Genomic DNA, 105202 nt, shown 5'->3' on the forward strand with positions numbered 1-105202 from the left:
ATTGAGAAGAAAACCAGAAACAAGATTCTTTTTCATATCTGGTACATGCATAACATCCTTCAGGATCAGAGTCTTTCCGGAAGTAAATTTCAGCTCTATATCTCCAATTCCAGCAACTTCAGAAGTGTGAGCATTTCCCATCTGCACCTTCTTGTTCTCAGCAGTAGTGTATGTTTTGAACATAGCACGTTCATAACAGACATGGCGAGTTGCACCAGTGTCTATCCACCAACCATCAGTAACACCGATCATATTGATTTCGGTGATCATAGCAGCATATGCCTCTTCTACGGCATTCAGATTAGCAGGCCTTGATTTGTTTCTACACTTTTTTGCCATATGACCCGGTCTCCAGCAATTAAAGCACAGAAATTCACCAGCATCATTCTTTGGAGGAGGTGGTGGAGGAGGTTGCTGTCTAGCAATAGGGGCCTTAGAAGGATTCCCATTCTTAATCCGAACAGGTGCAGTACGGTTCTGATTCTTGAAATTTTTGCCCGTAGGCTTCAGAACCGCAGCAGCAGCAGTGGATTCTTTTTGTTGTTATTGGAGACAACCAGAATTTTCTCTTCTTCTTTCATATCTTGCCTGCGAGATTCTTCCTCAATACGGAGGCGAGTAATCAAGCTTTCAATTGAAAATTCTTTAGTTTTGTGACGAAGAATATTTTTAAAATCTTTCCAAGAAGGGGGCAGTTTGTCAATAATAACAGCAATTTGAAACTGTTCATCAAGAGGCATACCTTCAGTAATAATTTCATGTGCAATCTTCTGAATTTCATGAGACTGCGCTTCAACAGACCTTTCATCAACCATCTGATACTTTAAGTACCTGCTCACAGCATATTTCTTTGCACCAGCTTCTTCAGTGTCAGACTTTTTGGTCAGAGCCTCCCACACATCTTTAGCAGTATTGTATGATCGATAATAATCATACAAGTCATCAGCAAGTCCATTAATAATATAGTTCTTACATAAATAATCATGTTCTTTCCAGAGGTGTATCTCTTTTTGCAGCTGAAGCTTTTGAGCTTTAACCTGTGCTACAGCAGAATCAATTTGATCCTTATCTTTGTCATTCACAGGTTTCTCACCACCGTTGGTGACAGTCAATTCATTCGTTCCAGAAGCAGAAGCATCAGGAAGAACAGGTATGTCCTCATTGAGAACATTCACAACCTTTTTCAGAGTTAGGAAGAAATACATCTTCTGTTGCCAGCGTTTGAAGTGCAGGCCTTCAAACTTAAAAGGTTTCTCTGTAGCACCAATAGAACTGTTACCGATAATATCCTCAGTAGCCATGATAGTTTTGAAAACGTCTTAAAATTGTTGTTTTTGATTTAAAAATTTCGAAAAAAATGCTACTGCTGTAAAATATTATCGGCTGAGTCGCGGGTGAATACGCTCTCTTTAAGACGTTTCACGGTATTACTCAAATTGTGCAGAGTAAACTATCAACCGTGAAGTCTCCAGGATAAAACAGCCTTCACAATTTTAATACCGAATTGCTACTGCACTGTAGAATTCGGGCAGAGATACACCCTTCTATTGATTCGATGAATCAATTCAATAATTGATACAAGAGTATCAACTCAATGAAACAACAAGGAAAGGAAAATTTTTGCGTGAAAGAAAGCAAGGAGAAAGAAGGAAAGTAATTGTTCAGAGACTGTATGAACTGATAAAAAAGAATGAAAGCAAAGGCTGCTATTTATAATGCAGTTCTGAACGAATTTGAATAGTGGGGAACTGATTTTCTACATTTGAGGAATCAGTTGAATTTCAAAAAACAAATCACATGTGACCTATTTTGTAGGAACGAATTCTTCTTTTGACTGAGCAACGGATATGTGCTGACACAGCTTTGAAGACTTGGTTTCATGCACAATTAAAGAAAAAATTAAATTTTTCTTTTATTAAAAAATTAATATATCACCAAGACCCAAGCCCAAGCCCAGCCCGATCCGAGCCAAGCCGGCCGGCCGGACGGCGGCGGCGGCGGCGCGCGCGTGTGTGATATTCGACATTGTGTGCGGTCTCCCCCCAAGGGCACACCCTTGGTTGCCACTTAGTGGTATATAAACACTACCAAGTAGTGTGATCTTTCCAATGTGGGACTCAAAGAGTCTTTTTTCAATTCACACTATGCATGGTTCCAATACTTGTGTTTATTTCAATATCAAGTTCCTTCCAAATTCTCATCATGTTCCAACAAACTCAATTACTGTTTTTATGTAAATAGTATTCTTATTTGATAAAACAAATTAGACATTTAAAGAGCTTTGGAATAAATTTTTGTCAAATTTTATATTAGAACTAGACTTCAAAAGAAGAACACAAATTGTTCGTCGATCAATATAAAGTGCATATATAAACTTTACTCAATCAACTATGTTTAAACTATAGATGATAAATGTATGGAAATTAATCTATTTCGACAACCTCTTAGTCAAGTTACACCAATACTTTTCATGTATATTATATATTACAATTACAATTATAATTAACAATGACGTCACATGAGTAAAAGCATTCACAAAATTTATTTTTGTGGTACAAATTTTGGATTTTGGGTCTTTATCATTTTCTCTAAACAACTCTTCGGTGATGCATTTTCAATTATGTGTTGTAGTTTTTCCCTCTCTTTCATGTCTGTCTTATGTCTTGGCTCTTCATTGGTTATTATGGCATGATAGGAACTAATTAAAGTTACTCTATTATATAAAAATTGGGCAAATTATAAAATAAAATTTTAATTTTTAATGTAAATACAACTACATTTTTATATAATAGCTAACCTTTACGGACATGCAAATGCAATTTTAGAAAGAGAATTTTCATTTCGGTAAACGAAATCTATTATAATATAATGATAGGAAAAAATGAAGTAGAAATGAAAGAGACAATGTTTAAGAATAACAAATGATTGTTACCAATTAATTGAGGGAAAAGAAGAGTTAGTGGTGATTACTTATTAGTATAATTGAAATGATAACTCTGCCCTTACATATTCTTTATATTAAGTTGACATCATTAGCCATATTTATTCATTTTGTGTTTGTTGTGAATTCGGATCGAAAACCACACCAATAATACTTTTGATGTGTGGGACAAATGAATTGAAGCAACCAAATCAAAATGGATGAGCAATAATCAATAAATCAAACACTACATAAAAGCGATAAAGAACACGAAGCAATTGTTTACCCAGTTCAGTCAAAACCGACCTACTCTGGGGGAGAGAGAGACCCTCCAATCCACTATCAAACTTCCTTCTTGATTACAAAGATTCATTACAAAAGAGTTGCAAGAATTAGACTTCAACCCTAATTCTACCCTTTTCCCAAATCTCTTCCCGTGACCAAGAGATTTCAATGATAAGTGATTACAAGGTGTTAGAAACACTTCCCCAACCCTAGAATATACCCAAAAAGAACCCCTTTTGATCCTAGATTGATGTTGGATGAAGAAACCCTAATTTCTCCTCACATAATACCAGAAAAACGTGACATATATATAAGCCTGCGAAATTTTCGCCTGAGGCACGAGTTTTTTCGCCTGGGGCGAAAACAGAACAGAGGCCCCTTTTTCCTGCTTCAAATTTCGCCCGGGGCACGGGTTTTTTCGCCCGGGGCGAAAACACAGCAGATTAGTGTTTTTTTCCACGTTTTCAAGGCAATTCCCAACAATCTCCACCTTGCCTTTAAAACGATGGTGATGTCAACTTCCCATCAACCACCGTGCTGCTCCACCTTGAACTACCATCCAAGACACCAGATCAAATCCAAGTCCCACTCGAATCTTGATCTTGACACCAACCTTCACTTGCTTCCAACAACCATTGTTAGACTCACAAGCTTCCCGGTTTGAACCTCCTTCCTTCATCCCTCGGAACGCCTTCCGCCCTCATGAAGTTCTTGCTTCCCACTACCATAGGATTTTAGGTAGCTTCACAAGTTTACACCATCCCCTCTTCGAACCCCGGAATGTTCCTTTCCGTACTCCCGAAGAAACGCTTGCTTCCGACTATCCATGGAATTTTAGAATAATCCTACAAGCCTCACCACCCTCTTCGAACCCCGGAATGCCTTCCGTCCTCTCGAAGATTTGCTTGCCTCCAACCAACCTTGGAATTTTAGGTGGTTCCACAAGCCGCAACCTCAAACTCTCCTCGTATCCAACTACCTCCAATAGTCCTACAAGTTACCAAGTTTGATCACTATTGCTTCCAATTGCCTCCCCGAAGATATTTCAAGTTTTGCACTTCTTCGGCCACAATCAAAACATAACCCACAAGGTCACCATAGCCATACCACTTTGGTGTACCGCCACCTCAAACCGAGATTCCTCCACCAAATCCTTAAACCGGTATATCCACTATGTCTTCCACCTTGTACAAAAAATTCAACTACTCCGAAACACACTTCAAGTAATTGTTAGTCTCCAACACTTCCAATTTAGTTTCAACCACCTAGTAAACTTCATTTTACTAGAATTACTAAATCTATGTCACTGACAAATACCAACCCGAAGTTTCACAACTCAACCATATCATGAGAAACACAACTAGTAACAAATGCATATCCAATAGTAGAACCAACTATCTTTGCATCAAAAGTTCAAGAATATACCTCACATCATGTAATAAAGAAACAACCATACCTTGAACCTCACAAGCTTTCCCGTCTCCATGATGAACTACTCCACCTTCAACTAGCTCTAGGATTCAAAATACTCCTTCTTCAAACACATGTGATCAGAGCATCCAAAGTCCACGACTTAAGCTCCACCAATTCCCAACTTCACCACACTAGCATCTCCGCATTCTCACAATAGTAATGTTGTTGTTTCAAAACGTAGCCCCGAGTATTATTCCACCGCCTCTCCAGGCCGATGCCGAGTATTGTTCCACCGCCTCTCCAGGCCGGAGTCGAGTATTATTACCACCGCCTCTCCAGGCTGATACTGAGTATTGTTACCACCGCCTCTCCAGGCTGACCCTGTTCTTCACCATCGCGATCTCCATTAGCTTTTTACCTCCGAGGCACCGGATAACAACACACCATGTTTTATCCATCATCCCAGACATTGAAATTGCTCTTGCTCTTATCTTCACTTTCCACAATTCCCAATTGTTTCCGGAAAGTCCCTCGATAACCCATCTTGAATCCATGGTACTTAATCCGTTTAACCCTTTGCCCCACGGTGGGCGCCAATTGTTGTGAATTCGTCAATAAATCACACCAATAAAAGAACTTGATGTGTGGAGCAATAGAACGGCAACCAATAATTAAGCGGAATAAGCAATAATAATAACAACCGATAAACAAGATAAAGGAGAAGAAAGAACACGATAATTTGTTTACCCAGTTCGGTCCAATAATGACCTAGTCTGGGGGAGAGAGCAGTCCCTCCGTTCCACTATATCAAAGAGTAACGCTACAAAGAAATTCCCAATTGGGTTACAAGAATTAATCCTAATTCTACCCAAAACCCGAATCTCTTCCCGTGGCCAAGAGACTCAATTTGATAAGTGTTTCCCAAGGTGTAATCAATCCCCTTTGCCTAACCCTAGAGTTATACCAAGAGACAACCCCTCTTGTTTCTCTCTAAAACTCTAGCCTTGTGTCGGCGGCAAATCCTAATTGAAAACCCTACATTGTTGCTCCCTTTCTCTCTCTCAATTTTTCTATGAATAAAGCACTCCCTATTTATAGAAAAATAATATGCCAAAAAATTAGTAACAAATCTGTTTTAAAATAAAACAAATCCAAGTCAAAGTATTTTCCAAGAAAATATATTTTTTTCCCAAAAAATCTTCAAAACATCAAAGATGCAAAAAGATTCAACAAAGATTTTTCTGACTTCTTGTAACTGAGATTTCAAGGCATATCCAACAATTCTCCACCTTGCCTTCAAATCGATGGTGATCCCATCAACCACCGTGCTGCTCTCTCCATCTTGAACCTCTATTCAAGATCACCGGATCGTACCTCCCTCTTCATCCTCGGAATGCCTTCCGCTCTCATGAAGATCTTGCATCCCACTACCATAGGATTTTAGGTAGCCCCACAAGATTCACCGCACCCTCTTCAGACTCCGAAGTGGTCAACTCCGTACCTCCCTGAAGAAACGCTTGCTCCCAACTATCATCGGAATTTTAGATAGCTCAACAAGCTCCACCATCCCTCTTCAGCCCCCGGATTGTGCCTTTTCCGTCCTCCTGAAGAATCGCTTGCCTCCGACTATTCATGGGATTTTGCGATAGCCCTACAAGCCTTCACCACTCTTCGACCCCGGAATGCCTTCCGTACTCTCGAAGTTTTGCTTGGCTCCAAACCAACCTTGGAATTTTAGGCGGTTCCACAAGCTGCAACATCAAACTCTCCTTGTATCCAACTACCTCCAGCAGTCTCACAAGTTACCAAGTCTGATCACATGTTGCTTTCAATTGCCTCCCTGAAGATCCTCTCAAGGTCTTGCACTTCTTCAGCCACAATTGAAACATAATCCACAAGGTCTCCATGGTCATCCCCTTTGGTTCAACAATACCACTCTCATCCCTATCTCCGATTAGATAGTCAAGAGCTAATGTTGACTGTCTACCACTATTGGAAGACTCCACCTCAAACTGAGTTTCCACCAAAGTATACCCACCATGATCTCCACCTTGTAACATGCAAGACCTCTTCAACTCCTCTGAAACATGCTTCAAGCTATTGTTAGTCTCCAACAATTACAGTTCAGTTCAACACCTAGTAAACCTTGTTCACTAGTCCAACTAAACTCACGTCACTAACAGGTCCACCCGAAGTCCCACAACTCAACCACATTATGAGAGTCACCACTAGTTATAGATGCATGACCAACTATCTTTGCATCTAAGTTCAGAAACATACCTCACATCGTGTAAAGAAACTCACGATTGTCAAACTTCGTAAGACAAACTGAATCCATACCTTGAACCTTCAAGCTTTACGTTTTCAAGATGAACGACTCCACCTTCAACTAGCTCTAGAGTCTCAAAGTATTCATTCTTTGAACACATGTGATAGGAGCATCAAAAAGTCCATGACCCAAATACTCCACCGGTTCTCAACTTCCACTAGCACTTCTACATAATAATAAAGTTGTTGTTTCAGAAGTAACCCCTGAGTATTATTACCACCGCCTCTCCAGGCCGACCGTCTTCGCCATCTCCATTAACTCTTTATCTTCGAGGCACCGGATAACAACACTCCATGTTTTACCCATCATCCCGAACATTAAAATTGCTTTCATCTTCACTTTCCACAATTCCAAATTGCTTTTGGAAAGTCCCTCGATATCCGACTTAAAACCCATGGTGCTCACTTCAAATTGTTCCGATTGCCCCACGGTGGGCGCCAATTGTTGCGAATTCGGATCGAAAACCACACCAATAATACTTTTGATGTGTGGGACAAATGAATTGAAGCAACCAAATCAAAATGGATGAGCAATAATCAATAAATCAAACACTACATAAAAGCGATAAAGAACACGAAGCAATTGTTTACCCAGTTCAGTCAAAACCGACCTACTCTGGGGGAGAGAGAGACCCTCCAATCCACTATCAAACTTCCTTCTTGATTACAAAGATTCATTACAAAAGAGTTGCAAGAATTAGACTTCAACCCTAATTCTACCCTTTTCCCAAATCTCTTCCCGTGACCAAGAGATTTCAATGATAAGTGATTACAAGGTGTTAGAAACACTTCCCCAACCCTAGAATATACCCAAAAAGAACCCCTTTTGATCCTAGATTGATGTTGGATGAAGAAACCCTAATTTCTCCTCACATAATACCAGAAAAACGTGACATATATATAAGCCTGCGAAATTTTCGCCTGAGGCACGAGTTTTTTCGCCTGGGGCGAAAACAGAACAGAGGCCCCTTTTTCCTGCTTCAAATTTCGCCCGGGGCACGGGTTTTTTCGCCCGGGGCGAAAACACAGCAGATTAGTGTTTTTTTCCACGTTTTCAAGGCAATTCCCAACAGTGTTTTTTATTTTTATTTTAAAAAAGAAAAAGATATTATGAATTGAGGATTATAAATGCTAGAGGTTTAAGATAAAATCCCTTATTTATCTGAAGAATATTAGAACATATATGATTTATTTTCTCTTTTAAAAAATATATTCTTTTATTAAAAATGTTCTTTTGAAGTCTAGCTCAAATATAAAATTTGACAAAATTGATTTCAAAGCTCTTTCAATGTCTATTTTTTGTATTGTCAAATAAAAACACTATATATTTACCTAAAAATACTAATTGAGTTTATAAAGGTCAAAGACAAGTGTCTATATTTTTTATATAATAATAATATTATTATTATTATTATTATTATTATTATTATTAATAATAATAAAGAGATTGAAATATAATTAAGATAAAGTTATAGAGAATTGAAAGAGAAAATGCGAGAAACATAGAGAGGATAGTGGATATAAGTCAATGTCGATCCTTAAAAATATATTAGTAGACTATACTATAGTATGTCTTTATGACAAAGTTTTTTTCTTTATGATAAGTCGATGTGAATTCATGATGTGAACCGTAAACTGCCAAAATAATATCAAACCGATCAAAATTAAAATGAATAAGATATTCATTTTTAGTGCAGTATCTTTTCGCATGCTTAGCAAACTCATAATCTCATCGTTTTGTTTGATCAGCGATATGATAAATTTATTCAAGCAGAATGACAATGAAATGTTTTGGTAATATTGCGACTTTGATATGAAGATTACATCTTTCATTTTAATAGTGTTTTGACTTTAATTTGAAATATATTTAGAGGATTAAAAATATATTTAATAACCCTATAAAATACTATTTACACTACACATGCATGCAAAGTTGTTTCGAAAGTTCTTTGAATATTTAGTCTAATATAAAAAGTCTCTTTAAAGTATAAAAAAATTAATACTTCAAAATAATTTACGATTAATTAACATGTCATCTTATTCTTATAAATTAAAGGTCAAGACAAGTATCAACCATTTTTTCATATAAAATAATAATGAGATTGAAGTATAATTAAGATAAAGATAGAGAGATACAAAGAATGATAGATATAGAGAATGTATTAAAATGATCCACTATATTTTCATAAAAACAAAAAATACATTAAAATAAAAATTACACTAATTTGAAGATATATAAATCAAACCCAAAAAAAATAAGATTAATAAAACAAATTTTTAATATAATACACTAATCGAATGCACTTCTATTAATTTCTATATACACCTGAAAGACACATTGTCTGTGTTTAAAACAATTTTTATCTATCTATCTATCTATCTATCTATCTATCTATCTATCTATCTATCTATCTATCTATCTATCTATCTATCTATCTATCTATCTATCTATCTATCTATCTATCTATCTATCTATCTATCTATCTATCTATCTATCTATCTATCTATCTATCTATCTATCTATCTATCTATCTATCTATCTATCTATCTATCTATCTATCTATCTATCTATCTATCTATCTATCTATCTATCTATCTATCTATCTATCTATCTATCTATCTATCTATCTATCTATCTATCTATCTATCTATCTATCTATCTATCTATCTATCTATCTATCTATCTATCTATCTATCTATCTATCTATCTATCTATCTATCTATCTATCTATATTATATTATAGATTCACTTGAATGGAGAAAAAAAATTAAAAATATTTTAAAAGTCACTTTTATAATCGAAGAATAATTCAACACATCTAAAAAAATTATCATTTTCAATACAATTTATTATAAAACGCAACTTTTTTTTAAAACATTCTAATCAAACCCGTGCAACGCACGGGTTGAACACCTAGTTATAAATAACAACAACTTACTATCAACATAGTCCCTCCATTTAACCACTTACTATCAATTTAATTTATTTCATTGTTAGGGTTTGATAGTGCTTTATTGGGATTATTGCATATGATTTGAATTTTATATATTATGTATGTGTATCATTTGAACATAGTTTTAATTTGTTAAAAAAAAGGAATAAAATGGAAATCTTTTTCAAAAGAAAGACAAGTTCAGAGCACTCATCAATTTTTAATCCTTAAACATTTGATGCATATGAAAGTATAAAATTGGTGCCCACACTAAGAAAATTTCCTGGCTTCGTCACTGCATGAATTTGTTGCTTAACAGACACGAATTATCACGAGTTGTTATTTCGAGGGATTAAATATATCTATTTTTTGTAAAAGTTTTTTAAAATAAACATATTATTTCTACAAACTGCAATATTTAAGAACTAAAATTATCAATAAATTAAATAGAAACTAAAATAAAAAAATTTATTTTATAGAAATTAAAAACATATATAACTCTTTTAAATTTTGTAATTACATGTGGATAAAATAAACAGGTTAATTAGAGATAATGTAGGAATATCTTATTTCTTATATCTCCATGTTCATCTCCATATATCCGTGATTGCTACTTCTGTTCTGCACATGATCACTAAGCTGTAAGCTCTATGATCAACACCTACAATAATATTGGAATAGATTATACACACAATGTATACTATATATGATTAAAAAAATTGATCAATTACTTTTTCACAATTAACTACTGCATCTTGCTACTGCTGTAGGTATCAGCTTAATTTCATTAATAAGTGGTTTTTTAGTCAACATATAACAGTATATATTTATATATTGAAAATTGCAACAATAATTTTTTTATAATTTTTTTTTTCAAAATTATAAGCTTAATTTTATCAGGAGGGAAATGAATCTTGTTGTTCATACGTTGTGACTTGTGAAGATTTTATAATAGTTCTAAAGTCTTTGATATAAGTCCAACATAGTATACATTGTCCACATTATTAATTTTTTTTTACGAAACCCACACTATTTTTAATGTATGAAATTAAATAAATTTTTTGTAAAATTTTTAAAAAGGCGTTTTTATCTTGATTTATTTATAAATAATTTCGAACTATCCAGATTAAATGGATTCACTCCTTAAAATCATCATGACAGTAAGGCAATGATACAAAAGCGCACTTCCACAATAAAAATATAAAAGTCCAATTAAAGGTAGATTGACAATGAAACATGTTTTTAAGAGTTGAATTTATAAGATAGATAACCTAATAAATTTAATGTTTAATCTCCTAACCCTTTTAAAATGTTGGCATGTGAGGGGAAAGTCTTATCAGGTTGGACTATATATTAGCCTTGAATAATTACATAAGTGATTTTTGACACTACATTTTCACCTAAAATTTTAAGACATTAAGTTTATGGATTTTCTCACTTATAAAATATTCAACCTAGCTCAACGCTTTTAACTATTGTGAAATTTAACTTACACTTGATCGATCTCAACATCCACCCTCAAGTGCGAGTCTCTGATATTAATGTCGTGAGGGGGGAACTTCACCGGATTGGACCGACATATTGAGCTTTTTTTGTTAACTAAAATCGACATATTAAGTTTTGAACAACTATACAAGTAACTTTTAACATCACACTTTAACATTCCTATTTGTATGAATTTATGGTTGGTTGAAAATTTATATGATGAAGACAACTTCAATTCGAATCGGTTTTGAAAAAATGCATTCCATTGTCCAAAGAACTAGTTAACTATTTGCTAGGCTAACCCTTTTAAAATGTTGGCATGTGAGGGGAGAGTCTTATCGGGTTGGACCGATATATTAGCCTTAAACAATTACACAAGTGATTTTTGACACTACACTTTCACTTAAAACCTTAAGGCATTAAGTTTATGGATTCTTTTACTTATAAAATGTTCAACTATAATTCAACTCTTTTAACTATTGTGAGACTTAACTTACAGTTGATCGATCTCAACATCTACCCTCAAGTGCGAGTCTCTGATACTAATGTCGTGAAGGGGGAGCTTCACCGAATTGGACCGACATATTAAGCCTTTTAAAACCGACATATTGAGTTTTGTACAACCATAAAAGTAACTTTTAACATCACACTTTAACATTACTATTTGTATCAATTTATGGTTGGTCGAAAATGAAACATTATACATATAGATATATAGATAGATCACATAATTGTTTGTAGCTTTATACTAGGAGGGGCTGCTCCTACTATCCTTTATTATTTTTATTGTTTCATTATGAAAGGAGTCAAAGTTAAAAATCACCATTCATTTATTGAACCTTAGCTTATACTGCAACAAACCCATTAATATAAATATTAATATTAAGAATTGAAAACTAATTTGAGTCCTATTGTGGTATATGCTGCTCTGGACAATTTGTCATGTTCGGTTATAACAAGGAAAGGAAGAAAGAGTTGTTTACATTAGCCAGCCTTTGTCTTTTGGGTAGCTTTATGGAACATCACTTATCAACCACATACATTAGACACCATCAAATCAATGGTGGTCCTAATTCATTATTCATTTTCAATCTTTAAAACAATGTGCATATAGTTTGTTTTCTACATATAGCCACACTACCAAACATTGCTTTGATAAGGGATCATTAATGAGAGGGTATTTTATTTTTTTTAACAAAAAATATGATTCATTAAACAACCAAATTGTCTATTTTTGGTTAAGGGTCTATTTGGTAAAAATAAGCTATAAGCTAGCTGATAGCTGAAAAGTTAGCTTATAGCTGATAGCTGAAAAACTAGCTTATTGAAATTAAAGTGTTTGGTAAAATTAGCTTTTAAAGTGGTTATTAAATATAAAATTACATAATTAATAGTGGGTAGTTTATTTTTTAGAGTGGGTAGTTATTAAATTAAAGGGTAAAAATGGAATAAAGTGTAAAAAGCTATAAGCTATAAGCTCAAATGCTACTTGAAATAGCATCTGAAAAAAAGCTATAAGCTAGTACAAAAAGCTTGTTACCAAACACCTCTAATTTTTTGAAACAAGCTTATAAGCTCATATAATAAGCTATAAGCTAGCTTATTTGTGTTACCAAACAGAGCCTAAGCTGTCTGTATTTTTAAAATGCACATCTACTACCGTTGTTTATGAGACGCTACATTATCAAACTTTTATACTATCTTGAAATTTCGGCGCAATTTTGACAAATACGACGTAGTTCCAATTTAAGTTTGACTTGTCTTGTAATGGAATCTCAAAATACTTATCATGGATCATTGACTATCCGAAAATAGTCTGCACCTTCTTCAAGAATGAGAAGAAGGTTAAAACTTTGAGTTATCTTAATGTCTAAATTTATTCACAAATCAAATTTGGCGCGGCCATCACTTAAACTATATCCTTGAAGTTACAATGTTGAACTTTTACGACTAAACTGACACTTTATGAACTCTCACGCACCAAGTATCTTACATTCCCAATTAAATTAATAAAAATGAAAATATTATAATAACTTAGAAAATTATATTATTTTTGTAATTTAATTTTTATCTTTATATTATATAAAATGTTTATATATGGTTGGAGTACCCTTTGCAATATGGGTGTGGGTAAGGAAAAGGGATTGGACAAAGCAAGGAAGTTTGAGAATGTGGGAATAAGAACAAGCTTATATATACATATAGAGAGAGATTCTTGTCTTGTCTCATTGTCTGGTCTTTTAATGCAATGTTGTGAGAAGGACAATATCATGTGATGTGAAGAAGCATATTGTGCCTCTCTCGGTGGCATCTCGTGAATATATATATATATATATATATACTTCCACAGTCTTCTTAAATATACTTATTTCATGGTCTCAAAAAATACATAAACCTAATGATATGTGATAGTACAATATTATAAAAGAGTTTAATTGTTGTGCACCGTCAGTGTAATTTTTTTTTACACATACATCCAATGACGCGTTGCCACATCATTTAATGAATATGACACATCATGTGTTTTTAATTACCATACATGATGTGTCGGTATATTATTTGACGCATGTGCAAAATAACATTACACTGACGGTGCATATAAATTAAATTCATTATAAAATGAGTTTAAAGGACACATATTGCATGTGTAAATTAACTTTACACCGACAATCAATAAAAATGGTTCAACCTTCCATGTTATGTCAAAAAAGTAGAATGATGTGGCGAAAAATATGGTTTTGATTGATTGACGGTGTAAAATTAGATGTTATAAAACATGATGAGGGAGATATCTACCTATTTTAAAAATGTACTCGTTAATGATATGTGATACAATTTTATACCTTTTTTTTCCCTTCTTACATCTGCACAAAATCTTTACTAGTTGTTACTACTAACTACAATTGATTATTGAGATTAAGATTCAGAGTAACCAAATGCATCTTTTTGTATTTCTAAAGAGACTAATAATAGATAAACTCACATACGCGCGGTGCAAAGATGTGAGTTCGAACCTGTGTCCAAACATATCAAATGTCGATACAGTTTTTTATCATCTGGGTTGTACTTACGGAAAATCAAATGCATATTTTGAAAGACTGAAAGTATTCATATATCTATGACCAAAGTTTCATGTTAGTAAAGATTCAAAGACTGAGTGCCATACATAGCTTCGAAGCCACTGGCCACTGCAACTGCCACACAGTCAAACACATTTGTTGATTAATCGTAGAATTCTACCTTTGATTAATGGGAATTGGATGACAATCTCTCTATTGGATTTTGGAAATCCTAAGAGGACTTGAAATTCCTATGTACATCAGTAGATTCAAACAACTGCTAAATGGAATTACAAAGCTAAACAAATTGAGATTTTGCAGGATTGGTCTTGGTGTGTACAGCTGAAGAAAACTACAGTATATCATAAGTTTGTAAGAAAATGCTCACAACTACAAGAGTTGTATGAATATCTAAAGATTCAGTCACATACCAACATTGAGGCATAGTTTCTGTAGTAAAATCGAATCATTTCACACAACTAGGAAGAACCTCATAAATTATTGTATAATTATGCATCATGAGGAGAATGGATAAATATGAATTATCAAAGTGACTATTTGTCTGAACTCTGAAAAGTCCCACATCGGTTATAACATAGCATATGTAAGTGTTTATAAGCATTCTTCACACAAGTTAAATCGCCGAGTTGAGTAACTACAACTTGTAACCCAAGTGGGGGCAACAGATTGATGGAACATGGCTTTGGCTTGTCAGGTTGGGCTGGTTGGTGCACTATGCTGGCCTGCCCACTCCAAGTTGAGAGTTAGGCCATGGGATTTGGGCGAAGGCTTAGATCTCCTGGTCTCTAGAATGGAGGGAACCGCATTAGGCTGGCTTCACAGAGCAGTGAACACCTCCTGCTCTTGACAGTGGAGGGATAACAGGCTGCAGCATTTGCAGTTCATATAGCCTGGTGAGCCTAGCCCATTGAACCATCTCTTTTTTGCAATATTAAAAGTGCTTTGCAGCAACACTATATTAACCAACCAGACATAAAATTTCTAATGCAAAAATTATACAAATAATAATGACTGTTGAAGGATAGAATTCACGAAATTTAGTAAACTTGAAAATATGTTAGTTTCTTGTGCTTCCAATTGTTCAAAGAATATATGTTAGTTGATGTGATAATGTGATGCAATAATATATATAGAGTATGATAATGTGATTTTCTTTTATCTAAATTACCCCAAGCTCTTCTATAATGTCTTTGGCCTGGAAATTCTAGAGGAGATTATTCAGTTTCTAGTGCTTATTTTATGATGAGCATGGAAGATAATGCAGAGATAACACAACAACAAATTTGGTCGCATATTTGGAAGTTGGAGGTACATGAGAGAGTTCGATGCTTTGTCTGGCTCATGAGTTATGGAAGGCTTCTTGCCAATCATTATAAGCATAAAATGCACTGGGGTGATCCTTACTGTAGGAGATGTAACTTGCAGGTTCAAACTATAAGCCATGTGATGAGAGATTGTCCCATTGCAAGAGTGGTTTGGATGCATATAGTGCCTCACAAGCTTAGAAGGAATTGTTTTAATACTGGTATGGATGTTTGGATTGAACAGAATGTGCTATATAATTGGGAGAATAATGATGGCATCAAATGGAATGCTTTATGGGCCATAGCATGTCATTATTTATGGTTATGGAGAAATAAAGAAACACATGATAGCAATGTATCGAGACCTCCGGAAGCATGGGTGTGGATTCGGAAAATAGCGAAAGATTATAAAATAGCTACAACAATGACAGAGGAGTTGCAAAAGGGAGTAAGAACTCAAATTCAAGTGAAGTGGCAGCCACCAAGTATAGGGTGGGTTAAAGTGAATACCGATGGTGCGAGTAAGAGTGATGGAAGCGCAAGTTGTGGAGGGCTGATAAGAGATTCAAATTGTGAATGGTTAGGTGGATTGTCAAAGCATATTGGGCGAGAGATAGAGGATTTGGGGTGTATTAGAAGGATTAAAGCTTGCGAGAGATAGAGGATTTTAGCGTATTGAGTTGTGCGTGGATTCGGTTTCCGTTATTTCCATTATTCAAAATGGAGGTGGGGGGAATGTAATGGCTCACAGAATTGTTCAAAGCATTCAACAAATGCTGTCTTTGAATTGGGAAGTAAAGCTTAAGCATATCTACCGAGAAGAGAATCATTGCGCCGATGGACTAGCCAACTTGGCTTTTATTCTACCTAAAGGGATAGTTTTGTTTGATGTATGCCCTGATGGCATTAGGGAACACTTTGATGCGGATGTAATAGGAGTCTCCACTCCTCGCTTAGTTAGTATCTAGTTCTTTTGTCGGGCTTTGGCCCCCTTGTATTGCAAATTTTTTTTTTCCCCAAGCTTGATAGCATTACCCTAAAAAACCTGTGAAAATAATTGACGCCCATACTAAAAGTACAAGTTCACAACTCTTTGTTTAAGACAATAATTTTAATTGGTGTTAGTTTGACAAAAACAAAAGAAAACATATGTGTAATAAAAATCAACTAATTTTTTTTTCATTATTTATGTCAAACTAGCATTTAGATTACTAGATTGTAAAGACAAAGATGTTTGTGTTCTTATACTTCAAGAAAACGGCTTCAACTATCATTGGTGTTAGGACACTTTAAGTACATGCATACAATGCCAGAGAACTTGACACAACCGATGTGGTGAAAAAAAGGGCAACGGGACTTCTCTTGTAACGTTTTTTTTTATTTTTTTATTTTTTATAACATGATAAAAAGACAAAACAGACATTAATTTTCAAACCATTAATTAATCAGAAATGGTGCTGCTGATTATCAAATCTTATGCCACCTGGTAAGCACATTGAATTGAAAAAGTTTCATAAAAACCGCAATCACAGCTGTTTGGGTATTAAAAATGGGCATCACTTGGTCATATGATAATACTATTTCATTGCAGAAAACCAAAACAAAAAGGAACCTTTGCAAATATAAATATATAACAATGGGGCAAGCGAAGCTAAACAATCTCCCTTCATTGAGCTACGAAGGGACCCATGAAATTCAAAACTTTACCCTTACTTCTCTTAAACAAAAAGAGAAGGGAAGAACATTAATGACTATACCCAGATATAATAGTAACACTTTAAATAACTCAAAATCCCGATCATGTTCCGGTTCAATCCATTTTTTGGGGTGGTATGTAAGATAATACATAAAAGACATGATGCACAATATTTTTCCCTCAAACCTTGTAATAACTACAACCCAAAACACCAGAAATCTGCACACACGTTGACAGCCCAGCAATTGAAACAAACGGGAGTCTGCGCCACAATAGAAGCGACCTTTGCAAACTGGAGACGGTATAAAATCACACATAAATTCACTTTTCAACCCTTCACTAGAAGCAAGACGGTAGTGTAGGCCCATGGCAAACAAAAGCCAACACAACATATGCTATCACAAGTAGGATGACTATAAGAGCGACCCTGCAACATTGAAGCATTTTGTCAGCGGTTTAAGCAGCAATAAAAATCCTGAGGATCTCAATGAAAGTTAAAGATTGGTGAATTGTAATATAAGGTTTTATGAAGGCAAGACTTTGTTGTACTGCTCTAAATTAATCTAACACTAGCAAAAAGGATATTGTACTTTTATCAGACAAACACACTAAATTTACACTTATTATATTACAAATTTAGTCAAAAAAAATAAAAAGGATATTGTACTCTAATGATATAGAAGTCAGTCCAATATACAGTACAAGAATTCATTTATTTCATTTGAAACAAGAATTTAAAACATTGATTCTACTAATGTTTTTTTCCGCAAAACTTGCTTACAGTTTCCTCCGAATGCTCCTACAAAGGGCGACTGTCTTGCATATGCCAAATTGAAATTCTAAAGCTCATTCTAAGGTCAGAGTTTTTGTTTGGACAGCTTTACACAATAGGAATAAAGGATTCATACTAATACGAATTCCTCTGAGTGCTCCTAGAAAGAGAGATTGACTTGATGCAAGTTATATGCCTTCATGTTATGTGTGTCATGGGTAGATCTAAGTTTCAAACTTTGCCGCAGTTATTTCTTCATTGCTTAGCGGCGTGATAGATTTAGAATATATTTGTTTGTTGTTTTAGTAGCAGTGATGTGTACTAGTTCATCGGATCAATTTCTACTGGCTTTTGAGGTTTTAGCAAGAAGAAACATAACATCTTGTTACAGTGTGCGGTTTATGGGATAGTGTTTTTGTAAAGGAATACCCTCCTAAATCTACAAGGGTAATAACGCTTGACAAGTTGATTTGTTACGGGGTCATAGTCTTAAATTGCAGTCTACAACATCTAGGTTTTTGGGGTTTTCATGACCGCGTTGTAGCCACAATTGCAACTACATCATCCACATTTATCGGTAATTTTCTGCAATATCAAGAATCAAGATATAACTGCGATCATGACTGCAATTTGAAACTTTGTATGGAATTAATCATTCTATGGTTTCTCTTCTGGTCAGCACAAGGTTTATTAAAGTGTATCAGTATTCCGGATATGCATCGAGACAGAACAACTCTCCATTCTTTCCAACATAACTAGTTTGTCAGTACGTATATAAACAACTATTAACAGAAAAAGAGAAAGTTCTATTGGGAAATCTTTTCGGCACAATGAGAAGTTTTTACCGATACTTGAACCTAGAAGATAGAACCTCTACTCCAATCGCCACAAAACCATCACCTAAGCATAAGCTGGAGACAGTTCAATCAGAATCATCTGAAAGTCTATCAAATCATCGTATGATATCTCAGAATCTCTGAGAGTTCAGAGGAAACTAGCATCATTTCTATACATAAAAACTGAAAAATCCTATTGATTGTGCCAAGAATGATAATTAAAACAGACGAGGACAAGGTTTCACCAACAGGTTCACTCGATTCAAGAGACAAGTTCTTTCCTTATAAGCTCTACATAAAACCGGTGCTAAAAAAGAACAAACTACACTAACATATTACAAACATAAATGTTAACATAGAACTTACGTGAGTTTAACATTCCTCCACCACACAGCGCTTCTAAAACGACGAGTCTGTTTCCTGAAGCGAAATGTGTTTCCTTGCATATCAGTAGTTTTATCCACCAGCAATTCCAATCTATCACCTCTATCCAGAACCTTGTCAATATTTTCTATCATGACATTTCGTACCTATCAAGAAAAAAAGAGAAAATTGAGGAAAGACAACCACAAGCACATATCTTAGTTTGACAAACATGATTCTGAATGAATGTGGTGTGTTCGGTTCTACAGTGGCCAAAATTGATTTTAGTTAAAACCAAGTTTAAGGTAAAATTATTTATGTTTAGATACATTCATGTGTAAGTGAGCAAGTTGAAGGTAAATACTAAATAGTGAATTTGAGTGAAAAAATCAAGTTTAAAGGCAAAATCTACAAATAGCTTCAAGTTAATCAATTCTATAGGCGAAATCAATTTTAATTGAGAACCCCCAAACATAGCAAACTCAATTTTAAGTCTTCTGAATCATTTTTTAGTGTAAAAATAGCGTTTGAAGGCAAACACTACAAGTTCTAGCTCAAGTTAGAATCAATTCTGTAGGAAAAAACAATTCCAATCGAGAACTCCCAAGCATACAAAAATCAATTTTAAGTCCGCAGAATCAATTTTTAGTGTAAAAATCGCATTAGAAGGAAAAAGCACATATTCTAGCTTCAGGTTAGAATCAATTCAATAGGAAAAATCAATTCTAATCAAGAACCACAAACATACCAAAATCATTTTTAACTCTACATCATCACTTTTTTACCCTCCCAAAAGTGAGTACAAACATGCACATACATATTTTGGATTGACAGTAAATTTGGCAAAATCATAACATGTCACGGTAATTTTGGCAAAAGCTGCATATTAGTAGATTAGAGCTTCAACTAAATCAATTTCGCAACACTCAGCACTAATCCAAACATGAACTTAATTTTAGAAATTAAATCAAATTAAAATTAAGTTCCGAATCAAGCAACTTCTAATTGAACTATGCAAATTCAATTTTGACAAAAGCTGCTGATTAGATTAGAGCTTCAACAAAATTGATTTCACAAAACTCCGCCACTAATCCAAACATGAACTTAATTTTATAAACTAAATCAGATTAAAGTTAAGTTCCAAATCAAGCAACTTCTTCTAATTAAACTATGCAAATTCAAATCTAACAGATTTCAACATCAAATCACTTCTAATTCAATCTACCAGATGCAAAATCACTTCCAATTTCAACTTCTTCAATCAATCACTTCTAATTCAATCTACCAGATACAAAATAAATTTCAAGTTTGAACAACAAATCCAAATCAACAAAAAGAAAAGCATAACTACCTGAGACATTTCACCTTTGAGACGATTAATCCGATCAGCATTAGGATCAGTAGAGAAATACTCCATCTGCTGACTCAAAACCCTAGAAAACTCATCATTCATACCATAAGCTTGAGCATTAAGAACAGCACGTCCATAAGTCCTAACAAACTTCTGATGAATCTCTTCCAAAAACGCAAACGGAATTCTCCGTCCGGCGGTATCATCCGCCATACAAAGAACAGTGAGTCCATCGGTCCGTTTAACGTGAAAGATATACCGATCTTGTGAATAAGAAACGTGTGTATCGTTGTTTCCAGGAATCTTCTCGAGAATTTGTCGCGCGATTGCGGTGGCGTTTGTGGTTGTTCCGGTGAACTCGGCGAGAACCACCGTGCCACGTGCGACTAGTGCGAAGAGTATACCCATTTGGAAATGATTGTGTAATTTGAACCGTTGAAGAGAGTGGTGGAATTAACGGTGATGATTTTGTGTTTGTGAATTTGTGGATTCAATTCAATTCAATTCAAATTATTCAACACTTTTTCTTTTCTCTTCGTTCGTGATTCATAGCACGTCGCTTTCTATTTGCTTTTTTCTTTTTGTGATTTTTTGATTCATCATTGTGTCATCTCTATCTTGAGCTGTTTATTTATTTATTTTAATTAATCCAGCTGTTTATTTATTTGTTGATAGTTGCTTTCATACGATTATTTTATTTTTAAATTATTCTAAAAGTCAAATTTGTCCAATAACCTGGGATGTTAAAAATGAAATTACCTTTGTAAAAAAAAAATGCTTCGAGTAGTTGACTTTTTTCTTTGTTTGTACTATTAGATTTAAAATTTTTGTCGGTGGTCTTCCGACGCTCAAGTTAATGTGAAGCAAAGTTTCAAAAAGGAATCGAATGTACCTAACTCCTCTGTATGAGAGGAGTATATACAATTCATATTGCTGGGCCAAGACCGTTAATGAACATGTTTAATGTCATTAACAGTTGTCGAAAAACGGTTGGAGAGTCATGATGAACAGTAAATATTCATCATTCTGATGTCAGACGTTACAGTTGTGATAAGCAAGTCTTACTTTGACCAGAGTTGAGTCTTCATGGGTTGTTCTGCAATTGGGTCTTGCTCGACTGTTCAGAGGAGAATTTCCTCAGCGATTGGACCATAAGCCCAGTCCAGAACATTTACCAACACATTCACTCATAAAAAATGCAAACTATTTCAGTACACCTAAAAAATCTCGCATTAATTAAAAATTGAGGCTAAGAGTAGTTTATTTACAACACCTACGTACCATAACCCACCGAGAATACTTTTACAAGGAACCAAATCGTGAGGACTCACATGCAATAAAAAAACAAACAATACCTCGGAACATGATTAGCACACTTGTGCGTAGAATGGAACACAAACAATTGGGTACAATATCAATTTGTACAATATTCAAAAATAGTTGTATAACTTTTGTAATCTCCAATTATACAATATTCAAAAATTTGTTTTATTCAATATCAATTTTGTTTTATTTTTGAATTTTGTTCTATGATCAACATGTTCAAAAATAAAATAAAATTCATCTCTTGTCCGGTCCCAACTTGGGCCAATGTAAAAAATTGAAAAATTCGATAAAATAATAAGATAATAATTTTTTCGGGAGATCCCTTTATAATTTTCGGTCCCAAGAAAATCATAAATTAATAATTCATAGAAACTGAAAAAATATATTACACTCTATTGAAATATGATTCAATAGTTGTCTGATTTCCTTTAAAGTTCAAAAGCCCTTATTGATTTCCAAAGCATATGAACACAGTAGTTACTAATTTACATTGAGTCTCAAGGTTCACTGCAACGTAATTCTAAGAGGCATAGACTAATTTGCCTTTTTGTTTGGTATGTACAGTATAATTACTTAAAAACTCTTTAAATTAATAATTATTAATTTATCGATAAATTAATAACTCTCTAAATTAATAAATTTCTCCGGTCCTGACATTATTAATTTAAAGAATTTCTACTGTAAATTAGATACTCATCTAATCTAAGAAGTGTCACATCAAGTAGTTGTACTTGTACACAACATTTATCTCTTATTTATTATATTTATATTATTATATAAAAATATATGTATATAAATTTAAAAAATACCACACTATTACGCATTTTAATAAAAATGTTTATTTACAAATTAGGACAATTTTTTGTACCAAAATCATCACCAATTCTCTTAGTCTCCATCCATTAATATATATGTGAAGCCTTTTTATCATCTTGAATGCTGAACAACAAGTCTAGCATATGGACACTCGTGTGTTTTTGAGCTGTTTATTTTTATTTTTTTTAATCCAGCTGTTTATTTATTTGTTGATAGTTGCTTTCATACTATTATTTTATTTTTAAATTATTCTAAAAGTCAAATTTATCCAATAACTTAGGATGTTAAAAATGAAATTACTACTTCCTGTAATAAAAATGAAATTGCTTCAAATTTATATAATATTTTGAATTTTTTGTTTCACTGATACACTTTTAATAAATTAATTAAATTGATCGTTGTGTAATTAATTATAACACAACAATTTAAATCAACTAATTCTTCCTAATTATAAAATTAATTTCGTTGAAACCAACTTCTTAACGCGTCGAAGGCGCGTGCAACGCGCCGAAGACCACTTACGACCTAACGCCCCGATGCAATATAACGCGCCGAAGGCGCGTCCCGTGCGTACACACGGGTTTGTACCTAATTACATTTAAAATTTTAGAGTGAGAGAATGAACTATTTTATACATTTTGAATTCATTATTTAGATAACATTTTACTTGGATGAGATAAATTATTTTGGTTGAGTAGAAATTTGGTTAAGTTAGCTAATCGATTTTTCTCACCGAATATATCAACCGTATAAATGATCCAATGGCCAACACAAATGCAGTAGCAGAGACCGCAACAGTGAGTCTTGCAGCTGAAGATCCAAATTGAGTTCAAAACTCATACTCTGTGGAAATTAACATGGCTTATAATGTCACTAATTTACTAACATTCACTCATAAAAAAGTGCAAACCGTTTCGATACACCTAAAAAGTCGCACATTATTTGAGAATTGAAGATAAAAATAGTTTATATATAATATTCACACATCTTAACCCATCGAAACGTCTTTTACGAGGAATAAAACTGTGATGACTCACATGCTCCAAATCAGACAATACTTAGGAACATATGGTATAGTGCAAAGTAGGGGTGTTAACATTTTCCAAGATTTTAAGTAGCAAATATTTTTATAAAAAAATTCAAGGCATTAAATACAAGGAGACAATAATATGATCATATAGAACAAATTCTGTTCAAGTAAGGTCGTATAATATTACTACTTTATATGTAGGGCACATGTTAACATTTTTCAAGGTTTTAAGCAGAAAAGATTTTTTAAATTTTTTTTTCAAGATATTGAATACATAACTTTCGAGATTATATTACCATTTTTATTTCCTTAATCATTAAGCCCGAGACATTGGGTGCGTTTGATTCGCAAACAAGGACTGGACAGAACAAAATAATACAAGACAGGACAAAATTGTACCGAAGAGATGCGATAATGTTTTTATATTCGAAAATAAAATGAATATTTTCGTATTTTTTATAGTTGTATTGTGGAAAAAAGTTGTACTGTGGTTCAGTGAGGGGCAAAAATTCTTGTTTTTGTCGTATCCCTTGCTGCCTAATTTGTCCAGTCTCATAACCAGTTTCAAATCAAACAGGATACAACAAAAGTTGTCCAGTCCGGTCCCCTGTTTTTTAGCCGATCAAACACACCCATTGTTTAGCATTTCCATAAATAAATGTCGTATTTTTTTGGTACAAGGAGGAAAAGAAAAGGAAAAATAAACAACATAAAAAACTATTAGAAAATAAAGTCACACTAGCATAAATTAGCATGAGGAGAGTCACTCCATTAGGTAGAATAACTATAGGAGAATAAGCTTCAGGGTTTTGTGCTCCAAGTTTGGCTAAATATAGTCTACACAAGTGTTGCCCTCTCGAATGCTATGAACAACTTTAACCCTTTGATCCTTAGCAAAAGGAGATCCTTGATATTATAAATAATTAGCTGCTTAGTGGTGCCAATCATTAACAGGATCACCTAACAACTTGATAATGGTCTTAGAATCAGAATTGCACCAAAGATCTTGATGTCCAGCTCCCAAGACAAAGCTAAATCGCGATAAATTGCCAATAATTTCGCATGAAGGATGTTTGAGAATCCTTTATTACCAATAAATAAATGCCGTATAATATTATTATTCCAAAAATATATTCTTATTAATTCTTTAATATCCAAAAAATGTTTATATTATAAATTATAATAATGAGGGGCAAGTTTGTGTCAAAAAAAATAAAATAATGAGGGGCAAGTTAGTGAAATTATTTCCTCTTTTTTTTTTTTTTAAATATGAAATCAAACAAATTATTTCCTTTTAAATACATGGAATATCTTGATTTCGTATATATAAAAAGCAATATTTTTATTAATTTTCTTTTTGAATTGGTCACAAGGTATTTTTATTAACTTACCTCTAATTATAACAAAACCAATTATTTTTTATTATAATTGAGTCAAAGGAGTAATTCTCTTTGTAATTTCTTAAAAAGTATTTTATTTTCCAAACCATTATTTTGAGGTTATAGACTTATAGTGTGACATTGTTTTCATTTCTTTGTTGTGTGTGTTAAGTGCATCAAAGAAGAAAAAACAATGTTGAGAGTTTATCAATTAAGAAGAGTTGGACTGTTGATTCCAAAACTCTCTTCGCTTTCCACAATTCCTTCATTCTCTTTTTATTCTCATTCTCATTCTCACTCACAAATCCACACTTTTTCATCCACAGAAACGATCCATTTTCAATCACATTATTCTCTCACTCTTTCACCATTTACTTCTCCCAAACAACAAGGTATTCATCATTATGATGTAATGAAGAGTTTAAAAAACAATAAATAATTTTTGTTTTGTTTTTGTTGTTTTCAGCTTCATATAGTAGTGGCGTTGAAGGTGGTAGGGAAAGAGAAATATTGGTGCAACATTTGTTGGTGAAAGAAGATGATCAGAAACTATTGTTGGATCTTCAAAAGAGAATCTCTGCAGGTAAAAATATAACTTGGATTGTACGACTCAATTGATGTAAATTGTTTGTATCAATTTTAGGTTAAATATATTTTCAATCCCTATAAAGTTACCATAAAAACGTGACCCTTCTGGTAAAGGTTTTGGTCCCCTTAAGTATGTGGTCAGAGGTTCGATTTCTGGCTCATGCATATAGAGGAAATTCGGTTGGGAGGAGAGAAAATATAACGACAGTGGAAACTTCGTATCAATATATATCATTATAACAAAACAAAAAACGTGATGCTTCGGTGTCCATACAAAATTGACCTGCACATCAACATAAAAGTAATGAAAATTTGAACATATAAATTAAATTTATAGCTCATTTTTAGTGGAAGAATTTCTTATAATGTTCTAAACATAATATATGCAAAAAAATCATTTAAAAATACACATGAACTAGTTCCCAGAAACAAGCTATAAAACCCCACAATTTGTACGAACGAATTCAAAATGTATGTTGTAGTTGTTTGTTTCAACGAGTGTTCTTATGCCTCGTAATTTTTTCTGCACGTATCTAAAATTACGTGTAGAAAATCTTATAGATACGCTAAAGTGCCATTTTTTTCATGGAGACAAAGTGCAAATGTGGTAATTTTGTACAGACGGAAAACATATGTAACACACCATTTTTTTAATTAAGTTGTTTTCTCCAATCAATTTGTAGGGTTAGGTTTTGGAAGATATTGTTTTGTTTAGTTTTACTTTCTAAGGTTTTTTTGTTGTGTGTTGTGTTTAGGTGAAGATTTGAAGGATCTTGCTGTGGACCATTCAATTTGCCCTTCTAAAGATGAAGGAGGAGTGCTTGGGTGGGTGAGAAAGGGACAAATGGTATGCTGTTCAGGTTTAATCAAACCCTGTTCTTAAGATTTCTCTTTTTTTTCCTTCTTTTGGCATAGGTGGTTTGAGTTGGTATGCATCACTGTCTTGTGTAAATGAAATTTTATTTCGCTCTATTTAGATAAACAACTTATTTAAGCGTTTGTGCAATAGGATTCGGTAGAGTGAAGCAAATGAGGTAGAAGTCTAGAAATGTAGACCAAGATAGAAGTACATTTTTGAAAATTAACTTTACTACATTAGTACAATTCTGTGATTGAACATAGAGTTTAATGATTATGCACTATCAGTGTAAATTAATTTTACACTACATCTGATTAAAATGATTAAACCATGTGATATCATTAAAGTGGAGTAATGTGAGGTGATGTGATAGAATACAAAGTTGTTATTGGTTGACACGTGTAAAATTGTTTTACTCTGTCTCTGCATATTCTTTTTTCTCTTGAATAATATCTCTGATGATAAAAATGCGACAGGTTCCTGAACTTGAGGAGGCTGTGTTTAATGCACCTTTAAACAAAGTTGTAATGTGCAAGACAGAATTTGGATGGCACCTGCTGCAGGTTTTATCTGAAAGGTATTCCTAGCTATATGTTTGCAAATTGGATAATAAACCGGATAATGTGTTTATCGGTAAACCCTAATTGATCGTTCGATCCAATAAGCCAACACTACCTTGTGGGATAAGGCTTGATAGCTATAGTTTCTGTTTCAACGAGTGTTCTTATCCCTCGTAAATTCGCTCCTTTAAATGTTAGGGAAGAGTCTGTATTTGAAGACATTCAACCTGATGAGCTGCATGTGAAACTTCAAGATCCCAACTTCTCCGGGAAGGCGCAGTTAATTGATATTCGAGAGCCTCAAGAAGTGTATGCTCCTATTTTCTTCAACTTTTAGCTATTTTTGGAAATCACTAAATTAATGCATTCTTATATATTTGCATTTAGCTTAATACTTCTATGCATATATTTTTCTTTTGCTCTTTAGTTTTTTGAATCTCCTTTTATCTTGCTTATCGTGTTAGTGTCGGATACTAACACATGTCGTACACCGAACACGCCTTCAATCTTGCTTATGTTTACATCAGTGGTTGATTTTGGTTTTGGTAACTTTTTAATGATACTCTCATCATATACACAGTGACAAAGCATCTTTGCCAGGATTTAAGGTTCTTTCCCTCCTACAATTTGGAAAATGGGGGACTGAGATAAACTCTAAATTTGATCTTCAAAAGGATACCTATGTTCTGGTAAGTACAATACAACTTTCGCAGTCCAAGGTTTAATTCATTCATCTTCAGAACTTAAGATATGTTCAATACCAAAGCTGAATTAGCTTCTTAGTTTTTGTTGCATTTGCATATTTAATAACTTTACTTCTACTAAATGCAGTGTCATCACGGCATACGGTCGTTACAGGTTGCCAGGTGGTTGCAGTCAAAGGTAAATAATCTATGTCTGATCGTCTCGGCCTTAATTTTTTACAACACTGATCAAAGTGAATTTTTTGATAATTTTGTGTACCTTCTAAACAAAGACAGCTCCAATATATGTTTCTAGAATGGGAACTGACATATTTAGGAGTTAATTCTCATGTTCTCGAGAGTTGATATGCCGTAGTAGTCATTGTTTTCTAACTTATCGAACGAGGTAAACCACTGCTGATTTAGGATGACGATGACTTTTGAAACGCAACAATATTGTCAGATAACCGCGTTAGTTTGTTAGTTACAGTTTGACAGTTAGGCCCTATTTTTTTGTAATACAATACCAGTTCCTATCATATATTGTTTTATAAGTGTTGATTGTGCTGGTGTCAATGTTTCAGGGGTTCAGGAAAGTATACAATATTTCTGGAGGAATCCATGCCTATGCGGAGCAGGTCAATCCGTCGGTTCCTACATACGCGAGAGAAAATTTTGGTGAGAGGACTCCATTCAATATTTTAGCAGGTCACCCTTTCAAAACTGCCAACTTTTACTTGAGAGGCAAGGCATCTGATGGTCGCAAATAATGTCGAAGGAAATATTAAATCTAGAGCAATAAATATTGCTATGAACATGTGTTTATTTTGGATCATGAATTGAAGGCTTTGAGTTTTTGTTTCAAAAAATTAAGGTTAGATATCAGGTGCCTGCAAGGTGTTTTTTGGTACCTAATTTAATTCTAAAGCTCTTTCTAAGGTCAAAGCTTTTGTTTTGACAGATTTACTCGATAAGATCCGTACTGAATTAACAATGACTTGTGTTGCAAGTTACGCGCCCTCGTGTGTTTCATGTGTAGACCTAACTATCAAACTTTGTTGCACTTGTTTCTCCTTTGCTTAGCTGCATGAGGTTTAGAGTAAACACAAACACATTCTTGTGTTTGATAAACGTGGTTCAGAATGACATGCCACCGTGATTTCGTCGAATTCAATGTGAATTTAAACATGGACTTAATTTTTCAAATTTCCAAGTCAAATTGAACTGTTTGTAAAATTAGTTAATCGATTTTTCAATTAATCACTTGTAATTGAATCTGAGATACAAAAACTAACTTTGACACAATTTTTTTTTTCACAAGTTGACACAATGTTTTTTTAGTGGACGAATAAGTGATTTACTCAAATATTATTTTAGCATTTTTTTAGTGGATTAACCATCTGAAATTCAACTGTGAAATAAATAAAATTTGACCAATAATTATTTTATCAAAAAAACGAATTCAATTCTTCCAAATATTCGTCCTTCGATGAATCACATTAACGATTCAATCGCGTCCATAAGTATAAATGTAAACTCTTAAGAGACTGGGAGTTCATAGTGACCATCCCTTTGGTATTTGGAATCATTCAAAGAAAAGATGAGTTTTCTATCGGCAATATAGTTCATGCAATATTTATTCCTTCCACCAAAACAAGTTAAGAAGTCAATTTCAAATTGGAATCCCTTTCTTTCTTTCTTTCTTTTTTTGAGCACCATCAAATTATAAATAGCATAAATATAATTGTTATGTGCAATATGATTGACAAAAAATCATATGAATACGACTCATTTCACAATTTCGATTAATTACAACTTTCTTAAAATATCTATATTGGGATCATCCACCTAACCTCCTTTAATAGAACAAAAATACAAAACAAAACAAAACTTGAGTGTGTCAAATTTACATACACTGCATGTTGATGAAAAACTTAAGTCACAAACATATTTATATACTTTTTTTTAATTAACTCTCTAGAATAACAATACAAATTGAATTGAATTTGTGGTTCATATTCTAAAGTTTATCATATTCTAAAGTGGAGTAGTACTCTTGTGATGTGATGTATCAAATCAAATAATTATACTGCTACTAGTACCTTATATATTTATGATAAGAATATGACACACACACTTCAAATTTTCTTTTAACAAAGTTAGTAATAAATTCAATTTCTTCATTCTCATTTCTTTGATCATCTCATCATTAATTTATTACAACAAAAATAAAAATAAAAATAAAATCATCATCATTCATCAATTCATATTCATATATTTATATATATATAACAATTCAACAACAATATTCGCAATCTCTACACTGTAAACATTTCGAATTATGGCATCATTTTGCCGGCAGTTACCCGACGCCGGCGCGATCACATTACCCGGCGGTGTTCGGTTCCGGCGGCCGGAGGTGATCGCCGGGACTTTCAATGTCAGATATGGATATTCCCTTCGGCATACGAGGATGTTGAGAATGAAGTTGACGGTGGTCGGTGCCGCCGTATACGGCGGCGTACGGCGGAGGAAGGAGAAGGTGGGACCATGCAATTATGCGGTGGAGGATGGGAGTGTTGGAAATGATGATGTGGTAGGGAGGAGTGGGAATAGAGCGGCGGAGGTGGCGGTGGCCACCGCTGCAACGGTGGTGTTGGGTGTCGGAAACAGAGTTCTTTATAAATTGGCTTTGGTTCCTTTGAAACAATATCCTTTCTTTCTTGCACAACTTTCCACTTTCGGGTAATTCATTCACATTTCTTTAGAGAACTTTTTGAAAACATCTTATGGCATGTCTATAAGCTATTTTCAGCTTATTTTTATAAGTTCCTGAGATAGAATATGAAATCAGCTTATAGTTTATACGAAAGCAATTTAACTTTATTTTATCTTTTGTTATAGAAATAGCTTATACATTAACACTTATTATGCTAAATGCTTATGCCATAAGGTGTTTAGCCAAACAAGGCCTTATTTGTTTAAATAGTATATGCTACTATTATTTAGTAGAATTTTATGGATTTGATCAAAATTTAAATAGTCGTGTCATGATACTTGATATTGCAGAGAATTACAACCAAATGTGTCTGATACAGTCTTAGATCATGTTTGAAATAAACAACATAAATAAGCGCTTATGTAAAAGCTATTTTTACTACAAAAGATAAAATAGAGTCAAATTGTTTTCATATAAACTTATAATCTGTTTTTATAAGCTATTTCAAAGAGTATCACATCACAAGTGCTTATGCCAATGGCCAAATAGTAGTTGTTAGTTTGTTAGAGCTTATGCCATTAGATAAGCTCAAATAAGCCAATTCAAACAAGCCTTCAATCGGAGCTGTGGTGAAATAAAGAATCATGATGTCACAGTTTAGATTGTGGTCGCAGACCTTTATTTTAAATCGTGATGTGTTTGCTTATGATATTTTCAGATATGTGATTGTATACTTTGGCATTATGTATATTCGGCACCGTGCCGGCATTGTTACCGATGAGATGTTAAGTTTGCCAAAGACTCCATTTGTTGTTATTGGTCTTCTGGAGGCTCTTGCTGCTGCTACTGGAATGGCTGCAGGAGGTAATTTTCCATTCTTTTTCCTTTGATCTGGATTGCATTTTCAATTTGTTCTTCCATCCATGAGTAAATTCATCAAAATTTCTTTGTAGATTGCAAAAAGTATTTACTCAAACTTATGACTTATTCACATGACATGAACTCCTAGGCATGTTAGAATATATCAAATAAATTAATTACTACTATAGTATCTAGATGCTCAAGGTTTCACATAATTAATGATGTATTAGCACGAATAAAACATATTTACCACTCCCTCCCCTTAGGTTCAACACTAATTTGTGATCAATCTTTGTCTGTTGTGATTAATCTTCACGAATATGGTCATAATCTGAACTTAATTTGATAATTTTCCTCGCACTTTTTTGTATCAGCAATTCTCTCGGGAGCTTCAATTCCAATTTTGTCTCAGGTATAAGAATCAACAATTAACTGTCAATAGACACATTAGTCCATTCTGTCAGTTTTTCATTTGAGCCCGTCAAATGTCTCCTTCTTCTTCTTGCCGAGTCTGGCGCTTAATCACCAAAAACATAATGCAATGTAGCAAACATTTGACGGTAAAAAAATATAAACTCTTTATAGGAAGTTATCTAAACCAACATGACCTTAGCTATGTGTAGGTTTCTTGCAAAAAGGTAAACTAACAATAGTTAATTCGACAACTTATTCTGTTGCAGACCTTTCTAGTGTGGCAAATTCTTCTGTCAATTATTTTTCTTGGGAGAAGATATAAAGTCAATCACCTAGTTGGATGCTTTCTTGTCACTATTGGTGTAGTTGTTACTGTAACAAGGTCAGTGGTTCATGTTGCGAGTGTCATCAGCAAGCGCTTTTTATATATATATGAGCTGTTTTTATAATAAAATCTGTAATAAAGTCAAACTATTTTCATATAAACTATAAACTGTTTTCATAAGCTATCATGGAGAGCTATAGAAATATGCTGAAAACAGCTTACAAACATGTCATAAGTTGTTTCGATAAACTTTCGCAAACATTCTCTCAAGTGCTTATGCCGGTAGATAAACTCAAATAAGTCAATCCAAACATTCTCACAAGTGCTTATTGCAGTGGAGCTGATGCTGGAAATTCATTAAAGGATGGTGGTTTATTTTGGAGTCTTTTGATGATCATTTCATTTTTACTCCAAGCAGCTGATACCGTGCTCAAGGTAATTATTGTCTTCTCAAGTTCATTGCATTTTCCTCAACTTTCAAGCTATTTTGTTTAATGGTTTAGAATTTACATTGGTATTTTTTACTTTGCAGGAGCTAATCTTTTTGGATGCCAACAGAAAACTGAAGGTATGTACAGTTTTGACTGCCGAGTTGTTTTCATTCATAAATTTATGCAAATATAAAAATATATGGTATTACTATTGCCATATTGGACCATTTTACACACTGAAGCTAGAAACACCACTTCTGCTACACTCACTAGCACATTTTGCAGTCTCATATGCAGCCTCCATCGTGATGAAAAACCTTGATGTCACGGTCCATATTGCAGTTGCGGACCTTTATAAGAACAGTTACTAAATTGTAGTAAATTTATAACTTCAGTGATGCATGATGGACTCGTTTTAATAATCAACCTAGACAATGCATACTTTTGCTTGACGCTACCGGTGTCAATGAGTCTGTGTCGTGTCCAGTGTTCATATCAGAGTCTATGCTTCATAGTTTGAGTGAGAATATACTAATTAGTATTATCTGAAATAGGGAGGCTCTGTGGATCTGTTTGTTGTCAACTCATATGGATCTGCATTCCAAGTAGGTATCCTTCAATCTTTCATAAAATATTCAACTTTTTCAACTACATACAAGATTTTACAATATCCTTACCAATGAATGTCTAAATGCACATATCTATACTCAGTGTAGGCACTATTCATATGCCTTCTTCTCCCCTTCTTGTCAAAGTTATGGGGCGTTCCCTTCAGTCAACTACCAAACTACTTAAAAGATGGTGCAGCATGCTTCCTAAATGTTGGTACATTATCAAGTGGTAAGCTCTATTTCCTTTCCCATAGTGTCATATCGTTTATGGACCAGTTTGGTGTTACTCAGAACTTTTATATGGAAGTTGTATATGAAAAATCATCCATGAATAATTCACTCACAAATTAAGCATGTATTACTCAGAAGTCAGAACTTAAATATAAGCAAAAAGGTACATGTATCTGATAGTACTATACTTGCTGAAGGTGTTTATTATGCTTGAATTATGCTGGAATTTTTAGCTCATGGAAGTTGGTGAATTATGCTTTGTCTAGCTTAGTATCAAATGCATCAGTTTGTGTTTCTTAGGTCTGTCTCTTCTCATATATAGCCTCAAGTTTCAAGGCGAGACGAATTTTCATGTAAAATTTCAAGAATTGCAATTATATCTTTGATGGGTGGCTTAGAATCCTAATTTTGTATTCTTACTTTTGTGATTATTATGATACAAAAAAGAAAGTTTTCTTTGTTCCAGGATGTGATGGTGCACCTCTGCTACCAATTCTGTTTATCATTGTAAACATTGGTTTCAATATTGCATTGCTTCATCTCCTCAAGATCTCTTCGGCTGTTGTATCGTGTCTTGCTTCCACATTTTCAGGTATGCTTGTTTGTTTCACTGAAGTTGATATTCAGTAATGACAACTATGAAATATCAAGTTATTTAATATTTACTACTCTTTCTTGCGGTGCAAGCACGTGGAAATGCAACTTCTTATCTCACAAATTCACATAATCTTGTTATGATTAATTTATATAAAAAAACTGTGTTTGGATTCACTTTTAGGAGAGTAAGACTTAAAATTGATTTTTGTATATTTGAGGTTCTCCACTATAATTGATTCAAACTTGAAGCCGGATCTTGTAGCTTTTACCTTCAAACGTGATTTTTACACTCAAGTTTATTGGTCAATTCACTTTCATGTTAATGTATCCAAACATAAGTTATTTATCCTTAAACTCACTTTTAACTAAAATCAGTTTTACAAAATTAATTTTGCCTAGACAATAATTTACAAATGCATGGTGATGTAAAATTATTAGGTTATACTGAACTGATACAATTTGGCTTTGTCGCAGTTCCAATATCAATCTATGTGTTCACACTGCCATTGCCATACCTTGGTATTGCCTCCTCTCTTCCCACAGGCTTCGTGGCAGGGGCCATCATTCTCATTATTGGCTTACTCTTTTATGCATGGACCCCTTCAAATGGTTCCTCAGGTGCTTCTTTCTCAGAGGCTTCCACCTAGAGAAGCTACGATGCTTCGAAACAAATGAGTTGAGATTCCACAAAGGTTTGGATCGGCGGTGAATCTGGTAGAACATAGTGTGTTACCGACTTCATCAAACTCACTGTCAAGATTCAACACCGCAAGTAGTTACAAATTCAGGCTCACTTTTCAATGATGGCTATATAAAGGAGAAAGAAAAATGTTGTTGTTGTTGATGTATATAATATATGTATGTTCAATAAACTGCTAGTAGGCTGAGAAAATAGGGATAGATAAGTTCTCAAAGTCCAATTTTGTGTAAGCTGAGAAAATAAATAAATAAATGAAGAATAAAAGTCAATCTTGTTGACTGAAAACAGAACCAAACCAAACCGTTACACCCCTAAATATGAGGAGTATATATAATTTTTGAAAAGCAATTTGGCCTCTCCATGATTTGTATAGGACATTGAACTGTATTTATGTGTTGAGTTTAGGTGATATTTTGAAGAGTGTATTGAATCTTGTCTTATATGATATAATAAATACTCCTGAGTGTTATATAATAACTTATAGAAATGACTTCAAATGTTATACAACTTTCACTGAGTTTTTGTGGAGTATATCTTCATTTTCTATTTGATTATATCATATCAAATGACTAATACACAAACACTTATTTATCCAAACATCCCTCTTCTCAAATTTAAATAATTTAACTGACTCAAAGAATTGCATGTGTTGTACACTAAAAAAAGGTTTAAAAAGTGGTTCACTTTTTCTATCTTGAAAAATGTAATGAAAGTTTGAAACATATAAAATGTTGACACGAATAATTTTACTTAACTATATATTTGGTCCCTTACGTTTATTTTAGGTTTTAATTTGGTCCCTTACGTTTAAAAAATATCAATTTGGTCCCTTACGATTATTTTAGGTTTCAAGTTAGTTTTTTCTGTTAGTTTTGTCATTAATACCGTTTGAACAGTACACATGTCAGTGTGTCTAAGTGCCATGTGACCGTCCACATATGCAAATTGGTTGTACATGTGACAAAATTGGCGAAAATGACTAACTTGAAACCTAAAATAAACGCAAGGGACCAAATTGATACTTTTTAAATGTAAGAGACCAAATTGAAACATAAAATAAACGTAAGGAACCAAATGTGTAGTTAAGCCAATAATTTTTTATGAGAACTTAATAAAAAATAATAGTTATTTTGAATTGTTATAAATTAAAAGATAATTTTTTAATATTCACTGAGTTTGTCCAAAGACATACTTTTTTTAAGAAGCCAAAAAATATATATTATTTTTTTTAAGTACAAGGTGTGCTAAAAAAAAATAGAGTTAATACATAATAAAATAGACAATCAAAATACAATAAATCTTCACAAAGTCACATAGCCTAAAGAGAGAGGCAGATTTGACATCCAAAAATCCAAATCAAAATAAAAGTCATTCCGCTTTGCCTTTAACCACCACCAAACATGAATTTTGATGGTGTTAATCAACTTGTCAAGCGAAAAACCCTCTTGTCTGAATATCCTATTGTTTCTATCTTTCCATATGAACCAAACAGTGGCCAACCAGACTGTTTGAAAGCACATCCGCGTATCCTTATGAAAAGTATGATCCCCAATAAATTGAGATGCAAAAGAAATAACATTATTGGGAAGAATGCGTTGCACTCCTAACCAATTCTTCTCCAAGTCGAATTAGAGAAATCACAATTCAAGAATAAATGGTTTAGATCCTCGTCGACTACACATCCCCTAGAACAAAGAAGCAGTTCATTATGTAAGCAACCACACTGAGAGAGATTAAACTTCGTTGGTAATATATCACGTACTTAAATGAGTTAGTGAAAATCTAAAACCTCAAAATCTATGCGTGTTACACAAACTAAATTCACATAAACATGCTAAACTAAATTTACGTAAACGTACTTGAACTAAGTTGATTTTTTTTTTTGTCTTTAGATGAAGTGGTAATCCACCGAAATTAAACTCACATATAATTGTGAGATCCCGGGTCACGACGTCCGGCCTAACAATTTTAACATTTTTACCCGTTGAGATAGGACTTATGGGATAAGTTGATCATTCTCAAATATGAAAAAAATGAAAACTCAAAAAATCATTCAACATAATACTATCTTGTTCAAGTCTCTTCAGTCTTTCATCAATTTTTTTTTCTTCATATAAGGCAAATCCAAAAAATAGAAAATTAAAAATAAGCAGTCCCCGTGTGAGCTTAGCTCAATTGGTAGGGACATCACACTATGTGTGTAGTAGTCTGAGTTCGAACTCGAGATACTCCACTTATACCTTTAAGGTGGATTTTCTAACCACCAAACTACCTGAAAAAAAAAAAAAAAAAAAGCATGAGAGACAAGGGGCATTTTGGGAATAATATCTGTCAAAGGGTGTAACTGAAAATTAAAGGAGTATAACTAGCACAAACGTTAATTTTAAGGTTGTACAGTACTAAAAAAGAAGGGGACACATAGTTTTCAATTCTGTGTTCGTTCATCCAAAACAGAAGAAAGAAACAATGTTAAGAGTTTCTCAATTTCGAATTGGATTTTCGATTCCAAAACTCTCTCCACTTTCATCAATTCCTTCACTCTTCTCTTTCTCTTTTCCTTCTCATTCTCACTCTCAAATCCACACTTTTTCTTCCACAAAAACCTTCCATTTTCATTCACCTTCTTCTCTTCCTCTTTCACCCTTTATTTCAATTATGCCTCTGAAAGCATCAGGTACTCATTCTCTTCAAAACCCACTTTTTATTTTTCATTTCTGAGTTTCAAAAAATAATAAAAATTTGATTTTTTGTTGTTGTTTGTTTTGTTTTGTTTTTGTTTTCAGCTTCATATAGTAGTGGTGTTGAAGGTGGAGGTGAAAGGGAAATATTGGTGCAGCATTTGTTGGTGAAAGAAGATGACCAGAAACTATTGTTGGATATTCAAAAGAGAATTGTTGCAGGTTGAAAAACTCAGATTCTGCAATTCAATTAATGTAGTATAGTTTGATAAATTGTCTATGATCTTATTTGTATAAACATCTTGTTAAGCACTTATAGCATAAACGCATATTATATAAGTGTTTATGTATAAATTATAAACTATTTTTATAAACTGGTTTTGTCTATAAGCTTAAGTCAAACTGCTAGTTTAAGCTATAAGTTGTTTTCATAAGTTATCGTTGAGTGCTTATGAAAATAACATAAAATAGCTTATGGACATGCCATAAGTTGTTTTCATAAACTCTCCCACACAGACTAATGAGTGTTTATGCAAATTGGTTAGTTCAAATAAGTCAATCCAAACAAGCCTTAGATTATTGTTTGAATTAGTTGTTTTGTCCTTTCAATTTGTAGGGTTAGGTTATGGAAGATATTGATTTGTTTAGTTTTACTTTCTAAGGCTTTCTTGTTGTGTGTTGTGTTTAGGTGAAGATTTGAGTGATCTTGCTGTGGACCATTCAATTTGCCCTTCTAAAGATGAAGGAGGAATGCTTGGGTGGGTGAGAAAGGGACAAATGGTATGTTGTTTAGGTTTAATTAAACCATGTTCTTAGGGTTTCTCAATTTGTCCATGACTTGCTACTTTTTTCGCTTCTGGCATAGGTGGTTTCAGTTGGTATGCATCACTGTCTTATGTAAATGAAACTGTTTTTGGGTAGGTGAGAAACGGAGGTGCAAAGGATACACTGTGTTTTTTCTTGCATTTTCCTTCACTGATGAATTATGATAATTGTGCTGTGTGATTCTGTGGAGGGAAGCAGATGAGGTAGAAATGTAGTCCTAGTTATAGAAGTGCATTTTTTAAAATTCATATTACTACCGTTGGAAATCCGCCTTAATTGCGGTCTGTTCCTAGCCGCCTTAATTGCAGTCTCCTACACTTCATTGTGCTGGGCATGAGGGGTTGGGTTTAGTCCCACGTCACATAGAGATATGGCCTAAGAAGTGCTTATAAAACTTGGACAGTTCTCACCTTATTAGTCGGTTTTTAAGGGTTGAGTTAGACCCAATAAATGGTATCAGAGCCAATCCAGGATCCATTGTTAGGATTCTCACATCATCCATGCTCCAAGCTCATTGGGCATGAGCGTGACATGTTTGAAATTTTGCTTTAATTGTGGTCCAGTCCTGTCTTATTGCGGCATCTGTGTTGCCTTCATTGCACCCTCTAACTGGAATGTGGGGGGTTGGGTTTAGTCCCACACAACCTAGAGATACGACATCTGTGTTGCCTTCATTGCACCCTCTAACTTGGGTTGGGTTTACCCAAGTTTTTAAAATTACAATAGTTTAGAACTATAATAGTACAATTATGTGATTGGACATATCTCTGATGGTGCAAATGTGACAGGTTCCTGAATTTGAGGAGGCTGCATTTAGTGCACCTTTAAACAAAGTTGTAAGGTGCAAGACAAAATTTGGATGGCACCTGCTGCAGGTTTTATCTGAAAGGTAAGGTATTTTCATGCACGTGTTTTTCTAAGTTGGATGATAAGATGTGTTTAGCTCTAAAAGAAAATTTACTGAATATTTTGTAACTTTTAAACCCTACCGCCTTGTGGGATTAGGCTTGGTAGAGTAGTAGTTATTTATTTCAGTGTGTTCTTATGCCTCGTAAATTTACTCCTTTAAATATTAGGGAAGAATCAGTACTTCAAGAAATTAAACCGGATGAGCTTCATGTGAAATTTCAAGATCCCAACTTTTCGGAGGAGGCGCAGTTAATTGATGTTCGAGAGCCTGAAGAAGTGTATGCTCCTATTTTCTTCAACTTTTAACTACTTTTCAAAATCAATGAAATGCATTCTTATATGATTTGTATTTACTCATTTAGTTTAACACTTGTAGTACTTAGTAGTAACCTGAATGAGTGGAATCCTCTTGGTTTGCAATAGAAAGTTTTGACATCTCATGGATATCCCCTTTATTTGATCGTATGTATGAAATATTCATCGAGTATCGTATACTTTTATAGATTTAAATTCTTTTGCTCTTGTTGTCAAAAATAAATAAATTCTTTTGCTCTTTAATTTTTTGAATTATCCTTTTATATTGCTGTATTAGTGGTTGATTGATTTTCCTATCTTTTAATGGTACTCTCATCATACACAGGGCCACAGCATCTTTGCCAGGATTTACAGTTCTTCCCCTCCGGCAATTTGGAAGCTGGGGGCCTGAAGTAAACACCAAATTTGACCCTCAAAAGGATACATATGTTCTGGTAAAATACAGTTTTTGTTGCAAAACATGTCATTCTCATTACCAGGTTCTTGCAAAACATGAAATGAAATACATTCGTTCAATAGTGTTCTGCTTTAGCAGTATAAGTTTGAATCATTAAAAGCCTTTGTTTTCTGATGTTTCGTTTATCTTCAGCACTTGTAGCTTGATGTTCAGTACTGAAGTTAAATTATCTGTTTAGTTTTTTTCTTTCTGCATGCATATTCAATAACTTGACTTCTGAATGCAGTGTCATCACGGCATGCGGTCGTTACAAGTTGCCCGGTGGTTGCAGGCACAGGTAAACAGTTTGCCTCATTGTCTGGCCTTAAAAGTTAAAAGTGTTAGTCTGTAAGCATGTCAATGTGTGTTTTGCCGCGTAACATGTCCACTTACTGGTATTAGTGTAATTTTGAAGTCATGCAGAAAATTGTTGCTTTAAGCATGTAGTAATATTTGTATGTTGCTGTAGAGTAGTAAATTGTAGATAACTAATGCAATAAAACGGTTTTCACTTATCAAAGTCAGGGTTGTCCAATAGCGGCTATAGCGCTGTAACATATAGGAATTTTAACAAACCATTATATTATTCTGTGATATGCGATTTAGTACAAAAAATGTCCTCAAATAGTGGTTATAGTAGCACTATAGCATAGCTGAAATTAAACAAACTGCTATTTTTTGCAACTGACAACATTGATCAAAGTAAATTTGAGGATGATTTTTTATACCACTAAAACAAAGACAGTTCCTATATATGTTTCTCGAGTTGGAACTGATATATTTTGGAATTACTTCTCATGCACTAAATGATCATGTAAGTTTCATGTTTCAGGGGTTCCGGAAAGTATACAATATTTCTGGAGGAATCCATGCCTATGCAGTTCAGGTCGATCCGTCAGTTCCTACATACTGATTTACATGATTCCTCCACTTTCCTCTCCTTGCATGTAAGCAAGATTGTGTGAGAGGAATGCATTAAATATTGCAGCAAGTCGCTCGTTGGGAAATTTCAACTTTTACATGAGAGGCAAGGCATGTGATGTTCACGAATAATACTGAAGGAAATTGTAAATCTAGAGGCCTAACTTGAATCTAGACCAATAAATATTGGTATGAACATGTGTTTATTTTGGATCAAGAATTTAAGGCTTCTCGAGTTATTGTTTCAAAATTTAAGGTTACATACATATCAGGTGCCTACAAGTTGTTTTTTGGTTTCCTCTTCAAGCAATTGTTACTTGTCTTATTTCATTCTTTTTCTCCTAAAATTGTATTTTTAATACAAAAAAAGGTGAGGACATAATTGTTTATTTGTTATTCATGGAGCTTCCTTTGATCAAAATGTCTGAAAGTACAAGCATGAGGTAATCTTGACTTGGTCTAACCAACTAACTCACTACTCCTCTTTACTCTCTTTTATATAACTATACTCCCCCTATGTTTTGAAAAATGCGGAATTTTACTCCTCCTATTTTAAAATGCAGAATTTTATCCCCCCTATTTTATAATTTGTTGGATTTTGCCCCCCATCAAAATTTTGCACAAAATTTGCTTCTGAGCCTCAAGTTCAAAGCTTCGAACAAAACTCAATTTGAATCAATAATTCACAAAACGGATACTGAAACGACCGTAATCGAGTTAGCTTTCCAAAGAATCAAACCCCACTAAATTTGGAGTTACTGAGAGAGATTAATTACCGTTTTAGTGAAGGTCTGTCCAATTACTAATGCTGCAGAAATCTACTTGTGATCTTCAAATTCAACATTGTCTACCGAACGCATCGTAACTCCAAATTTGAAAAAATTGAAATGCCAACAAGGATAATTTCGTTAGCTTTCCATACATGTAAATAGTATTAAAAAATAAGCTACAGGGTGAGAGGCATGACGAAAATACCAGTAGTACTTTCATACGATAATTAATTTGATCAGACCTTCACTAAAACGTAAATTAATCTCTCTTTGTAACTCCAAATTTAGTGGAGTTTGATTTTGTGAAAAACTAACTCGATTGCAGTCGTTTTGGTACCAGTTTGGTGAATTATTGATCCAAATTGAATTCTGTGCGAAGCTTTGAACTTGAGGCTCAGAAGCAGATTTTGTGCAAAATTTTGGTGGGGGGGGGGGGGGGGGCGGGCAAAATCCAACAAATTATAAAATAGGGGGGTAAAATTCCGCATTTTAAAATAGGGGGTAAAACTGCATTAAAACTGCATTTTAATGTTCAACGTTGAATTTGAGATATTATATCTTTTTTTTTACATAAAGATATATTATATTTTATGAGTTGCTTAAATATACGTTATGGGAGTAAAAATGTTGTGTATCGTATAAATGACATTATATAAAAATAAAAGTTAAATCTTTTTATTAAAATAATATTAATATTATTTAAAAATCAACAAACTATATTTTTTTTTTGTAAGACAAACTATATATCTTTAAATCTTATCATGAAAAGTAATTAATTATCACTTTTTCCATCATTCTCTCACCTATTATCACTTTTCTCATCATTCTCTCACCTTGTTGTAACGCCCCAAAAAAATTAGAATTTTTTTTATTTAATTATTTAGTTGTTGTGGTGTTGATTGACTTGTTGTGGTGTTGATTGACGATGTTATTTAATTATTTTTGTGTGACGAATAATTAAATAGTTGATAAATAAAAATAACGATGTTGCTAATTAGAAATTAAAAGGAAAAGGAGTAGAAAATTATATATTGAGGAGTGATAGCATAGTAGAAGGTGTGAATATGAAAATGGTAGAGAAAGGAATAAAGAAGAAGAAACACACTTTTAATTCCCATTAAATCATTTTAATAATAATAATAATAATAATAATAATAATAATAATAATAATAATAATGTCATTGTCCTTTGGCATTAATCTATAGGGGAAGGTTAGGAAGAGTCAATATTATATAATATTATATACTGATACAAACAAACAAACAAACAAAGTAAAGAATAAGAGTGCAAGGATGAGAGAAGATAGAGAGCTCGTGGGAGAGTGAAGAGAAGCAAGGGAAGGGAGGGTTTAACCTCAATATAGAGAGTTCACTACAATCTAAGTAAGGAAGCTTTATACTCTTGAAATTCTGAATTCAATAGGCATAGTTTCTCTATTTATTATTATGTGTGTGTTTAAGTCGTTCTTATGCCCTATTCCATTATATGACGTTGTTGTTGTTGTTGTTGTTGTTATTTTGACTTGAGAAAAATCACAACTATTGAATAAATCATGATATTTAGTTGTTGTTTAAGAAGAAGTTGTGTTTTTCTAATTGGTGATCGATGTTGCTTTGAATCCTTGTTCCAATTCAAACGATGTTTCTGTTGTTGTTATTATTAAATTCGTGCTCTTTTGATTTGAATAAAAACCTGTGAATTTTGAGTTGTTAAATTTTGGTGTTGTTCTTGAGTTCTTAAGAGTTGGAATTTTCGGATTGGATGATTCTCAATTTTAAAACGTTTTCGAGTATTCTAACTTTTCTTAAACGTGTCTGCAAAGCTTTTAAACTTCTGGGATTCGTGAGAGTTTAAAACCAATCAAAACCGAGAGATTTGGGATGATTTTAATAGTGTTGTTGTTGAATTTCAAAGAGAACTTTAGTCTTCTTTTTATATGTGATTTGGTCGCCGATTTTAAAAAAAGGCACCGGGTATCTTTCTAGAATTCAATGATGGTCAAAACGGTATAAAGAAAGTCGAATTTTGTTGAGTATTGAGGAAGAACGAACCGGGTCAGAAAACCGGGTCGGGCAACCTGAGTTGCAGGAAAACGGGTGAAGAGGATGAACAGTGCGCGCGTGACCATGCCCATTCACATGTCTAGCGCGTGCGGGCGCGTGGAGGCTCAGGAGAGTTCCAAATATTTTTATTCTTTTTCTTGAAAAATAGTAAATAATTTTCTTGAAATTTTGGTACTTATTTGGTAATTTTTTAACACTCGTACCTATTTTTAATTAATTATTTGGAGTAAAAAAGGTGATTAAAAATATTACAATTACGTGAAAAATTATAAAAATTTTATGTACTGTATTTTGAATATTTTGGAAACCTCTGGTGTACTTCACTCTCCCTGGTTTGATATAATCTTAAGGATTTGAATTTATTTTACAATTGTTATTAATTAAATTGATTTAAAATTCATACGTTTCGTTGATAAACTAAACCGAGTTAAATTGGGTTAAAGGTTCTGTTAAAGACGAGTAATAAGTTGCTGTCCTGAGAGGAGTGAATGACTAATTGTGTTATTAAATTTTAGTTGGCGTTGTATTCGAAGTTGCTAATAATTGTTGTGTATCGGTGTTGTTTTAAGTTGTTGCTCGTTGATAGTAATTGTGTTGTTTGAATTGTTATTTTGTTGAATAATGATGTTGAGCTATGTTGTTATAACGATGTTGAATTGTGCCGAAATTATGATGTTGTAATTGTTGTTGTTGTAGTTGCTTATGGACGTTGTTTATGGACGTTGTTTATTGATGTTGTTATAATGATGATGAAGTTGTCAATCGAAGTTGTAAAATGACGTTGCTTATTATAACATGACATGGATTCATTCATGTGTTCAATGATATTGCTTATTGAAATTGTATAAATGATATTGAAAATGACGTTGCTTAATGAAGTTGAAAATGACGTTGCTTATAATGATGTTGATCCTCCATGATGTAAAACCGGAAATGACGTTGTTATTGGTACCACATGCATGTAGCGAGTCTATACGCATTGCATACATTTTAATTATATTTGTCCATCTAAATGTTGTTGTTTATTTCTCTTTATTTAATTGTTGATCGATGATTATGGTTGACTGATGAATGCGTGTGACCATCCGCTTAGATGGTCTTGTTGTTGTTTATGATGTTGCTACTTGTTAGTCATGATGTTGTTTTAATTCAGTTATTTTTTTTGATGTATTGTCGCTCACCTTTACATTCCCCTTTCTGGCTTGGCTCTACGGTGTGCAACCGTAGATTTTCAGGTAGGTGATGAGTCATAGCTGATGCGTTCGGATAGCTGTTGCTTTGTCGGGGAAACTTTTATTTAAATGGACTGTGTTATTTTGATTCGGTAATTTCAATTCGGACTTTGAAACTTATATTATTGGTTTAATTTTTATTCTACGCTGCATAATTTCTAATCATTTGAGGACATAGTTAGGATGAGTAGGTGTGACATCCTTATTAAATAAATTAAATTAAATTTTTCGCAAATAAAATAAAGGGTAAATTAAGGGTGTTACACTTGTCAATCTGTTTCATAGTAATCCAAAACTCTCATATTCAGTGGCCTTGAAATATAGATTTATTCAACTGAATCTCAACAAATTATATATCTTTAGTTCTTATCCATGAAAAGTAATTAAAACAACTATTTATTTTTTTAGCAAAAAAAAATTCATAGTAATCCAAAACTACCACATTTAGTGACTTTTTCCATCATTCTCTCACCTTGTTTCACATTAATTCAAAACTCTCACATTCAGTGACCTTAAGGGTCTGTTTGGTTCGGGGGTTTTGGAGGGGAGGGGAGGGGAGGTGAGGGGATATTTTAAATTAATTGTGTTTGGTTCAATTTTTAGGAGGGGAGGAGAGGTGAGAGGAGGTGAGCAAAATACCTCCAAATCTCAATTTTTGCTTCCCCCCAAATTGGGGGGATTTGGAAGGGAGAGGAGGGAAGGAGAAAGATATCATTACCATTTTAATTATTTTGACATAATTGTCCTCATAATTATTTTAAAATGCCAAAATTATCCATATTTTAGTTCTAATTTTTTTTTTCAAACTTTTTTTTTATTGTTACGCATGTCTTTTTATATTCATAAACTGTTATGCTAATTTTTTTTTTTGTATTACATTGTTATCTTGTAAAGTTCATATAATTTTTTGAATCAACGTTGTTATTTTTTTTTTATAGAAAATCAACGTTGTTATTTACTTTTTACCTGCATCATATTAGTTAGTATTTATATGCACTATTATATTTTTCAAAATATCATTAAGTTTGTTATGTTATAACTTATAATATACAAGAGTTTTTTTTTTTTTACAATATTAGTATTTTTTTGAAGAAGATTTACAATATTAGTATTAGTACAAGATCTTTATACTTATAAATAAACATTACTTTTTTTGTACAATATTAGTATCAGTACAAGGTTTTTTTTGTTAATAATTATCAAAAAATTCTTTTAAATATATTTATAGGTAGTTTAAACTTATAAATATTATTTTTGGGTTAGATCAATCATAAAAATTGAGAAAATATTGTGGATATATAGGTTAATTCGCACCAAGTAGCTATAAAATTGTCAGACTACATGAAAATTATAAGGATAAAAAAGTAAATTAGTTTTAAAATCTCTCTCCTCCCCCTCTTGAACCAAACATATATCTAATTAAAATCTCTCCCCTCCCCTCCACTTCCTTCTTTTGAACCAAACATATGTGTAAGTACAAATTTCACCTCCCTTCCCCTTCATTAAAATACCTCCCCTCCCCTCCCCCTATGTTGAACCAAACAGACCCTAAAAAATAGATTTATTCAACTGAATATCAACAAATTATATATCTTTAGATTTTATCCATGAAAAGTAATTATGTCAACTACTTGTTTTTTTTAGCCCACAAAAACAAAAAACTACTTTCATAGTAATTTAAAACTCTCACATTCAGTGACCTCGAATAATAGATAACAACTACTTTCATAGTAATCCAAAAACTTCTACATTCAGTTACCTTGAGAAATACAATGTAAATTAAGATTACTTTTCCGATCATTCTCTCACATTCTTGTTTCAGCCTATTTTATAGTAATCCAAAATTCTCACATCTTTGAAGGTATTTTATGTGCAATGAGGTTACAATTTTTTTTTTGTTTTTACGCGGTGTTCACAATGACTCCACAATGATGAATGAGTTCTCTCTCTCTCTCTCTATATATATATATATAGTAGAACATAACTTTGTATAAGTTTATATCTGATTTTTTGTTTTTGTTTGTTTAGTTTTTTTGGTTTTTTTTTTTTGAAGGATTGTTTAGTTTTTTTGGTTGTTAATATATATTCAATTTTTTTTAATAATGGCTTAGAATTTTTTTTTAATATCTTTGTTAATATATATATTTGATGTGGATTAGAGAATTTTTTTTTTAGAAGTTTTTATTATTTTAATAATGGATCAAATAATATTTTTTTTAACAATCAATCAAATAAGATACAATTTAATGTCACGTAAGCAAATTCTCTAATTTTATGTCACTTAAGCAATTTCTATTGAGAATGCACGAGAAAGCTCCGTGAGAATCTCGCTATGTATATAATAATAGAGATAGAGACAGAGATAGAAAATTTTCAATCAACAACATGTAAAAATGTACAATATTTAAATTATGAACTTTTTGTGATGCCTATCATACTTCGTCAATTTTAAACAATACATTCACTTTTTATTTCAAAAAAAACTTAGATACAATACTCTAGGTCATATTCCTACCGTTCACAATCATAATTTTACACGTGTATTCTTTTTTTTTTTCATTAAAAAAATTACACGGTTAACAAACACTGCCCTGAAGCTATATTCATCTTCTTCTTTGCGAATGGATTTTTTCCTCTGCCATTTATCTTCAACCATGGCAACTCGCATCCATGAAAACCTCACACCCACCATTGGATATTTTCATTAATCTAACAAAAACTCTCACCGCCATAAATAAGTCAATCCAATATCCACTTTAAGAACTCATCTTTGTCATGTTTGCTACATCAAAAAATTAATAATACATTTGCCGAAAAAACTTTAGTTTTTGAACAATATAAAGTCTTTCAACAATAAATTAAAAAAAAATCATAAATAATTGAATAAAAAAAGCAAAATAAAAGTGCTCTATAAATATTTATCTTAGCCAACACAATTATTTGTTGGACACCTCCATATCCAACGTGATATTCATCCTATCAAAATTAAAAAGAACAAATAAACATAAGTATAAAACCATAAATTATAGAAAAATGAGAGAGACGAGATTTAGAAGCACGATTATAAGGAATGAATTTAACAATTGTGGTGTGCACTGAGGCTGAAGTTCTGTATATATAATAGAACATAATTTTGTATATTGTATAAGCTTCTGTATATCCGTTTTTTTTTTACAGATCAATTTGTATATATCCAACAATCAATCCAACAAATAAGTAAGATTTAAAGATTTTTTTTATACGAAGATCTTTTTTTTCCTTTTTTTTAATTTTTTTTGAGAAGATCTTTTTTTTATTCTTTTGTTAATTTTTTTTTTAAAAAGATTCAATTGAATGTCACGTAAGCAAGCTCTCTACTTAAATGACACTTAAGCAATTTCTATGAGAATGCACGAGAGAGTTCCGTGAGAATCTCGCTATGTATATAATAGAGATAGAGATATGAATCTCTGTTACAAAAGTTTAATTTTTTTAACAAGAGATGAATTAAATATGATTTTTTTTTTTGTTTTTTGCATATGAAAATTCATAAATAATTCATCTTATGTTAAAAATTTCTAAATTTTTATCGGAGGTGTTGTTATAATATTATAAATATGAATATAAAATATCATTAAAAAATGTGGAAGTATATTGATTAAAAATAGGGACATATTTAACCCTATTTTAAAAAGCTTATTTACAACCTTTTCTACAAAACGAATCACAATTAACAGCTCTCGCCGTCGAAATCCTCTATGTTTTATTGAAACGCCGTCGCCGACTCCGTCCACGCGTTCGTGCATTTTAACTTTGTTCAATCTAAGGTGAGAAACCATGTGTTGATTATAATTATCTAATTGTCCATTTTTTCCAATGTATGGGTTTCCCTTCATTGCTCGCTCATTGTTTGAAAGTTCCATACAAAATTGGCATCGTTTCATACTATATCTGAAATAAAATTCAATAATCATAGCACAAGTTATGCTAATAATTAGAAAGAGACCGATCATTTTAGTTTGGAATAAAATTCAATAATCCATTGAGTATTTAGTTTTTGTCACTTGTTAAATACCTAGATAATTTTTATGAGTAGTTTTGTCTTAGTTTGGAATACTCACTCTTTTAATACTAAAGAAATTAGTAAACATTAATTGTACTCATTATCTGATAATTCTACGATTCATGGTTTTTTACAGTTATTTTTTCACTTGAGGAGTCCTTATTCTGCTCTCTGCACTCTATGGTCCCATCAGATTTTCCAAAGTGTATATAGATAGAGAAGTTCTCCATTAGCAACCGTTACTCTCAAAACAGCAGCGGCAACAGGCAGAATGAAAAGGCAGAGAAACTCTTGTTCAGAATCTAATTTAGATCTAGCGGATGATTGCTGGGAACTTGTGTTCAGATTCCTGAATGAAGACGAGGACTGCCACCGCCACTTGAAGTCTCTCTCTGTCGTCTCCAAACAGTTACTGTCCATCACCAACCGTCTCCGATTCTCTCTCAAAATCTGTTATCAAACCCTCCCTTTCCTGCCTCGCCTCTTCCAAAGGTTCACCGAACTCACCTCCCTCGACCTCACTTGCTTCCACGGTGACCTCAATGCACTTCTCTATCAAATCTCTTGTTTTCGATTCAACCACCTGACATCACTCAATCTCTCCAACCAACCCACCATTCCTGCAGATGGGTTGCGAGCCTTCTCCCAAAGTAGTAGTAGTAGTATTACTACTCTCATTTGTTCACGTATTAAAATTCTGTATGGTAGTGACCTCCACGTCATTGTAGATTGTTTTCCTTTGCTCGAAGAACTCGACCTTAGTCACCCTTCAACCATACAAATGCATGATTACAACAACCTTTTAAATGGGATAGAGACTCTTTCAGTGTCACTTGTCAAACTCCGCAAGATTAATCTCTCTTCTCATCCTTACATCAATGACCAATTGCTTTACCACTTGTTTAAGAACTGCAAGCATCTCAAAGAGGCCATCATGCTTAGCTCTTATCAATTAACCGTTGGAGGCATCACTTCTGCTCTCAGTCAGAGACCAACATTGACCTCTTTATCTCTTTCCCCTTTTAGTTCATATATTGACAAACTATCTGTTACTTCACATTTCATTGACTCCTTGGTGGGTTTCAAGGGTTTGACTTGTCTTCATTTGTGGCGGTGGCATGTCCCGGATAACTTGCTCTCCTCTATTGCTATGGAAAGTCCTCCTTTGAGGAGGCTTGTCCTACAAAGTTGCACCGGCTATACTTATTCTGGACTCTTTAATTTGTTATCCAAGTGTCGACGTCTCCTACATTTGGGTATTCGAAATGCTAATTTTCTATGTGATCACCATGTTGCCGAGTTGTCCTCTTTTTTTCTTGCTCATTTGGTGTCTATAGACCTTAGTTCTTGTGTCATGCTCACAGAATCATCCTTGTTTGCACTCAATAGGAACTGTCCTTCACTTGCCAAGATCATAATGGAATTCTCACATGTTTTGTACTCTAATTCTTCCATGGATTCTGTTGTAAACCCTCAATTGAAGTATCTCAGCTTGGCTAACAATTTTTGTTTAGAAAATCACAATATCATAATGTTGGTCTCCATTTTCTCCAATTTGCACCTGCTTGATTTAAGCGCTTGCATATCCATATCCGAGGAAGGTATTGGTCAGATTTTAAGCAGATGTTGTAATATTAGAGAATTGAACTTAGCCGACTGTCCAAATGTGAAGTCACTTGGAATCAACTTTGAAGTTCCCAAATTGGAGGTGTTGAATTTGACAATGACTATTGTTGACGATGAAGCACTCTGTGTCATCTCAAAGAGGTGCCCTGGGCTTTTGCAGCTGTTACTGACAAATTGTAAGAATATCACAGACAACGGAGTGATGCAAGTGGTAAAAAACTGCACGCAACTCAGAGAGATCAATTTGCAACTTTGTCATCAAGTGCATGCTAAAGTTATTGACTCAATGGTATTTTTAAGGCCATCCTTGAGAAAGATAACAGCTCCACCTGATTTTCCTTTGAGTGACAAATATAGGAAGCACTTCTTGCGTCATGGATGTCTTCTTGAACATTGAACCTGTAAGATCTTTTTCTTTCTGAGAAATTACTTTTTTAAATTAGTGCTTATCAGTCGGTGCGTGGTAACTGCTTAAGTTATTGTTAAGATTTAACTTATTGATAAATTAAGATTCTTTGTTGTTGAGAAATTTATGATGTAAGATATATACTTATCAGTCTGTGCATCATAACTGATCAGTGATCAAGTTATTGTGTAATGCAAGTTCTCTTATATGCAAGAGACAAATTTCTGTTTTTTAATAAGAGGTAGTGTGGACAAGGATGTGATTTGAAATCGCGCACATCATTGGCCGAACTGAACTAATTATTGATTATCCTCTTCATTTCGTCAATTAGATACTTGAGAAAATTTTCTCCGATATTTTTCCACACCCTTAGTGTTTGGATCTTATTTCGTGTTTATGATTATAAATTACAATGGATGGCATGCAAAGCTATGACACGGGACAACTTTGGTGTACTTCATGTTGTTTCTATTGAATTTTAATTAACTTTTGTTGCTGCTTGTTGATTCATCTTGTGGCTACTTGATTCTTAATTTTCAGAGTCTCTCATTCGTTCTATTTTTGTTGTCATTTATAGACTTATTTTGGAGGTATTTCATAATCTGTTTCATGATCTGAATGACTTATTTGACACAAGGGCAGCACAGATTCTATCAGTGGCGCAACTAGTTCAATATCTACTATTTCTATTACAAGACATGGAGTAACAAATATTGAAGATGGAAATGCAACTCTGGTGTATTACAACTTTGGTAATATCTGCGGAATTTCCTAAAACAGAAAACTCCGTAGAAAATTGCTCTGAGTCGAAATTCGATTTCTGACTCATGCATATGAAGAAAATTCTGTTAGGAGGGAAGTGTTAGATAATATGTTAGTGATTTAATAATATAATAAGTTTTTGGTTGTAATTGGGCTTTGGGCATAATAATAATTTAGTCTATTTATGTTTTCTATATATTCATAAGACAATTCATTGTATTCTAAGCTATTGTAATGTAATTCTATGAAACCCTAGTAGCCTCCATTGTTCATTCCTTTGATTTGTATCTCTGATTCTAACCGGAAGAACCCACCTTTGTGTGCCCCACAAATTCTTCGACGGAATTAATCATCACTAACGGCGGTAGAAACTTCATAAATAAATGGTAAAAAAAAAATTATACAGTATTGACAATTAATTGCTATATAGACAATATTATACATGAAAGAAAATCCGTTTTTGTGAAGATCACTTCTTGATTTCACAATCTGTTTTTTTTTTTTTTTTTTGACAATTCACAATCTGCTGTTTATTGCTTATGTATTCAGCAATTTTCATTCAACGTGCAGCCAACTTTTGTATTTATTATTAACATAAGAAAATTCGTAGGGCAGCCAAACAACAATGTGTAAACGTGAAGGGTTGTATATTTTAGAAAGCTTCAATGTATGCTAATTCATGAATTTATTTTATTAGATGTAATGTAACATTGGAATATTTAATTATCTTATATTATTTATCTTTTATATATATATATATATATATATATATATATATATATATATATAAAAATCATTTTCGAATAGTCATGCATGCAACATTAGATTTGACCATTACAATTTACAACAGTCCCAATTGATCAATAGAATACTCCCAATGTGCAAACATGAAGGGTCGTAGACTCGTAGTATAGTATTTTAGAAAGCTTCAATGTAAGCTAATTCAGCAAATAACCTTAGATTTGACCATTGAGAAAATAAACTATTTTTTCATTTTTATTTTGTTTTGTTTTCACCACCAGTATTCGGTCCACTAGACTGCCTAATCTGGTTCGAGAATCAATTTTGTCATCAAGTGGTTACAACCCCCTCCTAATCGCAGTTGTGGGGATCGAACTTGTACTCTACCAAGTTCAAAGCCAATCATCATTGCAACACGTAACAATTAGTTTTTTTCTTCCTTATTCTTGTTAATACTTCCTTAATCGCATATTAATTGTTACCTTTAAAATGTTTCATTGTCATTTTATAATAATTATGCAATATTAAGTCTACATGGCTTTGGCTTATTATAAATGTTTATTGTTTAATATTGCATAATTAACAGATCATTAAACACTTGTTTTTGTTAAGTAGTCTAGTGACTAAAAATATCACTTTCAAGATGAATATATGGAGTGTCCGAGGTTCGAGCCGTGACTACTGCATATATTATGAAAATGTTCTTACCAACTGAACTAAGCTCACGGGAGTCATTTTCATCGTATAATTGAACACAAAAATATGGTTCATAAATAACATAATTTGGTCTGTCATAATGAAAATTGTAGTTAATAATGTTTACATTTGTGGTTGATTACATCAAACAAGTGAATAATTAATGAGTCGTAACACCTTATTAGATTCATCATTGCAATTAACCATATACTTAAACAGTATTAGCCATCTAAATTTATTGATTATTGTTGTCAAATTTGTCTGCCAAAATAAATTTTATCTATGCTATAAATGTATGGATCTTTCACTTTGCTATGCAATGAGGAAAACCTTGTCACGTCCTATGATGCTAGTAACTACTTTACAACTTCCAAACAAAATCTTAACTCATTTGTACAATGTTATAACAAGATTCATTAACCTATGTAACATACCAAAATCCATTTTTATTTTTTCCTTCTCCGAAATTTCCTCCTAACCTTTGTCTCAAATAAAAACATTAACTCATTACAACGTATGACACACACACCAAAAGACTCTTTCCTTCCTAAAATCTATCACCTTCCTCTAATTTTTCCTTCTCATCATTCCAATCTGTCAATAATCAACAACTAACAACCTCTTTATCACCCTTTAATTTTTCTTCTAAGTTTTTTTTTAGAATTTTTTTTTTGTGTGCTTCAAAATTTCTAAATTCTAATACCTCTTTCCTCAATTAATTTCACTTTCTTTCCAAACATTGTTCACCCCTCCAATGACAATGTTATAACATCTATAACCTTTTTACCATTACCTATTTTCCTTCCTCCCATATTCCTTCCATCCCTTTTCTTCTGAGTTGATTCTCCCTTCCACCATGGGCAATTGTTGCTCAGGTGGCACTGATGATCCACAAGACAAGGGAGAAACCAATCAACAAAACAATGCAAATGGAGATTCATCGGCTACAACGCCGCCACCATCATCAAAACCAGCCTCTAAATCATCTAAACCGGCCGCGATGGGTCCTGTTCTCGGAAGACCAATGGAAGATGTAAAAGCTACTTATAGCATGGGGAAGGAACTTGGAAGGGGACAATTTGGTGTAACACATTTATGCACACACAAAGCCACTGGAAAACAATATGCTTGCAAAACAATCGCCAAGAGAAAGCTTGTTAACAAGGAAGATATTGAGGATGTTAGGAGGGAGGTTCAGATTATGCATCATCTAACAGGACAGCCTAATATTGTAGAACTTCTTGGTGCTTATGAAGATAAACAATCTGTTCATTTGGTTATGGAGTTGTGTGCAGGTGGTGAACTATTCGATAGAATCATTGCTAAGGGTCATTATACAGAACGCGCTGCGGCTTCCTTGTTGAGAACCATTGTTCAAATTGTTCATACTTGTCATTCCATGGGTGTTATTCATAGAGATCTTAAGCCTGAAAATTTCCTATTGTTGAACAAGGATGAGAATGCTCCTCTGAAAGCCACCGATTTCGGTTTATCTGTCTTTTACAAGCAAGGTTTCTAATTTTACAGTTTTTTTCTTTCTAAGATTTATTTACGCAAAAAATGGGAGTGCATAGACATCATTATGAATTACTGATATCCCAACTATGTTGATTGCGGCGCCATTTTTTTTAAGGTTTAGTTATAATTTACAAATTCAAGCATATTATAACATGGGAGTCATAATTTTTGACAGGAGAAACATTCAAAGATATTGTTGGAAGTGCATATTACATTGCACCTGAGGTGTTGAAGAGGAAATATGGACCAGAAGTAGACATTTGGAGTGTTGGTGTCATGTTATACATTCTTCTATGTGGTGTTCCACCATTTTGGGCAGGTTTATATCCACTCACTTAAATTTTCTCTTTGAATTGATTTTATGTCTGCATAATTTGAAACTGAAACTAAGATTTGGTTTTTGACAGAATCTGAAAATGGGATATTCAATGCCATCCTAAGAGGCCACGTTGACTTTTCGAGCGATCCATGGCCCTCCATTTCACCTCAAGCAAAAGATCTTGTAAGGAAAATGTTGAATTCAGATCCTAAGCAGAGGCTAACAGCATATGAAGTTTTGAGTAAGTATATGCACTGCTTTTATTCAATTATGTTTACATGGTTTGCAAATTAATTTGTTTTCATCGCTATCGAATTGATGTAAATCAATTCTAATTAAACACTTATGCAAAAAACAGATCATCCTTGGATCAAGGAAGATGGAGAAGCACCAGATACACCTCTTGATAATGCTGTGCTCAATAGGCTCAAACAGTTTAGAGCAATGAATCAATTCAAGAAAGTTGCTCTAAAGGTAGTACCATTTTCGTTAAAACAAATCTTAGGTACAGTTTCTTGTAGTGCAGTTTCTTGACAGTATCATAAAATTTACATATGGGTAGGTTATTGCTGGCTGCCTATCAGAGGAAGAAATCATGGGATTGAAGCAGATGTTTAAGGGTATGGACACTGACAACAGTGGAACCATTACAATTGAAGAGCTCAAGCAAGGACTTGCAAAACAAGGAACTAAACTGTCTGAAGCAGAAGTTAAGCAATTAATGGAAGCTGTAAGTTATCACTCCTTCATTTTTGTATTGTACTGCATGACAAAATGACTTCTGCGAAAAAGCAGCTTCTGTGCCTACCATGATTACTTAGACATTTTCTTTTTCTTTTGCAAATTACAGGCAGATGCTGATGGTAATGGAATCATAGACTATGACGAGTTCATCACAGCAACAATGGCCATGAACCGAATGAACAGAGAAGAACATGTTTACACTGCCTTCCAATACTTCGATAAAGATAACAGCGGGTAAAGAAAAATAATTAAATAAAATCAACTGGATTGAACATATATTTACCCCTCCTTTAGATACTAATTGGTGTTAAATCTTCTAATCTCAATTCTTTTCCATAATCAGGTACATCACCATTGAAGAACTAGAGCAAGCTCTCCATGAGTATAACATGCATGATGGCAGAGACATCAAGGAAATCATTTCAGAAGTTGATGCAGATAATGTAAGTCTTGTACTGGGCAAGTTAAATTTGATGATATTTTAGATAGTGTTTCTTGTGTGCTTATAATCGAGATTGTAAGAATTAAAAGATTAGTGTCCTAATGTCCTGCCTATTTGAGACTTGATTTAGAAATATTACAATGAAACTTGCATGTCTGTGCAGGATGGTCGGATTAACTATGATGAATTTGTTGCAATGATGGGCAAAGGAAACCCAGAAGTAAATACCAAGAGGCGCAATTCAACCTTGTATTAGTAAGGGACCAAGGGAAGACGTTGAACAGAGATAATGATTCTCTTTCAGACTGTCAAACTTGGTCATTGTTTGGTTGGAAGGGATATATGGGTGAGGAATAGGTAAAGGTGAAAACATTGGAGGGGGGAAAAGAACCGAAACTAACCTTTGAAAAATGTATAAAACGTGCTATATGTATTTGATGGGTTAGTTTTGTTTTCATTTCCTTGTAACATGTCTTATATTGTAATTGTTGTTCACTTAGGAATCAAATTAAAAGGGTGTTATTTATGTATTTTCTCCTATTCAAGACTAGATTTAAATATGTGAATTGTTTGTGAATATTGAAATGCATTGTATTGAATTATAAATCTTAAAAAACGCGATAAATATTTACTTGAAACATATTTTTAGACCTCAATATATTTTGATCACTAGGCTCAAAATATACCATAGGTGTTTAGAAGAATGAAAATAAGATAGTGGTCGAATAAGGTGCATGCTATGTATGTGAAGTTCCTGCTTCAGAAGAATGAAACAGCCAAAAATCAAATGAATATTATTTCACTTATCAATTCTTTAATGACAATTGGCAAAAGAAAAGTATGCACTATATACTAGAGATCATAGGTTCGATCCTCAGTTCCATTTTAAACTAAAAAAGAAGAAGAAAAATATGCACTATTAAGTCATTCAGTTCATATCAAAGACAATTCGTGCATATGTATCACAAGATTAAAAATAGTTAGAATATATGAAACATCTCCCAATATGTTTGATATTTTGTCAAGTAACTTAGTTTATCTCCTATTCCAACAGAAACCATTTACAATTCATTACATGATACAAATAGCTCACTTTGCCAAATCCATGTGCAATTCAATACTTGATACATATAGCTGACGTGCCAAATTGAATCGAATTGATACAATTCATTACTAAAGTCTAAAACATCATGTAAATTTTCTTCTACTCTTGAAGTAATACTCAACTCTGTAGTGTATCAACATTTAATGTTGGACTTTCAGCTGTGACTGTAAAATGAGAGCAGAAGTGAGACAGATTGAGAGAGGAGAAAGCCACACATCGTTCTAGTGTTTTAAACTAAAACATTCTTAAAGTAAACCACGAAGTTATAATGTTTAAATTTTAAGGGCTAACACTAAACTGTTCCGCTACTGCACTAAACTGAGGTGTGGCATAATAGCGGCCACTGCACTAAACTGTTCCGCCACTGCATGATCTATAGTGGCAAGGGGCCGGTCGACTAAACAGTTCTAGTGTTTTAAACTAAAACATTCTTAAAGTAAACCACGAAGTTATAATGTTTAAATTTTAAGGTCTAACACTAAACTGTTCCGCTACTGCACTAAACTGAGGTGTGGCATAATAGCGGCCACTGCACTAAACTGTTCCGCCACTGCATGATCTATAGTGGCAAGGGGGCCGGTCGGCTAAATCTCTATAAGGTGCTATTGACAACACTATAAATCATTTGGTTGCACAATGAACTAATCAATACCATAGTCCCAATCAGCATTGAAAGAAAGCTAAAGAAGGATAATGCGGCCCTAAATTTTCAAAAGCTACAATTCTCAATTCCTTTCATAATTTAACTATTTAACTCACCCTTACCAATGTCCTCAATCTAAGAGGAACAGGATTAGTCGTGAGCATCTTAGTGCACCAAACACATCTTTTTTTATCATGTAACAAACACACATGTCTACGAAACTACCTGATTATCGTTGAAGAAATTAACAAAAAGTAAACCTAACGAACATCCTCAGGCAGGAAACATCACATTCCTTCTCTAAAAATTGAATAATCACTTAGACCCGTTTGGATAAACAACTTAATGAAGCACTAATCATATAAGCACTCATGCATAGATTATCTCTAAAACAAAAGAAACTAGTGAAACTAAGCTATAAGCTATTTCCACAAGTTATCCTAGGGAGTTTAAGGAAATAAGTTGTTTTCATTAGCTCTACTTTAGTAGATAAACTCAAAAAATTCGATCCAAACAACCCTTAATCTACGACCAAATAAACTTATTTTGACCAATTCAAAGCTTCAGCAAAAACAGTAATAATATCATACATCACATCACACTATATGTTTATATATAAATAACACTATTCGATAGCCAATCAAGTATCCATCGATAATTTTACATAGCAAATTTCTCAAAAACCCTAAAACAACATCTGAAACCCTAATTTCACACCTTAAGAAACCCTAACAATTAAGCAAAACAAATTAAATCAAGTTTTCGTCAGAATCGCTTACATATAATCATCAACTACTTGTTATCTTTAGTAGAAACACCATATTTCTCCTGCATCTTCGCAATTTCATCTTCCTTCTTCTTCTGATCAAATTTCTTACTCATCTTCGCTTGTTGATAATAAAGAACAATAAGATACCGATTCGCAACATTGAAACCGGAGAGATGATCGACGGCGGTTTTAGCATCGTAGATATCTTCATAAACGACGAAAGCAGTGCCGCGAGTGTCTTTGTTAGTTCCGATTCGGATCTGACGAATTGCACCGTATTTGCCGAATATATCGTACATTTCTTCGCTTGTGATGTTGAAAGGAAGGTTGCGGACGTAAAGGACGCGGTTAACTTCCGGTGGGAGTCGTGTGTTTCCTTTCCGGAGACTGATTGTTGTCATGGTTGTTGACGGTGGGGATTGGTGGCTGTGAATTTGACGGAAAAGTTTGTTAGGTGTCAAGAAGTGAGAAACGTTTTTCTTTGTGGTGAGGGTTGTATTTATATGGATTATATTGGGCCGGGCTTTGAGTTGGGTTTTTCTTTGAGTTGGGCCAGCGTGGGAAAATTGCTTTTTTTATTTTTTATAATGAGCTGGGAATCGAACTCATGACGTATAACATATTATCCAAACTCCTCACCACTAAATCAAAGCTAATGGCTTAACATTGCAATTCTGTTTATATTAGGATCGAAAGATATTCTGCAAAATTTCACTTCATTGCATAAATAAATTATGCAATGAATCTGAAAATTAAATTTTGCTATATTTTGCCATGTAGGAATAACATTATGAACTGCTCGAAAGATATCTTATGCTCGGTATCTTATTTACACTACGATTTGGTCATATATATGTTAAGTTGCAGTTTTGTTGTACGATCACTTTTTCTACACTCAACTTATATTCTCTCTGAAGTTCAAATTTTTTGACGAAATTTGAGTCTCAAATCCTCTAATGAATATTAATAAATATAAGATGATAGACGTTTTTATACTCGTTTATATCAAAGGAAATATAATGCATCTTTTGAACCAATTCCTTAGAAATTGTATTGTCTTGGTTTGCAAGTTATGGTTCAATAGGTGATTGAAACTTAATCGGTCATTCATAAATTTTAATCGTACTCTGTATTTAATTGACTTGATCGGAACATAACTTCCGAACGGTTTGTAACGCATCTTTCGATCCTAATATAAAGGACAATTTGTGAATTTTGAGAGACTTGTAATTTTCATAGTGTGAGAGATATTAGTTTATGGTCTCCGCATAAGAAAAGATGGAAATTCTACTACAAACATAAGAGTCCGAGATCAAACTCTTGACCATTTAAATATTTTTCTTTTTTAAATGTTAATAAATATATATAAATACTAGTAACTTTGTAAAAATAAAATAAATAAATACTAGTAACACATTCTATAATATACTCTATAGTCTATACGCAAGAATAAGATATCAAACTTCTGGTTCTAACCATTTATTTAAGAGATTTAAATTTTTTATTACTTGAATCAATTCATTTTGTATTTAACACTTTTTTTTTTTATTGATTAAAGTACAAATGAGTCTCACCAATTTATCTGACCAATGGTAGTATGTATGATAGAATATGTCAAAGTGTGATTATTTTATTGAAAAATGTTAAAGAGTTTCTTCAAGACATTAGTTAAAAAACAAATATAGAAATTATGTGTTAGAAATTAGTGAATTTAACTTTTTAAAAGTTTAAAATCATTATTTTTTTGATAGAATATTGCTACAATTTGGCTTTCTTATTAGTATAGCATGAATTTATTTTTTTAAAAAATAATATAAGAGAGCTCTTGATAGTAACATAGTAATATGCAACATCCAAAATAAATAAATAAATAAAATTAATTCACAAGACTTTTTAATGCATTATATTATTTTTGTCCAAAACATATAAGAATTTATGTAGTTGTTCCCATGAACATATCTCGATTGGTATGGATATTGTATTTTATATGCAGGGTTGAAATTCAAACTCAGAATCTTTTACTTATTCACCTCGAGGTGAAAAGATGTTGATGATATGAGTTGCACAAAACAACCCAAAAGAAGAATCCTGACAATCTACCATATCTAAAATTGGCACAAACCAAAAATTAGTTTAGCAAGTTAAGTTGTTTTTACATTTTGTTAATGAAAAGTTACATTTCTTTGGTGCAAAACGATGTCTAAATATGTTCATTACAGACTAACCATATGTCATTAAACATGGACAACCACATTTTTTTATGTCTTAATTTTACTATTATCAAGATTTCATATAATAAAAATCCGTTAATTACGTTAATCCGTTCCTTGTAGATTGGGTTAGTAGTTTAAATACAAAGCATAACAAAATGTCTAGTTGTATCATAGTTTCCTTCCCTAGTTAAAATACCCCTAACCCCATGACTCTAATTTCAAGATACCATTCAATTGGCCATATATCTTGAAAACTTAAACCTTATTTTGTACAGCTTCACGTTCCTAAGGTCCCTCACCTCTTCATTCAGCCATGGATCAAAGGCAGGCAATGGTAAGTTTCAATATATATAATAAAGGAAAATGCTAAACAGGAAGAAACAAGCGCAACTTTATCTACTCACATTTCTAAAAAGTCACACATGATTCCGATAATTTGTTTGGAAGTGTTTTTCCAGACGAACACATATTGTGTTTTTTCCGGTGAAGAAAATTCTGGAAGAATTTCATGACCTTTGAAATTATTTTTCAAAAAAATTGTAATTGTCTTCAACCATGGCAAAGAAATGGAAATTTATGATGTTATACGGTTATAAGCTAGAAATATTCTAAATGAATGCCGCAACCCCTCATAGAAGGCGGATAGAGTCTTCTTAATGTGATGCTGGGTTTGGACATTAATAATAAAATTCTAATAATTATTTAAATATAAAGAAGCTAGAATTTTATTTGTCTTCAACCATATAGCAAAGAAATGAAAATTTAGGATTATTGGGTGAATCACATTGTAAATAATCTTTTCCTTTTTTTTTTTGATATATAATCTTTTCCTTTTTTTGTAATCAAGTTCTAACCAAAATTTCTCTTGATGCAGCAATGCTTCTGTGTACAAGCTTATCATATGGCCTTGTTAAAAATTGATTGTATTCTGATATATTTTAGTCATAGATATAGACATGATATTGACTTGAGAACTTAGATATTGTAGTGAAGTCTATAAGAGTCTTGAGCTTGTATTGGTTGATGTGCGGGGGTATTAACCAATACAAGGTCAAGAAACTCAAGATTAGCGTGTCTTAAGAACTTGTATTTGAATTGGAAGTTTCGAACATTGAACTTGAAATGGTTAGTGTGCGTTGATCAAGGGGGTATTAACCATTACAGGTTCATGAAGAAGCTTCCAATTCGAGACAAACTATGTCTTTTTTGTTTTATTGCATGTAAAAGAATGAGCAACAACAAAAGTACTAATTACTATGTATGAACTTCCATGTATGCAGAATGCACCTGCTAAAATGTCTGTGCCTCAGTTTGGAGGGTGGGACCAAAAGGCTCCAGGAGCTACCGACTATTCGATGGTGTTTGCTCAGGCTCGCACTAATAAAAAGAACCAGAAATCTGACCTTACTGAAGTTAAGCGTACTAGCCTCGTGAATGAACCGGACGCCACCAAAGCTAATCAAGGTCATCACGCTCGTCCTGCTTCTGCTCCTGCTAATGGTCATCGCGCTCGTCCTGCTCATGGTCATCACGCTCGTCCTGCTCATGGTCAAGCCCGTTCGCAAGTTAATGCTGATGCTCGCACTCCAGAAGATCCTGTTGTAGTCATGGTGAGACCATTTTCTTTATTTCCTGTTTCGGTTGCATGAATATTTTTTGCTATTACTTGAGATTCTATGCTGGGAGTTTCAACTTCCTAAAGATTGAAAACTTTTTTTCGAGCAAACTACTTCCCCTAGATTTGGTCCATACCCCCTTGATCAAACGCACATGGACCATTTACTAGGAGGAGTAGTATTGTAAAAAATAACATACAACATAAAATTAAGCAAGGAGTCATAGAAGTTTATTTCAGATCCAGCCATTCTGTTTCCTATGCACACGCAGCTCGCACATAGAGAGGAGCATGAAGAGAAATGACAATACTGTAGAGATGGTTGCCCTTCGCCCCTTGAATTTTTCTCACACTAAAAAACACACTACCGGAAAATATCTCCCAGTAAGATTTGCACTACCGGGAAATATTTTGTGGTAAGATTTGCACTACCGGGAGATATCTCCCAGAGACGGGGGGACATGGGAGGATTCTGATCAATTTAGGGGGGGCGACGAGCAAGCATCTATTGTAGAATCGGTGAATGCAATTTCTAATACATTTGTTGAATATTATCATGCAGGGGAAAAGAAGGATTCTAACCTACATAAATTGCTGTATTAGGCCTTGAATATGATAAGAACCACACAACATACATAGCTACTCCTTCATATTCAAATCAATGTCATACTATAAATATAATGTTATTAAAAGTACTAGGATCTATGACTTGTAAAATATTTGTGTAGATGAGACAAATTCAACAGAAACCTGACCATTACACTGTACAGTATCTTATAAAAGCTATGGTCACTTTTTCTTAGCAATGTACATTATATCAATGGAAAATGTTGCACAAACAAAATACTCATCTATTATTATATTATACTAAATTAAATTATATATATACATATCATGCTTACCATTACTACCAGTACATGAAATATACATATTCTTCTTTATTTGATCAAACAACTGGAGTTATACTTGATCGATTGCCCCCTCCCTAACCGATGATGGCAGAAATTAAGCTGTGGATTTCGCTCGCTTAACTGGCGCTTGAAGGGAATTTAGATAAATGGCATCCTTCTTGTCTACTCCATCAAACAGATAACTATACGGAGGCATTTGTATGTATTTTCCAGTACCGGGAACAACCCTTAATTCGTTATTTTCCCAAACAACTCTTCCTCCTGATATAGTCACTTCAACTTTTCCCTGAACGTGAAATTTATCGAAAAAAACATTTTATATATTGATATCACACGATAAAATTTCAACTATCGAACAAAATATATAAACAAGCGCGAATGTTGAATGGAACCATAGGAAACTTAAACAAGTACCTTTCCTTTCCTTCCCTCGTAGACGTTTGTGTCCGTTCTGGAGTGGTGTGACTTTGCAGTTATCTCAAAGCTTGAATTTGGATTAAGAATTATTATATCTGCATCAGAACCGGGAAGGATCGCTCCTTTCTTCGGATATATATTGAAGATTCTAGCACTGAAATGACAGTAGAAAAAAGGGAAAATAAATCATCAAAATAATAAAAAAATAAAATACTACGGATTTCCGCATATTTACATAGCAGGATGCCAATTTTACTTTAATTGACCAAAAAATTTACCATTCAGTGCTTGTTACCCGTACATAGTCAGTGACAGATATTTGACCAGATTCCTGGAAGATATATACAAATAAATTCGATTTAGAAGGTTATCATGTCCTCATTTTACCCCAAACTAGCAAGAAAGGGAAGGTTGCGCTGGAAATTGATTATCTTACCACCATGATATCCCATACCACGTGCATCCTTTCTTCAAGACCTACAGATTTCAGGTTGCATTCCATTAGTAAGATAACGTTTCAAAATTGTCTAGATTCTATTTAAGCCACAGATATCTAAGGTCACTGTGTGATTACCATTGACACCATTAGGAATTTTCCGGAAGTCGTCAATTCCAGAAGCTTTCTGGGTTGAATTAAAGACACAATGATCCGTTCCTACCAGCTGCAAATTTGTTAAACGTAGCTTTGGTCAAACAAACGATCTTAGCAAAGATAATAAATTTGAGCTAAAAAATGCTACTCCATCCGTCTGATATTAAGTGTCACATTTGAAATATTTGTCTTTTATTATTTGTCATTTTAGAATATACCGATGAATCATTACTTTTTTTTTTCACTAATATACCTTTACTTATTGTATCTCATCAAATGTAACTACTCTAGCAACGTCTATATTAATAAGGGTACTGCAGTAAATGATTTTCTTATTATAGAAAATAGTACGCTCGATGATTTTCTTAAGAAGTGTGCATAACCTTAAACGACACTTAATATGTGATGGAGGGAGTATGATGCATATCATGGTCGAGACCATGCTAACTACTTTCTGAGGTTCAAACCATGATTTTTAAACGATTACTGATCCTAACTCTAACTAATAATGCGAAACCTGTAAAACTCCTGATGAGAGAGCAGCTTGTAGGGCCTTATCATGTCCTTTTTTCCTAATAGGGGGACTCATGACATACCTGAAACATGAGAATGAAATATGGCTTATATATTCCTCAAACTGAAGATAACAAGAGAATAAAAACTATCAAAAACAATCAACAAGTGAAGGAACTTGCTTTGCTGCAGTGTCAAAGTCAGGATGCCAAAGCCAAGATTCATCGAGGGCTAACCCAGATACAACAGGCTCTCCAATTACTCTTTGTCCTGAAGTAAGAAAACAAACAAGTCACCAACTAAAACTCAGTCATTTGGGAACAAAAGCACTTCTACAAATGGAATCTAATTGTATGCTTTCTCTACATAATTTAAAATAACACTAAAATGGTTCAAGTTAAGAACCTGCTTTCCTGGCCTTCGCAACTTCTTCCATTGCATCAATGCTCATGACATGAACCACATACAAAGGAGTATTTACAAAATCTGCTAAGCGAATAGCACGAGCAGTTGCCTCGCCTTCAACCTACACATGCAAGTACCAAAGTCAAATAAAGTTCTATAAATCATACTAACAGATATTTACATTTTAGACAGTAATCACAGAATACAACAAAAGAAAAACAAGAAATCAATCTACTCACATACCAACTAAATGTGGTTCATCAAAAAGATTTGAAAAAATTGATCGGAACAAATGTAAAACTAGGGTGATTACAGCTTACCAGTATACAAATTTTGACACTAGTAACTAAAAACAGTTAATTTGTCTCAAGTTTGTGCACCTAAATCCAATGCACTTTGAAAGAAAGCAACTACGAGTGTGATTGTCAGAGATGTAAAGGGGATGTTGAAAAATGAGTAACGAATATCATGTATTCTATGGCGTAGTAAAACAGTGGAGAAGATGAAATGAAACAAGACATGGTCAGTATTTGCATTCCATTATTCTCTTGAATTCTATTTGCCCGTAAATTCTTTATACAAAGAACAAAAATTGAGACTAACCACTGCAGGCCTAGAAAGAGCGTGCCCCTCGGGTCCAGTTATTCCAAGCTCTATCATCTTCCTTTGCCCTTCAATCACAGCGTCTCCATTTTCTGCATGGACCATGGCTAAGGCACCAAGAGACTTGCACTTTTTAAATCCTTCCAGAAGAAGTTCATCATTGACCATAGCAAATCCTTTGTACGCCAAGAAAAACTTGAAAGAGTTGATACCTGCAATTAGAAAGCATAGATGTAGTAACTACTTGAAATATTTCATAGGGTCATTGCCTCATAAATCATAACCAACTAAATTATTTAAAATATGCAGAGAGGAAATATAATATAACCTTTCTCCTTGACCATGAGCTCCATTTCTCTCGAAACAGTTTCATCCCATTTGGTAACAGCCATATGGAAACCATAATCCATGCAAGACTTCTTTGCCTTCTTTTCGTAGGCTTCGAAACCGGCTGTTAAGTTCCCATTAGTTGGAAAAACAAAGTCAATGTGCATTGTCGTCCCACCAGCCAATGCTGCGGCCTGGCCACTGAAGAAGTCGTCCACTGATACAGTGTTCATAAACTCAAACTCCAGATGAGTATGAGGATCAATGCCTCCTGTTAGTAAACAAAAAGTTGCATTCATATGCAAAAGGATATCTTAGGAACATTCATACACAAAATAGACTATTAAGAACTATTATTAAGAGTCTTGTAAGTACAGTCAGATGGTAAAACTTAAAATGCTGCAGAGACATTTTATATACTTAGAGTGCGGTTTGAAACCACAATTGCCTACTTAGTGTGAGAGTTTCGCTGTTAAATTCTTTAGTACCAAAAAAGAAGAACTACTATTAAGAAGTCTCTTATATTAAAGGTCAAAAAAGATCTAACCTGGCATAACAAACTTGCCGGTGGCATCTATGACACGAACATCATCTCCAACCTGGCAATGGAAATTACAAATCATATGGTATAAAGCAAAAAGTAAGATAAAAAAATTAGATTGCAACAGTAAAAAAAATAGAAAGTATTTAATTTATATACACTCATAGTTGTAAAACTTTTTTACACATACATACATACAATCCAATCGTGCCATATAGATATTTGAGAAATATCTATGGAACTAACCTAAATAGTGGGACTATGGGCCCGTTTGGATTTGACTTATTTTTGAGCTTATGAAAATAGGTTATGCAAATAAATAAACTTTTACTTTAATTCATAAGTTTTCACTAATAAAAATTGTATCTTTATAAACTGTTTTTTCATAAACTACCTTAAAAAAGTTATAATAATACATAAAACCTTATTTATTTGTATAAGTTGTTTTGCTTAAGCTCAGAAATAAGTCAATCCAAATGGGCCCGATATAATGTAATTTGATTGTATGCATGTGTAAACAAGTTTTACACAATCAGTCCATAGCAACTGAGCATTGAAGAAAATAATAGGAAACAAAAATACCATGATAGTTGGATTGACAGCAACAATGATGCCATCTTCAATATAAACATCAGCAACTTGTTGATGGTGTGCATTGACAACAGTTCCACTTTTGATCAACAACTTGGATGATGATGATGATGATGCAGTTCCACATGTAGACTCTCCGTATCCAATTCCAGCTTCACAAAACTAAATTCAAGAATCAAAATGATAGTAGTTGAATATGGTCAGACCATGGAATTTGTAAATGTTTGAAAAGTCAACTCGAGAGAGAGAGCTCGAGAGAGAGAGAGAGAGAGAGAGTTACCTGATTAGGTTGTGATTGAGCAAGCAAAGAGGGAGTGATAGTGATGATAAGGAAGAAGATGAAGTGAAGGAATTGAGCCATGATCGTTCCTTAAACAATGGTTGGATCCAATCACTGTTGGTTAAGCGGGTTGGAATATTAATTACTATCACACAATAGTGATTTTTTATTTCTTGCAAAATATTTTATTGGCTTGAATGCAGTTTTACCCCCTCTATTTTGAAAAATGCGGAATTTTACCCCCTATTTTAAAATGCGGAATTTTACCCCCTCTATTTTATAATTTGTTGGATTTTGCCCCCCACCAAAATTTTGCACAAAATCTGCTTCTGAGCCTCAAGTTCAAAGCTTCGCACAGAACTCAATTTGGATCAATAATTAACCAAACTGGTACCGAAACGACCGCAATCGAGTTAGTTTTCCACAGAATCAAACTCCACTAAATTTGGAGTTACAGAGAGAGATTAATTACCGTTTTAGTGAAGGTCTGTTCAAATTAATTATCGTATGAAACTACTACTGGTATTTTCGTCATTCCTCTCACCCTGTAGCTCATTTTTTAATACTATTTACATGTATGGAAATCTAACGAAATTACCCTTGTTGGAATTTCAATTTCGTCAAATTTGGAGTTACGATATGTTCGGTAGATGATGTTGAATTTGAAGATCACAAGTAGATTTCTGCAGAATTAGTAATTGGACAGACCTTCACTAAAACGGTAATTAATCTCTCTTTGTAACTCCAAATTTAGTGGGGTTTGATTCTGTGGAAAGCTAACTCGATCACGATCATTTCGGTAGCAGTTTGGTGAATTATGGATCCAAATTGAGTTGTATGCGAAGCTTTGAAGTTGTGACTCGAAAGCAGATTTTTTGCAGAATTTTGGGGGACATACCTTCACTAAAACGGTAATTAATCTCTCTTTGTAACTCCAAATTCAGTGGGGTTTGATTATGTGGAAAGATAACTCGATTACGGTCATTTCGGTATCCTTTTGGTGAATTATTGATCAAAATTGAGTTGTGTGCGAAGCTTTAAAGTTGTGACTCGAAAGCAGAATTTTAGGGGGGGGGCAAAATTCAAAAAATTATAAAACAAGGGGGTAAAAGTCCGCGTTTTAAAACAGGGGGGTAAAATTCCGATTTAATCAAAACAGGGGGGGCAAAACTGCATTTAAGCCTATTTTATACTAGGTTTTTGTTTTTTCGAGGCATCTAAGGTTGTTTTTTAGTCATGAAATATATGCAAAATCTTTTTTGTATGAGGTTGTTTTTATAGCCATAAAATATGCAAACTGAAGAAAAACACTTCAAATTTTAGTCACTATTATTATAAGCAAAAGTTAATTTCTTTTAAACTAATTAATACTACTATTTCTAATATACACTTATTTAATTCTATTTTATTTTAGGCATTAATTTCACTTTTACACTTTTCAAAATAGACAATATAGTAAACTTAACTCATGTTTTGCATTAAATCAAGAAAATTAACTACACTTAACTAAATTTTTTAAACACCGCGTAAATAGTTTTTTTTCTTCTTATATTTATGTTGTATGTTTTTTTGCCATGTTTGCTAAATAGGTGTTTAGAAAACGTTTGTTTCGATATTGTTGATATCGCAAAGTTCACATAAATTTTTAATTTAAAAATGATGCCTAAAAATAGACTTAAATTAAAATTTGTTAGCTAAATAGATCAAGACTAATGGAAGAATAATGGAAGAATTTAGAAGCAACTTGAAAAGTGAAACATATGTTTGGTCACTAAAAAATATTATTGTGACTCATAAGTATCATTGATCAACATTTATGTTATTATGATTATCTCCAAAATCACCAAAAACCAATTCCTCAGTTACACTGCCTGCACCTAATGAATTCAAGCTGTTCTGTTACCTCCATTGGAGAAGGACTCATGAACCTCTTAACCTTCTTGCTTTTTTTCCATGTCTTGTGTGTTATCGGTCCTCTTAACATTCTTGCTTCCAGCCATATGGTTATGAAAGTTAAGAGGACTGATAACACACACACATGGCTGGAAGCAAGATAGTTAAGAGATTCACTTTTGATGTTTGAGTAGAAGTTCGTTCATTGTTATTCAAAGTTGCCCTCACCATTCTTGCTCAAATCGTCATTACTGACACATCAGTCGCGGTCATCATTATTACCTGACACTTCAGGTACAATATATAGTATCTTATTTTCCCTTTTCTCTCATTGCTTTCAACACAAATATAAGCAATTTGCATTACATGACATCAGTGGAAAAGGTAACACAAAACACATTTATTTATTCAACATACAGTTGAAGCTTTCTTAGTACACATGTTTTTTTTCTGTTTGCATGGAAAAACTATACTAACACAAACTATTGTTTTCCTCCAGAGTACATATTTCAGTATAGAAAAATACCAAAAAAAATTTAAGTTGTGGATTTGGCTCTCTTTACTGGAGCTTGAAGGGAATTTAGATAAATGGCATCTTTTTTGTCCAATCCATCAAACAGATAACTATAAGGAGGCATTTCTATGTATTTTCCAGTACCAGGAGTAACCTTCAGTTCATTATTTTCCCAAACAACTCTTCCTCTTGATATAGTCACTTCAATTTTCCCCTGTAAATATTCATAAAATAAATAATTTGAATCTTATATACATAAACAAGGCTTCAGTTATTGAACAATTTACAAAGAAGCATACGTTGAATCTCGATGTAGGACAACAAAACACTAAATGTACCACTGACACTTCAGATTTAAGGTGTGTCTGGTGTCTAACACCGACACATGTGATTATATTCAATTACTTTTTTCTTTTCTTCTCAAATTAGTAGTTTATGACTGATGTTGACATGTCAGTGTCGTGTCTAGTGTCTGTCTCTGTGTCGGTGTTTTATAGAGATGGTCGGTGCAAACTCATGTTGATGAATTTCAATCTCGCCATGAACTAACCTAGAATATAGTTTAAACAAACACTACCTTTCCTTTTCTTCCCTCATACACATTTGTGTCTGATCTGGAGTGGTGAGATTTTGCAGTTATCTCAAAACTAGAGTTTGGATTCAGGATGATAATATCTGCATCTGATCCTGGAAGAATAGCTCCTTTCCTCGGATATATATTGAAGATTCTAGCACTAAAATTATTGTACAAGTAAAAACAACATTAATATTTTTCGCAACTTTATGATCAAATTAATGATAAGAATAATAAAAATAGTCTGATTTTTCCATAGAGTAAATCAATATTTTAGTCCTTGAAATTGTAAATATTGGAGCATTTAGTCCCTCAAAGTTGCGAAATATCGAAGAACTTACCATTCAGTGCTTGTCAATCGGACATAGTCAGTGACTGATATTTGGCCAGATTCCTGAGAGAGATATAACACTGAAATGTTAAAAGACTATCCTCTCCCTTTCAACCAACCTAACAAGAATGAAGAAATGGAGGACAGGGTGGAAATTTATTATCATACCACCATGATGTCCCATACCAAGTGCATCCTTTCTTCAATACCTATAGATTTTGAGTTGCAATGCATATCAGTAAATAGAACATTTCAAAATCAACCATGATGTATGTAGGCGCATACATACAAAACCACTGAGTGATTACCATTGACACCATTCGGAATTTTGCGGAAGTCATCAATTCCAAGAGCTTTCTGAGTCGAATTCCAGGTACAATGATCAGTTCCTACCAGCTGCAAAGTTTTAAAAGATATCATTTTGTCAAATGAACAATCTTAGTGAAGAGAATAAAGTTAGGTTTAGAACATAATCCCTCCGGTATCATAAATAAGCAAATTTTAACTTTTTAGCTTCATTCAATTATCAATGTATCTGATTCATTCAATTATGAACCAGATACATAAATGATTAAATAAACCTAAAACAGGCTTGGAAGATTTAACAACCGTGACACTAAAATATCAGTCCTTTGTTGAAATATATGGAGAAAATTCAATCATAGAAAAAGTTTAGATGCGAAAACCGTTGTGAGACTTTTTAACACACCCTCTCGCGCCCAACACAATTGGGCTTGATGTGCAGATATAAATGATGGATGACCCGATCAGAAACCTAATAGGGGACAGTATTTTAGAATTAAGAGTTTGGCCTAACTCAACCCTACAAAACCGGGTTGTAAGGTGAGGATTTCCCTCGCTTATAAACATTTATGCAGGTCATCTCGCAACCGATGCGAGACATTTTAACACAATGTAATGCTCACTTTGATAAATGTATGTATGATACATCTAATATTTATACTTAAAAACTGTCAAATAGACGTGAAACCTGCAAAACCCCTGTTGCAAGGGCAGCTTGAAGGGCCTTATCATGTCCTTTACTCCTGATAGGAGGACTCATAAGATACCTGAACACATGAAAATGAAATAAGGCTTATGGATTCATAAAATTTAAGCAGATAAAAGATTAACAACTATGGAAAACAACGAAACAAGTGAAGGCACTTGCTTTGCTGCAGTCACAAAGTCAGGATGCCAAAGCCAAGAGTCATCAAGGGCTAAACCAGAGGCAATAGGTTCTCCGATTACCCGTTGTCCTGCAGTTTAAAAACAAACACGTAACCTCTCTGAAATCAAGTTTCTAGAGAACAAAACACATAAAACGTCAGACGTCAGTGTAACATATGGATTACTCTTCTGTGACAGTTTCAAACAAGAAAGGAATCTATTAGGATATAGAATATAGGATTTTTTTTTTTTGACAGAGAATATATGATAATTAAAAGGAAGAACCTAACCTGATTTCCGAGCCTTCGCAATTTCTTCCATTGCATCAATGCTCATTACATGAACCACATATAAAGGAGTGTTCACAAAATCTGCTAAGCGTATTGCACGAGATGTCGCCTCTCCTTCCAACTACATAGGTACCGAAGTCAAGTAGGTAAGTTTGTAATCCATTATACTATTATCTAGTGTTTTATCGTAAATTTTGTTACTAAAGAAAAAATAACAAGAACTTACAGCTGCAGGCCTTGAAAGAGGATGCCCTTCAGGACCGGTTATTCCAAGTTCTATCATTTTCTGTTGCCCAGCATCCACTGCATCACCATTTTCTGCATGGACCATGGCTAAGGCACCAAGAGACTTGCACTTCTTTAATCCTTGCAGAAGAAGTTCATCGTTGACCATAATGATTCCTTTGTATGCCATGAAAAACTTGAAAGAGTTGATCCCTGAGATTAAAAAATACAAACGAACTACCCGAAATCAATTCCTCAAAACTCATCTAAAGGGTTTATTACTTGATATTAAAACAGCAACCTTAGTTCAAAAGTAAACAGATAAGAAAAACGCAAACAAAGAACACACGGTATTCAAATAACAACTCTACGTCTCTAACTACAGAGCGGCTGCGGTACCTTTCATTGCTCAAGCTCAGGGTTTACAGAGTACAACTTGTGTTTAAATACTATGATACAGATACAGTATACAAGATTACCACCTCCCCACGTAATCATAAAGCACGAGAAGGAAATAAATTTTGACCTTTCTCCTTGACCATGATCTCCATATCCCTTGAAACAGATTCATCCCATTTGGTAATTGCCACATGGAAGCCATAATCCATACAAGACTTCTTTGCCTTGTTTTCATAGACTTCAAAACCAGCTGTTAAATTTCCATTAACTGGCATAACGAAGTCAATGTGCATTGTTGTTCCACCAGCTAATGCTGCAGCCTCACCACTGAAGAAGTCATCTACTGTTGTAATACCTATTGCATCCATCTCTAGGTGAGTGTGAGGATCAATGCCTCCTATGATCGGTCCAAAAATCAAGCATTCACAAAGTAGACAATAATATTAATAATGACAGTAATAGTGAATTATTGTATAGAGGTGTTAGATTACAATTTACAACTCTAAGGTTTAACCTGGCATGACAAACTTGCCGGTGGCATCTATCACATACACATCATCTCCAACCTGAAAATAGAAATTAAATTACATAAGAAACAGATCAAACAATACATATAATAGAAAACATTAGAGTAATAAAACTTTGGACACATTTTAGTTGAAAACTCGGTATCTGGCCCAATGACCGACTAATCCGAGGGATACAATCCCACTGTCCTCTAGCGAGGGGACCATTTGAAGTCAGAGTTTTTGCTCTATATGGATTGCCCAACACAAGAAGTGACACTAGGAAGATTTGAATCTGAGAACTTGAAAGGAGCATGCTTAACGATCTCAAACCTTCACCATCAGGTCAACCCATGTGGGTTCAACTTGGGACACATTAGTCTCTAAACACAATTTTAACACCCAAAATAATCTCGGACAAATGGATTAATATGTCTTAATTTTTTTATTTTCCAAAACTACTTGCAGACTTTTTTCTGAAGCACCAACCGAGGCTCCATTTTGGATAAACAACTTAACTAAACACTTATAGCTTAAGCACTTATTGTATTAAAACTTATATATAAACTATTTCTAGCCAGAAAATAAAATAGTCAAATTGTTTTCATCTAAACTACAAGTGGTTTTTTTTTTTTTAATAAACTATAAGTGGTTTTCATAAGATATCTTTGGAGGAAATTAGGTGAAAACAAATTATGAACATGTTATAAGTTGTTTCCATAAAGTCCCAAACAGTATAGCTAGTGCTTATAAACTCAAATAAGATGATACAAATAATGCCTAAATTGGGTGTCATATTTTTCTCATTACTATATAGAATGAGAATTCGCTCATAGAATTACTCCTTGAGTCTCATGTATAAGCAAATATTTCTTTTTCAGATTCATTGGATAACTGATGTATATGTATCGATCTAATATGAACTAGATACATTTGTTATTCAATGAACCCGAAAAAATGAATTTTTACTAAGACTAGAGGGAGTAAGATAAATTAAAATATGTGAAGTACCATGATATTTGGTTGGACAGTAACAATGATGCCATTTTCGACATAAACATCAGCAAGATGTTGGTGGTGAGCGTTGACCACAGTACCACCTTTGATCAACAACTTGGATGATGATGATGGAATTGCAGTTCCACATGTGGACTCTCCGTATCCAATTCCAGCTTCACAAAACTGAATTCAAGAATCAAAATAAACACATAAGTTCAGTTCATGTGATTAAAGTGAAAGTCAACAAGAGAAAGAGAGATGTGATTGACCTGATTAGAGTGTTGTGAAGATGAAGCACTGATAAGAAAGAAGATAAGAGAAAAGATGGTATGAAGAAGGAGTTGAAAACTGAAGCTCATCATCACTATTCACTACTACTACACGACCATAACCTCAGCAGCTGTTTCTATATTTTGATATTTAGAGCAGACATGAACTCTCTCAACGTGGCACTTTATTCATCTATGTTTTTTTAGTGAAATCACGATGAAGAATATAAAACTACTAAGGATAAATTAATAAATTTAGTTGTAATAATATATTAAATTAGAAGTAGATATCCAAAATATTTTGTACGAGGTTTTTTTATAATAAAAAAATATGGATCTTTGTTAGCTTAGAGGTAAGTAAAGTCTATATAATCAAGTAATATTTTTTTATGGTAAGTAATATTTAGTAAACTTAATTGTTAGAATTTGTATTTTCTCTTGTTCTTTTGATTTAGTCATTTTTCATTCTTCTGATCTAATGGACGAGTTGCTGAAAAATGAAATTTGTTAAAAGAAATACTCCCTCCGGTCCTTTTTATAAGAAACATTTTGGAATTTTTATTTGTTCCTTTTTATAAGAAACACTTTGACACAATTCCATTTGTACCCTTATTAAATACAATCAAATAATTCATTATAATGCTAGTGCATTAATTAGAGAGGCCTATTTCTCATGTTAGTCAAAGGTTAGTTTTGGAATATAACATAAAATGTTAGAATCATTAATGAGAAAATTTACCTTCCTTGGTCTGTGTGATTTTATCAAAGTGTTTCTTATAATAAGGACCGGAGGGAGTACTCCCTCCGTCCCAAATTATAAGGGAAAATAAAAAAATCACACTTATTAAGAAAAAGTAAAACATGAGAATTTGAAGTATGTTTTTGTGGATTTTCCTTTGAATAAGTTGCATAGGAAGATGTAAAAACAATTTTTATTGGTTGTTGTTTATTGAGAAAATGAGAGAGAGAAGAAATTAAATGCAATTTGCATTTAATTTTATGAAAATAAGGAAAAAAACATTCTTGAAAATGATTTTTCTCTTATAATTTGGGACAAAAAAAAATGGACTTTTTTCCCTTATAATTTGGGACGGAGGGAGTATCTACTAATTTGTTAAAAGAAATTTTCTTTTGCTTGTGTTCTAACAAAACATGAATATATTTCCAAACTTCAATGCAAATTTTGTTAGAACACAAGCAAATAATATAGTTTATAATTTGTATTGAAGTTTTTTTTATGATAAAATGCTTATAGCATATCATTGATTAAAATGTGTTCAATACAATCGGGAATATCATCCATAATTTGGACACTAGCTAAAAATAGGGCCGCCGTAGCAAGCGCGTGAGCAACCTCATTTGTTTGTCTCCTTACAAACTCAACACTAGAGTTTACATAGAAAGATGATCAATCCCACCGCCTACCTGCAGGGCCCCATTTAAAGTCAGAGTTTTTTGCTCTGTATGGACCTTGAGAGGAATCAAACATGAGACCTTGAGAGGAGCATACTCCAAGGACCCAAGCTAATACCACTAGACCAACCCCAAGTGAGTTTGTATTGAAGTTTTTTGGTTGAAGTATTGAAGTTTTTATTATGAATGAAATGAATTGAATTTTTATTGTAAGAAAAAATTGTATGGAAATGAAAGCAACACTTTCCTTTAAGGGGAAAAAATAATATTATTGAGCATATTCAAGCGAAACAAAAAGGCTTAATTAGTAAAATGGTCCTTAAAGACATTTTTGGTTTCAGATTGGTCCCTTAAAGAAAAAAAAGGTCTGAATAGGTCCTTTAAAGAAAAAAAAGTCCGAATAGGTCCCTTGAAAACATCTCAGTTAATCAGTTTGGTCCCAAAAAAAATGTCCGAATAGGACCAAACTGATTAACGAATATGTCTTTAAGGGACCTATTCGGACCTTTTTTTTTTAGGGGACCTATTCAGACCTTTTTTTCTTTAAGGGACAAATGTGAAACCAAAAATGTCTTTAAGAGACTATTTTACTAATTAAGTCAAAACAAAAATTATCTTATTTTCCCTTTTCTCTCATTGCTTTCAACACAAATATAAGCAATGTGCATTACATGACATCAGTGGAAAAGTTAACACAAAACACATTTATTTATTCAACATACAGTTGAAGCTTTCTAGTACACAAGTACACATGTTTTTCCTTTGTTTGCAAGGGAAAACTATACTAACACAAGTTACAACTATTGTTTTCCTCCATAGTATATATTTCAGTATAGAAAATACCAAAAAATTTAGGTTGTGGATTTGGCTCTCTTTACTGGAGCTTGAAGGGAATTTAGATAAATGGCATCTTTTTTGTCGAATCCATCAAACAGATAACTATAAGGAGGCATTTCTATGTATTTTCCAGTACCAGGAGCAACCTTCAGTTCATTATTTTCCCAAACAACTCTTCCTCTTGATATAGTCACTTCAATTTTCCCCTGAAAATATTCATAAAAAGAATAATTTGGATCTTCATATGCAAACAAAGAAACATATGTTGAATCTCGATGTAGGACAAAAGAACACTGAATGTACCACTGACACTTCAGACTCAAGGCATGTCTGATGACCAACACCGACACATGTGATTATATTCAATTATTTTTTTCTCGAATTATTAGTATATGACCGGTGTTGACATGTCAGTGTCGTGTCTGGTGTTTGTCTCTATGTGAGTGTTTTATAGAGATGGTTATAGAGATGATCGGTGACAAACTCATGTTAATGATTTTCAATCTCAACATGAAGTAAACTAGAATATAGTTTTAAACAAGCACTACCTTTCCTTTTCTTCCCTCATACACATTTGTGTCCGATCTGGAGTGGTGAGATTTTGCAGATATCTCAAAACTTGAGTTTGGATTCAGGATGATAATATCTGCATCTGACCCCGGAAGAATAGCTCCTTTCCTTGGATATATATTGAAGATTCTAGCACTAAAATTACCATAAAAAATTAATATAATAATAAAAATAGTCTGATTTTTCCTTGGAGTACATAAAAAATTTAGTCCTTGAACATATCGGAGCATTTAGTCACTCAAAGTTACGAAATATCGAAGAACTTACCATTCAGTGCTTGTCAATCGCACATAGTCAGTGACCGATATTTGGCCAGATTCCTGAGAGAGAGATATAACAATGAGATCTAGTTAAAAGACTATCCTATCCCATTCAACCAACCTAACAAGAATGAAGAAATGGAGGACAGGGTGGAAATTTATTATCATACCACCATGATGTCCCATACCAAGTGCATCCTTTCTTCAATACCTATAGATTTTGAGTTGCAATGCATATTAATAAATAGAACATTTCAAAATCAATCATAATGTATTTAGGCCACATATATACAAAACCATTGGGTGATTACCATTGACACCATTTGGAATTTTGCGGAAGTCATCAATTCCACGAGTTTTCTGAGTCGAATTCCAGGCACAATGATCAGTTCCCACAAGCTGCGAAGTTTTAAAAGATATCATTTTGTCAAATGAACAATCTTAGTGAAGAGAATAAAGCTAGGCTTAGAACATATTAAACAATCCAAGGCAACAACAGGCTTGGAAGATTTAACAATCGCGGCACTAAAATATCAGTCCTTTGTTGAAATATATGGAGCAAACTCAATCATAGAAAAAATTTAGATGTGAAACAATGTCATATAATTGAGAGTTGAGCATAACTCAACCCTACGAAACCGGTATATAAGTTGTGGATAACCCGATCAGAAACCTCATAGGAGGCGGTATTTTAGAATTGGGAGTTGGATCTATCTCAACCCTACAAAACCCGGCTTGTAAGGTGAGGATTGCCCTCACTTGTAAACATATATATGCAAGTCATCTCGCAACCGATGTTGGAATTTTTAACACAATGTTATGCTCACTTCAATAAATGTATGATACATCCAATATTTACACTTAAAAACTGTCAATTAGATGAGAAACCTGCAAAACCCCTGTTGCAAGGGCAGCTTGAAGGGCCTTATCATGTCCTTTACTCCTAATAGGAGGACTCATAAGATACCTGACCACATGAGAATGAAATAAGGCTTATGGATTCGTAGAATTGAAGATGATAAAAGATTAACAACTATGGAAAACAATGAAACAAGTGAAGGCACTTGCTTTGCTGCAGTCACAAAGTCAGGATGCCAAAGCCAAGAGTCATCAAGGGCTAAACCAGAGGCAATAGGTTCTCCGATCACCCTTTGTCCTGCAGTTTAAAAACAAACACGTAACCTCACTGAAATTAAGTTATTAGAGAACAGAACACATAAAACGTCACAGTGTAACATATAGATTAATCTTCTGTTCAACAGTTTCAAAACAAGAAAGGGATATATTAGGATAGAATATAGGATAATTAAAATGAAGAACCTGATTTCCGAGCCTTCGCAATTTCTTCCATTGCATCAATGCTCATTACATGAACCACATATAAAGGAGTGTTCACAAAATCTGCTAAGCGTATTGCACGAGATGTCGCCTCTCCTTCCAACTACATAGGTACCGAAGTCAAGTAGGTAAGTTTGTAATCCATTATACTATTATCTAGTGTTTTATCGTAAATTTTGTTACTAAAGAAAAAATAACGAGAACTTACAGCTGCAGGCCTTGAAAGAGGATGCCCTTCAGGACCGGTTATTCCAAGTTCTATCATTTTCTGTTGCCCAGCATCCACTGCATCACCATTTTCTGCATGGACCATGGCTAAGGCACCAAGAGACTTGCACTTCTTAAATCCTTGCAGAAGAAGCTCATCATTGACCATAAAAAATCCTTTGTATGTCATGAAAAACTTGAAAGAGTTGATACCTAAGATTAAAAAACCTCAGATGAACTACCCGAAATCAATTCCTCAAAAGTAAACATATAAGAAAAATGTAAACAAATAACACACGATATTCAAACAACTCTAAGTCTCTTACTGCAGAGCGGCTGCGGTACCTTTCATTGCTCAAGCTCAGGATATACAGAGTACAACTTGTGTTTAAAAACTACGATACAGACACAGTATACAAGATTAACACCTGCCCACGTAATCATAAAGCACAGGGAAATAAATTTTGACCTTTCTCCTTGACCATGATCTCCATATCCCTTGAAACAGATTCATCCCATTTGGTAACTGCCATATGGAAGCCATAATCCATACAAGACTTCTTTGCCTTATTTTCGTAGGCTTCAAGACCAGCCGTTAAATTTCCATTAACTGGTATGACGAAGTCAATGTGCATTGTTGTTCCACCAGCTAATGCTGCAGCCTGACCACTGAAAAAGTCATCTACTGTTACAATGTCCACTGCATCCATCGCTAGGTGAGCGTGAGGATCAATTCCTCCTATATATGATCGGTTCAAAAATCAGCATTCACAAAGTTTGTCACATAAAAGACGATAATATTAATAATGATAGTAATGGTGAATTATTGTATAGAGGTGTTAGATTAAAACTCGAAGGCTTTAACCTGGCATGACAAACTTGCCAGTGGCATCTATCACATACACATCATCTTCAACCTGAAAATAGAAATTACATAAGATCTGCAATACATATAATAGAAAACACAAAGTAATAAAACTTTGGACACATTTTAGTTTAAAACTCAGTATCCGACCCAATGACCGACTAATCTGAGGGATACAATCCTACTGTCCACTAGCGAGGGGACCATTTGAAGTCAGAGCTTTTGCTCTATATTGATTGACCCAACACAAAAAGTGACACCAGGAAGATTTGAATATGAGACCTTGAAAGAAGCACACTCCAAGATCTCAGACCTTCGCCATGAGGTTAACCCATGTGGGTTCAACTTAGGACACATTAGTCTCTAAACGCAATTTTAAGACCCAAAACAATCTCAGACTAATGGATTAATATGTCTTAATTTTGAAATTTTGTAATGAGTCACTACTTGTGGACATTTTAGGAAGCACTTGGGCTCCATTTGGATAAACAACTTAACTAAACGCTTATAGCTTAAGGACTTATTGTATTATTGCTTATATATAAACTATTTCATATTGTATTAGTGCTTAAGCACTTAACTAAACGGCTAATTGTTTTAAACTCAGATAAGTGGATATAAACAATACCTAAATTGGTTTTTTTTTTCTTCCATTTTTTTTTTGGTTACATCTTCCATTATTACTATTATAGAATAGGAATTCAATCTTAGAAATAAGATAAAATAAAAATATGTGAAGTACCATGATATTTGGTTGGACAGTAACAATGATGCCATTTTCGACATAAACATCAGCAAGATGTTGGTGGTGAGCGTTGACCACAGTACCACCTTTGATCAACAACTTGGATGATGATGATGGAATTGCAGTTCCACATGTGGACTCTCCGTATCCAATTCCAGCTTCACAAAACTGAATTCAAGAATCCAAATAAACACATAAGTTCAGTTCATGTGATTAAAGTGAAAGTCAACAAGAGAAAGAGAGATGTGATTGACCTGATTAGAGTGTTGTGAAGATGAAGCACTGATAAGAAAGAAGATAAGAGAAAAGATGGTATGAAGAAGGAGTTGAAAACTGAAGCTCATCATCACTATTCACTACTACTACACGACCATAACCTCAGCAGCTGTTTCTATATTTTGATATTCAGATCAACAAACAATAGACATGAACTCTCTCAACGTGGCACTTTATGGAATGAATGCTAATGCCAATGATTATTCATCTAGATATTTATGACCGACATATACCGATATTTATGACCGACATATTTAGATGCCAATTAAAGAAAGAATAAATGTTTGGTTTGAGAGAGGATCCACTAAAGTGGAAAAGAAAACTTGAGGAAATTCAACATTTATATCATTAAATTATAAATATAGAATATAGAATAATATTTTTATTTTTTTCTTTATTTTTTTCTTTTACAATGAGTTGTGATCAAACCCAAAACCTATAAGAAATAAAGAAAAGTGATTAAAGGATTGAGACTTGAAATGTGAGAATTGAAAAAATTAAGAGAGTAAAAAATGTAGAATATCCATTTTCCGATAAGTTGTTAATGTGATGAATTAATTTCAATGCAGTAAAAAATTGGTACAGTTGACAAGTTTGAGGTGGTCCGATTAAGATTATATTATAAATTTCAATTTTAAAATTTAATATTAAGCAAAAAATTTTAAAAATATCTTAAAATTTAAATTGTAACCTCAATCTCTATATATAACTTCTATACTAATACTATATATAATAATGTTCCTACTACTAACTGAAATATATTCGCTAAAAATAATAAATTATATATTGTCATCAACTTTTTGTTATTACTCCCTCTTTTTTTTTTTTTAATTGCCCAATTTCGTCAAATTTAGCGTTTCTAACTAACTATCCATTTGGTGTTTTAAGGATATTCTTATTTTTTTCAATAAAACTAATTAATGTTATATATTTGGAAAACTAATTTATTTTTTTTAATCTTTTTCGATAAACTATTTTTTTTGTCAAAAAAAATCATATTATTTTTTTTTTGATACATAATATATTAAATTTATTGGAAAGAGAAAGTGTGTCAAAAAAAAAATTATTGATAGATTAACATTAGGGTATAATAGGGAGATAAGTGGAATAGGATGAAGCGGAATGAAATAAATCTTCCATTCCATTGTTTGGATATTTTAAAAAGAATTTAATTTATATGCACCGTCGGTGTAAAATTATTTTGCACATGCATCCAATAATATACCGACACATCATGTATGGTAATTAAAAACACATGATGTGTCACATTCATTAATTGATGTGGCAACGCGTCATTAGATGTATGTGTAAAAAAAAATTACACCGACAATGCATAACAATTAAACTCTTTTAAAAAGGAGAGAAATAAAATTGAAGGTAAATGGTGGTATGAGATGAAATCTGTTTCATCCTTTTCCATTTTTATTATTATTTTTCAAATCCAAACAATGGAACATTATTTTATTTCATTCCTTTCCATTTCATTTCATCTTATTCCATCAATTCAGACATAGCCTTAAAAAAAACGGAGGGAGTATAAAATTATAATTTTTCTATAAAAAAAAATTATAATTTTTTTACTAAAAACGGTAACGCTTCACCTTTTCACCAATTTTTAGAGCACCCACAATATGATACGCGAATCTTTTTGTGTAAAGTTTTATTGAATATTTAATTTATATATTAAAGTGGTCCATTTGAATTTTTTAGTCTAGTTCCGCCACTACATGTTATAACATTATTATCAAAATTTGTTAAAAAATTCAAAAAATTGGTTTCTAACTTCTAATCATTCGGAGTATGATTTACTTATTGATGAGTGTAAATCATTACTCATAAATCATAACAACTACATAGTTGTGATTACTATGCGGCAAATAAATGGTAGCGTTCTTGCTCTTGCATGAAGAGCTTTGACCCACACTTCTCACATTAGTATTTCATATTGTATCACTTTTATTATCTTGAATTAAATGTCATAAATTTGCTTGCATAAGAAAACAACCAAGTCTTTGTTACTTTTATTTTAAAATTTTATGTTAAAAAATATTTATATTTCATCCATCCCATATAAAAGAAATATAAATTTGTGTTGTTTTCGTGAGGCAAATATATTTGCAAATTTATTGGCTAAAAAAATGATTTGATGCTCTATTTTCTCCCGTCAATCCTATAATTTTTTTACATGCATTTTTAATATTATATGGTAAAGATATTTTCACCCTGTTTAGTTCGTTAATTTACTATCTTTATTTTGCTCAATTTTTTTTTTACTATCTTTATTATCTATACCACGTGAAGTCCAGATACTCCAAAAATGACGAAATATCGACAATTAAGTATCTGGCAATTTATGTTAGTTTGTCTCCTTGTCATGATTTGAACTCCGGATCTCCAATTCCTTAACTCCTTTTTGGTAGTACTTAACTTAAATATGTAATTGTCACTTGTTTGCTCATTTTGAGTAATTTGAATGTTAATTTTTTATCATTATCGATTTTAGTTATGTTTATATATTGTGTATTTATATATATTTAATTTTAAATTTAATTTTTAAATAACGTATCCGGACATATCGTATCAAGAATTTTAAAAAATTTCACGTATCGCCGTATCGGTGTCTTATCGTATCGGTATCGTATCACGTATCGAAGCTTCATAGTGTATACCTATATATAAAGATGATACAAAATTTTTGATGTCTACTTTTAATAATACCATTACCAACAATACACTTGATTTTTTTAACAGGAACAAAAATATTTTATAAACAAACTCACCATAACATAAGACACATTTTTTTTTAGCAGCAAAAATCTTTTTTTAACAAACACACCGTAACATAAGACATGTTTTTTTTTCGAAACGTGCCTGTCTGGCGCAATAATAAAAAATAAAAAACCTTGTGCGGAAGAATTTATATTATTTTTTTCTTACATTTGCGTGGAAGAATTTTTAATATGAACTCCAAGGGTTTGATTTAGTGGTAAAAAGACAGACCTTAAATCTAATGGGTTCCGAGTTCGAGTTCCACGGTACCTTTAGAGATATGTAAATATAAATGTGTTCTTTGATCACTAAGGTCTTCCCTATCTTGAACCAGGACAACATCCCCTCACATCCCCACCCTAAATTTTCTCTACAATAAGGTTTTTAATATGTTTTAAATAAATATTTCTATGAAAAATCATTTTAAAATATATTTCGTGCGATTTATTTAATCAAGAAAAATCACAGTGTATATAGTTGGTGTGATTTCTTTAGTCAAGTAAATATCATCCACCCACCATCTTCACCCATCTCCGGTATCTAGTCAACCCACCGCCGCCGCCAACTCCGTTCACTTCACCTCTTCAGATGGAGGCGGAATTTTTAGGGTTCGAAGAAGTACCGGCATTGGAAGACGATGAACAACGAAAATTAGTTCCTTGGTTAGACTGGAACGAATGGCTTTCCGTTAGAGATGCTCTCTTCTCTCATTCTTCTCAATCTCTTTCCTTTGCTCTTAAACGAGTAACTTTTTTTTCCCTCTGATTTTCTCTCTTTTTTTATTATCATACTTACATTGCAATTTCATCATAAGATATTTTGTGTAACCCTAATACTGTTTCTGTATTTCAGATTTCGTCATGGCGGAGTCGAGGTTCATTGCCGGCTGCCATCGACGTCACTGCTACAATAGTTGAAATTCAGAACATGGACCCCTTTTTTAGGTATTCGAAACTAGTTCCATCACTTTTTCAACAATTTATATAATTTTGAAGTTAGATGAATAAGGTCTTGTTTGGAGAAACAAATTATTTAAGAGCTTATGATATAAACTCTTTTTGGGAAAAATTAGTGGATAACGGATGAGTTAGCTTATTGTGGATGAGCTTATAGCTAATAACTTATAAGCTAGCTTATGGCTTATGACGGATAGGCTAACTGATTGAATTTGTGGTGTTTGGTAAACTTAGTGGTTGAATTAGTTTATAAATATGAAATTGCATAAGAAAGATACGTTTACTTAAATATTTACTTTTCTTCAAGTAAGATGACAAAGCTAAAATTGAGAGAGAAAGTGATAAGCTATAAGCTAGTAAAAATAAGTTATAAGCTCGTAGGAAAAAAAGGTTATCAAATAGGTCTTTTGTTATCATATGAGCTAATACATCATAAGCTCAAAATGTATCATTGCCACACATCGCCAAAATAAACTCACTCTTTTTATGTAAGCTATAATCTATTTTTCATGAGCTATCTTGAAGAGATGATTGTCATAAGCCGGAAATAGCTTATGACATGTCATAAATTGTTTCCATAAGTTTTCACAAATAGTCTCAGAAGTGCTTATGGCAGTAGATAAGATCAAATAAATTGAAACATATTCCAAATATGTTGAATATTGCTTGAATCAATTTTTTATTCCATTTTATTGTAGACAGGATAAATTGGATGATGGTTCTGTTTCAGAGGAGATTCTAAGTAATCTGTATACCATGGCAATCGTGAGGTTTGATTGCTTTTTATTATTACGTTTCTTCTCTCAGCTTTCTAGTGATTTTGTTTGTGGCTTTTCTAACATTTAATTGTGCTGTGTTTTTTTTTGGAAAGGCTTGTGAATGCTACTGTTGAGAAGATAGGGACGAAAGAACAAGGGTCAATAAATGTGCGTGCTGACAAAATTTGCATTCCACGCATGCTGATTGATGTTCGCCACGGTAAAAAAACTTTTGAGAAATAATATTAATGTGAAAAGAAATATTAACAGTTTTAATAACGACAAGCTCTTTAAAGAATAAATTTCAGTACAAGTTAAAATTAGCTTCGGCATATATACATATTTTTCCATAAAGTCCTGTTACTTATTTTACCTATTGCTTCTATTTCAGAGGGATCACATCGTGAGCTTCCATCGCTCAATGTTGCCCGTAGTGCCTCCGTTAAGGTATGACTCATTTTTGGTCTGTTTAATCATCTGTCTCGACAATCTGTTTACTTCTTTGGATTTAAATTGTATTATTGCAAGCAAGTCTATATGCAGTGAGATTCATGTTTGTCTGGTAGTTTGTAATTATCACATGATAAGTTGCTAGTTGTCACTAGAGAAGATCATTTGATGGGAGCTCTTCTTTGCCTCTTTTTAAAGAATGATTGTCTTAACTTCTAGCTTGGTGGCCATGGTGTCCTTAATAGAATATCCTCTTCTCCATGAACACCTCATTTTATATCATAGAACCTTAGTAACATATGCTATGATTCCATTAGATTTTAGAGGACTGTATTTAGTGTATTTAAGAATTGAGTAATAGTTTTGTCTAGAGGACTGCATTTAAGATCTAGGTAGTAGTTTTACCTTTATCATTTTCAATGTGCTAACTCGACCATGTCTTGTTAGAAAGAGGCATTTGGAACCTAGCTTGTGGATTGAAATTATCATCCTTACTGCATAAAGCTTAATGGTTATAACTCTTCTTATTAGGGGCAAAAATGGGACAATATATAGTTCTTAATAGAATGTAATAATTTTTTATTGGACTGATTATGCACTTACATTTTACAATAACAGATAGGATGAGTAATTTTCGTGCAATTGTTAACATTTGATTTAATTAAAAAAATCCTACTTTTTTTTTTTTCTTTCATGATTTATCTATTTAAACACAATGGTTTCTTCACAAGATCTTAATACATGTTCCTTTTTTTTTTTTTTTTTGAAACGGCTAAATTTCATTAATAACGCAACCGAGCACATTGTGCAAAACCAACACATACAGTCATATCAATAAGCAAGAAAATAAACTAAAACATAAACACCTAGATCCACCAACACCAATTGCAATCCCTTGAAACCCCTAAAACCAACAGCATGACTCCTAGAACAAAGACAATATCGGAAACTGTACTGCAACTGACCACAGCAAATATATTCCACCCGCTGCTCTAAACTCATCTATTGTCTTATTCATAATTTCAGGCACTTGATTGGTTAAAATCTTATTATTGGGAGCCTCAGAGCGAAGCAATTCCTTTTCAAGGTAAAGGCAATGCAGATGTCAAAAAGGAAATCAAGTCTACGATTCGTAAATTAGCTATCTGCGTGAAAGTCAGTGGGAGTCCCCAGTCTAGTACACTGCTCAAGGGAAAACGTATGTAAGAGCATATTGTAACTTTAATCAGTGTCTTACACTTGCATGTTCTTAGAGCTCTTTTTTTTTTTCCTTTTCAAATTCACTTTTAATTTTAAAGAGATTCATCATATCTCAGACCCAACTCCTTGTTGAAAATAACCACATTTTTTAAACACCCTCAACAAAAAAGTAGTTAACGTTATACCAGTGCTATAGAGCATATTTCACAATATTTATACTAAATAGTGTATAGTGGAATAAAAGTCTTTTGTTCAAATTCCGTTATGCAATAGCGCCACTATAACCACTATTTATTCTTAACAACTTGCCAACATATATCCTTTGTAGTAGCTTCTTTTGTGTCTCCCTTTCTTTCTACCTAATAAGACAACCATGCTTCACTTTGAATGTAAGGATTTTTTTTTGTAATATACTCAAATACATCTAAAGGCATTTTCTTTTTTTGATATTTTTCAATTATTACTTCCTGACACTTTAAAGATTTCTGAAAGGAAAAATTATATTATCAATAAAAAATACTTTTTACAAAATGGACTTGTACCTTAACCTCTGAATTAGGTATACTGCGTGACTTGTTGGTGTCCTGTAAACATCTAATACACAGTACACTATCTTTTTGGAAGTAATGGAGTTTAACCGAGTATCGACACATTAGTGGCAATGTGGCATATTACACATTTTTTGGCTTCGTATGCGACAGCTGAGTGAAAATATCTTATTTATATTTATTTTTTTATAGAAAGAATTTGGTCTATACTATAGGCAGATCAAATGGATGTGGGGTAGGGGATTTTTTTTGCATTGCGGAATTGCTTGTACTAGCCAGTGTTTTGTCCACTTAAGACTATTCTGATGTTGAGTACTTACTCTTTTAAAGGGTTAAGCATGTTGGATTGCCTTTTGGGCGTAATAAGCTTTTGTATGTGGTAGTTGGCAAGAGTCAAACATCACATCTTGGAGGTATTGTCAATTAGATTCAATACAATAAAGCTTAGTGTCTTTGTTCAATATATGATTATATATATATATATATATATATATATATATATATATATATATATATATATATATATATATATATATATATATGATTACATTTGTATGGAGAGTTGTGGGTAATGCAAAGCAAATTGTTTCTAGGACTACCTAATAATAAAAGAAATTAAAAGGAAAGGAAAGAGAAATTGCAAGTGAAGAAATTCTGAAATATTTGTAGGCCTATCAGCTGTTGAAACATTTGTTTCATCAAACATTGCACGAACCAAGTTAACTTCAGTAAACCTGTTTCTTTTTTGATGAATAAAATTGTTGCAAGTAAACGGAGTTGAGTCATGAACATTACAATAATAATGAATGTATACTCAGTGCATGGGGTGTAGTATTATCAGATTCTCTCCCTTTACTTGTTTCTCACTCAACTTGGAAGAATAGAGATGGGAAATTGCACATATGTGCAAGTGTAGGGATATGGCATTTTGCTAAGGATAGCCTCAATTAACTTACTGGTGGTAAGTTTTGGCATATAACGGGCGTTGAAGGAAAAGACGTGCATTATTAACATGATAAATAGGTTTTAGTTGCTTAATAGAGGGTAGGTTTGTTTTTTACTTCACCTTTTTTATCGGACAGTTATTTTCTATGCCTTTTTGCAAGGCTATATTAATCACAAACTGTTTTTTGAGAGTTTATTTGTCTATTATGCTTAAGTACTGGTAACACTGGTTTAATTGTTTTAGTTAGTGTTCTCTCTTTAGGATACGTGGTACTCCGTGTTCATGCTTTCCCCCCCATTTAAATAATTTTTTTTCATTAATAAAAAATCTCAAGTATTAGGTTTTCCGAAGTAATTTGTTACAGCGTATCATCAGTTATAATTAATGTTCTGGGTATTAATGCACTATTAACTTGTGATGCTTTCAGTTCCCAAGAAACAGATTAAGAGGATCTTGAAATCTGTAATTCGGTTACATTCTTCCTTCTCTTCAGAGACTGTGTCGGTGTTGTTGGATTATTTGTTGAAAACATTAAGTTCTTCAGAGTTCAAAAAGAATGTAGACGATGCTTCTGTTGGTCCCACCATAGAGAATGTTTTGGCTGATTGGAAGCCTGTCATACTCAAATTGTACAACAAGGAACCAGAATTGCATCTGAATCTCCTTAAGGAAGTTCTTCATAAGATTGAAGCTCAGGAAGATATGAAGTGTGAAGAAGGTACGCAGCAATTCCGTCCACTGCACTAGTTTTAATAGGTAGTTTAATATCTGCATAATTGTTGTGGCCTTGTGGGCTCTTGGAAATTTATTTTACCATGTTTGTGTCTTTTAATTAATGCCTATTTCCTTGTTAAGCCCCACAGACTTTCACGGCTTTTGTACTGCATTACTGTTGGGAATGTTTTTCTGGTTGGGTTTCTTTAAGCCAACATGAAGTCTTGAGTTTCTGAAAAATTTTCACCCTTCATTTTAGTTAGGATTTTTTTTTGACAGAACATGATTTTTGTTTGCTACGTTTCTTCATTTTTGTTCTTATATATACTGTGCTCTTTTGCAGATAACTCTAGTCAAGGGTTTTATCAAAGTGCTTATCTTTCTTCTTTGTTTGCATGGCTTGTTCGAATTCACGACAAAAAAACTTCTGTAGCAAATATGCCAAAGAGGGTTATGCACGAACTTGTTCGTAAATGTATCCTAATATCACGGCTTTGCAACAAGCAGATCATGGATTCAGCTCTTCATCTTGCAAAACTGATGGATGATAAATCTTTGTTGAAGAAAGTTCAATTGCTTTCTGGTCTTGCTTTGTCCAACATTGTTGACAATGCAGATGATCAAAACTCTTCATTGACTTCAACGAATGTTTCCCAATTCGAGGAATCCCTGCGTGAAGCAAATAAAAAACTTGAGTTAGTCAAACAACAGATAACGAGAAATAAACAGTCAAGTGAAATGAATTGTGAGACTGAAGAAACACAGGTGTGGACTTTGGCTAAGTCATGGAACCCATGTCCTATCGGCATGTTGCCTCATTTTATTGGTTCATCTGGTTGCCTTCCTGTTCTTGATGTTATTGATAATGAAACCGTTCTTGATGTTATTGATAATGAAGAACATAATCAAGTACCAGCAAGCAAAGGGAATTGGAAATTGATCAAACATGGTGCCAAGCGAGATGCCCCTTCAGACATTCAGCTACTCGATAACTCAACTGCTAAGAAGATGAGGGAAACCGAAGAACCTGGCGAATTAAACAGCGAAACTCCAACGGAAGAGGATGAATTACCAACGGAAGAGGGGAAAGGATACCTAATAGTAGGCGGGATTTGGAAGAAAGTAACAGAGGAAGAACTACTAGCCATTCAATCTTCTGTGAGAATTTTAATTTAATTGATACCTGCTTAGATTAGCTCAGCTCAGCTCAGCTCAAATTTTGATTATGATTTTCAGTTTAATTATTCATAAGCTTTTTTTTTTACTTAATTTAGGTAGTGGTTATTTATGATACCAATATAGGATATAGATGTCTTGTCTGTTTGAGTTAATTCATTTGTGCTGTTATTACTAATGTTAAAAGAATTTATTAAATTAAATATAACAAAAGTAATATAAGTTTTATGCACTTGAATTTAATTATACTGTGGGAAAAATTTACTGGTTTAACAATAGGGGTGAGCAATGATCAGGGATGAGTTAGCCATATATATTGCTATATTAGCTGTTAACCAAATCATAAATTTTCATCAGATTAATTTCACTAAACCTTGGTTTGTTAGTAGGTTCAATCAAATCTGATGTTCTCGGGTCAAATTAAAATCAGATTATAGGTTGGTAGGTTAGTTTAAAGGACATTTAAAATGAAAATATTATACTATGATAATTCAATTACGATAAGAGGTTGGTTTATGTATTTGAGCTATTGTTGTAAATTGTAATCTAACATAATTTTTGACGTTTTTAACTTTTATTGTTATCTTTTGATGTGAATCTAACAATTTAACTCATGTTAATATTATATATAAAACTCATACTTTTTATTGACCTACCCATATCTTAATTTTTTAAAAATGTCTTACCTGATATCATATATATGCCTATGCTCTATGCATGATAGCTTTATAATAAAACTTTGCTACTAGATTACTGCTTATTTTCTTCACAGAAACAATATTACTACCTTTTTTTTTTACTCAGGATTACTACCATACGTAATTTTTTTTTTATACAAACATAAATTTGATTTATTTATTTATTTATGAAAAACATTTATTATTAGGATTGTTGTACTTGTAATTAAATTAAACAATTTTTTTTTTTTGTTACAAAGAGGACTTAACGCCCAAACAAAAGATAGATAGAGATTTTCAGAACATCAGCAGCAAGCAAGTGTCCAAACTCCAAACTGAGATGAACAATCCACAAAACAAAGCATATCACCCTCTAAGGAACATCCAAAAGTAGCTAATGCATCTGCACATCGATTGATTTCTCTAAAACATTGTTTAATGGGTCACCTTCCGGCTTCCACTCCAAATCAAGCATGCGCCGAATCAAACTAACAAATGACCTCCCCATGGGATTTCCACCATCTTTGTTCTTCAAAATCTTTGCAACCACCATAGAATCCACATTCAACTCAACTTTATTATATCCCAAGTTCCTAACATACTTAAACAAATCTGATTTGTTAATATTAATACCATCAACATCGTACCTTAGCCATATACTGATATTAATATTACATTACAGAAAATATTACATTACAGAACATATAACACAATCCTATAGTTTGATTACCAGAATCATATACATGCAATTGAAGTAACACATTTTACCTGAGTCGTACCTTTGAATTTTCACTTGGAAGCAAAAGGTGCAATGTGGCAGAGAAAATTCAGCAGGGGCGACCTGAGAACACATGAACTGGATATAGCTTAGGCTTACATAATAGCTTCATGTGGTCTCAGGTCGACCCTGTAGAATATCTCTACCTCAATATCTTGTGGTTTGAATTGAATCATTTTGTATCAATGTAATGAATTATGTAATCTTCAATCACTAGTCACTAGATATATAGGTTCTCAAACATGGTACTTGTGAAGGCTTTACATGTACTACACCTAAGTACTTTGTCACGGAAATGAATTTATCTGTGTTTTGTGGGAGTACAACATTGTACATTTGTACTTTCAATTTCAATCCAAATCAAAGAAGGCTAATTAAGTTGTACTACTTTTTTTTTGTTGATAAAATTAATTGTACTACTTTGAATTAAAAGAGAAATAATTGTACATTTGTACTACAGCTTCCCGTTACCCACACGACACTACAATGCTACAAATATAATTGGATTTTTTTTTGACATAAAAAATATAATAATTAGATTTATTTGAAGTCAAGAAAAGAGGTAAAATTTTCAAAAGAAAAAGGAATTGCATAAAAAATCATTTAGTTGTATATTCACAATGTTGTACCCAAAAAAAACAAAAATTCATTAGTGTAAAATTATCCCCTCTGCTCATTTTTTTTTTCATAAAAAAGTGAACAATTTTAGGGTAAATGACTTTTTACCCCTGCAAAGTTAGCAAAATTTCATTTACCCCTGCGCAATTTATTTTCTGTTTATCCCCTGCAATATGAAGATTTTCTCATTTCGCCTTTTGAATGGACAACCGGATATTTGACCGTACAAATTTGATGACGCGACATGTACATGCGGGAAAAAAATTTATATTATTTTTTAATGCCACGTGGAAAATAATTTTTTATTTTGACAAGAAAATAAAAAAATTATTCTACAAATTTAATATTAAGAACTTTTTTAAAAGAAAATTATTTTCCACGGGCATTAAAAAATAAATATAAATTAAAAAATGAAAAATGCTAAACAATGCGTCTTGTTTTTCCACGTGTGCATGCCACGTTGCACAATCAGATGTCCAGTTGTCCACCCAAGGGGCAAAATGAGAGAATCTTCAGGTTGCAGGGGGTAAACAATTTTTTTTTTTTTGCACAGCAGGCAAATAAAAATTCGCTAATTTTACGGGGATAAAAAACTATTTACCCGCAATTTTATTTCTTTTGAAAAAATGAGCAACGGTTAAAAAACATAAGTCTTAAATTCTGTTCTCTTAATTAGGTTCACAATTCTACAAATATACTTATAAAAAATACAAATGTGACAATTAATGCATTCAATCTCAACCATAAATTCTATCATGTTAGGAGCAACATAAATATTACTTCCTCCTCGTTTTTATAAGGAACACTTTGAAAAAATTACACAGACCAATGAAGCACATTTTCCATGGTTATTTTCATTTAATACTCCTATAAAGTTAAATTTATTCCATATATACCCTTATTTAATTACTCTTAATTCAACTAACTTACTTATTTTTAAATTCTCTTTCATAATAAATAAGAGCATAAGTGAAATCAAACTTTTTAAAATTTTGAAAATTAGTCAAAATTTCTTATAAAAAGAACCAAATATTTTTTCCAAAGTGTTCCTTATAAAAATGACCGGAGGTAGTAGTATAATTTTCATTAAGGAAAACATTAGAAATAATAGAATTGAGAGCGTCTTGTTTTTGCTTTATATTCTTCATTTGAGGCCTTGTTAGTTGCTTTCACTAGCCGCACTTATGCCATAAGCACGAGAGTAGGGTAAAGAACGGTAAGATTGGATGGGCTTGTTCTTGAATGGGATTAAGAAGACTGCAGCCATTCCATTCAGGTAATGCAATAGTGAATGTCCGCATAGATCGTTGATTCTATTAATTTCATTATTTGAAACTACACGCCTCTCCAATCTGCTTTCTTATCTTGAAACCTGCAACCATTCCTGCAAAATCAATTAGTGTTAAAATATTAATAATGACACTTTGGATGACGAGCTTGCACTGACCAGACCAAAGCTTATCCCAAGACGTGAGGATATGCTACACAGAGCAAGTGTTAATATGCATGCCAATGATATTCTAGATTTGATTGACAAATGGACACATGCAAAATAGATGCAAAGAGAATTTTAGGCTAGCACCACAAAAATTACATTTGAAAACAAGCTATCATCGGTAGACCAGAAGGCCTATGAAACTTATAAGCCTCTTTAAAGTTAAGAGAATCATCCACACTATGAGTTCAGACAAGCTTGTCAGGAAATTTAACCTTGGGAATAGTTATTTTGCTGAGCGGGTTATACAAATTTGGAATGTTTTACATAATAGAAATAGGAATGTGTCATTGATCATTAAGAATGAAATCTCTCACCTTAGCATTGAGAGCAAGACTAGGATCCGTAGAAAGAACGACCCCTAACCAATTATCAAACCAAAAGTTAATCGAACTCTAATCACCAACAAGCCATCTAGAGTGATCCTTCACATCTAAAAGTTTGTTTTTATTTTTTATTGGTAATTTTTTTTTTGCTTTTAGTTCCACCCCAAAAAAAGCGAATGTAATAGTGAATGAAACCTATTTTTCTAAGGACTCTAGATCTGAAGAAGCAAGGTCGAGAACTTAAATTCTCTCATCCATGCTTAATCTTAGTTTCTTATGCCATTTTAGAGATAAAGGCAAAAGGATCTTCTTATGCCTTTCTTCATAGTATTTATCAACTAATTTTTATCTATTAATTTTATTAAAGACTACAAATTTAATCTACTATCAACTATCTTATTTTATAATTTTTATTTTGGAGGACTAAGATTTCACTAGACCTCTCCTTTTACCGGAGAGGATCCGGCTCCTTATTCGCTATCTGATAAAAATTTCCCGCTATAATCTAACATATCAATAAATTAACCACTACTTTTTACTAAAGACATCCTATAAATAGGAGAGAGTGAAAGGTTGAAAAATCCTATGGAATTTCCCTTTTCAATTACTTTTAAGTTCACAAGCATGATGGAGGAATTTATCTTAATATTCTGCACAACTTGGCATAAAATGTTGTCTTTCCTAGGTAGAAAAGAAGACTATATATGGTCCTATATCTTGTATTTTTGTCTTTCAAAGTCTCAGTTTCCACTAACTACTAACCATCACTTTTTCACCTTTTCTATGTAAACAAACAAAGTTCTTCAGAGAAAAAGAGAAAAGGAAAATGCATGATATGAATGAATTATGGTGGCCATTGCTTCTCAATTCTGACAATTCTTTAGTGGTATTCTAAAACAAAACGCACTTTCAATAAAGAACAATAATGTAAAGATATATATGCATGTATTTGATCCGTGAGTTTTTTTTTTCCCTCAAATTATATGAGAGACATAAACATGTTTTTTTCAAGAATTTTTTTCTTTCTTATTCTCATAAAATTAAATACAAATTATATTTAATTTACTATTTATTTTTTATTTTTTATTTATAATCAATGACCAATAAAATTATTTTTATATTTTTTAATGAAACTAATTTCAAGAAAAATACAAAAAAAAACTTCAAATTATTATTATTTTTTTAACGGAAAAATATGATATATATATTATTATATATAGAATAAGTAGAAAAGGTACAATCCACATACGCAGAAGAAATGCCTGTAGTATTCTACCCAAGACAAAATAAGAACACAAATACTATCCTATAAAGAGCACTATACCAAAACCTAAAATTACCAAAGTACACAATCCACATGATTGACACACCATTCGTAAAATAAACATGGCGTAGTCAATTTCTTCGCCAACAACCATTTCCATGAGACAAGTTGGATCCTGTCAAATATGTCTTCCACCACTAGTGATTTTGCATTGAAAATTCTATAATTACGTGCCCGCCATAGGACTCAAACAATCGCATGCCAAACCAATAAAATTCTTTTACATCCTTGCTTTCCTTTCCTAAAAGGACCAAGGAAATTAACCAACAGAGAAGAGATTTGATTCCAGCTGCGATACCGTACTTAAGCCAAACCAATTGTGAACCTTGGACCAAATCGCCCATGCAAAAGAACACGAAACAAGGATATGATTTTCGGATTCAAGCACTCTCATACGACTCACACATGACACATTTTCCCAAGGGGAATAATCCCCCGATAAGCGAGATTTCCTCTTGTTGGAAGACGATTTAGAAGAGCTTGCTAAGAGAAAATAATTCTTTATAAGTGTTTCTTTTTTTCGTCTTATAATTTGAGATGTTAAGTTGTTAATTTCCACCATTTTTTGTTCATGTTAATTACTACTACATTTTTACCAAATTTTTCTCTTTTAATGCTAACAACATACTCCTAGCGGTGTCATAAATGTGGCGTTGTTGGTCGAATGGAAGCAACTTGCAACTATAAGAAGTTGGAGGACATGAGGCCTAATTAAATTGTTGTTTGAAACTTTGAATCCTATCTGAGTTATCCACCACATTAGGGATAAATTTCTTTAACATATACATCAAATTAAATCACATAATATATAATGAAATCTTAAAATTATAATGTGTGCATATCCCATGAATCTTAACACCTACCGTATAAAGCATGAACACTTCTCGAATATCATATACAACACCGACAGTTATGATTACATTAAATGATGTCATTTTTCTAAATTTCTATCAATATTGATGGGTCAGTGTCCGTATATGATATCCGGTATCCGAATTTGTATCCGTGCTTCATAGCTTAACACTGATGAAAAGAAAAAGTCGTTGCTTATTGTCAAAAAGAAAGGAAAAGTTTATTGCACGATGAAATATTTTATGTTGAATGGGGGACCTTGGACAGAAAAAGAGAGAAACATAGTGAATGTATAACCACATTGGTGAAACAGTACATGGTAATGATTCAAAAGTCCAAGGATAGAAGCCCATTACTTATGCATTTAATCATTTATTTTGTAGTGATAAGTTTATGATAGATTAAAAGTTTGAACTTTTTATCTCTTGCATGTGATTTTTCATCATTTGGACTTGAGATGTGGTGCTGAATTTTTCATGTACTCATGAAGCATTCTTTTGGGAAACACAAATACTATTAATCCATATTAGTACTTTGTTAGTTTAAAAGGACCATTATATACATAAATTTTAATTCTTTTAAGTAAAGCCATGACTTACAAAAAATTCTACTATCTACTTTAAGGAGTAAAATTATTAGCAAAAGAAACAATGTATAGTCAAAAGAATATTCATATAACTTAATTAGAATCTCTCAACTTTTGTAATGTAAATTAGTACTAGTTATTTGTAGTCTTTTAGTTAGTACTAAGTTTTCTTTAATAAAAAATTCTTTTCGGAAGTAATAACTAGCTAGCAAGTAGTAGCAATCAATTTGACTTCAGAAGCTTTTGTTTTGTTTACTTGAAAATATTTAGGTTAGCACGGTTCGTAAGGAGTTGATTCATATTTCACAAGAACGTGAATTCAATTTATGTTATTTGCGTTAAGACATTAGTGGTGGATAATATATAAATATTTTTGTAAGTGTTGTTGAGCCCTCAAAAATCTTAAAGATTTTTTCTGTCCTATTGAGTTCCTAGAACTCGACTCAACTAAAAAATTTTGTAACAAAAGAAAATATTAAATTTATTAAAATATAAACTTAGTTTTCCAAAACTTTCTAAATTTTCAACTTCAGAGATTTTTTTTTAAATAAAGAATTGGTGTGCTGAAAAACCACTATAACAACAACCGACATCTGAACTATATTTTACAACAGGTATCAAATTTAGAAGTTTTTTATGCTTTTGAGTTGATGGCTATATATTGCTTTATTGTAAAAAAAAAAAAGCTATATATTGCTACTCATTCAAATTAAGTAGAATTAATCTTGCACTAAACTTTCAATGTATTATTATTAACATACATTAGACTAATTTTTTATAGATAATATTAGTCGTTAGTATATTATTAGAACCCTGGACTTTTTTCTAAACTCTTTCGACGTCCCAATCTTTTACTACTGGGCTACACCTTCGAAGACACATTAGACTATTTTAATTAACTAACAAAACCACTAACCTTTGAAACTTCTCTTTTGTTAATTAATCCAATAATAGTTACTTTTTGGAGGCACCTTCTTCATTTTGAATTTTTAAATTTAATTACCACACCACATGCTCTTCTTCACTCACATGTTGTGCATTTAGATTTGTGCTAACATATAAAAGACAAAACCTTCTATCTTTTTCTCTCAAAAAAGACATGCAGTGGGTCACATGGAAGGAGATTGAGATAGATCATGTGATGTAACATATATTTTCACTATGCATATATATATATACTTAAACATGAAAATGATGGTAATATTAACTTTGGAATAGAATCTTCTCAATTATTGAAATATATCAATTTAGACCTTTCGGATTGTAAGGAGTTATGCAGGGTATTTTAGAGGCTTCCTATATTTTGACCACTAAATAGTGTGCAACAAATCAAGACTCAAGAGTCAAGCAAGATGTGTAAGAAAGAGCTTAAAAATATGTCACTTTCCACTTAATTTTCTAAGTAAATGTTAGAAAGAGGAGAAGGAGAAGAAAAGAAAGTAATAAAGAAATATAAGAGGGATGAATGTGACCCATCAAACAATTGAATCTAAAGTTAAGTAGTGAATTGAGTTTTAACTTTGATTTTAATCTAAAAATTTGAATTCAATGTAGAGTTGGAAACACTACAAGAATTCCTTGCATTTCCGACAAACATTTCCTACCAAAATTGTATTTGTAGGTGAACAGTACCGGTTCTGAACATTTTCCTAAGCGGCACCCCTTTTGAGGAACGTTTCCTACGACCATTTTTGTAGGAAATGTCTTTGACCGTTGAATAAACGTTTCCTACAAACATTTTCGTCGGAATTGTTTTATTCTATATAGAAATTAAAATCGAAAAACATTTCCTACCAACATTTCGTCGGAAATGTTTTATTTTAAAAAGAAATTAAATTGGCAGAACATTTCCTACCAACATTTCGTCGGAAATGTTTTATTTTAAAATAAAAAAAATTCCAACGCAACACAATCATCATCAATGATGCTCCAACCACCCTTTACCAATAATATTGAATTGTGCAACGGGAGAGTACATCATTTCTTTCTTCTTCACCAAATTTCAACAAACACACCATTTCTTTCGTCTTCACTTCCATCTCATATTTTTTTTCTTTAAATTTTATATCTATCTACTATTCTCTAATTTTGTGTGCACCGACATCTATTTTGCAATGAGATTATTATACGATTCGTTTTGTCTTTTTTTTGTGCATATTTTTTTTGGTACATGTTTTGTCAATTTATTTTATTTACATAGTTAGTTATTATATAATGTTGTATATTATTTTTATTAATCTTAATTTAATTTATTCTTTTTTGGGTAAATAGTGTTATACCCCCTGCAAAATAGACGAGTTTTGCGTTACCCCCCTGCAAAATATTTTTTTGAGATTACCCCCCTGCAATGTCAAGATTCTTTGCGTTACCCCCCTGACTTAACAAGTGGGCATATGACATGGAAGAATCTTGACGTGGCATGACACGTGGAAATTAATTTATTTTTTATTTATTTTTAATTGTCAACTCATTAATTAATGTGGGTTTTTAATTAAAAAAATGAAAAAAAAACTTAAAAGTTGTTATATTTTTATGAACTTACTTAAAAGAAAGTTTTGTTTTTTTTTTTTGACTAAAAGTTGTTATTATATATAATAAAAAAATTCTTATATAAATATAATAACTAATAATAGAGTAACCAACAAAAAAAAACGAAGATGAAAAAAAACTAATAATAATAATAATAGTAACCAAAAAACTAATAATAATAATATTATTATTATTAGTTTTTAATAATAATAATAGTAACCAAAAAACTAATAATAATAATAATATTATTATTATTAGTTTTTTTTTTCATCTTCGTTTTTTTTGTTACTCTATTATTATATATAAAACAAAAAATTCTTATATATAAAAGTTGTTATTATATATAAAAAAAAATTCTTATATATAAAAGTTGTTATTATATATATATAAAAAATTTCTTATTTATATATATATATATATAATAACTAATAATAGAGTAACCAAAAAATAAACGAAGATGAAAAAAAAAACTAATAATAATAATAATATATAATATTATTATTATTAGTTTTTTGGTTACTATTATTATTATTAAAAACTAATAATAATAATATTATTATTATTATTTTTTTGGTTACTATTATTATTATTTGTTTTTTTTTTTCATCTTCGTTTTTTTTGTTGGTTACTCTATTATTAGTTATTATATATATATAAGAATTTTTTTTTATATATAATAACAACTTTTAGTCAAAAAAAAAAAAACTTTCTTTTAAGTAAGTTCATAAAAATATAACAACTTTTAAGTTTTTTTTTTTCATTTTTTTAATTAAAAACCCACATTAATTAATGAGTTGGCAATTAAAAATAAATAAAAAATAAATTAATTTCCACGTGTCATGCCACGTCAAGATTCTTCCATGTCATATGCCCACTTGTTAAGCTAGGGGGGTAACGCAAAGAATCTTGACATTGCAGGGGGGTAATCTCAAAAAAATATTTTGCAGGGGGGTAACGCAAAACTCGTCTATTTTGCAGGGGGTTTAACACTATTTACCCTTCTTTTTTTGTAGTGTGATTGTTGTTGTGTTGCTGCTGTTGTTGTTGCTTTTTGTGGCTTTTTGTCATCATATTACATTATTTGAGGTTAGTTTGTCTAATTTATTTGAAATTGTTAGGATAAAAAAAATATTATCATTATTCATAAAAATATTAGTTGATAAAGAAGTGGAGTTAAAAAAAATTAATATAAATGTTATTATACTATATATAGTTTTGGATAAAAAAAAAATATTAGTGAGAGATGATATACGCAGGAGATGTTTAGTAAAAAAAATTATGATTATTAAAAAATATTAGTAAAAATATTAGTTTTGGATAAAAAAAAAATATTAGTAAAAAATATCATCATTATTGTTTGATGTTTAGTAAAAAATATTATCATTATTGTTTTGAATTAATGTCAATGATATACGCAGGAGGATGGAGTTGAAGAATATCCGGGTGGTAGGATAGTTAAAGCGCGTTTTAAGGATGGAGTTGAAGAATTTGTTACTTACGCGATGTCGCAAGATATTGTTAAAAGTGAGGGAGGGATAAGATGTCCGTGTATTAAATGTATGTGTGGGTCGATTGAGAGCGCAGAAAATGTCAAAGCTCATTTAGAGAAGGTCGGCTTTATGAATGATTATTATGTGTGGAAACATCATGGTGAACGAGAGCCGATGAATATTAATATTGAGTTTGATGTTAATACGGACGTGTCGAGTAGTGGAGCGCAAGCGGAGTGTGGAAATTTTGGTCGGATGCAAGAAATGGTCGGTGACGCTCTCGGGGTGAACATGTCCTACGAAGGGGAAGGCCAAGAGGAAATAATCCCGAACAACAAAGCGCTGAAGTTTTATGCAATGATGGAGGAAGTAAACAAACCGTTGTATGAAGGGGCGTCTGACTCGAAGTTATCCATGTGTGTGAGACTCTTAGCTGCCAAGTCAAATTGGAATGTACCGGAAGATTGCTTGGAGTTCTTCTCAAAAATGATGTTGGATGCGACTCCTGTAAAAGACAACATGCCGACAAGTTATTACGATGCGAGTAGGTTGGTGTCGAAGTTAGGGTTGTAAGTTAAAAAGATTGATTGTTGTGTTAATGGGTGCATGTTGTTTTATGACAATGAGTTCGGTACAAATGATGGCGCGTTGGAGGAGTGTAAATTTTGCAATGCACCGAGGTATCAAGTCCGCAACAGTGACATTCATCGCAAACAAAAAAAGGTCTCAGTCAAATCAATGTTTTATCTGCCAATCATACCCAGACTGCAGAGATTGTTTGCATCGATGAAGACCGCCAGCCAAATGACGTGGCATTATTACAATAAAACAAATTCAAACGTGATGCGACATCCTTGTGACGGGTTTGCATGGGAGCATTTTGATACAATGCATCCTGATTTTGCACAAGATCCGCGCAATGTGAGACTTGGATTGTGCTCTGATGGATTTACTCCGTATATCCAAGCGTCGGCAACGCCTTATTCTTGTTGGCCGGTTATTGTTACACCATATAATCTTCCTCCTGATATGTGCATGACAAAACCTTACATGTTCTTGAGTTGTATTATACCAGGACCTTCAAACCCAACAGATAGAATTGATGTATATTTACAACCATTAATTGATGATTTGAAGAGGTTGTGGATTGGTGAATTGACGTATGATATTGCGAGGAAGGAGAATTTCACAATGAGGGCAGCTTTGATGTGGACTATTAACGACTTTCCTGCATATGGCATGTTGTCTGGTTGGTCGACTCATGGTAAATTGGCTTGTCCCCATTGCATGGAACACACAAAGTCTTTTAACTTGAAAAATGGTGGAAAGGCTTCGTGGTTTGATTGTCATCGTAGGTTCTTACCAGCAAATCATCAATTTCGGAAGAAAAAGAATTTGTTTAAGTTAGACACAACAGAAACTGATGGTCCGCCTCCTAAGATAACATCATACGATGTATTTCATAAAGTCAGTGGACTTGGACTATTGAAATTTCCAGATGTTGGCCACAGGATCAGATATGATGGATACGGGGAAGAGCACAATTGGACTAAAAGAAGTATTTTTTGGGACCTCCCTTACTGGAAAGACAATTTACTGAGACATAATCTTGATGTCATGCATATTGAAAAGAATTTTTGTGACAATATACTACACACGGTGATGGATGTGTCCGGTAAAACAAAAGATAACGAGAAGGCTAGGTGGGATTTGCCATTGTATTGCAAGAGACCAGAAATGGAGATACAACGACTTCCAAATGGCAAATATCTAAAACTCAAGGCTGTTTTTAGTCTAACTTCTGATGAAGCGAAGTCTGTTTGTCGATGGTTAAAAGAATTGAGAATGTCGGACGGATATTCTTCGAACTTGGCAAGGTGTGCCGACGTCAACACAGGAAGATTGCGGGGAATGAAAAGTCACGATTCACATGTTTTAATGGAAAGGTTACTTCCAATTGCATTTTGTTCATTGCCAAACCATGTCTTAAATCCATTGTCTGAAGTTAGTCAATTTTTTAAAGATTTGTGTGCTTCAACTCTGAGGAAGGATGAACTTGTTAAAATGAATCAGAACTTGTTAAAAAGCAGCAGCAACTCTGTCTGCTTTTGGACTGAGTTTTTGTTTTGATTATTCAGTAGTTTTCCCGTGTGTTTGGCTCTATTTGTACCGTTTTCTTTCCTTGTTTTTGTGCTGGATCTTCTTGTATCCAATAATATGCTAGTACTCCTTATAATTGATTATTTTGTTGTGTGTGTAAAACTAGATAAAAGAGAAGGGTTCCAATGTAGACATCTCTGACATCCACAAAGATACTCACACAAAGAGCACGGGTGCCTATGTGGATCAGCGGTCTGAGACTACTCAGGTGAACTTGTAATTTGATATTTTTTTGAATTATTTTCTAATAGTTTTATGCATTAATTTTTATTTGACTTTATTAATTATTTATTATGTATGTATGCAGAAGTTATATGATGACTACATTGAGAAATTTCTGGAAAAACATACCGAGTATTCCAACCGTGATGAAATACCCGGCATCATCCGACGAGATATTTGGCAGGAGGTATCTGGACCCGGGACGAAGAAGACCAAATATGGTTTTGGGAAGTTAGCCCCCAACGTGAGACATGAAAACCTTATCCATATTCCTACACCTGAAGAAAGGTCTCGTCTTGTACCACTGCCCCCTGCGGCGCAAGCAGAAATTCAAAGATTGACTCAGGAGTTGCAGGCACAAAGAGAGGAGCTAAATAGGCGGGCCCAACAAGATGAAGAGAGGCATCAAATGATGCAGCAAATGATGGAGGAGCAAAGAAGAGAAATGAGCGCGTTAAAGGAAATGTTAGCTTCTTCGTCCAGGAATGCTCCAATTGACGAAACTAATCCTCACGAGGACTCAACTAATTCTAATAATGGGGACACAGACGCAAATTAGATAACAAAGGTATTACTCTTGATTTTTTAAGCTTACTCTTTTTGCCTCCCATATCTCATTTTCTCTCTTTTTATTGATGTTGCAGCAACTCTGTACAGTTTAGGGACTGATTTTCCGTAACTCGGATGGCGAAACAGTCTGAAGTGCATGCAAAAGAGAAGACTTTATGTTGATCTGCTTATGGCTGAAGCGCTGGGGTTTTGTTGGCTGAAGCGCTGAAGACTTTCTATTCATTTTGATGCTGCTAATGTGGTAAACTGTATTTATAGAAAATCTAGCTTTGCTGCTATTAATTTAATTGTCAAGGATTGTAGGAAGTTAATGACTAGGTTGACAAATGTATATGTTTTGTTTGTTGGTAGAACACAAATTCTGGTGCTCACAATATGGCCTCTTTGACTAGTATTATAGGTAATAGAATTTGGGTAATAGTATTATGGGTACAATTTGGCCTCTTTCTGTTTTTGTAGTTGTTTGCTGTTCTGTGTAACATTAATGACTGTGTTTCAGCTTGTTCTTAAT

At 33.0% G+C, this 105202-nt stretch overlaps 12 protein-coding genes across 22 annotated transcripts; 7 read left to right on the forward strand and 5 right to left on the reverse strand.

Annotated features, from left to right (window-relative positions):
* Nucleotides 1-17312: 17312 nt before the first annotated feature.
* LOC123919495 (vesicle-associated membrane protein 711-like) lies at nt 17313-21370 on the reverse strand. The gene is made up of 3 exons (XM_045971412.1): nt 20767-21370; nt 19419-19582; nt 17313-17871 (listed from the first exon to the last, which is right to left on the reverse strand). The coding sequence occupies exons 1-3, from the start codon at nt 21172-21174 to the stop codon at nt 17784-17786; spliced, it is 660 nt and encodes a 219-aa protein (XP_045827368.1). The 5' UTR covers nt 21175-21370; the 3' UTR covers nt 17313-17783.
* A 4140-nt stretch (nt 21371-25510) lies between these two features.
* Nucleotides 25511-28854, forward strand: LOC123921388 (rhodanese-like/PpiC domain-containing protein 12, chloroplastic). Its single transcript, XM_045973903.1, has 8 exons — nt 25511-25709; nt 25784-25900; nt 26661-26752; nt 27241-27341; nt 27523-27633; nt 27905-28013; nt 28156-28206; nt 28592-28854. The coding sequence occupies exons 1-8, from the start codon at nt 25511-25513 to the stop codon at nt 28775-28777; spliced, it is 966 nt and encodes a 321-aa protein (XP_045829859.1). The 3' UTR covers nt 28778-28854.
* A 1277-nt stretch (nt 28855-30131) lies between these two features.
* Nucleotides 30132-35326, forward strand: LOC123921387 (protein CLT1, chloroplastic-like). Of its 2 annotated transcripts, none has more exons than XM_045973902.1 (10): nt 30132-30752; nt 31445-31590; nt 31962-31999; nt 32268-32383; nt 32662-32761; nt 32859-32894; nt 33312-33362; nt 33474-33597; nt 34066-34191; nt 34671-35326. In XM_045973902.1, exons 1-10 carry the CDS (start codon nt 30349-30351, stop codon nt 34841-34843), a joined length of 1314 nt encoding a protein of 437 aa, XP_045829858.1. In that variant the 5' UTR covers nt 30132-30348; the 3' UTR covers nt 34844-35326. The 2 variants fall into 2 exon arrangements, 1 of the variants encoding a protein (XP_045829858.1); XR_006814054.1 differs by having other exon boundaries at nt 30149-30752; nt 33312-33366; nt 34671-34686.
* Nucleotides 35327-37287: 1961 nt separating this feature from the next.
* LOC123921389 (rhodanese-like/PpiC domain-containing protein 12, chloroplastic) lies at nt 37288-41419 on the forward strand. The gene is made up of 8 exons (XM_045973904.1): nt 37288-37570; nt 37680-37796; nt 38263-38354; nt 39188-39288; nt 39476-39586; nt 39949-40057; nt 40307-40357; nt 40892-41419. Exons 1-8 carry the CDS (start codon nt 37363-37365, stop codon nt 40970-40972), a joined length of 870 nt encoding a protein of 289 aa, XP_045829860.1. The 5' UTR covers nt 37288-37362; the 3' UTR covers nt 40973-41419.
* A 1583-nt stretch (nt 41420-43002) lies between these two features.
* Nucleotides 43003-52213, forward strand: LOC123923688 (F-box/LRR-repeat protein 16-like). 9 transcript variants are annotated; one of them, XM_045976399.1, is made up of 5 exons: nt 43028-43132; nt 45041-45137; nt 48762-48851; nt 49224-51114; nt 51697-52195. In XM_045976399.1, exon 4 carries the CDS (start codon nt 49359-49361, stop codon nt 51108-51110), a length of 1752 nt encoding a protein of 583 aa, XP_045832355.1. In that variant the 5' UTR covers nt 43028-43132; nt 45041-45137; nt 48762-48851; nt 49224-49358; the 3' UTR covers nt 51111-51114; nt 51697-52195. The 9 variants fall into 9 exon arrangements, with proteins under 9 accessions (XP_045832351.1, XP_045832359.1, XP_045832357.1 ...); XM_045976396.1 differs by having other exon boundaries at nt 51757-52194; XM_045976394.1 differs by having other exon boundaries at nt 51762-52194.
* Nucleotides 52214-53449: 1236 nt separating this feature from the next.
* Nucleotides 53450-57060, forward strand: LOC123924060 (calcium-dependent protein kinase 17). Its single transcript, XM_045976826.1, has 8 exons — nt 53450-54829; nt 55012-55155; nt 55244-55396; nt 55514-55629; nt 55718-55885; nt 56006-56133; nt 56243-56342; nt 56505-57060. Exons 1-8 carry the CDS (start codon nt 54175-54177, stop codon nt 56595-56597), a joined length of 1557 nt encoding a protein of 518 aa, XP_045832782.1. The 5' UTR covers nt 53450-54174; the 3' UTR covers nt 56598-57060.
* Nucleotides 57061-57299: 239 nt separating this feature from the next.
* Nucleotides 57300-59338, reverse strand: LOC123924061 (splicing factor 3B subunit 6-like protein). The gene is made up of 2 exons (XM_045976828.1): nt 58869-59338; nt 57300-57610 (listed from the first exon to the last, which is right to left on the reverse strand). Exon 1 carries the CDS (start codon nt 59257-59259, stop codon nt 58882-58884), a length of 378 nt encoding a protein of 125 aa, XP_045832784.1. The 5' UTR covers nt 59260-59338; the 3' UTR covers nt 57300-57610; nt 58869-58881.
* A 2046-nt stretch (nt 59339-61384) lies between these two features.
* LOC123922663 lies at nt 61385-62720 on the forward strand. The gene is made up of 2 exons (XM_045975357.1): nt 61385-61405; nt 62352-62720. Exons 1-2 carry the CDS (start codon nt 61385-61387, stop codon nt 62718-62720), a joined length of 390 nt encoding a protein of 129 aa, XP_045831313.1.
* Nucleotides 62721-63336: 616 nt separating this feature from the next.
* On the reverse strand, nt 63337-68050 carry LOC123924059 (dihydropyrimidinase). Its single transcript, XM_045976825.1, has 13 exons — nt 67867-68050; nt 67578-67748; nt 67002-67053; nt 66456-66725; nt 66128-66339; nt 65525-65645; nt 65302-65389; nt 65124-65202; nt 64589-64676; nt 64451-64491; nt 64293-64345; nt 64012-64168; nt 63337-63883 (listed from the first exon to the last, which is right to left on the reverse strand). The coding sequence occupies exons 1-13, from the start codon at nt 67945-67947 to the stop codon at nt 63692-63694; spliced, it is 1605 nt and encodes a 534-aa protein (XP_045832781.1). The 5' UTR covers nt 67948-68050; the 3' UTR covers nt 63337-63691.
* Nucleotides 68051-70144: 2094 nt separating this feature from the next.
* Nucleotides 70145-81747, reverse strand: LOC123924056 (dihydropyrimidinase-like). Of its 2 annotated transcripts, XM_045976822.1 has the most exons (14): nt 81643-81747; nt 75037-75153; nt 74780-74950; nt 73777-73828; nt 73390-73659; nt 72865-73076; nt 72639-72759; nt 72350-72437; nt 72170-72248; nt 71487-71574; nt 71347-71387; nt 71189-71241; nt 70851-71007; nt 70145-70487 (listed from the first exon to the last, which is right to left on the reverse strand). In XM_045976822.1, exons 2-14 carry the CDS (start codon nt 75127-75129, stop codon nt 70296-70298), a joined length of 1617 nt encoding a protein of 538 aa, XP_045832778.1. In that variant the 5' UTR covers nt 75130-75153; nt 81643-81747; the 3' UTR covers nt 70145-70295. The 2 variants fall into 2 exon arrangements, with proteins under 2 accessions (XP_045832778.1, XP_045832777.1); XM_045976821.1 differs by lacking the exon at nt 81643-81747 and having other exon boundaries at nt 75037-75250.
* Nucleotides 77139-81671, reverse strand: LOC123924058 (dihydropyrimidinase-like). Its single transcript, XM_045976824.1, has 13 exons — nt 81526-81671; nt 81269-81439; nt 80527-80578; nt 80131-80400; nt 79663-79874; nt 79437-79557; nt 79185-79272; nt 79005-79083; nt 78428-78515; nt 78287-78327; nt 78124-78176; nt 77835-77991; nt 77139-77492 (listed from the first exon to the last, which is right to left on the reverse strand). The coding sequence occupies exons 1-13, from the start codon at nt 81616-81618 to the stop codon at nt 77301-77303; spliced, it is 1617 nt and encodes a 538-aa protein (XP_045832780.1). The 5' UTR covers nt 81619-81671; the 3' UTR covers nt 77139-77300.
* Nucleotides 81748-84770: 3023 nt separating the features above from the next.
* Nucleotides 84771-91296, forward strand: LOC123923307 (pre-rRNA-processing protein las1). The gene is made up of 8 exons (XM_045975993.1): nt 84771-85060; nt 85169-85260; nt 85971-86042; nt 86144-86250; nt 86422-86477; nt 87507-87678; nt 89602-89892; nt 90232-91296. The coding sequence occupies exons 1-8, from the start codon at nt 84905-84907 to the stop codon at nt 91062-91064; spliced, it is 1779 nt and encodes a 592-aa protein (XP_045831949.1). The 5' UTR covers nt 84771-84904; the 3' UTR covers nt 91065-91296.
* Nucleotides 91297-105202: the final 13906 nt, after the last annotated feature.

Source organism: Trifolium pratense, linkage group LG4 (assembly GCF_020283565.1).
Source record: "Trifolium pratense cultivar HEN17-A07 linkage group LG4, ARS_RC_1.1, whole genome shotgun sequence".
NCBI lineage: Eukaryota > Viridiplantae > Streptophyta > Magnoliopsida > Fabales > Fabaceae > Trifolium > Trifolium pratense.

Coding starts and splice junctions, on each gene's coding strand:
- LOC123923307 (XM_045975993.1), top strand. CDS start 84,905: ATGGAGGCGGAATTTTTAGGGTTCGAAGAAGTACCGGCATTGGAAGAC. Junction 85,261..85,970: donor AACATGGACCCCTTTTTTAG/GTATTCGAAACT, acceptor ATTTTATTGTAG/ACAGGATAAATTGGATGATG. Junction 87,679..89,601: donor TACACTGCTCAAGGGAAAAC/GTATGTAAGAGC, acceptor TGATGCTTTCAG/TTCCCAAGAAACAGATTAAG.
- LOC123919495 (XM_045971412.1), bottom strand. CDS start 21,174: ATGGGTATACTCTTCGCACTAGTCGCACGTGGCACGGTGGTTCTCGCC. Junction 19,583..20,766: donor TCAAAGGTGAAATGTCTCAG/GTAGTTATGCTT, acceptor TTTTCTTGATAG/GTACGAAATGTCATGATAGA. Junction 17,872..19,418: donor TGGAGGAATGTTAAACTCAC/GTAAGTTCTATG, acceptor TCAATGTTGCAG/GGTCGCTCTTATAGTCATCC.
- LOC123924061 (XM_045976828.1), bottom strand. CDS start 59,259: ATGACAACAATCAGTCTCCGGAAAGGAAACACACGACTCCCACCGGAA.
- LOC123923688 (XM_045976395.1), top strand. CDS start 49,359: ATGAAAAGGCAGAGAAACTCTTGTTCAGAATCTAATTTAGATCTAGCG.
- LOC123921388 (XM_045973903.1), top strand. CDS start 25,511: ATGTTGAGAGTTTATCAATTAAGAAGAGTTGGACTGTTGATTCCAAAA. Junction 25,710..25,783: donor TACTTCTCCCAAACAACAAG/GTATTCATCATT, acceptor TGTTGTTTTCAG/CTTCATATAGTAGTGGCGTT. Junction 26,753..27,240: donor GGGTGAGAAAGGGACAAATG/GTATGCTGTTCA, acceptor AAAATGCGACAG/GTTCCTGAACTTGAGGAGGC.
- LOC123924058 (XM_045976824.1), bottom strand. CDS start 81,618: ATGATGAGCTTCAGTTTTCAACTCCTTCTTCATACCATCTTTTCTCTT. Junction 78,516..79,004: donor TTGCAACAGGGGTTTTGCAG/GTTTCTCATCTA, acceptor AAAACTTCGCAG/CTTGTGGGAACTGATCATTG. Junction 78,328..78,427: donor AATTCCAAATGGTGTCAATG/GTAATCACCCAA, acceptor CAAAATCTATAG/GTATTGAAGAAAGGATGCAC.
- LOC123924056 (XM_045976822.1), bottom strand. CDS start 75,129: ATGATGAGCTTCAGTTTTCAACTCCTTCTTCATACCATCTTTTCTCTT. Junction 74,951..75,036: donor CTTCACAACACTCTAATCAG/GTCAATCACATC, acceptor TCTTGAATTCAG/TTTTGTGAAGCTGGAATTGG. Junction 73,077..73,389: donor GATCATGGTCAAGGAGAAAG/GTCAAAATTTAT, acceptor TTTTAATCTCAG/GGATCAACTCTTTCAAGTTT.
- LOC123921389 (XM_045973904.1), top strand. CDS start 37,363: ATGTTAAGAGTTTCTCAATTTCGAATTGGATTTTCGATTCCAAAACTC. Junction 38,355..39,187: donor GGGTGAGAAAGGGACAAATG/GTATGTTGTTTA, acceptor CAAATGTGACAG/GTTCCTGAATTTGAGGAGGC. Junction 39,587..39,948: donor GTTCGAGAGCCTGAAGAAGT/GTATGCTCCTAT, acceptor CATCATACACAG/GGCCACAGCATCTTTGCCAG.
- LOC123921387 (XM_045973902.1), top strand. CDS start 30,349: ATGGCATCATTTTGCCGGCAGTTACCCGACGCCGGCGCGATCACATTA. Junction 32,000..32,267: donor CAATTCCAATTTTGTCTCAG/GTATAAGAATCA, acceptor ATTCTGTTGCAG/ACCTTTCTAGTGTGGCAAAT. Junction 32,384..32,661: donor GTAGTTGTTACTGTAACAAG/GTCAGTGGTTCA, acceptor TGCTTATTGCAG/TGGAGCTGATGCTGGAAATT.
- LOC123922663 (XM_045975357.1), top strand. CDS start 61,385: ATGGATCAAAGGCAGGCAATG. Junction 61,406..62,351: donor TGGATCAAAGGCAGGCAATG/GTAAGTTTCAAT, acceptor CCATGTATGCAG/AATGCACCTGCTAAAATGTC.
- LOC123924060 (XM_045976826.1), top strand. CDS start 54,175: ATGGGCAATTGTTGCTCAGGTGGCACTGATGATCCACAAGACAAGGGA. Junction 55,156..55,243: donor TGTTCCACCATTTTGGGCAG/GTTTATATCCAC, acceptor GGTTTTTGACAG/AATCTGAAAATGGGATATTC. Junction 55,630..55,717: donor TCAAGAAAGTTGCTCTAAAG/GTAGTACCATTT, acceptor ACATATGGGTAG/GTTATTGCTGGCTGCCTATC.
- LOC123924059 (XM_045976825.1), bottom strand. CDS start 67,947: ATGGCTCAATTCCTTCACTTCATCTTCTTCCTTATCATCACTATCACT. Junction 65,390..65,524: donor TGCGAAGGCCAGGAAAGCAG/GTTCTTAACTTG, acceptor TTCTTACTTCAG/GACAAAGAGTAATTGGAGAG. Junction 63,884..64,011: donor ACGAGGGAAGGAAAGGAAAG/GTACTTGTTTAA, acceptor TTTCACGTTCAG/GGAAAAGTTGAAGTGACTAT.